This window comes from Homo sapiens, chromosome 1 (genome assembly GCF_000001405.40).
Source record: "Homo sapiens chromosome 1, GRCh38.p14 Primary Assembly".
NCBI classification, from domain to species: Eukaryota; Metazoa; Chordata; class Mammalia; order Primates; family Hominidae; genus Homo; species Homo sapiens.
The window spans coordinates 214584822-214729000 of NC_000001.11; the positions used below are offsets into that span (position 1 = coordinate 214584822).

The 144179-nt window shown below is 40.2% G+C and overlaps 1 protein-coding gene and 2 pseudogenes across 3 annotated transcripts, besides 4 other annotated features; 1 reads left to right on the forward strand and 2 right to left on the reverse strand.

The window, feature by feature from the left end:
* Positions 18268-18477: a silencer, noted in NCBI's record as "silent region_1815". NCBI's record gives its function as "represses an Ori minimal core promoter by ATAC-STARR-seq in GM12878 lymphoblastoid cells {active_cell/tissue: GM12878}" and the evidence as "EXISTENCE:reporter gene assay evidence [ECO:0000049][PMID:35858748]".
* CENPF (centromere protein F) lies at positions 18374-79750 on the forward strand. Of its 3 annotated transcripts, none has more exons than NM_016343.4 (20): positions 18374-18500; positions 28893-29095; positions 30011-30207; positions 33752-33873; positions 34308-34399; positions 35834-36125; positions 37258-37460; positions 44225-44350; positions 45713-45841; positions 47659-47781; positions 53045-53180; positions 55100-58503; positions 59736-62579; positions 63854-64006; positions 66889-67065; positions 68007-68168; positions 70420-70582; positions 72112-72588; positions 74029-74207; positions 78770-79750. In NM_016343.4, exons 2-20 carry the CDS (start codon positions 28934-28936, stop codon positions 78971-78973), a joined length of 9345 nt encoding a protein of 3114 aa, NP_057427.3. In that variant the 5' UTR covers positions 18374-18500; positions 28893-28933; the 3' UTR covers positions 78974-79750. The 3 variants fall into 3 exon arrangements, with proteins under 3 accessions (NP_057427.3, XP_011507384.1, XP_016855575.1); XM_017000086.3 differs by lacking the exon at positions 18374-18500 and adding an exon at positions 25199-28758; XM_011509082.4 differs by lacking the exon at positions 66889-67065.
* On the reverse strand, positions 20636-24382 carry ABHD17AP3 (ABHD17A pseudogene 3; annotated as a pseudogene).
* On the reverse strand, positions 27940-28592 carry UBE2V1P13 (UBE2V1 pseudogene 13; annotated as a pseudogene).
* Positions 29998-31197: an enhancer, noted in NCBI's record as "BRD4-independent group 4 enhancer chr1:214788162-214789361 (GRCh37/hg19 assembly coordinates)". NCBI's record gives its function as "activates an origin of replication core promoter dependent on BRD2, P300/CBP, MED14 and CDK7 cofactors, and independent of BRD4, by STARR-seq in HCT116 cells {active_cell/tissue: HCT116}" and the evidence as "EXISTENCE:reporter gene assay evidence [ECO:0000049][PMID:35650434]".
* Positions 98752-99413: an enhancer, noted in NCBI's record as "OCT4-NANOG hESC enhancer chr1:214856916-214857577 (GRCh37/hg19 assembly coordinates)". NCBI's record gives its function as "activates a minimal SCP1, AML or CMV promoter by ChIP-STARR-seq in naive H9 embryonic stem cells {active_cell/tissue: H9 hESC(naive)}" and the evidence as "EXISTENCE:reporter gene assay evidence [ECO:0000049][PMID:30033119]".
* Positions 142386-142922: an enhancer, noted in NCBI's record as "H3K27ac-H3K4me1 hESC enhancer chr1:214900550-214901086 (GRCh37/hg19 assembly coordinates)". NCBI's record gives its function as "activates a minimal SCP1, AML or CMV promoter by ChIP-STARR-seq in primed H9 embryonic stem cells {active_cell/tissue: H9 hESC(primed)}" and the evidence as "EXISTENCE:reporter gene assay evidence [ECO:0000049][PMID:30033119]".

Sequence of the window (144179 nt, forward strand, 5' to 3'; positions counted from 1 at the left end):
ATAACATACAAAATATGTGTTAATCAGCTGCCTATGTTATTGGTAAGGCTTCCAGTCCACAGTAGGCTATTAGTAGTTAAGTTTTTGGGGAGTCAAAAGTTTTGCACAGGATGGGTTTGGCACCCTTAACCACTCCCTCCCCCCACCACTGTGTTGTTCGAGCATTGACTGTATCTCAATCTTGCTGACTTCAGCTGTAAAATGAGGATCTAGACTAGTGGATGTTCAGTGTTCATTCTAGTTTCCCAAACTCATCTTTTATGTCTTTTTTGAATATCTGGAATTTCATATTGTGTGTTATTGTATGATTTTGTTAATATGAAAGATTATTTAAGCTGTAGGATTATGAGCCTTTTTTTCTTTCTTTTTTCTCACTTTAAACAACCAAATGTTATTCTAAAGAAAGTGTGAGCAAACACATTAGATACACTGAGGGAAAAGACAGAGGAAGACAGAAAATGCAGTGAGTCAGAGTGTGTGGGACAAAATAGGTTACTTTCAAAGACTTTTTTAGGTATAGAGAATCACCTAGTGGTAGGAATAGAAAAAGCTTTTTAAAAGTGTAAGGTCCTTTTTCTTGGGCTTCAGTTCATATCACTGAGTAGTAGTCATATGGTTTGTGATCAATTTCTTTAAAATGTACCAAGATGTTGAATATTTATCTATTTGTAATTGACTTTATTTAAATTATGGCAATATGTTGAATATGTAATGTTTTTTCCAAGCCTTTCTTCTCTAAAAGGACTCAGAATATCCTAATGTCAAGCTTTGAAAATTAATTATTGCTCCAAAGAATGTGTTAAATTCATTGTTTTATCATCAAAAGAAGTCTAGAAATGTGCAAAACCAGCATGAAAGCATGATCATTATCTACCAGAGCCCTCTCTTAAATTACCAGTGACAGGCAAATCCCATTATGATTATACTTTTAATTTCACAGGTAAGGTCACTGAGGTTCCATCTACATAATGTAAGTTTTTGCAATATTTGGAGGACCAAGATAGATTTTTCACTGGTCAAAAAGAATACATCAAGTGTATGGCACCTTCCATTTACTTTGGGTTCTTTCAGAAGCAGAGACTAAGATAGATTTGGTGGACATAGTTTATTTGGGTGATGATTCCAGGAAGCAAAATGGTAGAGGGGTGGGGTCAGGGAGAGTGAGACAGGGAAGAAGGAAAAGTATAAGGATGCAATGTCACCATTTGTAGCAGTAAGTACCTGGGGTTTGATTCTTTTGGATCTCTCGGAATTGCCCAAGTGAAAGATGGAACACTGGGGCATTTGTTCACTGGCTTCTGATCCCATTGGTTGAGAACTGCCCCTGGAAGCTGTAACTGTCTCCACATTTCCAGGCCATGGTTGTGTGCTGGCTGAGCAGGCTCCTTTATCTTCTGAGAAAGCTCTGGAGTAGAGACACACCAAGAAACTGGTGACTTGCACTTGAGCTGGAAAGAGTCTGTGCCCACAAAGAATTGCCTAGCACATCTGTGGCTGAAATCAGAAATGGGCCAAGTAGGTGACATGAAGGTAATTGTTAGTCCACCTCTTACCCTGTTCAGATCTATTTGTCCCTATATGGTGGCCATAATATCTAAAAAAGACTTTGTACAGAGAGTTAATGGAATGAGCTGTGGTCCCTGCTATTACAACTGGTCCCAAGCTCCAAATGACATTTGTCAGTTGTCTCATCCACCACCCACTCTCGATTTCCCTATCCTTGATCAGCATTATCTGATCTATTAATAATTTATTTGCCTGATGGGGGAATCCCAGAATTTCATCCCAGAGGGTCTGGCCTTGGGTCGCCTTTCCTTTGTTGGGCTGTGACGGCTGCATTTGCTTGCTCACTGTTTTCACTAGACATAAAAGCATATGGAGGTACCCCAGTGGATGCCCTGAGTTCCATATTCTTCCATGTCCCTTTATGTACCAGCAAGTCTAGTTTCTCATGATAATCAGGATTGACTAACCTTACCAGTATTACAACTCTTTTCTTTTCCTGCTGGTCTACCCACATAAGGAAAACAAAGAGACGAGTTACAGCATCAGGTTTTGTGGAACCCTTATGTGTCACTAGGAGTAGTGTTCCCCACTCCCCACTTTACCCAGTAAAGCCTAAGGTAGAAGGAAAGGGAAGAACATGTGGATTATTTGTAGTGATAGTGAGAAGAGCCAATTCTTTTTCCATTTCTTAGCTTCTAGACTTGTATATTTTAGCTATTGGGGACATAGCTTGATACACTAGTTCAATGCTGATAGTGCACTGTGAAGAATAGTTTTCCCATTCTATAGGATGAACTCCTGCTTTAGTGAAGCCACAAGTAAGCCATTCCAATATGGTATCTTATTACTATATTAGTTTCCTAGGGCTGCTATAACAGAGTATCAAAAACCTGGAGGCTTAGAATAACAGAATTTATTGTCTCACAGTTCTGGAGGCCAGAAGTCTGAGATGAAGGTATTGGGAGAATTGGTTCCTTCTGAGGGCTGGGAAGGGAATTCTGTCTCATGCCTCCTTCCTAGCTTCTGGCAGTTTGCCAACAATCATTGATGTCACTTGGTTTGCGACAGTGTAATGACAGTCTTTATGACAGTCTTTATACAGCGTTCTCCCTGTGTCTCTGTGTCCAAATGTCTTCTTTTTTATTTTTTAAAAAGATAGAATTTCACTCTGCCACCCAGGTTGAAATGCAGTGGCGCAATCATAGCTCACTGTAGCCGCGAACTCCTGGGCTCAAGTGATCCTCCCACATCAGCCTATCAAGTAGCTAGGACTACAGGCTCATTCCACCACACCCAGCTAATTTTTTAAAAATTTTTGTAGTGATGGGGTCTTGCTATGTTGCTCAGGCTGGTCTTGAACTCCTGGCCTCAAACAATCCTCCCACCTTGGTCTCCCAAAGTGCTGGGATTATGGGTGTAAGGCATAGTTCCCAGTCAAAATGTCCCCTTTTTATAATGACTTAGTCATATTGGATTAAGGTTCACCTTACTGATCTCATCTTAACAAATTACATCTGCAACTACCCTGTTTCCAATTAAGGTCACATTCTGAAGTACCTGGGGTTAGGATTTCAGAAGCTGAAGAATTCAGAATATGAATTTATTGGGGTCACAACTTAAGCCATATCAGTATCAGACCACTTACTTTCAAGAAATAGGTAGAAGATGGTAGAACCAGTGAATCTTATGATCATGTACATATTTCTCAGTCAAATGGGTCCCTTGGTCCAAGGCAATCTTATGCAGGATCCCACGGGTGTGAATCAGGTATTCTGTCAACATTCAGAGGGCAGTGCTGGCACAGCTACTGCAGAGAGAGTAGGTATCATTTCCTTCAAGGTGGACGGGATCCAATGCAATTTACTAGCCACCAAGGAGCTGGTTGTTTTTACTTAGGATTGTTCCATACTGAGAACCTAGTGTCAGTATGCTACTGACAGGGTGGTTATTTAGCAAAAATGGTGGCTAGACCAGTTTAGAGAGGATGAGAGGCAGTCCATGCTGTTCGACCCATCTATAGCCACTAGCCCCGATAGCATAGCTGCTCTGATGATGAGACCGTTGTGCAAACGCTTTGGTAATGAAGGACACTCACTGGACAATCCACCAGAAAAATTGTCCTGTCCACCTGGTTGTTTCCTGTCTTACCTATGGTGGATGCTCTCTAGTGGGTATTGACAAAAGATGCAAGACCCCCACAATCTTTTTCCGTTCCTAAAAGGTCTATCTACAATCCTCTTCTTTAAATCTCTATGTCTACAATAATTTAATGTTGTTCCTATCAGCCAAATTATTTGCCCAGCAATATATTCTAACCTTGGACCACCTTTTCCCCATATGAAGTAGATGATCTGCTGTTCTGCTCACAGCTCTGCCCTTTGAAGTCCCCTGTTGTGGTGTTGTAGGGAGCAGCCACCTATTTTCAAGACATACCAACATATGAAGCCAACCTATCTGTGAACCACAATCAGGTGTTTTTTGGGTGGGCTACTTTTGGGGAACTCACCACAAGGCCATAGATGGGTATTGAGAGAGAAAGCCTTTGTGAAACAGAGTAGGTGACTTATGGCTTGCTATTTATGTTAAGTTATTTATGCGTTTTCAACCTGCTTGGGCCTCATCCTAGGATGGTTTGCTGCCACATCCGCTAGAACCCATGACTTGGTAGATCTGGCAATATTCAGGTAGTGATGGACTGTTCTGGTTATACACCTGATGTTACAAGGTCAGGTGCTCAGTGTCTGCTGGCCCAGTAGCACAACAGGAGCTGCTTTTCAAATGATAAGTCATTCTCTAGTGGAGAAAACATGACCTTGTTCCAGAATACTAGGGAGCCTGTGCAATGAATCTCTCATTGAGACATGCCAGACGGTCGGCCTTAATTTGCCATGGGTATCTCTAGCATTGTAGATCTGCCAGATGATATGGCCAAGTGCTGGATGCTTGCTTCATTTTGCACTGTAGTTGCTTTCAGCTTTCTGCTGGGCCAATACGTGAGTTTTTCTTGTTATAGAAATCAAGCAAAACTCAAGTGTGTTAGCCATCTATCTCTTACCTAGAAACATAATAGTCTATTAGTCATAACCACAGATCCCTGGACTTTATTTCTATTCCAGCTGTGCTGTCCATTGCAGCAACTACTTTCACCTTGCCATTGACAAGGTTATTAAGCACTGGCCCTGGCCTAGGCCATTCTAGATTTCTATTCATGCCATTCTATAGCAGCATCTTCTACTGTCAACCCTGGCCTATAGAGGTCAGCCACCACTGGACAGCTTAAAGATGTTGGTGTCCCCCTTTCTAGACATTCTTTGTTGTCTTAGTGGAGGCAATATCCTTTGGTCCCTTCTAGAAATAATAATCTGGTGGTGATCTTAGGTAATAAATCCAGTCTAACTTTCCCACCTCATGAAGATTGCTTTTTTTTTTTTTTTGATGGAATTTTGCTCTTGTCGCACACGCTAGAGTGCAGTGGTGGGATTTTGGCTCATAGCAAACTCAGCCTCCCAGGTTCAAGCGATTCTTCTGCCTCAGCCTCCTAAGTAGCTGGGATTACAGGCATGTGCCATCATGCTTGGCTAATTTTGTATTTTTAGTAGAGATGGAGTTTCACCATGTTGGTCATGCTGGTCTCAAACTCCTGACCTCAGGTGATCTGCCTGCCTTGGCTTCCAAAAGTGCTGAGATTACAGGCATAAGCCACCATGCCCAGCCCCTAAAGACTGCTATTCCTACCCTTAGTACTGGTAACTATGGTTTTAGCATATCAACCCTACTTGCTAAAGGTCATCATCACGTTCAGACTTCAAGAAGCCATCCAGAATGGCACATTCAGAATTTAACATTCTTGCCAGAACGTTAAATCCCAAATCACGAGAGTGCTCCCATGTCAGTAAGCCCTAGCCTGTCCAACCTTATATTCTGTACTCCCTCTCCTCCCAGCCTCCTCAAGATCAACTTTCAAGCATGTCCTGATTCCTGCTTGTACTTATTACCCAGGTCCTGCAACTCTTTTGGTGAGGAAACCATTCCCTCCCAGAGTAGGAAGAGGTGTGGAGACAATTGGGGGAGGTGGAAGTGGGCGCAGGAGAGAAGTGACTAGGAAAGTGATCATGCAAGGATAAGCCTTAGGTGGACCCACTGACGTATTCTCACCTCAGATCTCACAATTCTACCCCATCCATATCAAGGCCCTAACATTAGCAAGGAAAACTCTGCCATGAGACCACCCAGAAGGCTGTTGAGTAATAAAGGCAAGAATTGACAGTAGTCAGGACAAGGTACTGGGCAGTGAGAATGGAGAACATGGGAGAGATGGGGAATATTTGTGTATTTGTGGGAGATATAATTGATAGGATATACGAAAGGAGTAGGGGGTTGATTCTAAAGTTTCAAACTTAGTTAGCTGTGTGAACGAGGATATCATTTACGGAGATGGGGAAGTAGTAAAAAGAGCAGGTGTGGAGGAATTCCTTTTTTTTGAAGACAGTCTTACTCTGTCGCCCAGGCTGGAGTGCAGTGGTGTGATCCCAGCTTACTGCAGCCTTGACCTCCTAGGCTCAAGTAATCCTCCCACCTGGTGGCTGTCCAGTGAATTTTTAATTCGGCCATTGTATGTTTTATCTTTAACAATTTTGCTTTTCTTTTATATTTTTCCACCTCTCTTCTCAAAATGCCACGTTTTCTGTTAAATTTTCAGCATGTTGAATAGTATTTATAAAAGCTGTTTTAAGATCTGTGTCTGCTAAATTTATCATTACTCTCATTTCACTGGACAGGATTAATAGCAGATTAGATATTACAGAAGAGAGAATCAGTAAACTTGAAGATGAAGCAATAGGTTCTATCCAAAATGAAATACAGACAGAAAAAAGGCTGGGAAAATGGCCTCTAAAACCACATTAAATCATCTTAAGGCCAGGCATGGTGGCTCATGCCTGTAATCTCAGCACTTTGGAAGGCCGAGGCTGGTGGATCACCTGAGGTCAGGAGTTCGAGACCAGCCTAGCCAACACGGTGAAGCCCCATCTCTACTAAAACCACAAAAATAGCTGGGTGTGGTGGTGCATGCCTGTAATCCCAGCTACTCGGGAGGCTGAGGCAGGAGAATCGCTTGAACCCTGGAGGCGAAGGTTGCAGTGAGTCAAGATTGTGCCATTGTACTCCAGCCTGGGTGACAGAGCAAGACTCTGTCTTAAAAAAAAAAATCTTGTAAAAAAACATGTAATTGAGTACCAGAAGCAGAAGAGAGTGTAGGAGACAACAAATACGTGAACAAATAATGTTAAAAATTTTTACAAATTTGACAAAAACTAAAAATGTATAGCTTCAAGGAGCTCAACTAACTTCAAGCAGAATAAATACAAATAAAATCATATCAAATCATAACACTAGAAAACCAAAAGGATAACGAGAAAATCTTATTGTAGCCAGAGTAAAAGGATATGTGGGGAAGAATAAAAATAAGGAAAATATGGACCTCTTATCAGGAACTACACAAACCAGAAGACAATGGATGACTCCTGGAAAGCACTTTAAGAAGAGAACAGGCTGGACACAGTGGCTCACATCTGTAATCCCAGCACTTTGGGAGACCGAGGTGGATGGATCACTTGAGGTCAGGAATTCAAGACCTGCCTGGCCATCATGGTGAAACCCTGTCTCTACTAAAACTACAAAAATTAGCTGGGCATAGTGGCGCATGCCTGTAATCCCAGCTACTCGAGGTGGAGGCAGGAGAATCACTTGAACCCGGGAGGCGGAGGTTGCATTGAGCCGAGATTGCATCACTGCACTTCATCCTTGGTGACAGAGCGAGAGTCAAAAAAAAAGAAAGAAAAAATCAGAACAAAACAAACCACCCAACAACACAGAATTCCCAGCAAAAATATCTTTCAAAAATAAGGATAAATCAAAAATGTTCAGACACGTAAAAGCTGAAGAAATTTACTGCCACAAAAAAAGAATTTCTTCAGGCAAAAGGAAAATGATAATAGATAGAAACTTGGAATGAAGTTCATCAGAAATTATAAATAGTTGGGTTATATAACAGTAATTTCCTGTAGTTTTAAAGGTTTCTTTATAACATAATTAATGGTTTAAATAAAAGATAATAATATGATAAGATTTACAATATATGAAGTAAAATGTATAACAACAATAGTATAAAAGCTGAGAAGGGGAAAATAAAACATATGGTAACATTATATATAAAGTGGTATAATGTTATTTGAAGGTAGACTCTGATAAGTTAAGGATATATACGATCAACCTCAGAGCTACCACTGCAAATAAAAACAAAACCAAAAAGCTATAGCTATAAGCCAATATTGTAGAGAAAAATAAATCATAAAAATTCTCATTACTGTATTCCATAAGAAACCTAGAAAAAAACCTTGAGACCAGCCTGGTCAAAAGGGTGAAACCCTGCCTCTACTAAAAATACAAAAATTAGCTGGGCATGGTGGCACATGCCTGTAATCCCAGCTACTTGGGAGAGGCAGGAGAATCGCTTGAATCTGGGAGGTGGAGGTTGCAGTGAGTCGAGATTGTGCCATTGCACTCCAGCCTGGGTGACAGAGCAAAACTCTATCTCAAAAAAAAAAAAAAAAAAAAGAAAGAAAAAGAAACCTAGAAAAAAACCCAAATAATAGGTAGGAAAACAAAAACAAATAGCAAGATTTAAAAGAACCATATCAAACATTGCTTTAAATATAAATATTCTAAACAGCTCAACTAATATAGCAGAGATCGCAAAACTAAATAAAAAAGAACTCAACTATGCTGCCTACAAAAACCATACTTCAAATATAGACACAAATGGGTGGCCTCTTCATCTTTGATAAAGCACTGACATCTCCATCCTAGTAAGCAGAACTTGAGTTCTAAAAACAAATAAATAAATAAGTATATAAATAAAAGTAAAGGGATGAAATAAGATATATAAACAATAAACAAAAGAAAGCTGGAGTAGCTATGTCAGTATTAGAGAAAGTAAATTTCACAACAAGGAATATATCTAGAGATCAAAAGGATATTGCATAATAATAAAAGTATAATTCAGTAAGAATAACAATTTGTGTACACTTCTAATAACAGCTCCAAGTTATATGAACCAAAATCTGAATTGGCAGGAATAAATAGATAAACTCACAATTATAGTTGGAAATTTCAATACTCCTCTTTCAGTAATTGATAGAGCAAGTAGATGCAAAATCTTAATGATAGAGAATACAAGATTGACATAATTGATATTTATAGAACACTTCATACACAAAATGTAAAATACACATTTTCCTAAGGGCATCGGGAATACCCAGTAAGCTTGACAACATACTGAGACTTGGTTAAGTCTCATTAAATTTAAAATGATTGGGACCATGCAGAGTATGTTCTCTAATCGCAACAGAATTAAATTAAGATTTACAATAGAAAAATATCTAGAAAATTTACAAATATTTGGTAATTAAGCATTATACTTTTAAATAATCCACAGGTCAAATAAGAAATCATAAGAGAAGTTAGAAAATATTTAAAAAGGAATACAAATGAAAATACGGGGGAGTTGTGGCTGATGCCTGTAATCCCAGCACTTTTGGGAGGTTGAGGCATGATGCTAGCTTGAGGCCTAGAGTTTGAGACCTGCCTGAGCAACACAGTGAGATCCCATCTCAACAAAAAGCAAAAAGCTTAGCTGAGCATGGTGGCATGTGCCTGTAGTCCTAGCTACTCAGGAGGCTGAGATGGAAGGATTGCTTGTGCCAGGAGTTTGAGGCTGTCATGAGCTATGATCACATCACTACACAGCGAGACCCTGTTTCTAAGGGGGGAAAAGGGGAAAAGACAACAAACAAATTTTGGGGGTCAGGTAAAGCTAAAATATTTATATTAAAAAAAAAGAAAGGTCTAAAATCAATTATTTAAGCTTCCAGTTTAAGTAGCTAGTAAAAAAAGAAAAACTTAAAGTATTAAGATGAGCACAGAAATCAATAAAATAGAAAATGGACAATCATATACATAAATCAATAAAATTAAAAGTTGGTTCTTTGAAAAGATCAATAAAGTTGGTAAAATTTTAGCTGAATGATGAGAGGGAAGTGGGTAGAGAGAACACAAATTACCAGCGTCAGGGATGAAAGAGAGAACATTACATATTACAAGTCCATTAAAAGGATGATAGAATAATCTGAAAAACAATGTACCAATAATTTTGACAACATAGATAAAATAGAAAAAATCTTTGAAGGACAGAACCTACTAAAACTGTGTAAAATAAAATAGAACATTCAAAAAACGCTTTTTCAATGACAAAATTTAATTTATCTCCCTTTCTTTTTGAGACAGGATCTTTCTCTTACCCCAGCTGGAGTGCTGTGGCATGACCACAGCTCACTGCAGCCTTCACCTCCTGGGCCCAAGTGATCATCCTGCCTCAGCCTCCTAAGTAGCTGCATTTGCCACCATGCCCATCTAAGTGTTATTGATTTTGTAGAGACAGGGTCTTCCTATGTTGCACAGGCTGGTCTTAAACTCCTGGTCCTAAGCTATCCTCATGCCTCGGCCTCCTAAAGTGTTGGCATTATAGGCATGAGCCTCTGCTCCTAGCAAAAAGTTTAATTTCCAATTAAGACCCCCCACAGAGAAAATTCTAGGCTCAAGCACTAAAGAATAAATGATACCAATTCTACACAAACTCTTTCAGAAAAGGCATGAGGAGGAAACACTTCTCAACTAATTTTATGAGGTCAGATTATACCCGAGGCTGGGTGTGGTGGCTCACGCCTATGATCCCAGTAATTTGGGAGGTCAAGGCGAGCGGATCATTTGAGGTCAGGAGTTCAAGGCCAGCCTGGCAACATGGTGAAACCCTGTCTCTACTAAAAATACAAAAATTAGCCAGGTGCACACCTGTAATCCTGGCTACTTGGGAGGCTGAGGCAGGAGAATTGCTTGATCCTGGGAGGCAGAGGTTGTAGTGAGCCAAGATGGTGCCACTGCACTCCAGCCTGGGTGACAGAGCTAGACTCTGTCTCAAAAAACAAACAAACAAACTATATACATATATATATATATATATATATACCTGATACTTAAACCAGAGCAGTTTGTAATCATGCTTAATGACATAATTAGAAGGAAAAATATGAACCAATATCTTACCTGTACATAGCTGCAAAAATCATCAGCAAATATTACCAAATCAAATCCATCAATATATAAGAAGGATAATATACTATGACCAAGTCAGACATATAACAGAAATACAAGGTTATTTTAACGTTTGAAAATCAAACAATGACATCTTCATATTAATCAAATAAAAAAGAACTACTCTATGATTATCTAAATAGATGCAGAAAAGTCATTTGATAAAATCCAACATCTAATCATGATAAGAATTCAACAAACTGGAATAGAAGGAAACTTCCTCAGTCTGATAAAGGGCATCTACAAAAACCTACAGCTATTAGTGCTGAAAGACCAAATGCTTTTCGTTAATATCAGGAGGACAAAAAAGATGGGGACTCTCATGACATTTATTCAACATTGTGCTTGAGGTCCTACCCTGTGAAAATAGGGAAGAAAAGGCTGGGTGCAGTGGCTCACGCCTGTAATCCCAGCACTTTGGGAGGCCAAGGCGGGCGGATCACGAGGTCAGGAGACAGAGACCATCCCGGCTAACACGGTGAAACCCTGTCTCTACTAAAAATTAAAAAAAAAAAAAAAAAAAAAGTAGCCAGGCACGGTGGTGGGCACCTGTAGTCCCAGCTACTCGGGAGGCTGAGGCAGGAGAATGGTGTGAACTCGGGAGGCGGAGCTTGCAGTGAGCCGAGATAGCGCCACTGCAGTCCAGCCTGGGCGAAAGAGCGAGACTTCGTCAAAAAAGAAAAAAAAAAAAAAGAAAATAGGGAAGAAAAATAAAGAGGAAACACACAGGTTGGAAAGAAAGAAGTAAAACTGTGTTGATTCACAGATAACACACGTAGAAAATACCAATCAATCTACAAAAGAGCTACTAGAACTATAAAGAGATGTTACAGGTTCAACTGTGCTCCCTCCATTCCCCCAATGTATATGTTGAACTCCTAGTCCCCAGTATTTCAGAATGTGACTTTATTTGGAGAGAGGGTCTTTACAGAGTCAAAATGAGGTCATTAGGTTGGGCCCTAATCCACTATTTCTGGAGTCCTTATAAAAAGGGGACATTATGAAATAGACATGCATACAGGGAGAATGCCATGTGAATGTGAGGATGGCCATCTGCAAGCTAGGGAGAGAGGCTTAGAGCAGATCTTTCCCTCATAGCCCTGACAGGGAACCAATCCTCCCAAAACCTAGATTTTTTTTTCCCCCCAGAGATGAAGTCTCACTCGGTTGGCCAGGCTGGAGTGCAGTGGCATGATCTCGGCTCACTGCAACCTCCGCCTCCTGGGTTCAAGTAATTCTCATGCCTCAGCCTCCTTAGTAGCTGGGATTACAGGTGCCTGCCACCACACCTGGATAATTTTTGTATTTTTAGTTCAGACGGGGTTTCACCATGTTGGCCAGGCTGGTCTCAAGCTCCTGATCTCAGGTGATCCGCCTGCCTCGGCCTCCCAAAGTGCTGGGATTACAGGAGTGAGCCACTGTGCCCAGCTTCAGAAACTAGATTCTGCACTTTTAGCCTCCAGAACTGTGAGAAAAGACATTTCTTTTGTTTATACAACAACCCTATCCATTAATACAAGAGAGTTTAGCAAGCTTAAAAGATACAAGGTCATTTTACAAAAATAAATTGATTTCTATTTACAAGCCACAAAATGATGAAAAGTGAAATTAAAAAACCCACTTACAATGGCAAGCAAATACATGAAATACTTAGGGATAAATATAACAAAATGTATATGTACATTGAAAATTACAAAACACTGCTAAGAGAGGTGTTATTCAGAAGACTTAAATAATGGAAGAGATGTATGCTGTCTGTGTCAGAAGGCACAATATTCTTAAGTTCTCCAAACTGATCCGTAGATTCAAAGTAATCCCTGTCAAAATCCCAGGAGGCTTTTGGGAAAATTAATATTCTCATTTTATTCTGAATTTTTATGAAAAGTAAGGGCTCTAGAATAGACAATACAATTTTGAAAAGGATCATCATTGGAAGACTTACATTACCCAATTTCTTGACTTATCATTAAGCTACAGTGATGAATACAGTGTGATACAGATGTAAAGATATGACATATAGATCAGTGGAACAGAATACAAAGGCAAAAGTAGATCTATATTTATATGGTCAATTAATTTTCAACAAAGACGCTAAGGTAATTCAGTGGGGAAAGGATAATTTTTGTAACAAATGGTGTCAGAACAACTAGATCTCTGTATGGGAAAATATATAAACTTTAACTTTTATGTCACACCATACAGAAAAATTTACCCAAATAGATTATAGAGTTAAATGTGAAAGTTCAAATTATAAAACATCCAGGAGATAATATGAGAGAAAGTCTTTCTAAACTAGGTAAAAGTGAAGATTTATTTCTTAGATAAGACACACAAAAAGCATGACACGAGAGAAAAGTGAATCATTAGAGTCCATCAAAGTTTAGTTTGCGTTTTATGAAAGACATCACTGAGAAATTGAAAAGACAAGCAATAGACTGCGAGAAAATTTTTGTAAAACATGTATGTGATATAGGCCTTGTATCCAGATATATGAGAAATCATAGAAGATAACAACTCAGTAAAAATATAGGAAAAGATTTTAAGACACTTTACAAAAGAAAATCTATAAACAGCCAATAAGCACATCAGAAGATGTTCAACATCATTGGTCATCAGAGAAATAAAACTAAGTTCACTGTGAGATAACAGTCACATCAATTAGATTGGCATAAATTGAAAAGACAGACACACCATGTGTTGGTGGGGATGTGGATCAGCTAGAACACTCATACATCATGGGAATGTAAGATATTGAAAAGGATTTTGGACATTTCTTAAAAAGTTAAATATCCACTTACTATTTGTTGTTTTGTTTTGTTTTGTTTTGTTTTTGAGATGGAGTTTCACTCTTTTTTGCACAGGCTGGGGTGCAGTGGCACAATCTTGGCTCACTGCAACCTCCGCCTACCAGGTTCAAGCGATTCTCCTGCCTCAGACTACGGAGTAGCTGGGATTACAGGTGCGCCCTACCACGCCAGGCTAATTTTTGTATTTTTAGTAGAGACGGGGTTTCACCATGTTGGCCAGGCTGGTCTTGAACTCCTGACCTCAAGTGATCTGCCCGCCTCGGCCTCCCAAAGTGTTGGGATTCCATGTGTGAGCCACCACACCCGGCCCCCACTTACTTATTTGACCCAGCAATTTCACTTTATGTGTTTCCCAGGATAAATGAAACCTATGTCAATGCAAAGACTTGTACATAAAAGTCCATAGAAGCTTTATTCATAAAAGCTTCAAGCTGGAAACAACATAAATACAAATCAACAGGTGAACGGATAAACCAATTGTATATCCATGCAAAGAAATACTACTAAGAAATTAAAAAAACACAGTCATGTGCAACAACAAGGATATGTCTCTAAAACATTATGCTGAGTAAAAGAAACAGACATAAGGCCGGGCACGGTGGCTCATGCCTGTAATCCCAGCACTTTGGGAGGCCGAGGCGGGCGGATCACGAGGTCAGGAGTTTGAGACCATCCTGGCTAACACGGTGAAACCCCGTCTCTACTAAAAATACAAAAAAAATTAGCCAGGCGTGGTGGTGGGTGCCTGTAGTCCCAGCTACTAGGGAGGTCGAGGCAGAAGAATGGCATGAACCTGGGAGGCGGAGCTTGCAAGGAGCCTAGATCGCGCCACTGCACTCCAGCCTGGGCGACAGAGTGAGACTCCGTCTCAAAAAAAAAAAAAAAAAAAAAGAAACAGACATAAAAGAGTACACACTGTAATTCCACTTCTACGAAACTCTAGGAAAATATGAATTTAATGTGTAAGTGACAGAAAACAGATCAATGGTTGCTTGTGTCTGGGAATTTTTGGGGTGCATAACTGGGAAGGGGTATAAAGATACTTGTAATATCAAGAAATGTTTATATTCTTACTTTGGTGGTATTAATAGAGGTGAATATATTTGTCAAAATGTATTGCACTGTACACTTAAAATGAGTGTATTTTATCTTATGTAACGTCTATCTTTTTAAAGTTTTTTTTTTTTTTTTTTTTTTTTTTTTGAGACCTAGTCTCACTCTGTCGCCCAAGCTGGAGTGCAGTGGTGCGATCTTGGTTCACTGCAACCTCCGCCTCCCAGGTTCAGGCGATTCTCCTATCTCGCCCTCCCGAGTAGCTGTGGGACTACAGGCGTGTGCCACCACACCAGGCTGATTTTTTTTTATTTTTAGTAGAGACGGGGTTTCACCATGTTAGCCAGGATGGTCTCGATATCCTGACCTCGTGATCTGCCCGCCTCGGCCTCCCAAAGTGCTGGGATTACAGGAGTGAGCCACTGCGCCCGGCCCTAAAGTTTTTTTTTTGTTTTGTTTTGTTTTAAAGATAACAGATTTTCAGCCAGGTGCGGTGGCTCACATCTGTAATCTCAGCACTTTGAGAGGCCGAGGCCGGCAGATCACGAAGTCAAGAGATCGAGACCATCCTGGCCAACATGGTGAAACCCTGTCTCTACTAAAAATACAAAAATTAGCTGGGCGTGGTGGCGTGCGCCTGACGTCGCAGCTACTCAGGAGGCTGAGGCAGGAGAATCACTTGAACCTGGGAGGCAGAGGTTGCAGTGAGCCGAGATTTGCCACTGCACTCCAGCCTGGCGACGCAGCAAAACTGTCTCAAAAAAAAAAGGATACAGATTTTCAGGCCGGGCACAGTGGCTCACACCTGTAATCCCAGCACTTTGGGGGCTGAGGCTGGTGGGTCACTTGAGGTGAGGAGTTCGAGACCAGCCTGGCCAACATGGTGAAACCTCGTTTCTACTAACAATACAAAAATTAGCTGGGCGTGGTGGTGCGTGCCTGTAATCTCATTTACTCGGGTGGCTGAGGCAGGAGAATCGCTTGAACCCGGGAGACAGAGGTTGCAGTGAGCCGAGATTGTGCTACTGCACTCCAGCCTGGGTGACGGAGCCAGACTCCATCTCAAGGAAAGAAAAGAAAATTTCAGAATAGATAAAAAAATAAAATCGTGTAATTATAAAATATTTACAGTTCTAATAAGATGAAAAATAATATGAAATGAAAAGTAAACTGCTGCTTAAAATAATAGATTATATTGTCTTCATGATGCAGCTATAGAGACGGCTCTCATTTATTGAAAGTACTCGTGGGGTTTTTTTGGAGAAAAATAATTGATGAAAAGTAGTATCGCAACTTATTTAATCAAATCTGAAAAGGAAATGGAATGTGAGGGGAGATATGATGATTCCTTCAGGGGATCATGAGATTGAGAAAATATTTCTCTTTAAAGGGAAATATTTGAGCAGTTTAAGTGCTACTAGGAAGACTTAGGAAGGTAGAAGCAGTTAAAGATTCTTGTTTACAAGTGCATAACTGGGAGAGTGAAGTTCCTGAGAAGCAAGTTGCCTCAAAACACAGTATGATTGTTCAGTTTTAGGAGTAGTCAGAAAGACATTTCCCATGGTTGTAACAGGAAGAAAGGAGGTAAGAATGGGTATAGATTTTCACACATTTGTAGATTTGGGTCTCAGAAAGTTGAAGGTGTTCCTGTCAGAAATCTTATGTTTTCTGTGAACTAGAAAATAAAGTCATCTTCTGAGAGTAAGAATGGAGATGGTTGTTGCAGCGGATTAGAGAAATCCTGAAACTGGGAGAAAGGGCTGTGGAGCAGCATTGAGGCCCAGCTAGACATCCTACATTTAAAGTATTTGCACAGTGCTGGGATTTTTTTCCAGCCCCATTCTGCAGCAATAGTGCACCAAGGGATGATATGGACATTTGCACACATACAAGTTTGGGAGATAGAACAAGAGGCAAGGGAGTTGAGGACACTGGCAAAAGAGTGATTTCAGTGATGAACCTGCAGTCTAATCTGTAGAAAAGATGGGAAGACTCAAAGACACTGGTCCACAAGCAGAATATCGAGGTAGTGGATGAACAATCCAGAGAGAGTAGACTGGCTAACTGAGGGAAAGGACTTAAAAAGAGAAGAGCAGAGAGCCAAAAATGGACCCTTAGAGAACATCTGTCTTTGGTTGGACGGGATCCTCCCCCTACAAAACAAACAAACCAACCGGGGGAAAAATAAAGGGAGGGGAAGGGAAGCATAAAATTAAAGTCAGAGAAATATCACAGGAGTTACTAGAATGGTATCCATCCTATTTCCCTTGTTCAAGAAATGAATGTATTTCTTTATTGTTCATTGTAGAAAAACGAAGCACAAGGCTTGACTATACAGTGGCCACTCAATAGATATCTGCTGAAGAACGAATGAATGAATAGTAAATGCAAATTTCTTATTCAAACCTTAAAAATATCCTCTATTATCTGTCTTTCTAGCTGTTTATTTTTCCTTAAACAGCCTATACATAGTTGAATAATTACTCTGGGAAGCAATGGAATTGTAATTTGTGTTGAAGCCAGACACAATTTGGTTCAAATTCTAAAACTACCAGACACTAGACTGATCATGGCAATGTCTGACAAAAGTTTTCCTCCCCTACCTGCTCTCTCCCCTCCCTTTGGGGATTCGAAGGTAGAAGATAGTAAGAACAAGGCCTTTCCCCAAATAGCAGTTTTATCTCCCAAGATGATCTGGATTTTAAATTACTATGTGCAAAGTTACTAGGGATGCAAAAATGAATTAAAACAGATTTTACTGTAAAGGAATTTTTGAGTCTGATGGGGGAGTCAGACGTAGACATAAATACAAGACAAGACACGGCGAAAATCCTAAACATGAAGTTTGCAAGTTCCAGGAAAGGTCTAGGAAATAATTATCTCTAAGGAGTGGGTGGGATTAGGGAGGTTTTATAAAAAAAGTGACACTTGAATTGGGTACTGCAGGAACAGTCTAATGAAAGGTAAAGTCAGGGGGCTGGAAAGTTTGGTACCTATTGAGGCAGACAACAGCATTAGAGATCTATTACTTTAACAATTAATTGTTTTGCTTCTGCCTTTAGAAGCTTATTTATAGTTTAATAGGGAAATAAAACGAGTATATAACATACATAGAAAACTAGTGGGCTTCACGAAAAGCATTACACCCCGTTTTGAGGATTCTTCTGAATTTTAAATTCTGATGCAGTGTCCTCCCCCCACGCCTTAATCCCGGAAAATAAGTGTTCAGAATCACGTCTTAGAAATATGAACCATAAAGGACAGCATTTAAGAGCGACATCCTGCATTGCGTAGATTCAATTTCAAATTACTGTACTTAGCTTCTATGAGCCTGTTAACTTTTTAATAAAATGAGGATAATACTTTCCTCAAAGAATTGTTAAGAACGACACCGGATAAAGAATGCATGACAAACACAGCACCTAGTATCTATGTCCTAAATTTACGTTTAATTAAGTAGATTGGTACGTGCAGTTTAAAAGAGGTTTCACCAGGCAGCACAGTTCCCCTGGCTGTAGGCGATAGACCACGCCTTCCTAATCAGCGGGCGCATTCCCTGACTTTTGCGGAAATAGCGGTCCAAAACCGCGTCTAGCATTAGCAAAAGCACGTGGTCTCCGTCTCCCCGCAACAACAAAAAAGAACAGTAAACTCCGGCGCAGGCACCTCCAGTAGAGGGCTTGTTTTTAAAATCCATCCGAAAGGGCCAATCAGACGCGGCAGTCTGAGTGCGCAGGCGCGGATTGGTCCGCAGCTACTTAGAGTGACCAATAGGCGTGGAGGTAAGTTTGGTTGAGACCAGAAGCGGGCGAATTGGGCACCGGTGGCGGCTGCGGGCAGTTTGAATTAGACTCTGGGCTCCAGCCCGCCGAAGCCGCGCCAGAACTGTACTCTCCGAGAGGTCGTTTTCCCGTCCCCGAGAGCAAGGTGAGCGTCCTGACTGGGTCCGGATCCTGGCCCTGGCGGCGGGCGGTAGGCGGCGGGCGGCGTGGGGGTGCCGCTGGCTTTTTGCCGGCGGGTACTGGGCGGGGAGGCCTCTGGGATCACTCTCCCGGCCCTGTAGGTGCCGGGGACCGCCCCCTCCCACCCGACCGAACTGGAGAATCCGCCCCGGGATGTGGTTCGTAGGGGTGTCTGCGCCCTTCTGCTCGGGTTCAAACTGGTCTCGGATTAGTGTCCCAGACCCTACTCGGTCACGGACTCACACTTTAGGGGATCATTTTCTTCCTCCGTAAAAGAATTGGAGATGACTAGGTATTTCCAAGCCGCCTTCCCAGTCCCGTAACCAACCTTATTGAAATTCAGGCCCTGGTCCTTTGTTTTATTGAGTAGATGTAAGCTTGAGTTTTGATCTGGTTGGCGACGTGGGGTGCCTATGGTTAGTTACGCGAGCATTTCTCTTTCCCCTCTCTTCTTCCTCCCGTCCACATTTTTTTTTTTCTTTTTTTAAATAGAGATAGGCCTCCCTATATTGCCTAGGCTGGTCTGGAACCCCTGGGCTCAAGGGATCCTCCCGCCTTGGCCTCTGTAAGTGCCAGGATTACAAGCATGAGCCACTACGCCCGGTCCTCCCTTCCACATTTATTTGAACGCGCCTGTGTGCCCGGCTCGGCTGTGTAATGAGGACCCAGAAATAAAAGGCATGGGTCGTGTCCTTGAGCCTGACCTAGAGGAGAAGGCAGGGTTATCATTCTCAGACCCAGCCTTGGTACAGTGCACGGGGACTCTGGCTTTTTGGAGGAGGTGGGGAATTCTGACAACGGGAAAGCAGTGGTGGAGGTGGGGCAGGAGGAGGTCACACAAGAGCTTCCTTGGGGACTAAGGGACTGGGTAGTTCGGGCATGAAGAGTGCCCTCCACGTATTTAAGAGATAAAGATACAGCATTTTCTGGAAAGGACAATAGTCCTGCAAGTCCTCCATGCAGGAACCTTCATCCAGGGCTTTTCTTCACTCCCCACCTCGATTCCCTGTTCCTCAAAAGTAAACTTCTGGGTTTATTTTTTTGTTCTTTTGCCCCAATGGCCCAATACAGGTGGCTGATAGCTGATCCCTTAATGGGCCAAAATCTGCTCTAATCACAGTTAGCTTGGTCTACATCTATATTGTTCTCTATCTTAGACTTTGGAATGGAAAAGCATTCAGCTTGCCAGTCTTCTTTATGTTTATTCCCCTCATTTTCTAATCATCTTTCTAAATTGCTCCTTTTTATATTCTGTTGGCTATAGCATCTTGATGTAATGATTTCAGTTGCTGGCTGAATTGTTTAGGGCAATTACAGTTGTGTGTCTCTGGGTACAGTTCTTTGACTCCTGACAAACTAGATTGGAATGGAGGATATTGAGACAGGGTCAGTTGTCCTTTGTTGGTTGAGAGGCATGTGACTCCTTTCAGTAGTTTTGGGATAAATGGGAGTGGAATACAAGATGCTGTGTTCCAAGAACTGAGAGCTAGAAAAAAAAACAAAACTGGTAGCAAAACACAGCTTTCCAGGGCTTTGATATCCAACTTATATGTTGTCTAAGACCTTTGCTTCTCCCTCTTAATTTTTTTTATTGTTCTTAGTACTTTCATGAACTGCTTATTGTTTTGATAAAAAGTTTCATTGATAAAATCGATTGAAAAAAACCATTAAAATGGCCGTTAACTTTATTTAGTAAAAAAACAAATTCTCAAACTCTTGCCTAAGTAACTGGAAAATGAATGATTTTTCTTTTTGTTTATGTTCTGAAGGCTAAAATAAAGGAAAGTTGCTATATTTTCTTCCAGCTGATTTCTATTTCCTAAGATGTGGCTGAGAAGGAGGTAGGCCACTTCACCCTTTGTACCATAGGCTGAAATATACAAGTGAAAAAGTGTTTTTAAAAAGTATGTAATAGCTAACATATATGGAAAGCTTACCAGGAAAGCTTACTGTTTCTAAGGCCTTAGGAAGTCACCATCATTATTATCCTCATTTTACAAACAAGGGAAACAAGGCATAGAGCAGCTAAATAACTTGCCCAAGGTCATACATCCGTAAGTGCCTGAGCTAGAAGAATCCGCTTTGTTTTTTTTTTTTTTTAAATTTTAAATCTTTAATTTCTGTTTTCACGTATTTTCTTCTTGCTTCCAAAAGGAAAGGAGTGCGTAGCTCTGTTGCCTGTACATCGTCCACAGCCCCTGGGTTGGAGCGGGGTCCCCTGGGCCGCCCGGGGGTCCACATGCAGCCCCTGGGGGGCCGGCGCGGGGTGAGGTCCGGGGGCTGCCTTATTGCTGAGGTCTGGCCGGTTGGTGCCGCCGCTAGGCGAGCTGGCTGGCAGCTCCTGGGAGATGAAGCGACGCAGGCCCTCCAGGTACTGGCTGTAGAGCTCGATGTCGTTGTGCCTGGTGCCCTCCACCCACAGCGGCTCCACCGCCTTGGGGCAGCGCTCGTAGAGCGCCAGCCCGTGCGAGAAGTCGATCACCTCGTCCTCCGTGCCGTGGATGATGAGCACGGGCGACGTGATCTTGGACACCTTCTCGATGTTAGGGAAGGCGTCGAAGCAGTAGGTCTTCTTGGTGTCGGGGAAGGCGACGCGCATGCCCGAGGTGAGCGGCGAATGCAGCACCACCGCGGCACACTCGTAGCGCGAGGCCAGGTCCACGGTGGGCACCGTGCCGATGCTCTGCCCGTACAGGATGATGCTGTCCGGGCTGATGCCGTACCTGGAGGCGCCGGAGCAGGGTCAGCCGCGGCCTCCGACGCGCGCGCACCCTTCCCGCCAGCGGGCGTCCCCGGGCCCAGCTCCGGATGCGACCCTCCAGTCTCCCCACTCAGCCAAGTCAGTGGGTCAGGCCCAGGCTCCACACCAGTCCCGAGGGCCACCCCCAGCCCTCAACACCGCGGCGGTGGGCGAAGCCAGCGGCCCCACCCCGTTCCCTGGCGCTGCCGTTCCCTGGCGTTTCCTAGCTAGGATCTGTAGGGATCCCGCCTACGGAGTGGCCCTGGGGCGGAGGTAGGGGAGGCCCTGGCGCCTCTCCTCCTGATCACCCCTAGGTGCACACTGGGAACTGTGTGCCCCCCACATCCTGAATGCTTCACGCCTTCCTGCCCGGGTTAGAAAGCCGTTCCTGGTGCACTGGCCAGGACAGCGGACACTCTTCCTCCCTGCAGCCCTTGCCCACCCCCTTGGCCATGAGGAATTCAGGCAGCTGTGTCCCCAAATGTCTCCACCCAATTTTGGACTCTCGGAGTCCCCACGCCCAATGAGATGCCAGTGCAACCCAGGTCAGCATCGAGGGTCGTGGCTGCGGAGGTGGCACCCCCTCCCACCAGCACCTTCCCTTGGGAGTGGACAAGTCCTCGGCCACCTCAGCATCACCAGCTCCCACCCAGGGCCACCCCCACCCCCAGGTCACTGGTGTGCAGCCCGTGACCCAGCTGATCCAGCACCAGTTACAAGGCCTCCTCGTGCCCAGTCCCAACCACGCGGGACCCACCTGCCACCCTGCCCATGCCGGGACCCCACAACTCTCCTCCCACACGCTCCAGGCTCTGATCCCAGGCAGATGCCCTCTTGCAAGGCAGGAGCATGGGCAGGTGTGCGTCCCCTCTGCCTGGCATTCGGACTCCACCAGCAGGGCTGTCCCCCTCCCTGGCCTGGAATCCCAGCCTCCTGGCAGCACTCCACAGCTCGCCACTCACCCATGCCCCAAAGGATGCTGCCTGGCTTGTGCCTGTGGCCCCAGCTCTGCCTTAGCCTCCCTGGCCTGCTCCCTGGCAGCCATGGTCAGTAGTGTGCTGAGCCAGCCCAGCCCTGTCACCTGCTACCAGGCAGGAGCCCCCAGCTGCCACCTGGATGTCACCACTCAAACGAACAGGACACATCCCCAGTGGAGGCCCTGGGCATGCTCTGGCCTCCCCCTCACAGCTCTGGGCCTAGGTTCCTGCAGGACAAAGTGGCAGCAGGACAGATGGCCGAGCAGACAGAGCTCAGAGCTGGCCATGGCGGGTGTGACTCTGCCAGTGGCCCAGGCAGTAGAGACAGGAGGGGCCGAGGAAGTCGCATGAAGTGGTTGGTGTCAGCGCCCCACACTGCTGGGAGGCCCCTGGAGCCAGGGTGGTGCCAGGGGACCAGCTCCCAGGCCCACAGCAGGGACTGCCTGCAATATCACCAAGGCAACGAGGACCCCACCTCCCCAGGGCCTCTGACTTCTCAGAGCTATGCCTGGTCCCTGCGGGAGCAGGTCAGACCAGTGGGCTGGGCAGGGCCAGGACGAGACAGCCCCAGTGGATGGCGAGCAGGAAAGGTCACCAGAGGCCCACCCGGGTCTCCTCATCCAAAGCAGCACTGGCCCGGGCGGTGCTCAAACACCAGTGAAGGCCCCAGGCAAGCGCAGGGCTGGGGACCTGGATGACTAGGAGGGCTGGATCTGGAATGGAGGCTGGCCCAGACCTTGGATGTGTGCTGGGGGTCTGCACCTGACCCTGCAGGCCCTGCCCCAGGATGGCCAAGCTCCGCAGCCACAGGGCCTCATGGGCCAGGCCTCGGGACCTGGATGCAGCAGCCTCGCCTCACTTGGCCCCAAGTGCTGCCTCGGCCGATGGGGCCCCAGCCACACGTGCACAGACCCCCAGACACCACCCACTCCCTCCCGCCGGGTGGCATCCACGCCCCTGTGACAAGCTCAGCCCCTTCCCGTCCTCAGGCCAGGGGTTCCCAGGGAGCCTGGCTCCACAGGCCAGGGTGTGGAAGGACCGCCTGGCCACACCTCAGCCATGTGGAGGCTGCACCTGCACACCCAAGCTCGCCTGTCCGGCTCTCTGGCCCTGTGCATCCACTGTGGCTCCCCTCCTGCAGAGCCGCCCACCTTCCTCCCAGGGAAGCCCGCCCCCCGGCCCCCGGCCTGGTCCCCTCTTGGGTGTGCCCAGGCTGAGCTGCCCCCAGGGTTGCCCTCACCTGGTGCGCAGGGCCTGCCAGGCGGCGTCGATGTCGGCATAGAGGTTCCTCTCGGAAGGCCTACCCGAGCTGGCACCGTAGCCGGAGTAGTCGTAGGAGAAGATGTTGCAATGGAGGCGGGAGCCCAGGCCAATGTAGAAGCTGCTCATCTGGCCCAGGTCCACGGCATTGCTGTGCGAGAAGAGGACCGTGTACCTGGCACCAGTCACGCAGCGAACATACATGCAGGAGACGCGGTTGCGGCGGGCGCTCTTGGTGGGGAAGACCTCAATGGTGTCCAGCTCGCGCTGGCTGTACTGGAAGTCGGCGCGCTCCGTCAGGTGCAGCTTCCAGCGCCCGGGTGCGCCCGAGGAGGCCCGCAGGGTCCCCAAGGGGGCGGCCCCGGCCCCACCAGGCCCCGGCTCGGGCTCAGTCACCAAGGAATAGGTGGCCTCCGGCGGCAGGAAGGCGAGCTTGGCAGCGATGCGGCCGGGGCAGGGCGGGCAGCAGAAGAGGCAGCAGAGCTCACTCAGCGACAGCCCGTTCATGGCGGGCGCCGCCCGGGCCAGGCCCCCACCGGGGCCCCAGCCAACAACGCCGCCCGGCCTGGCCCGGCAGGGGAGGGGTGGGGGTGCTCCGAGTCGCGGGCAGGGGGGAGGGCGCCCCCCCAGCTACGGCCCCAGACGGCAGCCCCGTTAGGAGGCCAGGGCCCAGCCCCATCGCGGTCCAAGCCGAGCCCCAGGGAGCCTCGCAACCACAGGTCTCCATGTCACGCCGTGGGAAGCCCACCCCGGCCCGCGCCCCTGGGCCCCAGGGCCGCACTCCATGGCGCCTGGCCGCCTGCCCGTGCGTCCGTCGGTCCCTCCGCGCCCCGGCCGGCCTCCTGCATCGCCACCGCCGCAGCTCCCCCCGAAGAATCCGCTTTGAATCTCTAAGGTTGTACTGTATATGTCTTTCCTGGTCAGTGTCTGTCTGGAGCATGACTTTACCACCTTTTGCAGTGATTCTAGTACTAATACGGCATTCACTCTTCATTCATGCATGCATTCATTATTAAAAAATGATAACTGCTTGGAAGGAGATGGGCTACCTGTGCTGTGAGTAACTATGATGGGAAACTATGGCCGGGTCAGGGATCTCAGAAAAGTTTCCCAGAGGAAGAGGGACAAAGTGTGAGTGGTAATTAACCATGTGAAGAGGGAAAGAGGAGCATATGCAGAATATCTTGTCATGCATTTTCTTTGTTTATAGGACCTATTTCACCTGAAAACCTTATGGCAAAATATTATTTTTTTCTTAGCTTTTATTTTTGGTTCAGGGGTACACATGCAGGTTTGTTTTACAGGTAGACTCATGTCATGGGGGATTGTTGTACAGATTATTTTGTTGCCCAGGTACTAAGCCTAATACTCAATAGTTATTTTTTCTTCTGCTCTTCCTCCTCCAACTCTCCACCCTCAAGGAGGCCTCAGTGTCTGTTGTTCCCTTCTTTGTGTTCATTTGGTTTTCTGTTCTTGCATTAGTTTGCTAAGGATAATGGCCTCTAATTCCATCCATGTTCCTGCAAAAAACCATGATCTCATTCTTTTTTATGGCTGCATAGTATTCCATGGTATATGTGTACTACATTTTGTTTATCCAATCTGTCACTGATGGGCATTTAGATTGATTGCATGTCTTTGCTATTGTGAACAGTGCTGCAATGAACATTTGTGTGTGCATGTGCCTTTTTTTTTTTTTTTTTTGGTAGATAAGGGATTTTGCCATGTTGCCCAGGCTGGTCTCGAACTCCTGAGCTCAAGTTATCCACCTGCCTTGGCCTCCCAAAGTGTTGGGATTACAGGCATGAGCCACTGTGCCTGGCCATGCATGTGTCTTTATGGCTGAATGATTTATATTCCTCTGGGTATATACCCAGGAATGAGATTGCTGGGTTGAATGGTAGTTCTGTTTTTAGCTCTTTGAGGAATTGCCATACTGCTTTCCACAATGGTTGAACTAATTTGCACTCCCACCAAAAGTGTATAAGTGTTCCCTTCTCAACTTGGCCAGCATCTGTTATTTTTTAACTTTTTAATCATAGCCATTCTGACTGGTGTGAGATGGTATTTCATTGTGGTTTTAATTTGCATTTCTCTAATGATAGTGATATTGAGCTTTTTTTCATATGCTTGTTAGCCACATGTATTTTTTTTTTTTTTTTAGAAAAGTGTTCATGTCCTTTGCCTACTTTTTAATGGGGTTGTTGTTTTTCTCTTGTAAATTTAAGTTCCTTATAGATGCTGGATATTAGACCTTTATCAGATGCATAGTTTGTAAATATTTTCTCCCATTCTTTAGGTTGTCTTTTTACTCTGTTGAGTTTCTTTTGCTGTGCAGAAGCTCTTCAGTTTAATTAGATCTCATTTGTCAATTTTTGCTTTTGTTGTGATTGCTCTTAGTGTCTTTGTCATGAAATATTTGCCCATTCCTGTGTCCGGGATGGTATTGCCTAGGTTGTCTTCTGTGGTTTTTATAGTTTGGGGTTTTACATTTAAGTCTTTAATCCATCTTGAATTAATTTTTGTATATGGTGTAAGGAGGGGGTCCAGTTTCATTCTTCTGCATATGGCTAGCCAGCTATCTCATCATTTATTGAATAGGGAATCCTTTCCCCATTGTTTGTTTTTGTCAGCTTTGTCAAAGATCAGATGGTTGTAGGTGTGCGGCTTATTTCTGGGCTCTCTATTATGTTCCATTGGTCTATGTGTCTGATTTTGTACTAGTACCATGCTGTTTTGGTTACTGTAGCCCTGTAGTATAGTTTGAAGTAGGGTAACATGTTGCTGTCAGCTTTGTTCTTTTTGCTTAGGCTTGTCTTGGCTATTTGGGCTTATTTTTGGTTCCATATCAATTTTAAAATAGTTTTTTCTAGTTCTGTGAACAATGTCTTTGGTAGTTTGATAGGAATAGCATTGAATATGCAAATTGCTTTGGGCAGTATGGCCATTTCAATGATACTGATTCTTCATATTCATGAGCATGGGATGTTTTTCCATTTGTGTCACTCTGATTTCTTTGAGCAGTGTTTTCTAATTCTTTTTTTTTTTGAGATGGAGTTTCGCTCTTTGTTGCCCAGGATGGAGTGCAGTGGTGCGATCTCAGCTCACTGCAACCTCTGCCTCCCAAGTTCAAGTGATTCTCCTGTCTCAGCCTCCTGAGTAGCTGGGATTACAGGCGTCTGCCACCACACCCAGCTAATCTTTGTATTTTTAGTAGAGATGGGGTTTCACCATGTTGGCCAGGCTGGTCTTGAACTCCTGACCTCAGGTGATCTGCCCGCCTCAGCCTCCCAAAGTGCTGGGATTACAGGCGTGAGCCACTGAGCCCAGCCTTCTAATTCTTATTGTACAGATCTTTCACCTCCCTGGTTAGCTGTATTTCTAGGTGATTTATTCATATTGTGGCAATCGTGAATGAGATTGCATTTTTGATTTGGATCTTGGCTTGGCTGTTGTCAGTGTATAGGAATGCTAGTGATTTTTGTATATTGATTTTCGTATCCTGAGAGTTGGCTGAAGTTGTTTATCAACTGAAGGAGCTTTTGGGCCAAGACTATGGGGTTTTCTAGATGTAGGATCATGTTGTCTGCAAACAGGGGTAGTTTGACTTCCTCTCTTCCTATTTGGATGCCTTTTATTTCTTCCTCTTGCCTGGTTGCTCTGGCCAGGACTTCCAATAGTATGTTGAATAGGAGTAGTGGAAGAGGGCCTCCTTGCCAGTTTTCAAGGGGGGAATGCTTTCAGCTTTTGCCCATTCAGTATGATGTTGGCTGTGGGTTTGTCATAGATGGCTCTTATTATTTTGAGGTATGTTCCTTCAATACCTAATTTATTGAGAGTTTTTAACGTGAAGGGATGTTGAATTTTTAATGAAAGCTTTTCTGCATGAGATAATCATGTCATTTTTGTCTTTAGTTATGCTTATGTGATGAATCATATTTATTGATTTGCGTATGTTGAACCAACCGTAAATCCTGGCGATGAAGCCTACTTGATTATGGTGGATTAGCTTTTTGATGTGTTGCTGGACTTGGTTTGCAAGTATATTTTTGAGGAATTTTGCATCGTTGATCAAGGATATTGGCTTGAAGTTTTCTTTTTTTGTTGGGTCTCTGCCAGGTTTTGGTATCAGGATGATGCTGGCCTCATAGAATGAGTTGAGGAGGCGTCCCTCCTCCTTAATTTTTTTGGAAACCAGGGGTACAGACAAAGTACCCTGTACACCCAACAGTAATCCCACAGGAGAAGGCAGAGGCCCCAGGCCATTTAATCAGCAGCAAGGTGATTATGTGATATGTCTTTTCACAGTTGAGTTAGATGTACTCCACCAGTTATGATGGGAATCAATTTAAATATACTTTCTTGATCCCAGAAATTCAAGTATGTGGACAGGATGTTACACATGGCAGGATGATTGTTACAGCGCAACTAACATATTTCAAATGGACAAAAAATTAGTATAATTTACAGTATCTTAAGATAAATTTCCTTTGAATGGGAGCTTCCTTTCTAGTCCTTTGAGGTCTACAAGGCATATCTAGAAAATTTACTACTGTGGAAGATGAAGACTGTTTAAATTGAATGGGGGGCAGGAAGGGGAAGGGCCTATGGTTTTTCTTTTTGATTAACTGCTGTAACCCTGTCCTTCAGGCAGCTGAAGGAGTGTCACATTTTCTTTAGACATCATTAGGCACCAAAGCTCTTGTAGGACAACTTTGATGCTACATGAATTCTGCCATTTTGCTAGCACTGATATGGCTTTTTGGTCCACCACTCCATTACAACTATTAACCCTATTTATATTAATTTTTGTTACAAATCTTACAAAGGCAGGGTGCTTCTGGGCATTTAGGATACATTCTATTTTAAGGCTGTATACTTGATTTTCGTAAATCATTCTTGGAGGCCCAATTATCATCCCTGTCCATCTTGTCCCAGGTCTTCATCATCTTCTAAACACCAGCTAACTATGCCACCTCCTACCTTTTTCTGGCCTTCTTCGAGTTCTTCCATCAGTTGGAAACTTCGAGAGACTTTTACTCCTGATCCTGTGGTGACTGCCATCTTGCATCACTGTTGCCCCATGTTTTGTATAATGAAAAAACTGAGCAATAGAAAGCAGGTAGTGATATAAGAAGTCAACACCGAGAAATAAGAAAAACAGAAAGCAAAGGGAAACTAAGCAGGACAGTATGTACTTCAGAATCAATTATTGGTTGCCACCTTTCAGAGGATGGAGAAGATAGGTATTATACTTTGTTATCTTTTGAAATGTGGTCTTGAAACTTGATTTTTAGGGGTGGTTAGATAGATTCATTAATTTCTGAGACTTTGTTTCCTTTTACTGTGGTAAGACCAACAGTCTGGTTATTCTTTTCAGTTTATTTACAAATGTTGGAGTAATAAAGAAGGCAGAACAAAATGAGCTGGGCTTTGGAAGAATGGAAAGAAGGGCTGCCTACAAGAGCTCTTCAGAAAATTCAAGAGCTTGAAGGACAGCTTGACAAACTGAAGAAGGAAAAGCAGCAAAGGCAGTTTCAGCTTGACAGTCTCGAGGCTGCGCTGCAGAAGCAAAAACAGAAGGTACCCCTGAAGCTCTGGTATTTGTAGCTGTTCACTCATTATTGACAGAGAAGTGCTGGTATTTAAAACTGTTCACTCATTTTTGGATTAATTATTTCATCTTCTTTACATTTAGAGAAAAATGATTTTGCTGTCTTCAGGTGGTAATTCCTCTCCCCTCCCCCACCCCCACCCCAGGCCCCAATCCCCTTCTTTTTTTTTTTTTGAGTCATTTTTATTTTAATTGCTTTTAATTTTCCCCATTTCTGTCCTCATTTCTGCTTACCTGCTAATATTTAGGGCTATTGAGTTCCATTTCAACTTCCATGTGGGACCATGAATTGGAGATTGCTTTTGCACTGCATAGCAACAAGGCAAAAGGTGTCTGCTCCTAATCTGGGGACAGTATTAGAGCATTTTGCAGTTAAATGGTTGTGGCTTTCTTAGACTGGGCTTTTTACCTTGGTATTCCTCAACCTTTTCAGGTCTAGAAAATGAAAACTAAACAGTACTTTTTAAAAATTACCTCTCTATTAGCCAACTAAATAGTGATACAGTCATTGCTTCTAAAAGGATTTTGCTTGTGGGAGAATTTTCTGGTTTCTAACAATAACTGGTTTTAGCAGCCAAACTTGAAAATGAATTGTTAAGGGAGATTTATAGGATTTATTTCCTATTTTTTAATTTTTGAAAGGATAGTAAAGACTCCCTTTCTAGGATGGGTGTGTCTGGCCAAAGATGATATACTACATGGCTTCAAAGAAGTTTCCTATCTATTGGCTTCAAAGTGTGATCATCTAAAATTTCTGTGTTCATATGGCTTATTGCAGCTGTATCTCAGGAATTTAGTAGTCAATGTTAGACTCAGGTTTACCAATAATACTTGGTAAATTCACAAAATAAGGGAGTTATTGTCTTCTGAACAATTCTCATTAGGTTGAAAATGAAAAAACCGAGGGTACAAACCTGAAAAGGGAGAATCAAAGATTGATGGAAATATGTGAAAGTCTGGAGAAAACTAAGCAGAAGATTTCTCATGAACTTCAAGTCAAGGAGTCACAAGTGAATTTCCAGGAAGGACAACTGAATTCAGGCAAAAAACAAATAGAAAAACTGGAACAGGAACTTAAAAGGTAATATTTTGGGATGGTATTTATAGGGATGATATTTGTATGTATTAATCAGATGCGTTTGTCTTTTCCTTTAACAATATAATTATTATACTTTGCAATTTTTTTTCCTGGTAGAATAAGTAATGATTCGGTCTCTGTACCGTAACTTGAAAGAGTGGAAGATTAAAAACAAACAAACAGTGATTTGGTTTTATCATTGCATAGCTCAGTACGATATAAATTTATCAAATGTTTGCTGCATTACTCATGTATTCATTCAGTATATGTTTATTAAGCTGTACCATGATTCAGACACTATTGGTCACTGAGTAATACAATAATAAATAGTACTATCATACTATCAAATTGATAGTATGATAATACTAGTTACATAGCATTATTTGATAGTATGATAGTACTTGTTAAAATAAAACTATCGACAGCTGTTACCGAAAAGATGGAAATTAGTTGAAGCATACTGATGGCTCGTGTTTTCTCTGGGTGGAAAAGCTGCTGTAGAGAATGAGAGGGAGAACTAGGGAATTATAAAAGGACGGAATAGCATGGAGGGCCCAGTTGAGATTGGAGACAGAATATAAGCAGGCCCAATCTGCAAGGTTGTGTGATAATTTAAAAAATGTTTCCTTTTGGCTGGGCTAGGTGGCTCATGCCTGTAATCCCAGCACTTTAGGAGGCCGAGGCAAGTGGATTACCTGAGGTCAGGAGTTTGAGACCAGCATGGCCAACATGGTGAAACCCCCTCTCTACTAAAAATACAAAAATTAGCGAGGTGTAGTGGCGGGCACCTCTAATCTCAGCTACTCAGGAGGCTGAGGCAGGAGAATCGCTTGAACCTGGGAGGTGGAAGTTGCAGTGAGCCGAGTTCGTGCCATATCCTTATAGCACATTTGGTTTTAAAATATTCTTCTTATCTAGTAGACTACAAAAACTACTGAATATGGTTTTAAAATTTACACTGCTAACTTCCAAATGCATTGCAGAAACTTATTTTTTCCATCAGTTGTCACTGATTAGGTTTCTGGAAGGTCTCCAACAAGTGAGGTTGAACCGTTTGGAATGTTTGTTAAAACTGTGGAGATTGGCAATCTCATATAGTTCAACCTAGTAGAAGATGCTTTTAGCTTTGTAGTGCTTTTTTGATGATGGTGTTTGTGTTTTTCTTCTTAGGGGGAAGAAGAAAAAATGGTTTATGAAAATAATAGCAGGGTATACTTTTGTTTAAGTAATAAATAACTTTGTTTAAAATGAAAGGATAGGGAAAAGAGAATAAGATACGAATTTAAAGTGGAAAAGAAACACTGGTTTTGCAAGATTCTTCAAAATTCACCTCGAATCAGCAGATTTGTGACATCTTTGCTAATCTGTAGACCTGCAACGTCCAATATGGTAGTCACTGGCTACAAGTGGCAATTATGATGTACTTCAAATGTGGCTGGTGCAAATTGAGATGAGCTGTAGTGTATGATGGATGCCAAATTCTGAAAATTTAGTATGAAAAAATGTAAAATATTTTATTAGTAACTTTCCTATTAATTACAAGTTGAAATGAGAGTATCTTGAAAATAGCAAGTTAAATTAAATATTAATTTTACTTATTTCTCGGTGCTTTTTAAATACTAGTGGAACATTTCCATTGGACCTTGCTGTTTCCTACTGTAAGCTCAGATGTGGTGGTTTGATTTGCTGAGAAGTCATTTTTAGCTCATACATTGCCTCTTCTCAGATTAAATTTGGAGCTAAATGGAGCTAAGGGCTTTCTTTCTTTCTTTGTTTCTTTCTTTCCTTCCTTCCTTCTTTCCTTCCTTCCTCTTTCTTTCTTTCTTTCTTTCTTTCTTTCTTTCTTTCTTTCTTTCTTTCTTTCTTTCTTTCTTTCTTTCTTTCTTTCTTTCTTTCTTCTTTCTTTCCACCCTCCCTCCCTCCCTTCCTTCCTTCCCTCCTTCCCTCCCTCCCTCCCTCCCTCTCTCTCTTTCTCTCTTTCTTTCTTTCTTTCTCTTTCTCTTTCTTTCTTTCTTCTTTTTCTTTTTCTTTTTTTCTTTTTGACAAAGTCTTGCTCTGTTGCCCAGGCTGGAGTGCAGTGCTGTGGCACAGTTTCAGCTCACTGCAACCTCCGCCTCCTGGGTTCAAGTGATTCTCCTGCCTTAGCCTCCCAGCTGGGGCTACAGGTGCACACCACCATGCCTGGCTAATTTTTGTATTTTTAGTAGAGAGAGGTTTTCGCCAAGTTGGCCAGGCTGATCTCGAACTCCTGACCTCAGGTTATCTGCCCGCCTTGGTCTCCCAAAGTGCTGGGATTACAGGCATGAGCCACTGGGCCCGGCATTACTTTCTTTACTTCCTGTTTTAAGTAATATGTCACGGCAAAGAGACTGGTGCACACCATTAGCCATTCTAAAAGAGCTTTCATTTTATTTTTTATGTTAAACTGAAGTCAGAGACATAAGAGAGTTGGAAGAATTGAGCCCTCTTTTAATGTGGGTTTTTTGGTTTTGAAAGGTGTTCAGAGCTTACTTGCATGATAGTTCTGAATACCTTTATACAGGGTGTACATATATACAATATGTAACTTATGTTTCCCATTTCTTGTAACTATTTCCAGCCATATCTTTTCTAGATGCATTATATTGATTTAATTTTTATATCTGTGTTTTAAAAATGTCATATAATATATGATCTGTATATCAAGTCTATGTTTTTGAAATAACTGACTAACCTAAGTAATGTCATCTATTCTCACGATTTGAGCCCATGCTTCAATGACACCACTTTCTTCCCATGTTTCTGAAGTTCTAGGTTCTTTTATGTCTCTGTCTTTGGCTTAGAATATGAAATTTGCTTGGAATATATTCCAATCCTCCAACTCTTCTTTGCTGTCTGTATTAGTCTGTTCTCAAACTGCTATAAAGAACTGCCTGAGCCTGGGTAAATTACAAAGGAAAGAGGTTTAATTGACTCACAGTTCCACAGGGCTTTTCTTTTCCGCTGGGAAACTTACAATCATAGCGGAAGGGGAAGCAAACACACCCTTCTTCGCATGGTGGCAGGAAGGAGAAGAATGAGAACCAAGCATAGGAGGAAGCCCCTTATAAAACCATCAGATCTTGTGAGAACGCACTATCACGAGAATAGCATGGGAAAACTGCCCCCATGATTCAATCACCTCTCACCGGGTCCCCACCACCCCACCACACATGGGGATTATGGGAACTACAATTCAAGATGAGATTTGGGTGGGAACACAGCCAAACCATATCACTGTCATAGTGGTTATTATAGATCTTCCTTATAGCCTTTATAACATTGTACTTACTGGTTTATGTTTCTGTTTCTTTTACTAGACTGAGTTCCTTTGAAGACACAGGACTGGGTTTATGTCTGGCACATAAGTTAGACCTTATGAAATGCCTGTTGGATAAATGAAATGGTTAAGAATTCTTAGTGGATGGGTTTCTTTGTAAGTTTATTACTCTCTGGGAATGTAAGGCATTGATATTCTGTAGCCTTTGCTCTAACTGATTTGTCTGCCTCTTGGGTCCTTTTCTAACAGGTGTAAATCTGAGCTTGAAAGAAGCCAACAAGCTGCGCAGTCTGCAGATGTCTCTCTGAATCCATGCAATACACCACAAAAAATTTTTACAACTCCACTAACACCAAGTCAATATTATAGTGGTAATGCATTTTCTTCCTTGGTATAGACAGCTTTTTGTTTAGCTTGAGATTTTAATTCTGCAAAATAAATGAATTAATTCAACTTTGAATTAAACTTTTAATGTATATGTTTAAAAACTGCAGCCACTTGTTACATATCCATTTGCATATCTGTTGAATTATGTTGAGCTACTGGATTGAGCTTTTAAGCTTTTTACTTTATCCTTCTGTGGCATATTTTCAAAGAAATTCAATTTCAGAATATTTAAAACACTTATGTTTTTATGTGTTTTGATATTTGAGTAATTTGATCAATAGTTTGATCTATTTCCCTAACCAAAATGTTGTTTCTACTAAGATACTCATTTCTAGACTATCAAAATCGTTGTTGATCTGTGAATTCCTTCATGGAATCAATGACTGAAAGAAAACTGTATTTGATTGTCTGTTTCTAGGTTCCAAGTATGAAGATCTAAAAGAAAAATATAATAAAGAGGTTGAAGAACGAAAAAGATTAGAGGCAGAGGTTAAAGCCTTGCAGGCTAAAGTAAGTTAATTATGGGCCCTATAATAGAGTATGCAGTTATAGAATACTTTGATATAGAATAGAACAAGGTTAGAGAAAAATCTGTTTTACATAGAGCTGGCCTTTTTGTGTGTGTGTGTGCTGAGAAAAGGTTTTGGGCTCAGTGGAGGTGATTATTTTTTAGTTTTAAAAATAGGGTGGAATGAATAAAATAGAGTGGGGAGGTTAGTTTATCCCTAAATATTAAATGTTCATATAATGTACACTTAATTATTTCCCTATTAAGACCTAGCGATCAGGGCTATTCTTGGAGACAGTGGGGCCAGAGAATTAGTCGTGATGCTCCCTGCCTGGCTTTATCACCTGGAGGCAGTTGCTTCCTATATAGTCCTTTTGATCTATTGAATTTTACCTCTACCATTTTTGTTCACGTGTTATTTGCTGAAAACAGTTTCCAGTTTGGCACTTACTGGTGGCTTTCCACTAAACATAAGGACTTGATGAGATGGCACAATTCAGCAAGCCATTTAAGGCTGAATTTATAAGTAGGTACCTTAAATGCTGAGAATGCAGAAGTACCTCTGGCTTAGAGCTTTAACAATTTTTATTCTTTTCATGACTTTAACCCTCATTTTGATGTCATTAGGATTCTGATATGTAGCAAAGGCATTGCTTATCAAGATGAATAAAAATTAAGTACTCATTCTCTAGTTTGTCCTAGAAATATCATGTGCTTTGTCATCCAGTTCAGTCATTTGTATCAATTCTTCTCTTGACATTGATTCCTAGAGATGTTTTATGGAAAATTTGAGTCTCTAGTAAACATTAACCCTCTTCCTATGGCAAAAAAAAGTGCTTGCTGTAAAAATCTAATGCTGCATTCACCTCCATGTCTTGATATTTGTCAGAATGGAGGCAGAGAGAAGCATAGAAAGAACAATGCAAAGCGGTAGATCATCCACAAATGTATATTATATACTATTAAACACTCGATGTGACTTTTTTTGGGATAGTGATATGGTGGAATGTGAGATTTTTGAAAGAGTTCTTTAGTGTGATGTTTAACTTTGATTCTCTTGGGCAAAGCTATAGGGGGAGGTAACCAAGGACAGGCAAAGAAAAGCCAGTTTTGGAATTCAGAATGAAAGTGAATACTCACATATGTTTAATGGGTTCTAAGAAGGATGCAGAATAAATACTAAGACTTAGCCTATTTTGAATAGATTGGGCATGAGATGGTAGTAGCTTATTCCTTCAATGCTAAGAAGTCGAGCATTAGAACATTCCATCACTGGGTATTAGACTTATGGTTTACTTGACTTGATGAATGTTCTTTGTTGGTATGCAGTGCAACTGTTAACTTCTTGGGATTATGGCTTTATATTCTATCTGAAAATAAATAGCCTTGAGTATATAAGATCTTTAAAGGCCTCTAAAGAGATTCTGTTTCTACAGAAAGCAAGCCAGACTCTTCCACAAGCCACCATGAATCACCGCGACATTGCCCGGCATCAGGCTTCATCATCTGTGTTCTCATGGCAGCAAGAGAAGACCCCAAGTCATCTTTCATCTAATTCTCAAAGAACTCCAATTAGGAGAGATTTCTCTGCATCTTACTTTTCTGGGGAACAAGAGGTGACTCCAAGTCGATCAACTTTGCAAATAGGGAAAAGAGATGCTAATAGCAGTTTCTTTGACAATTCTAGCAGTCCTCATCTTTTGGATCAATTAAAAGCGCAGAATCAAGGTAACATTGAGCTAAGTTAAGTTTAAATTCACTTTGCTTGAGGTAATTTCACAGGTGATTTCAGATATTTTTAATCCCATAAAGTGCTTATGTGTTTTGTTAGGCACATCGGTGTTCAACATCCTAGACTGGTTATGTGAAATATACTGTCTTTTCAATAATGATAAAAGGCATCATAGTGTTGGAATGTAGTTTTATTTGTATTGAAAAGCTGGTGCCTGGAAGCCTCTAAAGTACGTTGAGAGGCTTTGATTTATCTTTCCAGATGCAGGGCGAGTGGGTTGGTTACAGTTTACACTCCCCATGCTTCTCATCTGGCTCCTTTTGTGACCCACAGAACCAGGCTGTGGTCTGACCAGCTTTGGCCAGAGGTTGTGTGTGTGTCTGCAGAACAGCTTTGCTGTGCCCTGCCAGGTTGTCCATATGGGAGCAAACCTGTAACCTTGGCTGCTGTGCCACGCTGCAGCTGACAGCCAAGGGTACCAGGTGGTGTTTTGGAATCTACTCTGTAGAAGATGATAATTTCCAGTGCTGTGATATATTGAAAATCACTGTCAGTGTTCACTGGTGAGAGCTGTCACCTAGCCAATGCCATTGGAACCAATGTTGTGCGTATGTGGGAAAAAAGTGGAAAAAAAATCATTGTTAATTTTGGCAGTATGGGAGGTTCACACTGTCTTGATGTTTACTGGAGGTAAAACTACCAGAGAATATAGGAGGGTGAACTTTTCACTGCTTAGCACTGATTTGCATTGATATGGGCAAAAAACAAATATAGTTTGCTGTTGTGTAAAACTAAATGGTAATTTTAACAAAGGGTGTCATATGTGATGTACTTTTCACAGTCTCAATAAGAAGATAGCGTTCCTGATTTTAGAAAAGCATTCCCCCCACCAAGTTTCTTTGTTAAAATGTAAGAAAATCTGTTTCTCCTGCTTTCTATAGAGTATTTGAATGCAAATGACAATAGAAACTAACTATTGAAATTAAATCCAATTAAAGTAGCTTCTGTATTTAGTGTAAATATTTGTTTCGTCAAAGATTTCAGAAAAGAATAAAACAAATGATAAGTTATGAACATTTTGGGAAAGATATATATGAATTGGAGTGTGATTTTTGTTTGTGGTTCAAGAGCTAAGAAACAAGATTAATGAGTTGGAACTACGCCTGCAAGGACATGAAAAAGAAATGAAAGGCCAAGTGAATAAGTTTCAAGAACTCCAACTCCAACTGGAGAAAGCAAAAGTGGAATTAATTGAAAAAGAGAAAGTTTTGAACAAATGTAGGGATGAACTAGTGAGAACAACAGCACAATACGACCAGGCGTCAACCAAGGTACTTGACTTTTCGTGAATTACTGGAGAAATCTTCATCTTTTCATACAATTATTTAGAAAGAGTATTTTATACATAAGTTTATGAAATGTCAGTAATGTTCTTTGTTAATATATATTAGGTACTCTTGATGCAACTGAACTAGAAAGCTGTTTTAAGTTGGGCAGATCCGGGATCAAGCCTGGTGCCGTACTTTCCCAGCTGAGTGACGTTGGGCAAGTCACTGATCTCTTTTATGTTGCAGGGGGTAATAGAGAATAAAGAAAATGTATATATAGCATCTAGCATGATGTGTGCCACATTAAAATAGGCACTTAATGGCACTTTAAAGGAGTTTTAGGACATTTGATAGGATTTAATTAATCTGCTCTTGGGATCGTATATATAGTTGGTCCATTGTACCCATGAGTTCTGCATTCATGGATTCAACCAACTATGGATCGTAAGTATTTAGGGGGAAAAAAGATCGTATATATAGTTGGTCCATTGTACCCATGAGTTCTGCATTCATGGATTCAACCAACTATGGATCGTAAGTATTTAGGGGGAAAAAAGATCGTATATATAGTTGGTCCATTGTACCCATGAGTTCTGCATTCATGGATTCAACCAACTATGGATCGTAAGTATTTAGGGGGAAAAAGAAAAAGGCCGGGCACCTGTGGTTTACACCCGAATCCCCACACTTTGGGAGGTTGAGACACGCGGATCACTTGAGGCTAGGAGATCAAGACCAGCTAGCCCACATGACAAAACCTTGTCTCTACTACAGGTACAAAAATTAGCCAGGTGTGGTGGTGCACACCTGTAATCCCAGCTACTCGGGAGTCTGAGGCACAAGAATTGTTTAAACCTGGAAGGCAAAGGTTGCAGTGAGCAGAGATTGTGCCACTGCACTCCAGCTTGGGTGACAGGGTGAGATTCTGTCTCAAAGAATGGCTTTGTCTGTACTGATCATATACAGACCTTTTTTTCCTTGTCATTATTTCCTAAACAAATACATTATTACAAATATTTTACATAGCATATACATAGTATTAGGTATTATAAGTAATCTAGAGATGATTTAAAGTGTGTGGGAGGATGTGCATAGGTTATGTGCAAACACTATACCATTTTATATCAGGGACTTGATCATCCTCAGATTTTGGTATCTGCAAGGAGTCCTGGAACCAGTCCTTCATGGATACTGAGGGATGACTGTACACCCACCACTGAATCTTCTTAAGACTCCAACGGAGGCCAAGCTTCTTAGCCTGTTATTTTGTTGTTGTTGTTGTTGTTCTTGTTGTTGCTTTGGTCCCAGCCTACCTCTCTAGCCAGGCTTTTCTTCTCTTTTTTCTATTACTCATTCATTTACTGACTCATTTCACAAGCATGTATTGATATTTGTGCCTGCTATATATTAGGCACTGTTCCAGACCTGGGGCTGGAACAGTGATAAATAGACAAAAATCTCCAGACCTGGGGCTGGAACAGTGATAAACCAACAAAAATCATTGCTTTGTGGAGCTTCATCTTAATAGAGGGAGGCAGAAAATAACAAAAATAAAGTAACATAGATAGTATGGTATATGGTAATAAGTATTGTAGAGAAAAATGAATTATTTGACTTTTAATAAACTCTTTAGATATTTCTGAGGCTTTAGGTAAAAACCATTGTAGTAGACATACTTCTATTATTTGCTTTCTTGGGGCAGGTTCTTTCATTTGTTTACTTAAAACTTTTATTTTAAGATAATCGTAGATTCATATGCAGTTGTACAAAATAATAGCTTGTTAATGTGGTGGGTTGCACTGATTGATTTTCACACATTTGAATGAGCCTTGCATATTTGGAATAAACCCTAATTTCTTACAGTGTATAATTTAAAAAATATATTTCTGAATTTTTTTTTGCTAATGACTTATTAAGGATTTTTTGTGTCTGTATTCATAAAGGATATTGGTTGGCTTTCTTTTTTTCCCCTGCCATCTTTGTTTGATATTTGTATCAGGGTATCCTAGTTTCACAAATTAGAGAGTATTCCTTCCTCTTCAGTTGTCTGAAAGAGACTGTGTAGAATTTTTTTTTCTTTCTTTATATATTAAGTAGAATTCTCTAGTGAAATCATTTGAATCTGGAGATTTCTTTTCTGGGAGTTTTAAAATTACAAATTCAATTTTTAAAATAGTTATAGAACTATTAAAATTATCCATTTCATATTGGGGGAATTAGGATAGTTTGTATTTTCATCTAAGTTGTCAACTTTATGTATATAGAGTTATTCACTGCATTCTCTTATTCTTTTGATATTTGTAGTGATATTCCTTGTTCATTTCTGATGTTGGTAATTTGTGTCTTCTCTCTATCTCTGTGTCAGTCTTGCTAGAGATTTGTCAGTTTTGTTGATCTTTACTAATCTTTCTAAATAATCAGCCCATTGGTTCATTGATTTTTTTTTTTCTCTGTTTTCAATTTCATTGATTGCTGCTTGCTTTAGGTTTATATTGCTCAAAAAAATGTCATTAGGACCTGTTGGTTGATGATGTTGTTGAGTTTGTTAATATACTTGCTGATTTTCTGTTTAGTTGTTCAATTCATTGTTGAGAGAGAATGTTGGAGTCCCCACCTATAACTGTGATTTGTCTGTTTCTCCTTTGATTTCTTCCAGTTTTTGCTTCACATATTTTGCAGCTCTGTTGGTGAAGGCATATACATTTGGGATTGCTGTGTCTTGGTGGATTGACCCTTTTATCACTATTTAGTGTCCATGGTAATTTTCTTTATTCTGAAGTCTACTTTGTCTGTTATTAATATAGCCACTCCAGCTTTCCTTTGATTGTTAGCATGATGTATTTCTTCCTCTTTACTTTCAACCTATTTTGTTATATTGAGGCGACTTTCGTGTAGACAACATATAATTGGGCCATGTTTTTCAATATACTCTTTCACTATCTGTCTTTTTTTTTGAGACGGAGTCTGGCTCTGTCACCCAGGCTGGAGTGCAGAGGCGTGATCTCAGCTCACTGCAATCTCTGCCTCCCAGGTTCAAGTGATTCTCCTGCCTCATCCTCCTGAATAGGAGTAGCTGGGACTACAGGCACCCACGACCATGCCCGGCTAATTTTTGTATTTTTAGTAGAGACGGGGTTTCACCATGTTGGCCAGGCTGGTCTTGAACTCCTGACCTCAGGTAATCCACCCGCCTCAGCCTTCCAAAGTGTTGGGATTACAGACGTGAGCCACTGCACCTGTCCTCCACTGTCTATCTTTTAATGGGTATATTTAGGCTATTTATACTTAATGTGATTATTGATATATTGTGACCTAAGTCTGCCATTTTATTTTTTGTTTTCCATTTCTTTCTGCTTTTTCATTTGTTTTCTTTTTTTTTCCTGCCTTTGCGGGTTGTTTGAACATTTTTTAAAAATCCATTTTGATTTGTCTATATATTTTTCAGTGAATCTCTTTGTAGAGCTTCTAGTGATTGTTCTAGATATTACATTATTTATACACATTTTATCACAGTCTGTTGGTGTCTTCATTTCACTAGTTCTAGTGAATTTTACAGACTGTTTTCTCCCTTTTCGTCTTTTTACCCTCCCTCATTTATAATAGAATTGTCTTAAATGTTTTCTGTACATACATTTAGAACTACATTTTGCTTCAACTCTTAAACATATTTTAAAAAGCTGAGGAAGAGAAGGAAAGCCTATTATATTTGTGTGTGTATGTTTATATATACGTGTGTGTGTATATATATATAAAATCATTGCTAAGCCTGTTCTTCCTTCCCTCCTAGATTTCCTTCCAGTTTCCTTTATTTCCTTTCTGTTTAGAGAACTTCCTTTAGCCCTTCTTTTAGGGTAAGTCTGTTGGCCACAGATCCTTAGTTTTCCTTTATTTGAGAATGTCTTGATTTTCTTTTCATTCCTGAAGGATATTCTGTTGGGTATAGGATTCTGTGTTGACAGTCCTTTTTTCCCAGTGCCATAGTGTTTTTCTTCAGGTCCTCAGCTCCTTAGTCAGTCTGCCTTCTTCTCTCCACCTTTCAAACTTGTTTGTTTTACTATAATGTCCAGGGTTTTTATTTGTTCTAGTTAGGAGGAATAGGGAAAAGTGTGATTATTCCATCTTCCTGGAAGTAAAAATCAGGTTCATTTTTATATATTCTCCTAGTGCAGTGCCTTATACAGAGAAATTCTGGAAAAAGATTGATTAGATATATAAAGGAACAATGGTGCTTCAGTGGAACTATGACCTCCTTTGATCCATGCATTTAATATCCTCATGCAGTCTCACTACGTAATAGTAATTTGGTCTTTTAAGTTAGAAGGACTTGGATTTGAACCTGGCTCTGCCACATCTCAGTTTTATTGCTTTTTGAGTTATTTAATGAACTTCTGAGCCCCAGTTGTCTAATCAGTAAAATTGTGTTAATAATGCCTGTGTCATAGGGTTGTTGTAAAGATTGAGATAATTTTTGTAAAGGCTTTAGCATAGTTCCTGGCACATGGTGAACTTATAATAATATTAGCTGTTATTATCATGGCTTATTTTCAAGTTCCTAGTTAATTAAGCTAATTTTCAGTTGCATTTCTGCCAAGCTAGGCCTTCCTGTATGTAAGAATTACATTTCTCCTTTTACACTTTACTTATTTGGTTTTGGAGTGACAAGTTCACCAAATCCTTGTTCTGTCTGACACATATAATGAAGTTTCTTCACATAAAATCGTGAATTAATATTTTTGACTAGGATACTGCTGAGAATACAGCTCTGGTTTTCTATTAGAGTCTTCCCTCCAGGTTCTTGTTTTTGTTTTGAGACAGGGTCTCACTCTGTCATCCAGGCTGGAGTGCAGTGAAGTGATCCTGGCTCACTGCAACCTCCACTTCTGGGCTCCTTCCACCTCAGCCTCCCTAGTAGCTGAGGCTATAGGCGCCCACCACCACACCTGGCTAATTTTTGTATTTTTAGCAGAGACGAGGTTCACCATGTTGCCCAAGTTGGTATTGAACTCCTAGGCTCGAGCAGTTTGCCCCCCTCAGTCTCCCAAAGTGCTGGGATTACAGGTGTGAGACATCGCACCCAACCCCCTCAGGCTCTTTTTTTTTTTTTTTTTTTTTGAGATGGAGTTTCACTCTTGCTGCCCAGGCTTGAGTGCAATGGTGCAATCTTGGCTCACTGCAACCTCCGCCTCCTGGGTTCAAGTGATTCTCCTGTCTCAGCCTCCTGGGTAGCTGGGATTACAGGCGCATGCCACCATGCCCAGCTAATTTTTTTGTATTTTTAGTAGAGACAGGGTTTCACCATGTTGGCCAGGCTGGTCTCAAACTCCTGACCTCAGGTGATCCGCCCAACTTGGCCTCCCAAAGTGCTGGGATTACAGGCGTGAGCCACTGCACCCGGCCCCTCCAGGTTCTTAATACTTGTTTGTTCTGTGCTTTTTGGGTTCTTTTTTTCCTTTGAGCTAGAAATCCATTTAACTGAAAATTCAGTCTACTCTTTTCTGTCTTGTCCCTAAGGATAGTATGTCCTTGTCAAATGTGTAACTGAAATAAAATTATGCTATGTTTATGCTGGTTCCAGATCTAACATTAGACTTATCTATTAAATGAAATGGAATTACTGTAACAAAAATCAATACCGTGTTCTTAAGTGAACATATGCTGTTTGTAGAGTGTCTTTTCCAAGTATTTACAAGTTGTGAGATACAAGGCTTGAATTCATGGAGAAACAGAGTGTTGAGCTGGCAGCAGACCTGGAGTTCAGCACCCACAGTTCACAGATAAAAAGGTCCGGAGTGAGTGCCCAGGGTCATGTTGTGCTACATATTTTCAAGGACTTGAGCTCTGGGCACTGTTTTAGAGTATTATGGAGCATTCATGACACCTAGTGGTCATATACTCTTATATGAATTAGGTATCACTGATAATAGAATGTTGTTTAAAATTTTTTAAATAAAATGTAAGTACCTTCTAAAGACTCTTGTAACCTTCTGTGTTTAGTAGAAAAGGATTCTTGATTCCAGGACCCTTTTAGTGGACTGTATTGCAGTTTGAAGGAGTGCCAGTAGAGGGCGCCACGGGTTCATTTCATTTACTCTGTGGTGCAAGGTTTTTTTTTTTTCCTGAGATTTGTTAAACTTTGAACCATCATTTGAGCAGTGACTTTTTGTTTTGTTTTGTTTTGTTTTGAGACAGAATCTCGCTCTAATTGCCCAGGCTGGAGTGCAGTGGCACGATCTTGGCTCACTGCAACCCCTGCCTCCTGGATTTAAGCAATTCTCCTGCCTCAGTCTCCCCAGTAACTGGGATTTACAGGCAAGCGCCACCACACCCGGCTAATTTTTGTATTTTAGTAGAGACGGCGTTTCACCATGTTGCCTCAGCATTTGGAACATTGTGGAAAGAAGCATTTTAATATTTAAAATTTCCCACAAAATCCATTATGCTTGAAACAGACTATCATATGAGGGTAATGGGCACCCTCTGATGATTTTACAGCTTTTAAATTACATAGGCTAACACCATTGCATTTTAACCTCTCATTTCCATGCAACAAAATGTTAGATGAATCGTTAGACATGCCGATCTTTTTTTTCATGGCACAAATTAGGAAGTATTTATTTAAGTGGGCTAATGCTTTACATCCTTGCTAATAGTTCCTAAACATAAATTGTGTGCTAAAACAATTATAGCAGTTTTTCTAAAACACAAAATATTTGTTCATTTATGTGAGTAATATTTATTTTGTCTTGAACATTTTTATTCATTATTAGTATACTGCATTGGAACAAAAACTGAAAAAATTGACGGAAGATTTGAGTTGTCAGCGACAAAATGCAGAAAGTGCCAGATGTTCTCTGGAACAGAAAATTAAGGAAAAAGAAAAGGAGTTTCAAGAGGTAAGGTAAATGGATTCATGAGGTGTTTGTCTGAAAGGCTTTTTATGGGCTTTTCATAGTTTGATCACTTGGAAAGGGGAGTTGTTATCACAATTTGGGAAATTCTCTTAGAGGAGAAATGCTTTGTGAGCTAAAGGTCATCTTATTTTCTTTCACATCTTCACTTTTGCGCTTTTTTTAAATCTTTCAGTTTTTGATTAGAGAAGGGAATTAGTATTCAGAATTCATCCATGTTTTCTGATTTGTTTGAGATTTGATATTCAGTAGGAAAGGATCACTTTTCTTCTTTTGGACATTTTCTCTGCTGTGGAGGAAATTGTATTACATTTTCCAGTAGGCTTTTAAAATTTTTTTTTCTTTCACTCTATTTCCTTTATAACTCCAGTATTTTTTTTTTTGAGACAGAGTCTCGCAGTGTTACCCAGGCTGGAGTGCAATGGCACAATCTTGGCTCCCTGCAACCTCCACCTCCCAGGTTCCAGCAATTCTCCTGCCTCAGCCTCCCGAGGAGCTGGGATTACAGGCATGCACCACCACACCTGGCTAATTTTTGTATTTTTAGTAGAGATGGGGTTTTGCCATGTTGGCTAGGCTGGTCTCGAACTCCTGACCTCAGGTGATTCACCCACCTTGGCCTCCCAAAGTGCTGGGATTACAGGCATGAGCCACCATGCCTGGCCAACTCCAGTTGTTTTTAAACCTGTGGGTTGGTAAATAAATTAGGAGGGTAGTTGATGTGGTGGGGAAAGTGGTTGGCAGAAGAGTGAGGGTGGAAGGTGCCCTTCCATAAGTATCTGCCAATTTGGTTCTTTCAGGTGATTTAGCCTGAAAAAGTACCATACGGATTAAGAGTCTATAGATTTTAAATAAGAATGCCTGGAAATGTTAGCTGATATCTTTCTGTGGTTATTAAAGTTAATGGGTAGCATATATTTCCTGTCCTTCTACATTTAAGCCCATTTAAAGTGGTATACAGTTTTTTGTGTTTTAAACACCGTTTTTGAGTATGTTTGGTTTCTTAGTTGAGCTTTGACTGTTGTAGCTCAGTTCTTCTCTCTTGCCCCTGATCCTTCAAAGTAGAGGTAATTAATTTAAGACTGAAGATGAGGTGGAAACAGGCTACTTTCCATGTGGTCAACTGATAAGAGTCCTTCCCCTTTCCCTCAGAGACCTGGATTTGATGCCTGAGGGCAGCATGGAGCACCAAGGCTGACTATGTTCATCGTTAAGTGGACAGTTGGCTCAGCTCCCTGCTGTCTCCTGTGCTCTCTGTGCAGTCGCCTGTTAGGATGCTCATGCCTCACCCTGGAGTCTCCCTAGCGAACCATCATCAGGCTGATGCACCTGCCCTTTGTTTTTCAGGAGCTCTCCCGTCAACAGCGTTCTTTCCAAACACTGGACCAGGAGTGCATCCAGATGAAGGCCAGACTCACCCAGGAGTTACAGCAAGCCAAGAATATGCACAACGTCCTGCAGGCTGAACTGGATAAAGTAGGGGCCGTGTCTCTCTCTCTCTCCTTAATCATCCCCTCTTGTTCCTTGTACTTGTTACTTCTCTACCATAACTGACATATGATACTTTCAAAGAAAAAGCGCTCCACCTTCACTTTCCCTATCAAAGTGGAGAATGTACAGAACCATTCTGGCTCTAGGTTTCCTCATCTAGAGAAACAGTGGGGGTGAGTTAGGATTTCAGATCCGAAAGTCTGTGGAGCTCTCTCATAATCTGTTGGTTCTTGGTTCCATGACCAGGTGGGAGCTGTCCCAAGTAATTTATGCCCCCAAGTAGTTAAAGCACTGAAAATTATAATCACTTTACTTATTTAAGACTCACTCCCAAAGTGGTCTCATCCAGTTTTGTGGCTTTACATATCATCTATGTGATGATGACTCTACCCAGCCTGGATGTCTATTCTAGACTTCAGGTGTGTGGATGTGTGCTTGACAGTCCACTCACATGTCTAAAGGCACTTCATAGTAACATGCTAAGAATTGAACTCTAGGTATTTTTCTTTTTCAAAACTGTTCCTCCCTTAGTCTTCCTTACCCTGCTAACTTGCACTTCCATTCCCCGCATTGCTGGGACCAAAACCTCCATGTCACTTCTATTCTTCTTTTTCTCTTACACTTGAATCTGCTGCCTCTACTGATGGATACTTAGGTTATCAACATTTTCTTGTTCCCTGTGGCACTGTTTGTAATATCACGGGGCAGGTATCTTTGTGTATGTGTGCTGATGTTTCTATAGGTCAGATTTCTGCATGTGAAATTTATAGCCTAAAGAACATATGCATCCCAATATTTGTGTGTTTTGTTTGTTTGTTTGTTTGTTTTGTTTTGTTTTTTGAGACGGAGTCTCCCTCTGTCACCCAGGCTGGAGTGCAGTGGCACGATCTCGGCTCACTGCAACCTCATCCTCCCGGGTTTGAGTGATTCTCCTGCCTCAGCCTCCCGAGTGGCTGGGATTACAGGCGCCTGCCACCACGCCTGGCTGATTTTTGTATTTTTAGTAGAGACGAGGTTTCACCAGGTTGGCCAGGCTGGCCTCAAACTCCTAACCTCAGGTGATCTGCCCACCTTGACCTCCCAAAGTGCTGGGATTACAGGCATGAGCCGCCCTGCCTGGGCAGCATCCTAACATTTGACAGTTACTGCCAAATTGCCCTCCATAAAAGCTGTAGCAGTTACTCTCCTACCAGGTACAAGAGAGGGCCTGTTTCCTCTCATCCTTGCTAATTGGAGGTAGTCTCGGTTTTTAAAATTGTTGCTAATCAAGGAGTGAAAAATACTGTCATATCATTGTTTTAATTCACACTTCCTTGATTACCATTGAAGCTATCTCTTTCAATAGCCATTTGTATTTTTTGTATAAAGTTTTCTGTTTCTAGCCATTGCCCTTTTGTTCAATCATAGAGCGCTGTATATGTTGTATTACAGATATACTGTCTTTTATTCTGTTATATATATTGAAAATGTGTTCTCTTAGCCTGTTTCTTATCTCAACTTATTTTCCTTTTGGTTATTTATTAATACCTAGCTGTTTTATTTTTTGTGGTTAAATCTTTTTCCTGTGTGGTCTCCTTGCCACACCCAGCCTCTTTCATCTCCTATATGCAGCCGCTGAGTGACGTCGCAAGGTCACATTATGGTATTTTAAGACATATTTAGCTGTGACGTATACTGTATCTCAGCCAAAATAGATGGCATCCATTTTGATATTCCATGACCATTTTATTGTTTAAGAATACATGATTAATGAAAAAGTAAAGAACATGAAAATGAAACTTGGTCTCTTTTTCTTTTTGTAGCTCACATCAGTAAAGCAACAGCTAGAAAACAATTTGGAAGAGTTTAAGCAAAAGTTGTGCAGAGCTGAACAGGCGTTCCAGGCGAGTCAGATCAAGGAGAATGAGCTGAGGAGAAGCATGGAGGTAAGGGAGGAGGATGCCGAATTTTCTCCACTTATGTAAGAACCAAGTGCAAGGGGAAAAGAATATTCCTATTCCATTTGTCAGTTGCTTGTCATGACTGTGTGCCTTTTTCTTTTCTATTCACCAGAAGTAAGTATTACAGAATTTTCTGTATATAACCCATGACAGAATATGATTGCTTATTTTTCTACTCTCTATTCTGTATATAATTACTAATATGCATCTAGCAATTATAGCATATCTAGCAATATGTGTCTACAACATGACTTGTATTAAGAATATGTAGTCCTTCCTTAAAGATTGTTTTAGACCCCCAGGGAGGTGGAAAGATGGGAAAGGAAGGAAGGGATTTTTTAAATGGAAAGAAACAAAATTGGAAGTATCATCTAAATCCCTTTTCTAACTGTTGGCATTTGTGTCTTTCAATATTAAAAACACGTGGAAAGTCATAGATTTAAATAAACAAAAGTAGTGACAGATAAAGAGTTTCTAGATTAAAAATTCTTATAAAAACATCAAGCAATTGTCAATTATATGACTCTGGCTTCAAAAGTGGACACTGACCTTAATGTTCAGCCTGTGCATGCCCTGGTTGACGGTGTCTTTGGAGACTTTGTTTTGTCCACAAAGTGGTGGATGAGGGTTCCTGAATGGCATGGATGCCCTGATGGGATTTTATGCATACATACTTCAATTTGGCTTCTCTCTGAATTTATTTAGTGGCCTGGATTTTATTTTAAAGGGCTTAATTAAGAACCATTCAGTGACAGTTAATAGACTGAAACAATTTGAAGAGAGCCATAAATCAACATTGTAATTTTAAGAAGAGGAACAACACAAGAATGGTAGAAATTTCTTCTCCATCAAACCCCACAGGAAAGAATGTTTTTCTGTTTATTCTTTAAATGTTCTATGATCACTTTTTAGGCTGTAAAGATTAAGAAAACTTTGTCCATAAAGAACAGTTATTTGTTCAGGTGAGGAAAGTCTAAATGTATTTATCCCCACCGCTTTGCAGAGTGTATCATGATGGTAAAATCAGAACATCTGTCAGTAGCAGACAGGTGATTGTTAAATCAGCTAACCCCAAAGGGGCAATACTGCTGGAGATAGGGGGCTGCAGCTCCAGCCACAAAGTGGAAGAAAACTTCAAATCAGATGATAGTTTCATCAGCAAACGTTTTCAAATGGAAGTGTTTGTTTCAGCAAAACAAATGTTTGCCTTTTGGCCAGTGGGGACCAACCAACAGATGCTTCTGCTAACATTTCCACAGGCAGACTGGCATCGAACTCTTCCCTCTGTGAGCTTCCCTTTCAGCCAGGAACTCTCCCGCGACTCCACTGGCTGCCTGGTGGAAACATTTTGTAAAAGCAATCATCTGGTTAAGAGAGTCCAAACACTTTAAAAACTGCTTGCTTGGCCAAGTCGCAGTAGTGGGCTGGACATTGTCTTGCAGGTGTTTCTGAAGACTTGTTCATCCCCACGAGGTCTGGTCCGTGAGCTGTAGCGCTGTCCTCAGTTAATCCCAGCCTGTACTGAGGTGCATGCATCACATTTCACTGGTATATCATTGATGTCTGTGTCAAATGAGGGCATCTGTGTGAAAGTGTCTAGCACCGGGCCTGGGGATGAAGTTAATATTTGTCTTAATTTATGGTTATGTTTATGTATGTGTCATCTTTTGAGGGTGATAGCAAGATTTCAAAGAGTTTGGCTGGCTCTTGTGTTTTGCATTGGGATTGGGACCAGATAACTGATGAACCCAGTTAGAGTGGTGGTGTAACTTAGTGGGAAAATGGTAGTGGCTTTAGAGTGAGTGAGATCTGAGATTGTGTTGCTTTTCTGCCACCTACCACAATGTGACCTTTAGACAGTGGCTTACCCTTTCTCAGTCTGACTTTCCTCATCTGCATATAGGGACAAATCATTCTCCTGCCTTTTCAAGGCTGTATTCTTGGTTAAGTTAAATATTGTATGTAAAGTGCTTAGCCCAGTGCCCAGCACATAAGTGCTCAGTCAGTTATTGCAGTCCAACACCTGCCCATTGCCTTGGTCTTCATCACTGCCATGACCTTTTGATGTTAGCATTGTTTGCTGTCACCTACAGGCACAGAAAGTGTGATCAGGGGACAGTGCACTTGAGATTTCTCATATTTATAATTTTGCCTGTTCTATTACTGTGTCACTCTGGGTATCTTTCTGTGTCTAATTATATGTAAGCACTAACAAATTTAGGACGCTTATAGGTTTTGGATGCCGAAATAATGTGACAGTTGTACTGAAATTTTCCTTGTCTGTGTTTAGTAAACATGCTGCTCACAATGAGAAATTATCAGTACTGGAAATGTGATTTAATGGCCCAATCAAGGGTAAAGTTAACATTTAGTATCAAAGTGAATGGAGGGTTTAGATAAGCTGCTCGTCCACTATCCAGTGCCAGCCCCATAGCATTGGGGTTAGGCAATAAAATACCATCGTTTGACAGTCAAGATGAGGGAACACTTGCCTGGGGACCTTTCCAAGCATAGGGATCTGTATTACACTAGGTCCTCTAAGGAGCTGGCTCTGGCAAGCAAGAGAGATGAGGAGGAAAGGGAAAAACACATTCTTTGCATCCATCCCTTATCCAAGTATATAGGCTTCGCCCAGCAGGGGACGTATTAAGCTATATTCATGGATGGGATCATGAAATGCCACACAGTAGCTGAAATTTGTTTTGTCTGGCCCTAGGAAATGATGCCTCCCTTGCTGCTCCTAAAGCGAAGTTGATCTGGGTGGAATTGCTTGCTAAGCTCTAATGCTGGCTTGTGGTTATAGGGATTTTTGTTGTGCTTTTCCAGCATAGTACCCAATTTTGCAAATCATGTGAGGATGCAGGAGATGCCTAGGAAAATGTATCTTTGTATGCTTAACTCATTGTTGATAATGAGATACCCAATCAAGTCTTAAGTGGCTGTAGCCTCGTGGAAAACTAATTGCTGATGGATGGCAGCTTGCACATCCATTTTCAGATGTTCATTTTCTAAATTCTGGCCTTTTAAAATTCTTGGGTTGGTCATAGCCATAGCATTATAAGCCTGCTGGGTCCCAGGATTGGCTGAACATTTCTTCGTTAGACACAAATATTTACGGAGCTAATGCCAGAATAGAGAAAGTCATGTTAATCTTTCCATTGAGCTTACTATTCATTTAAATGTCTCCAGTTATGGACAGACATGGATCGAGACCAACAAACACATAAACATAAAATTCCCCATCTTTCCCTGGTGCCCTCTCTCTCTTCTTTTTTCCTTCCTTCCTATTGGGACGCACCTAGTTTTGCACAGTGTCTTTCCAGCTTTCTTGTCAAGCCTCCAGATGCAGGTGTCATTTGATTTGATTAAAAAATTTTTTTTTTAGAGTAAGAAAATATTTTTTCATTTGCAAAATAAAAATGCTAAGTCGACCCAGGTAATTACATTCTAGTTCCTCTTCTATGTTGACCTCATTCAGCTGATCTTAGCATTGATTACAGAGATCTGGCTACTGTTAAATTTTGGGAGGAAATACTACTAATAATGCTACATTGCCCCTGTCAAAGTGCTTTAAGATGTTTGTCCTTTCACATCTGTGATCTCATTTGAGGGGTGATTATTCTGAGTCTGAAGAACAAACCAGTCATTATACGTTCCATAATTTAATGATGCTAATTTAAATCAATAACATTGTTGCACCTTAATGATCGTGCTTTGCAAAGTTTAACACTGACTAGTGTGAATGTTAGCCTATCAATCTTGAGATCGGTTGGAGCTGCCCTTTAGTTCTGATTGATATCTTAATTCGATAGAGTGTCAGTTTAGCAGCAGGGAAGCAGGATCAGGACACGGTAGATGGGAGTATAATAACTACAACAGGTTCTGTCTTATTTTAATGATGAAATGAACGCATATACATGAACGGAGCAGCTGCCAGCAAGTTTTCAAGTACTTTCTACTAGCCAGATTCTCCCTCTTCTTGAATTTGGCTTTGCTACATCGGTACCCATCTGCTGGTAGTAACCAGACTGATAATTGAAGGCAGCCTTCCAACACAGTATTGCCACGGCCATCTGTTTTCTAACAGTGCAGTAGGGTTTTGGAGGATGGGTCTTAATTGTTTCTTTAAGATTCAGAATTTTTCCTCTACTTCACAAAGGGGTAATTTTGGTAGGTTTGAAATGCAGTTTAGAAAAAAGTTAGCTTTATATGATTTTTCCCCGCTTGAGGATGTGAGGTGCTTGGTTCTCTTAGCTTGTAATGATTTATGCCAATTCCCTGTGGTCCAAAGGGTGGCATACAGTATAGGTTGAGATACTTGTTTGTTATGTGAGTCTTATGTGGTTAATAAGCAAAAAAGTTTTTCTTTGGCATGTAAATATTGCTTGCTTTTAAGATTCAGAACATATAGGCCTCCCTAGTAGTAGAATGGAACTACACATGTACCTGTGTTACTTTATTGCATGCTGTTGCGTGGATGTCTCTTCAATCAGATGCCCAAAGAACCTGTTTTCACTGTGAAAGCTCAGAAGCTAGAATTAATTCTTCCTCTGTGTTCCAGCCCTCTGATTTCCCATAGCACACTCAATGTCTCTTTAGTATTTAGCATATCCTATTGTGTATTAAATGATTAGTATCACATCTTCCCCCACTGGAGGATGTCTGCCCCAAGGGCAGAGACTCTGTCTTATTTATATTTGCATTTTTTGTAATGCACATTCCAGCATCTTGAATATTGTTGGTTTTCTTGATAAGCATTTATTGAAGGTAATTTTTCCCACAGAATCATTCCTGTAACAGCAAACCTTAAGATGGTTTTGCAATGAAAAGTAAACATATGTGCTGAGATTTTTTTTTTTTTTTGGTTTATTAACAAATCAAATGTTTGCAAAGGTATATTTGGCCATTCAGGTGTGATAGGAACTTGGAGGTTTTGTCTTGAGGATCTTGTAGATAGGATTTTCCTTTTGAGCTTACTCTTTAATAGGCGTATGAACAATGAGAAAGTTCAATGAAACTTCTTGAAAGAAAAAATTATCTTCAGATTTGGGTTTGATGCTGTTGTCTTCTGTTCATAACATTATTTAAGTAAGAATGTCTGACTTCATTAGGTACTCAAACGGGGAAATTGTGATTCTTTCCCTAGTGAGATACACAAACAGTTCTGCTAGGGACCTTTATTAAGGCAGAAGTCATAACTTACTTGAGCATTCGTTTTGGCTATAACCAATTAAAATGTGTGTTTTAGGAAATGAAGAAGGAAAACAACCTCCTTAAGAGTCACTCTGAGCAAAAGGCCAGAGAAGTCTGCCACCTGGAGGCAGAACTCAAGAACATCAAACAGTGTTTAAATCAGAGCCAGAATTTTGCAGAAGAAATGAAAGGTAAGTAAACTTAGTATTTTAGAGTTACCTTTCTAAGCTGCTATTCCCGTGAGAGGGGATGGATGGCATTAACATATTAGAGAAACTCTTTGGATTTTTTTTCATATATTCCCTCAAAAAGATGTGCGCAGTTGATGTGGAAGAGTTTTCCCTCTTCTAGTTTTTAGTTTCCAGAGTGAGAGTGGGACTTTTTTTAATTGGAACATATTGAGTCCCAAACGCCTGATGCTCAGCACTTTGAAATCAGAAGGGTAAATATTTTCCACACAAAGCTAAATTGTCAGTGCTGTCTCTCACCCCCGAGTGCTATTCTCTGTGTCTCTAGTGTGCTTGTTAGTTACATCCAGACAGCTCATCTCCTGACTCATTACCATTTCCCTTATAATGGAAAAACCCTATATTAAATGCATGTTTTCCAAGCTCCTAATGACCATTGTTTTTTGATGACTTACTTGACTGAATGATTTTATTTTCTTATTTTAAAGCCAAAGAATTCTGCTCTACACATCAAATGAATCCACTCTTGGTTTCATATTTGTATGTTTGTGCCGGATGTCTTCTACATACCCTTTATTTTCTCACCTGGGGTGTTTGCATATCTAGAATTTCTTTGAACTCTGTCCTGTGGAATGTGTGTCACACTTCTCTGTGACTATTTTTTTAAAACCCCAATCTTGGTGTGGTGGCGGGTGCCTGTAGTCCCAGCTACTCTGGAGGCTGAGGCAGGAGAATGGCATGAACCCAGGAGGCGGAGATTGCGCCACTGCACTCCAGCCAGGGCGACAGAGCGAGACTCCATCTCAAAAAAATAAAACAAAACAAAAACCCAATCTTCCCAAGACAGCTTTTAGTTTTTCCACAGCAGCAGATAGAAATGTCAGTTTTCAGCTTTCTTGAAGGGAAACTGTAAGAAAAGGAACAGTTGGGGCATTTTTCAGTGTTGATCACCCAGGTGATTGTTTGAGTTGCTCACAGCAAAGTGGGATGAAGCCCTTGTGGTGCTGTCTACATAAGCCCTTAACTATAAGTAGGTAGATTGAGATTGACAGCTTAGAAGTTCGTACTGCTTTCCACTTGATATGATGTCTGAGATTGTAATACATGTTACCTTTATCATCTACTGTGGAGGTTCTCAACTTTCAATCTCCCCCAACATACTTGAGCAACATGAAGCCTTCTTATCACTGTTTAATGAAAACATCGTGGTTATTCCCAACCAGGAGGGGCCAGTATGTATAGATGAGTCATTAGGCAGAAGACAGGGGGTAACGGAGTTTGAAGAAGCTTCCAAATGACTGTGACATTCATAGACACTGCCACCCTTACTATGAGGGGCTGGGATGGGGGTGATAATGTTCCTCAGGAATATTCACATATAGGCCTTGAGAATTACTGATATATGGCATCATTTACTCTTTTCTACTTAAGTCTAATCCTGTGGATGTTTTAGCTAAAATGGTGGAGTACTTATTTACTTTTCTGAGACATCAGAATTACTCTACAATAAAGTGGGATGTTCCCATTTCAGTGCTGTTCTTGTCCCAGTTTTCTCTCTTGGAATAAATATTTGAAAAGATGGTAAAAATATACACATATGTAAACACATACAAAGAAAAGAAACAGTGCTTAGGAAAATCATCCCTTGGTATTTTATTCAATAACATGTTCTTAAGCTGCTAGAAAGAAGATGAACAAATGTGTTACTCTCCTTAAGATAACCATTTTTCTCATTTTTATATAAGATAATTACCAAGTGATCCACTTTCTAGGAGGTACCCAGGCAATAATGCCAGTTTTTCCAGGGCTTGAGTAGTTGTTAGTTTGTTTGGATTTTGCCAGGGGGCGGGGGGAGGGGTTAGCGTTTCTGTAGAATAAACATTTATTACAAACATTGACGACTTTTATTTATTTTTAAATAGCGAAGAATACCTCTCAGGAAACCATGTTAAGAGATCTTCAAGAAAAAATAAATCAGCAAGAAAACTCCTTGACTTTAGAAAAACTGAAGCTTGCTGTGGCTGATCTGGAAAAGCAGCGAGATTGTTCTCAAGACCTTTTGAAGAAAAGAGAACATCACATTGAACAACTTAATGATAAGTTAAGCAAGACAGAGAAAGAGTCCAAAGCCTTGCTGAGTGCTTTAGAGTTAAAAAAGAAAGAATATGAAGAATTGAAAGAAGAGAAAACTCTGTTTTCTTGTTGGAAAAGTGAAAACGAAAAACTTTTAACTCAGATGGAATCAGAAAAGGAAAACTTGCAGAGTAAAATTAATCACTTGGAAACTTGTCTGAAGACACAGCAAATAAAAAGTCATGAATACAACGAGAGAGTAAGAACGCTGGAGATGGACAGAGAAAACCTAAGTGTCGAGATCAGAAACCTTCACAACGTGTTAGACAGTAAGTCAGTGGAGGTAGAGACCCAGAAACTAGCTTATATGGAGCTACAGCAGAAAGCTGAGTTCTCAGATCAGAAACATCAGAAGGAAATAGAAAATATGTGTTTGAAGACTTCTCAGCTTACTGGGCAAGTTGAAGATCTAGAACACAAGCTTCAGTTACTGTCAAATGAAATAATGGACAAAGACCGGTGTTACCAAGACTTGCATGCCGAATATGAGAGCCTCAGGGATCTGCTAAAATCCAAAGATGCTTCTCTGGTGACAAATGAAGATCATCAGAGAAGTCTTTTGGCTTTTGATCAGCAGCCTGCCATGCATCATTCCTTTGCAAATATAATTGGAGAACAAGGAAGCATGCCTTCAGAGAGGAGTGAATGTCGTTTAGAAGCAGACCAAAGTCCGAAAAATTCTGCCATCCTACAAAATAGAGTTGATTCACTTGAATTTTCATTAGAGTCTCAAAAACAGATGAACTCAGACCTGCAAAAGCAGTGTGAAGAGTTGGTGCAAATCAAAGGAGAAATAGAAGAAAATCTCATGAAAGCAGAACAGATGCATCAAAGTTTTGTGGCTGAAACAAGTCAGCGCATTAGTAAGTTACAGGAAGACACTTCTGCTCACCAGAATGTTGTTGCTGAAACCTTAAGTGCCCTTGAGAACAAGGAAAAAGAGCTGCAACTTTTAAATGATAAGGTAGAAACTGAGCAGGCAGAGATTCAAGAATTAAAAAAGAGCAACCATCTACTTGAAGACTCTCTAAAGGAGCTACAACTTTTATCCGAAACCCTAAGCTTGGAGAAGAAAGAAATGAGTTCCATCATTTCTCTAAATAAAAGGGAAATTGAAGAGCTGACCCAAGAGAATGGGACTCTTAAGGAAATTAATGCATCCTTAAATCAAGAGAAGATGAACTTAATCCAGAAAAGTGAGAGTTTTGCAAACTATATAGATGAAAGGGAGAAAAGCATTTCAGAGTTATCTGATCAGTACAAGCAAGAAAAACTTATTTTACTACAAAGATGTGAAGAAACCGGAAATGCATATGAGGATCTTAGTCAAAAATACAAAGCAGCACAGGAAAAGAATTCTAAATTAGAATGCTTGCTAAATGAATGCACTAGTCTTTGTGAAAATAGGAAAAATGAGTTGGAACAGCTAAAGGAAGCATTTGCAAAGGAACACCAAGAATTCTTAACAAAATTAGCATTTGCTGAAGAAAGAAATCAGAATCTGATGCTAGAGTTGGAGACAGTGCAGCAAGCTCTGAGATCTGAGATGACAGATAACCAAAACAATTCTAAGAGCGAGGCTGGTGGTTTAAAGCAAGAAATCATGACTTTAAAGGAAGAACAAAACAAAATGCAAAAGGAAGTTAATGACTTATTACAAGAGAATGAACAGCTGATGAAGGTAATGAAGACTAAACATGAATGTCAAAATCTAGAATCAGAACCAATTAGGAACTCTGTGAAAGAAAGAGAGAGTGAGAGAAATCAATGTAATTTTAAACCTCAGATGGATCTTGAAGTTAAAGAAATTTCTCTAGATAGTTATAATGCGCAGTTGGTGCAATTAGAAGCTATGCTAAGAAATAAGGAATTAAAACTTCAGGAAAGTGAGAAGGAGAAGGAGTGCCTGCAGCATGAATTACAGACAATTAGAGGAGATCTTGAAACCAGCAATTTGCAAGACATGCAGTCACAAGAAATTAGTGGCCTTAAAGACTGTGAAATAGATGCGGAAGAAAAGTATATTTCAGGGCCTCATGAGTTGTCAACAAGTCAAAACGACAATGCACACCTTCAGTGCTCTCTGCAAACAACAATGAACAAGCTGAATGAGCTAGAGAAAATATGTGAAATACTGCAGGCTGAAAAGTATGAACTCGTAACTGAGCTGAATGATTCAAGGTCAGAATGTATCACAGCAACTAGGAAAATGGCAGAAGAGGTAGGGAAACTACTAAATGAAGTTAAAATATTAAATGATGACAGTGGTCTTCTCCATGGTGAGTTAGTGGAAGACATACCAGGAGGTGAATTTGGTGAACAACCAAATGAACAGCACCCTGTGTCTTTGGCTCCATTGGACGAGAGTAATTCCTACGAGCACTTGACATTGTCAGACAAAGAAGTTCAAATGCACTTTGCCGAATTGCAAGAGAAATTCTTATCTTTACAAAGTGAACACAAAATTTTACATGATCAGCACTGTCAGATGAGCTCTAAAATGTCAGAGCTGCAGACCTATGTTGACTCATTAAAGGCCGAAAATTTGGTCTTGTCAACGAATCTGAGAAACTTTCAAGGTGACTTGGTGAAGGAGATGCAGCTGGGCTTGGAGGAGGGGCTCGTTCCATCCCTGTCATCCTCTTGTGTGCCTGACAGCTCTAGTCTTAGCAGTTTGGGAGACTCCTCCTTTTACAGAGCTCTTTTAGAACAGACAGGAGATATGTCTCTTTTGAGTAATTTAGAAGGGGCTGTTTCAGCAAACCAGTGCAGTGTAGATGAAGTATTTTGCAGCAGTCTGCAGGAGGAGAATCTGACCAGGAAAGAAACCCCTTCGGCCCCAGCGAAGGGTGTTGAAGAGCTTGAGTCCCTCTGTGAGGTGTACCGGCAGTCCCTCGAGAAGCTAGAAGAGAAAATGGAAAGTCAAGGGATTATGAAAAATAAGGAAATTCAAGAGCTCGAGCAGTTATTAAGTTCTGAAAGGCAAGAGCTTGACTGCCTTAGGAAGCAGTATTTGTCAGAAAATGAACAGTGGCAACAGAAGCTGACAAGCGTGACTCTGGAGATGGAGTCCAAGTTGGCGGCAGAAAAGAAACAGACGGAACAACTGTCACTTGAGCTGGAAGTAGCACGACTCCAGCTACAAGGTCTGGACTTAAGTTCTCGGTCTTTGCTTGGCATCGACACAGAAGATGTAAGTACCTGGGATTTAAATGCCATTTCTCGGTTTACATGACTAGTGGACACTCAGTAAATGTTTGTCTAATTGAAATGTACATTAAACCTAAGTTAAAATATTTTTAGGGTTCAAGGAAATAAAATACACCAAAATATTTTCAAAACAAACCAGAACTTGAGGAAAATGAGTAAACGTTATTTGAGGAATAAATTTCTATAGGGATTAGATTTACATAGCATTATATAGAATATTACTAAAGATGTTTTTAAAGTCTGGAGAAAATTATATTATGGAGTCAGAAAGTCTTTAGAATGTGTGTTTCCACCCTTTGTGCATTAATAAAGTATACTGAAATAATTAAGAACTTACAAATGGTAATATGTAAATTTTTAATCTCTCCCACTTTTCAGACTATTTTTGATGTTATGGCATTATCGTCATGAAACTAAATACAGCAGATTCTTTATGTATTACTAAACAGTTTTCTCTCTAACAATTTACTGTGGTACAAAAATATGATTTGGTATAAGTCATTTAAAAGGGCTTTTAAAAAATTGAATACATATTTGTTTAATTGCTTGTAACTTTGTCCTTTCTAGCCTGCTAGCTTAATTAATAATGCTATATAGTGTATGCATGTCACTTGATTTCCTCTGTCTATCTCTGTGAGGTAGAGAAGGCAGGTCATGGTGAGGTGATGGCAGGTGTAGGTGCAACAGCAGATCCCCAGTTTACAGATGAGAGGAAAGTGAGGCTCAAATATGTAATTTATCCAATAATGTACAGTAAGTGCTGGATTGGGGATTAAGTCCTTGGACTGGGAATCTGGTTATGAAACTTTACTGCCTTATTAAAGAGTATCATAAATGCTGAAGGTGGAAGCTGAGCATTTTGTTAGCCTCTTATTTAATAATTACAAAGAGATTTCATATTTAGGCTACCTGAATATTCTTAGCAAGGGAAAAATATGAAATTTAAATACATTACAAATTGTAATTGAGCCGAAGGGTTTGTCTTCAAGATAAATGCCTAACCCCAGTGTCTTGCCCATAGGGGCCACTTACTGAACGTATAAGTATGTTGAACATTTGAATGAAGAGAGAAAGATGTAGTGGGAAATTCACCACTTTAAGAGATGTGTTTAGCAGAGGCCACGCATCAGTTTCTAAAAAGTAATAACTAAATCTATTCTATTTTGATTCTTTTTGAAAAATAAAATGCATGCTTGTTATGTATTATAATTACAGGCTATTCAAGGCCGAAATGAGAGCTGTGACATATCAAAAGAACATACTTCAGAAACTACAGAAAGAACACCAAAGCATGATGTTCATCAGATTTGTGATAAAGATGCTCAGCAGGACCTCAATCTAGACATTGAGAAAATAACTGAGACTGGTGCAGTGAAACCCACAGGAGAGTGCTCTGGGGAACAGTCCCCAGATACCAATTATGAGCCTCCAGGGGAAGATAAAACCCAGGGCTCTTCAGAATGCATTTCTGAATTGTCATTTTCTGGTCCTAATGCTTTGGTACCTATGGATTTCCTGGGGAATCAGGAAGATATCCATAATCTTCAACTGCGGGTAAAAGAGACATCAAATGAGAATTTGAGATTACTTCATGTGATAGAGGACCGTGACAGAAAAGTTGAAAGTTTGCTAAATGAAATGAAAGAATTAGACTCAAAACTCCATTTACAGGAGGTACAACTAATGACCAAAATTGAAGCATGCATAGAATTGGAAAAAATAGTTGGGGAACTTAAGAAAGAAAACTCAGATTTAAGTGAAAAATTGGAATATTTTTCTTGTGATCACCAGGAGTTACTCCAGAGAGTAGAAACTTCTGAAGGCCTCAATTCTGATTTAGAAATGCATGCAGATAAATCATCACGTGAAGATATTGGAGATAATGTGGCCAAGGTGAATGACAGCTGGAAGGAGAGATTTCTTGATGTGGAAAATGAGCTGAGTAGGATCAGATCGGAGAAAGCTAGCATTGAGCATGAAGCCCTCTACCTGGAGGCTGACTTAGAGGTAGTTCAAACAGAGAAGCTATGTTTAGAAAAAGACAATGAAAATAAGCAGAAGGTTATTGTCTGCCTTGAAGAAGAACTCTCAGTGGTCACAAGTGAGAGAAACCAGCTTCGTGGAGAATTAGATACTATGTCAAAAAAAACCACGGCACTGGATCAGTTGTCTGAAAAAATGAAGGAGAAAACACAAGAGCTTGAGTCTCATCAAAGTGAGTGTCTCCATTGCATTCAGGTGGCAGAGGCAGAGGTGAAGGAAAAGACGGAACTCCTTCAGACTTTGTCCTCTGATGTGAGTGAGCTGTTAAAAGACAAAACTCATCTCCAGGAAAAGCTGCAGAGTTTGGAAAAGGACTCACAGGCACTGTCTTTGACAAAATGTGAGCTGGAAAACCAAATTGCACAACTGAATAAAGAGAAAGAATTGCTTGTCAAGGAATCTGAAAGCCTGCAGGCCAGACTGAGTGAATCAGATTATGAAAAGCTGAATGTCTCCAAGGCCTTGGAGGCCGCACTGGTGGAGAAAGGTGAGTTCGCATTGAGGCTGAGCTCAACACAGGAGGAAGTGCATCAGCTGAGAAGAGGCATCGAGAAACTGAGAGTTCGCATTGAGGCCGATGAAAAGAAGCAGCTGCACATCGCAGAGAAACTGAAAGAACGCGAGCGGGAGAATGATTCACTTAAGGATAAAGTTGAGAACCTTGAAAGGGAATTGCAGATGTCAGAAGAAAACCAGGAGCTAGTGATTCTTGATGCCGAGAATTCCAAAGCAGAAGTAGAGACTCTAAAAACACAAATAGAAGAGATGGCCAGAAGCCTGAAAGTTTTTGAATTAGACCTTGTCACGTTAAGGTCTGAAAAAGAAAATCTGACAAAACAAATACAAGAAAAACAAGGTCAGTTGTCAGAACTAGACAAGTTACTCTCTTCATTTAAAAGTCTGTTAGAAGAAAAGGAGCAAGCAGAGATACAGATCAAAGAAGAATCTAAAACTGCAGTGGAGATGCTTCAGAATCAGTTAAAGGAGCTAAATGAGGCAGTAGCAGCCTTGTGTGGTGACCAAGAAATTATGAAGGCCACAGAACAGAGTCTAGACCCACCAATAGAGGAAGAGCATCAGCTGAGAAATAGCATTGAAAAGCTGAGAGCCCGCCTAGAAGCTGATGAAAAGAAGCAGCTCTGTGTCTTACAACAACTGAAGGAAAGTGAGCATCATGCAGATTTACTTAAGGGTAGAGTGGAGAACCTTGAAAGAGAGCTAGAGATAGCCAGGACAAACCAAGAGCATGCAGCTCTTGAGGCAGAGAATTCCAAAGGAGAGGTAGAGACCCTAAAAGCAAAAATAGAAGGGATGACCCAAAGTCTGAGAGGTCTGGAATTAGATGTTGTTACTATAAGGTCAGAAAAAGAAAATCTGACAAATGAATTACAAAAAGAGCAAGAGCGAATATCTGAATTAGAAATAATAAATTCATCATTTGAAAATATTTTGCAAGAAAAAGAGCAAGAGAAAGTACAGATGAAAGAAAAATCAAGCACTGCCATGGAGATGCTTCAAACACAATTAAAAGAGCTCAATGAGAGAGTGGCAGCCCTGCATAATGACCAAGAAGCCTGTAAGGCCAAAGAGCAGAATCTTAGTAGTCAAGTAGAGTGTCTTGAACTTGAGAAGGCTCAGTTGCTACAAGGCCTTGATGAGGCCAAAAATAATTATATTGTTTTGCAATCTTCAGTGAATGGCCTCATTCAAGAAGTAGAAGATGGCAAGCAGAAACTGGAGAAGAAGGATGAAGAAATCAGTAGACTGAAAAATCAAATTCAAGACCAAGAGCAGCTTGTCTCTAAACTGTCCCAGGTGGAAGGAGAGCACCAACTTTGGAAGGAGCAAAACTTAGAACTGAGAAATCTGACAGTGGAATTGGAGCAGAAGATCCAAGTGCTACAATCCAAAAATGCCTCTTTGCAGGACACATTAGAAGTGCTGCAGAGTTCTTACAAGAATCTAGAGAATGAGCTTGAATTGACAAAAATGGACAAAATGTCCTTTGTTGAAAAAGTAAGTGGCTATATCTGTTTATGTTTAAATATGTAGTCATGAGGCAGGAAACCATATTTTCTTCTAGACACTGTGAATTGTATTTACTTCTAGACCGTGTCTGCTATATTGGACCAAACTTTGTAAAGGCTTTATGTTTACTGGGTCTTGAATTGCAGAAACACTGAGTTGGCTCTGGCAGTAGTCACTATTCTGGCTGATTCTTTGGGACATGTTCATGGATTGGACCAGGTTTTTAATGTGGCACCTACATAAGGGCAAAGCTTTGGTTTATGCACAGTTCCTTGTTCTAGTTATATTTCCTTTTCTTAGAGTACATCAGAATAGTGGCCTCCCCATATCCAGTTGAGACTCACTGCTATAGAGAGTATAACAGACATTATCTAGGATCGGAAAGGATCTGCCTGCCTTACTGTGTCTTTTTTGCCTTCAGGACAAAGCACTTTTAAAGATACTGATAGATTTGTAACCAACAGAGCACTCATGGCTTCTAGGGTGTGTTTTGGGGATTTCGTGCTTTCAGTCCCTCTTATACCTTCTCTTTGTGCAGTCTTCTATTGTATTAGTTGATGATTAAAGGGAAGATCTGCCATCAAGAGGCTCAATTATTAAAGAAAAATTAAGTTTTGGCCCAGTGAGCTTACTTAGTGATCTAGGAAAGTGATTTTGTCACACTTAATTCTTGCTGAACAAATATTAAAGAATAAAAGGACTATCCACAAAATTCATCTCCACCCTGTATTTTCTAAGAATTTTGGGGTTTTGGATACCTTGCAAGAGATGGCAGTCAGTATAGAGATGATGAGACAAACCATAGCAAGCTGTTTCACTTCAAGGGACAAATGCAAACAATAGCTTTTTAACTGTTTTTCAGTAATCATAAGCATGTTTATTGCAGATTAGTATGGCACTGGGGGATTAGTAGAGATCCAAGAAGTGATAAGATACTGCCTGATAATGATAATCTTTGATGTTTAAGTTTAATTCAAATTAATACCTTTGTGAAAGATTTTAAGACTTAGGGATATTATCTTTCCTTGTCATTCCTTCCCTTATTACTATTCTTCTATTAAATCTTTTCTGGGAAGAAAAGGTAAGCTTACTAGTAGGTTTTGAGAATGTTGAGTTGAGTGGATTAGTAAAGGCGGGATTAGCCAGCTTCCATTTTATGATTGAAGGCTAAAATAAATGGCATGAATATGTTGTATCAGAGTGGTCGATCTGATCAAAACAGACCACCAAAAAGCAGATTCTAATGAAAGATGAAATTTCAGGTAAACAAAATGACTGCAAAGGAAACTGAGCTGCAGAGGGAAATGCATGAGATGGCACAGAAAACAGCAGAGCTGCAAGAAGAACTCAGTGGAGAGAAAAATAGGCTAGCTGGAGAGTTGCAGTTACTGTTGGAAGAAATAAAGAGCAGCAAAGTAAGTTTCTTTGTGACAAGTGTTATTATGATCTGTTAATTCATTGTGCACACTCTCCTTATTGGTTCCTGTAAGACCTTCTGTTGTTTACCTAACTTATTTTTAGCTCTTGAAAAAAATAACCCTGTGCTTATGTCATAATCTGATTTATAGTAATCTCTACCATCCAGCACTATCAGGAGCCCACAAGGAGTCGTGAGAAGCCTCTGAACACATGAAAGTATCTGTCTCAGAGCCCAAATACATTTTCATGGAAGAGGACCCTTGGACCACATTAACGCACAACAGAAGTAGATCTCATGCCGCTTTCAACAAGTTTATCTGCCTCCCTAGCTTGCCACAGATTACAGGGTGGAATGTTGCTAGAAACACATTCATTGATCTGCTAAGAACTAACAAAGTAACAGAACTAAAGTCATAGTTTTAGGCAGGGTTAATGTGGCACACCTATAGCACTTGGGCTGCCACTGCCCACTGCCATTTCCATAGTAGATATTACTAATTCATACCCTCCCTTTTTCCTGAGTCTCCTAACACTGTGTACTGGGTAGCTGCTACCATGCAGAGAGAGCTGGCAGATGAAATGAAACCTGTTTGTCATACCTGATTAAATTATAAACATCCCTATAGCTGTTTAGTCCTCATGCAACTTCATCCCTGAGTAGTATTTAAAGAACAGCAAAATAAGATAGTCATGATTGCGACCCTGAATAATCACAGAAATTTGAAATGATACATGTAATATTCTGTATAAAGAGTTGGAGAGATTTGTTCTTTTCTTTAAATATAGTATTTAATCTATGAAAATGGAAAGGTTTTGGCATCAAATCTCAGGAATGGACTTAGACCATATTCTGGCCATACTGCATGGAAGGAGTTCCTCTGAATGATATTTGTGTATTGCGTCTGCTGAAATCTCTTTTGGTGTTGAGTAGCTTGGGAGTGTCCCAAGTGCGTCATTATTGTATTTTATGTATGGGCACTACTGAGAGGAGTAGTTTGGCCTCAGCCCCATACATATGAGTGTGTTAGTTTGCATTGGCTTTATTCATTCATTTATTCATTCTCTAAATAATAAGTGCTAGTAAGGTCAGGGGATAGACTATTGAACCATACCTATCCTGTGTTTCCTGCACTCATGCAGCTTACAGTCTAGACACATAATAAATCATGAAATAGGCAACATGTAACAAATAAGCGGATAAATACTATAAAGGAAACAAATAAGATTCTTTGCTGTGGAATAATTGGGATGTGGGGATATCAGGGTAGGAAACAACCTAATTTAGATAGGGTGGTCAGCAGATTTAGATAGGGTGGTCAGCAGATGTCACTTGCAAGATGACGAGTCAGCTATGCAACGACCAGGCAGTGGTGGGGAGCCTTCTAGGTCTAGAGAGCAGTGTGGTCAAAGCTCTGGGACTAGAAAGATCTTTGTATTTTTTTTAGAAATTGAAAGGAAGCCATTGTGGCTGGAGCCAGATGGAAAATGACATGCACAAAGATTGGAGGGGTAGGAAGGGTATGGAGGGGGTGGGAAAGGTTTGGGGTGGGAATATTCACTTGGCTAGTTCAACATATAGGGAGTATTTAGAAATTATGGGAATGGTAGAAAATGATGGAGAAGAGAAGGCGGCTCAGGGCCTAGCCTGGAGGAACTCTAGCACACAAGGTGAGATGGAGGAAGAAGAGCCAGCAAAGAAGACAGAGAGAAGGCTTGATAAGGCAAACACCCAGGGGGGTCTCATGTTCTGGAAATCAAGAGGAAGGAATGTCTCAAGAAGGAGGGAGTGGCTGGATATAGTGGCTCATGCCTGTAATCCCAGCATTTTGGGAGGCCGAGGTGAGCTGATAACTTGAGTCCAGAAGTTCAAGACCAGCCTGGGCAACATGGCAAAACTCTGTTTCTACAAAAAAACAGTAAAATTAGCCAGACGTGGTGGCACATACTTGGGAGGCTGAGGTGGGGGATCACCTGAGCCCTGGAGATTGAGGCTGCAGTGAGCCATGATTGTGCCACCGCACTCCAGCCTGGGCAACATAGTGAGACCCTGTCTCAAGAAAACTAAGCCAAACCAACCAACCAACCAAACAACAACAGCAACAACAATAATAACAAAAAACAAAAGAAGGAAGGAGTGGTCAGCAGCCCCAGATACTACTTAGATGTCGATTGAGATGAGCTTAGAAGAATGTGCCTTTAGTTTGCAGCATGGAGGTTGCTGATGCCATGAAAAGCTTTTTTAGGAAGAGCTGGGACGAATTGATTGGAGCAGGTTAAAGAATTGGAGATGAGGAAGTAGACACCACACATACAGAAACACATACAGAGACAGCTACTCAGGGTCAGGCACGGAGAAGACAAATGCTTCCAGGGTTGGAGTTTGGCCAGTTCTTCACAGTGAAGGGATGGGGCAAAAGATTGGAGGGCATTTGGAAGGAAATTCTTATAGTGACAGAACTGGAGTCTAAGCTGGTCAAGGAAGAAAATGCAAGTCCGGAGGGGATTTGGTGTGAAGATGGTAGTGGTTCTGTTGATGAGGTCAGGAATTATTGCAATGGAAGTACTTTAATAAACAAGGTTGGAAGCATAGGAAGGTGTGGTCCCAGAGTGGTTTAATTGAATTCAAGGTTTCAGAGTTTCTGTGGTCTCTGGATATGACCTTGCGAGGTGGTTGGGCTGGAGCAGAGGAAAGTGTTATTGGAGGTGAAGTCACAATTAAAAGTGAATACATTGCTAAGGATTATAGCACTATTCTGTACAGATTTTATCTTGCCCATAAATATTTTTTTTCTACACAGTACACATTATTTCCTAAAAATATTTCCAGGTTCTTAATTATGAGGAGGTGCTATTATGATTTTATTATTTTTCTGTTTAGGATCAATTGAAGGAGCTCACACTAGAAAATAGTGAATTGAAGAAGAGCCTAGATTGCATGCACAAAGACCAGGTGGAAAAGGAAGGGAAAGTGAGAGAGGAAATAGCTGAATATCAGCTACGGCTTCATGAAGCTGAAAAGAAACACCAGGCTTTGCTTTTGGACACAAACAAACAGGTGAAATGTGGGGTTTGGTTACTGGGGGAGCTGGAGAGTGTATTTTGATCATGGTAAGGCTTTTTTTTTTTTCCAAAAAAAATCAATATTCTGGGTTATTACTATGCTATATAATCTTTTAAAAGGTCTCACATTAACTTCACGATCTTTTCCCCAGGTCCCTCTCTTATTTTATCAGTTGATTTTTTTTTTTTTTTTTTGAGATGGGGTCTCTCTCTGTCGCACTGCAAGCTCCGTCTCCCAGGTTTGCACCATTCTCCTACCTCAGCCTCCCGAGTAGCTGGGACTACAGGTGCCCGCCACCACGCCCGGCTAATTTTTTGTATTTTTAGTAGTGATGGGGTTTCACTGTGTTAGCCAGGATGGTCTCGATCTCCTGATCTTGTGATCTGCCCACCTTGGCCTCCCAAAGTGCTGGGATTACAGGCGTGAGCCACTGCGCCTGGCCCGGTTGATTTTTTAAAAAGGTATATTTCCATTTTGGAGTAGAATAATAGGAGAGCTGCAAAGTCGAAATAGTCCTTGGAAAGGCAGGGTTTTGTTTTTGTTTTTCTTTTCTTTTTTTTTTTTTTTTTGAGACTGAGCCTCACTCTGTCACCCAGGCTAGAGTGCAGTGGCACAATCTTGGCTCACTGCAGCCTCTGCCTCCTGGGTTCAAGCAATTCTCCTGTCTCAGCCTCCCGAGTAGCTGGGATTATAGGCGCCTGCCACCACGCCCAGCTAATTTTTGTATTTTTAGTAGAGACAGGGGTTTCACCATGTTGGCCAGGATGGCCTTGAACTCCTGACCTCGTGATCTGCCCACCTTGGCCTCCCAAAGTGCTGGGATTACAGGTGTGAAACACTGCGCCCAGCTGTTTTTTGTTTTTCTGACTATTTTTTTTTAGCTGTGCCTCCTGGCTAAAGTAACATTTTGGTTTTTTTTGTTTGTTTTGCTCTAGTATGAAGTAGAAATCCAGACATACCGAGAGAAATTGACTTCTAAAGAAGAATGTCTCAGTTCACAGAAGCTGGAGATAGACCTTTTAAAGTCTAGTAAAGAAGAGCTCAATAATTCATTGAAAGCTACTACTCAGATTTTGGAAGAATTGAAGAAAACCAAGGTATGTTCACTTTAATTTGCTTCATGATTTCGAATGGTTTATACAGGTGGTAGTGATTTTAATGGTATAGCATTAAACGTTTTCATTTTCATTTTATGAAAATTTTTGGTAGTCAAAAATGATGTCATTCATCAGTTCTCTGCTGAGTTATCTTTAAAAAAAATCAGTGGGTCATCTACAGTCTCATAGCTTGAATAAGCTATCCATTGCCTCATGCATCCTCTCAAACTAGAGGATGTTAAAGACTTCTTGAGATAGATTTGAAGATCCAGCCACACAGCAGATGAGGGCAGGCCTCTTAAGCTATAGAAAACAGTCTGACGGGCAATTCCAAAATCTTGAATGAGCTGTCTCCAACTTCACTGTCACCATACTCACTTTTCTGTGGCTTACGGGGAGATCAAAGTGTGGCAGAGCACCTTGGTCAGGCAGACGTGTGGATATTCTCCTCTTCCTCTTCACGCAAGGATCATAGAACTTTTTTTTTTTTTTTAGGAACAATGAAGGTGAACCCTAGTCTCAGGATTGCTAGTCTCAAGATGGTACCACTGTAATTCTACCTGGAAAAGGAGGTGTTTTCATTCCTACAGATATTTTTCATAAGATAAATACCCACAGTGTATAGTAATGAACCTGGATAATAAATATCTTCCAGAAAATATTTTACTTAGAAGACGATTATATTTTTTAAATTTTGAGATTAATTGAATATATACAAACAGAAAATTAGGTACAAATTTATTATGTTTATGGCTCTTATACAACTATCAAGGTAAAGGAAATTTACCAATTAAATACAAAGTAGTAAAATTCAAAATCACAATAATTAATAATGTTCTGCTGCTACAAAATGAGATGTTGGGTTTAATAATAGAAGGAAGTAGCACTGTTGAAATAGAATTAAATGGGTCTTGAATTCATTTGTGATTGGAATCAGAAGTCGCAAGTTCTGAAAGGGTAAGGTTTACTGCAACATTGCTAATAAATAATTTCAAGATGAAATATACAAAGATGAGATCCAAGCTCTAACATTTACTTGCAACATGAATATGGTACTGTGTTCTTCTCCGTCCCCCATCCTCATTCCCCCTCCTCCTCCTGCTGCTGTTTGGTCTTCCTTTGGAAATTCATGATGCCATATCAGATGGTTTTAGAATTCTGCACTTTAATAATGTAATGCATATGCCATATATAATATCCCAGAGGGATCTGCTATAATATTGCATAATCGAATTCATATTTCTGCAGCAAAATGTGTGGATACTCTCACAAGGCAGGATAAATAGAGACTATATATACTGGGCCAGGTGTGGTGACTCATGCCTAGAATCCCAGCACTTTGGGAGGCCAGGGCAGGAGGATCACTTGAGGCCAGGAATTTGAGACCAGCCTGGGCAACATAGTGAGACCTCATCTCTTAAAAAAAAAAAAAATAGTTGGTTGTGATGGCACGTACCTATAGTCCCAGCTATGCAGGAGGCTGAAGTGGGAGGATTGCTTGAGCCCAGGAGGTCACACAGTGAGCCATGATGGTGCCACTGCATTCCAGCCTGGGTGACAGAGGGAGATCCTGTCTTAAAAATAAGTAAATTAATTAATTAATAAAGACATGAACACCTTTATATCTCTTCAGGTTGGGTTTTGCCTCTAAATCATTTTCATAGCTCTTTTTTTTTGATTTGGGAATTGTGAATAAGAATGTGAACTTGTACCACTGAGAAGCGTATGAGGACACAATTCTCCCATCATTCTGTTGTCTTTCTACTCGAGCCACAATGAAATTTAAATTTGTATAGTGAGCTAGAATATCATTTGGCCTTCACTTGGTATGGCTAAAACAAATACCAAGGCAGGTATTGAAACTGTAACAGTGTGATTACAAATGGGAACACAATTCTGTCATTGAGAATTTTGGACTCACCAAGAATATGTTCGTTGTCTCCCTGTCCAGTAATCCAATGCGATTCCCATTGGATAAATACAGACATAGTGGGCACTTAATAGACATCTCAGGAACTGTAGTTTATACTTGTGATACTAAGAAAGAGAATGACAAAACCACATTGTCAGTTGGGGGGACTTAGGAAACTGAGTAGAGAACGTGAATGGTTTTGTGCATCTTTAGATGTTTTGTATTGAATCTAATAATTCTTAAATTTACAATATATGAATCTTATATCTTATAATTATTTTTCCATATGCTTATAAAAAGAAATTCAAGGTTTTAAATGGAATTACTTTTATTTTGTAGATGGACAATCTAAAATATGTAAATCAGTTGAAGAAGGAAAATGAACGTGCCCAGGGGAAAATGAAGTTGTTGATCAAATCCTGTAAACAGCTGGAAGAGGAAAAGGAGATACTGCAGAAAGAACTCTCTCAACTTCAAGCTGCACAGGAGAAGCAGAAAACAGGTGGGTGTTAACTGGGGCACATCAACTAGCCAGAACTCTTTTCCAGTAGTGAAATAACATATGGTATGCGTGCATAGGAACTATTTTTAGTGCTGTGTTCTATTACTGAGTGCTGATTTTTTACCATTAATCCATTTTCCAATTTCTGAATTTTGTGCTTATCTTGGGATCATTATAGGACTCAGAATGAAGCCTTTTTTTGTTTCGTTTTTGAGACAGGATCTTGCTGTGTCACCCAGGTGGGAGTGCAGTGGTGCCATTATGGCTCATTGCAGCCTCGACCTCAAAGCGATCCTCCCACCTCAGCCTCCCGAGTAGCTGGAACAATAGACAGGTGCCACCACACCCGACTAATTTTTGTATTTTTTGTAGAGACAAGGTTTTGCCATGTTGCCCAGGCTGGTCTTGAATTTGTGGGCTCAAGCAATCTGCCCACCTTGGCCTCCCAAAGTGCTGGGATTATAGGCAGGAGCCACCATGCCTGGCCTGAATGAAGCCATTTTGAAATAGAATTATCGCATCTTCCATTCTATAAAACATGGAAAAAACTGGTGGAACTTTTTGCTAATGAGCCATTCTAAGAAGAGTTTTTTATGTCGATGTCCAGTTACGTGGTTTCTTTGTCAATAGATTGGCATCAGAATTGGCTTTGGTAATTTATAAATAGCTGATTCTGGTTATCCTCAGTCCATTCGTATGGGTCAACTAAAGGGAACGGGTGAGGGTGGGAGGCATATTTTTAGTTGTGCAGGCAAAATAGAAAAGGAAAGAAATGATAACTCTCCTTGTCACTTTTATCCACTTATACCCCTGGAGTGGCATGTGCTTACCGTGTGGATAGATGATGACAAGCATAATCTGACTGGCTTCTCTGGTCTGTAGTGTAGCAGGATGTGGGTCAACAGTCTTCCCTGTTGGAAACAGTGCTCAGGGTAGATTGGGGCTTCAGGGGATTTTTCTAATGGATTTAATACACCCATGGCAGCTACAAGTTGACCAAGATTCCCACCTTTATAGTGTTCCCCCAAACCCTTTTTCATCAGATCCTCCATTGCCTTCAGATGCTTTCAGAGTGTTTTTTTGGATTTGCCTGGTCATCTGTTAGAATCTTGTCTCCCAAAGCCATACAACAGAAGCTTCATAATCTTTGCTGACTTCTGTTCATCCACTTATGGTAGACAGAATGGACTGGGGAAAATAAGGATGTAAAAAAATGAATTTATTTGATTGGATATAACTGACGCTGCAAGAACGTTTAATGAGTTGGCTGAAATATGAGTTTGAGACTTTGGTGGATTTTATTTAAGCTGTCCCAATGAGTGTCACAGGACTAGAATATCTGCCTTGATATGATATACCTCCCGAACAAGAGTTGTTTGAACTATAAGAACATATACAGATATATCTCCCCAACCTCTTAAAAAAAAAAATCAAAGAAAGAACACGTCTAAGATTATCTGCTTCACGATGCCCATTGTTAACTAGAGAAGCATCAAGTTGCACATGATGTGTTGCTTTACTTTGGACAGGTACTGTTATGGATACCAAGGTCGATGAATTAACAACTGAGATCAAAGAACTGAAAGAAACTCTTGAAGAAAAAACCAAGGAGGCAGATGAATACTTGGATAAGTACTGTTCCTTGCTTATAAGCCATGAAAAGTTAGAGAAAGCTAAAGAGATGTTAGAGACACAAGTGGCCCATCTGTGTTCACAGCAATCTAAACAAGATTCCCGAGGGTCTCCTTTGCTAGGTCCAGTTGTTCCAGGACCATCTCCAATCCCTTCTGTTACTGAAAAGAGGTTATCATCTGGCCAAAATAAAGCTTCAGGCAAGAGGCAAAGATCCAGTGGAATATGGGAGAATGGTAGAGGACCAACACCTGCTACCCCAGAGAGCTTTTCTAAAAAAAGCAAGAAAGCAGTCATGAGTGGTATTCACCCTGCAGAAGACACGGAAGGTACTGAGTTTGAGCCAGAGGGACTTCCAGAAGTTGTAAAGAAAGGTATGCCTAATTTAAAGACAAAATTATTTGTGTTCTTTTGAAATTCCATATAATGGTTCACATATAAAAAGACAAAAGTATTTGCTTTTTTACATTATTGTGCAATAATCTCATTGACGTTCATAAGCAATAGTCTGCTTTTAAATGGATGAGGCATATGTTTTCCTCTAGGATCTAATTACTTGTGTCACATTAACAAAAGAGCTGGTAGATTGGAAAAATGGCTGTCTAAAATCTGTTTGGAATTTGTTATTTGAATGCTGAAAAAAATTATTAAATTAAGGACTCCCGTCAGCGTTTCCTACCCGTTGGTCATGTCTGACCTAGCTAGCAGGTGAGCTGGAGGGTGCACCCTGTGATGCTGGCCCCCTGACTGGAGCCACTGACTACACTTTGTTTTGTTTTTGTTTTGTTGTTTTAATCTTGGTTTTCCCCCAAGTCTGGCCCAAGGACTGGTGCCATTCTAGGAACTGTTTGTTATTGGTTCCCAACTGAAACAATGTATTGTAATTAAGTAGGAATTTAGAAATTTTCATAGCAACTTGATATTTTTGTAACATCCAAGCACATATCATGTTTTCTATTGATTTGTTCTCATTATATTATACAAAAATATTATTCCACAGCACATTGGAAATTCTTCGAACCCCCTCTGCCCCCAAATATCAAAACTGATGCTTTGCCATTGATGGTTTGAAAAGCATTGTTCTGAGTAACTCTAGCCCAAAAATAGTTATCTATCTCTCACTGGTAATTTTTATATGTAGTTAAAGTGTGAAAAAAACAAAAACAAATGCTGCTTTAGTTAGCCCTGAATGCAGTTCTGGAGTGTGTGTTGATACACTAACTCTTAGTATCCCTGGGATTGACTTTCTTTCCTGGGTCATCCAAAGTCATGTCACTTCCTTCTGTGGAAAGAGACAACGTGAGTGAGTGTGAAATCACCTTTAGAAAGGTCAGTTTCTCTCCTCCCACCTACATGAGAGTGCTGGCCTGAAGTAGCTGTTACCATTTTACATTTCCCCCCTTTCCCTTTCTTTTTTTTTTTATCTTTTATTTTTCCATTATACCCTCCTTTTTTCCCCAACCCAATTTTACAATAAGGCCTGCTGGCATTCTTTAGATCTTAGAAAAATGCAAAATAAAACATCTACATAGAAGATAGAAGCAGAAAAAATTTTTTCTGTGTAGTGTTATTTTCCCCTTCTTCTCCCATTGTTGTTTTCTATGTTTCTAATAAGAGAAAAACCTGTTAAGTTATTTGATTCAATTTGGTGACTCCCAGGGCAACTGTGAAGTGTAATCCATTGACCACAGTGGCTAGGACAAAGTATTTTTTGGAGTTTGCATTATCCTTGTTAAAACCACCTAATGAATATCTTTTCCACTGTAGATAGAATTGGACCTAGCAGTGCTGACAGTTATTTTTTTTGCCCTTAGGGTTTGCTGACATCCCGACAGGAAAGACTAGCCCATATATCCTGCGAAGAACAACCATGGCAACTCGGACCAGCCCCCGCCTGGCTGCACAGAAGTTAGCGCTATCCCCACTGAGTCTCGGCAAAGAAAATCTTGCAGAGTCCTCCAAACCAACAGCTGGTGGCAGCAGATCACAAAAGGTAAACTACTGTCAACATCCGTCTACTGTTTGAGATCCAGAAAATTGCAGTAGTACCTGGGTGAGGATTGGACACTGCACCCCCGATTCAGGAGCGCTTTCAAAAAGTCTGACCTTCTTGGTGTGGTGTAAGTCAGTCAGTAGTGAGCAAGTGACCGGGTGAGCATTACAGTATCAGGGTACATGATCTCATCCTTCAGTCAACAGGCCGCTTATATGTAGTTTGATGGAAAATGGCATTGTTACATCAAAACTCAGTGGATTTCTAAGAAAGTTTCAGGCGTTACTGATGAAGGATTTGAAGAGGTAATTTTCCCTTTCGCCACTGGTATTAGTCATTGTTTGTTTCAAACTTTACTCTCACTTATCTGCCCCCAGCTGCTAATTCTTTATTGTTTTTATTAATCCTTTACTTTCTTAAAAAAAAAAAAAGCACATATTTCAATAGATATCTAAGGAAAGGAACTCTGTTTATAGATCTCTCTATTTTGATTGTTGAGGATACAACAGGATCTTAGTGACTTCTGTGTACCCTACAACATCCCAGAAAATGTTATGTAGAGCATAGAGAATATTTGCTTAACAGATCTTTATTCCTGTTACTATGATCCATACCAGCAGCTGCCATTTAAGTATGCAAAGTATATGCATTTTATTTATCTTTCTCATTTTATTGAACTCTCACAGTAAGTGGTATTATAAAAGAGTGAAGAACGTGAGACTCATAAAGATGTAACCTCCCAGTGTGAACCCCTACTTCCTCTCAACTCCACAGTCTTGATCTTTCTACGATACCAGTGTTTCTCAGACTGGGGACTAGGGGGATATTTTTGGAAGTTGCTGGAATAGCTTCAAAGAGTTTGAACAGTCTGTGATTTTACCTTGATTGCTCACTTGTCAGAGTTTGATCAAGTATGCGAGCTGATAACCTTGAACCAGAAAACAAAGCTTTGAAAGTGTAATAACCCCTATTTGTGTAATGTGATAATTCATAAGTGAGCAAGCACGTTCTTAGGATTTGGGATACCAAATATGAACACATTGGTGGTTACACGTGGGCGATCTAAAGAGTACAATATATTTAGATTTCTTGATCTAAACATCACAACAACAGATTTGCAAATTTCTTTTTGTTGATGTATAAGAGCTATAAGCATTAAGGAATTATACTTAGTAATAAATTTGTTCATCATATACATTATATTAAAATTTTTCTTCAAGTATGAAGAAGAATGCTCTGAGATTTTCTTTCACTAAAGTGGACCCATTTGTTACTCTTATTAGAAATAGTCTACCATTTTGTGCAAATTTTTCTCCCCTCCCCTACCAAATTCTCTCTGTTACTCACATTCGGATTTAACTTTGGCATGCTGCCAACAACAAAATACTGAAGTATATACTGGAGAATATATATTTAATATACTGAATATACTGACTTTCCAATGAACATGAGAACAGCTTCTCTTTTAAGCAACTAGTGCCCCTAAACCGTGGAGCTACCAAGCTTGTCCAAAGCTGTCAACTACAAGATATCCACTGGATACTGAATACAGGAGAAGTCAGGTTTAGGGTCCCGATATGGGCCATACCATTTTCTCAGAAGGGTGACTGGGAGCCACCCTTTCCCAAACCTCAGTAAAAAGTAACATCCATTCCTGTTTGTCTCACACTTCTGGAGATCAAACGAAGTATTTGACTCTCTTAGAAAACCATGACATATAGCTGGTACTCTATGCCTCCACTGTCTTTAGGCAGCTCACTTTATTGTAATCTCTTGTTTAAATATCTGTCTTCTGATTTGCAATCTGAGTTCTGTGAGGTTACTGATTACATCTATAGTTTATGTCTATGCAGTGTCTGACATTCAACAAATATTCACTGAATGAATGGAACTGTGAATGTCCTGAAGTGATTGCATTAATAGATGTTTATAAAGGCATGCTAGGAAATGGTCTTATGAAATCATCACAAGTCATTTTTTTTCTGTTGCGAAGAACTGATGGTAAAAGCAGTTTGCATGCGGCGTTCAGACTTACTATCTAGGAAAAAGAGCTTTGCACGCTAGGGGGCCTGCTCTCCTCACTGCTGTTGAATCTGCTGAGTAGGGAGTAGTAACCATGGTTTCTGCAGATTTTGTTCAGTGCATTAGCTACATGCTGTTCAGTAGGCACCAGCAGTTATGAATTGCTAAGCAATTTTGTGCACTTGCAAATGAGGAGAGGGACCTTTTGAGAGCAGTTATAGGAGAATTCATGATTAGATTCAAACTCTTCAAAACCTAGCCCAGTAATTTTTAATTTAATTCAGCATTTTCTGAGTTGCCCTGTAAAATGCTTGCTGCCTCATCTGTTAAGCGTATTACATCACTTAGTTTTAAAAATCTAGAATGAGGTATTATTTCCCAAAGCAGTTGCTTAGAAACTCAGGGTTGTGAGTTCTCCTTTGAGGTGACTGGCTGGGTTATGAGAGACAGTTTCCTAGGTCATTTAGCAAGACCTTTAGTAACATCTGACAAGTTCAAAGGGGAAAAAACTGGCAAAATGCACATTAGGTAAGGATCATTCTCTATTATGTCACTGGGATGGATTAGCTCAGGAACCCCTCGTTTGTTGGGAACAAGGGAGACAGCGCTTGTAGACCTGATCTCCTGAACCTGGGCTTTGTGATCAGTTCCAGAGGACTGGCCAGTAAGCTGTAGAGCCCATCGTGGATGGTGGTGTTAGTTTTGTGGGGATCTTGCATTTTTTCCTACTTGTGAGGGTCATTTTCACTGAACTACATGCATATTTGCCCTCTCTCTGTTGCTACTGCAGAATCATTTATGAGACAATTAGGGTATGCTTGCACTTTTTTTTTTTCCCTCCCCTGTGTTATTCTAGGAGGATGTACTATCTTAATAGATTAAATACTTGGTGAATTTGACTTTGTCTGGTTATAGACCATTCTGAAGCTAACTAACCAACAGGAGGGTCAAATCCACAGTTTAAATTCTGATCACAACTAAAGTGTCCTCAATTCAGTATCAGAAATTGAGTCTAGAGGGGAGAAGCCAGAAAGAGTGGACGTTAGCCATTTGATTGGGATAAAGAGGCTTATAGGCTCAAACTTTCTGTTTCCTATGGGCTATCTGTCTCTCTCTTTTTAAATGGCAAACCTAAAGATTTGTTTCTTGTACATCTGGTGGGTTCCAGGGAAACCTTGTCTTTGGAATCACTATTTCTCTTTAAAAAAAAAAAAAAGTACCAGCAAAACTTTGTTTTATTTTTTTCCTTCAACTTTCCATGGATGGTAATTTTCCATTAAGTCCTGACCTTCCAAGGCTGCGTCTTTTCAGTGTCCTGGACACACTCTGAGGGAGAAGTGAGCTTTCCTGGGATTTGATCTGTTGGCCAGATTTACTATGTTTCATGTAATGAAAAGTATTTAACTGCCTTTTTCAAATCACATGCTTCCTATGGAAAGAATATAAATGGGAAAATAATTTCCATTCCCTTTTCTTCTTGCATCAGAAGGAGATCCCTGGAAGTCAGTTGCTCAGGGAGTGTCTGTCACGTAGTTACTTCCCAGCAACTGTGCTGGACACAGATCCTTGTGTCCATTATGCAAGAGGCCCTTCTCCTTTCTCTTTGAAAGATCTTCCTACTTGAATCTTCCACTCTTGCCTTTAACTTTGCTTAGGTGAAGCTTTCCTATACTTCATTTTTCTTGCACTTTTTTCTCTTTTTTGACCGTGTATCTTTTTTCACTACTATATAAATTTCAATTTTTTTTTTTTTAAATCTTGCTCTGTCCCCCAGGCTGGAGTGCAGTGGCACTATCACGGCTCACTGCAGCTTCAAACTCCTGGGCTCAAGCGATCCTCTTGCCTCAGCCTCCTGAGTAGCTGGAACTATAGATGTGAGCCACTAAGCCTGACCCAATTTCAAAAAATCTTCACTCACCAGTTACCTTACTCTCTCATCTACTTAAAGTCTCAAATTTTCTGAGATATCTCTTTCCTTTAAAAGGCAGGATGTTTGAGAGGGGATTTATTCTTTCCGGACTTTATTGTTAGATAGCTGCCCTTCTGCTCTAGTCCAAATTCAATATGGAAACAGTCAGCCATAAAGGGAGAATGATTAAAATACCCTGAACTGGTCCTTGGTCATTTTAAAATTTTCCACCCTGTGGAGGTAGTATTACTCATTTGGGTTACACTTGTTTTAAACAACAGGAATGGCTAGTTAGGACAACAGAGGCAGGTTTTTCACTTAGGAATTCACTGGATGTGTACCATGTGGTCAAGCATGTTGTGGGCTCTAGGGATACATAGGTAAATAGGGCATAGTCTTTGCCATCAGAGGTGCCAAGGGACGTCTGATGACTGGTTAGAGGTTGTACCTGGTATCCTCCTAAGTTCTCTGTTAGATGGGGCCTGTTCTCAAGGAAGAGGAAATACTTCAATTATATATAACTCCTAGAGAAGAAGAACTTAATTTAAAACTTAGTGACATAGTGCTTTATTTTTCATGTTGTGGAAATGTGAATGTGATTGAACCTCTAACAGAGATGTTTGTGTTGCAGGTCAAAGTTGCTCAGCGGAGCCCAGTAGATTCAGGCACCATCCTCCGAGAACCCACCACGAAATCCGTCCCAGTCAATAATCTTCCTGAGAGAAGTCCGACTGACAGCCCCAGAGAGGGCCTGAGGGTCAAGCGAGGCCGACTTGTCCCCAGCCCCAAAGCTGGACTGGAGTCCAACGGCAGTGAGAACTGTAAGGTCCAGTGAAGGCACTTTGTGTGTCAGTACCCCTGGGAGGTGCCAGTCATTGAATAGATAAGGCTGTGCCTACAGGACTTCTCTTTAGTCAGGGCATGCTTTATTAGTGAGGAGAAAACAATTCCTTAGAAGTCTTAAATATATTGTACTCTTTAGATCTCCCATGTGTAGGTATTGAAAAAGTTTGGAAGCACTGATCACCTGTTAGCATTGCCATTCCTCTACTGCAATGTAAATAGTATAAAGCTATGTATATAAAGCTTTTTGGTAATATGTTACAATTAAAATGACAAGCACTATATCACAATCTCTGTTTGTATGTGGGTTTTACACTAAAAAAATGCAAAACACATTTTATTCTTCTAATTAACAGCTCCTAGGAAAATGTAGACTTTTGCTTTATGATATTCTATCTGTAGTATGAGGCATGGAATAGTTTTGTATCGGGAATTTCTCAGAGCTGAGTAAAATGAAGGAAAAGCATGTTATGTGTTTTTAAGGAAAATGTGCACACATATACATGTAGGAGTGTTTATCTTTCTCTTACAATCTGTTTTAGACATCTTTGCTTATGAAACCTGTACATATGTGTGTGTGGGTATGTGTTTATTTCCAGTGAGGGCTGCAGGCTTCCTAGAGGTGTGCTATACCATGCGTCTGTCGTTGTGCTTTTTTCTGTTTTTAGACCAATTTTTTACAGTTCTTTGGTAAGCATTGTCGTATCTGGTGATGGATTAACATATAGCCTTTGTTTTCTAATAAAATAGTCGCCTTCGTTTTCTGTAAGAATGATTCCTAAGTGTAAAGGCATTCGAATATTGGTACTATTTCTTGCTAATTACAACAGCCTCTTATACACGTGAAAATGTTTGAACAAATGATACAGATCTTTAAACAAATGATCTTAGCATCTTTAGTTGTATTAAAAGACACAATTTGGAATACGGGTCATAAGGAGTATATGGGAATATAAGACGTCCAGCCCAGTGCCTCCTACATTCTGTGTCCCCATTAAACCACATCATCAAGGATACAAGTATGTGGTATTTCCCAGCTCACTTGATGATGATATAGTTTTGAAAGCATGCAGGCATTATAAGCCATGTCAGATCCAAAAACATTTGAACAAGTTCTTACATCCTTGAATCAGGGTAAAAAAGTTTCCCAGGGCATGCGCTAGTAAAAGATCATTTGTTCTTGGCTTTCAGTCCAAATTGATGCACAAATTCCGATAAGCACCATCATTTATATTTAAAAGTTGTCCTTCGCAAGGTGGCCTCTGTTGTTGGATAATGCTTCAATAATATTAAGCTACTTAATATTCATCAGCTGAAAGTGATATCCTGACTTTCCTCTTGTTTCTTCAGTTGCTTGGGGTTGAGGTCTGGTGCAATATCCTTACCGTAAATCATCCCAGGGCCCCCATGTGCTCAAGGGCATGACCCCGAGCAGACATTGTTGGGATCAGGCCATCAGCTTTATTGGCTGTCTCCAGTGATTGGAAGATTCCACTCTGTAGGCTTTGCTGGGTAGCATCGTGGGTCCTTGAAAGCATCTCTTTGTATTTTCCTAGGTATGCCATAGCTGCTGCTCTTATTACTTGGATACTTGTTTTTTTGTTCTTTGTTTTTTTTTATTTGAGAGGGAGTCTTGCTCTGTCGTCCAGGCTGGAGTGAAGTGGCATGATCTCGGCTCGCTGCAACCTCTGCTTCCTAGCTTCAAGCCATTCTCCTGCCTCAGCCTCCCAGGTGGCTGGGACTACAGGCATGTGCCACCATGCCTGGCAGTTTTTTTTGTATTTTTAGTAGAGATGGGGTTTCACCATGCTGGCCAGGCTGGTCTCGATCATCTTTATAATTGTAGAGAGTTGTTCAAAATCTTGTAAGTGGACAGCCAGGACATTATTCTTTTCCTCAAGCTGACAGTACTTGTTCTGCTATGAGCTGAGCTGCATACGGGATGAAAGTAAACATGCTACCATTCCAACTTTCAAGTACCTTATAAGCCAGTTGAGTCATGAGTAAGATCCCCCGCTGACAAATCATATGGGAAAATGAATCAAGTTCAGAGATCTGGGAATCAGATTCTCATCTGTACAATGAGGAGCTTGGTTGAGATGATTCTTTTACCGTAAATATTGGATAAGAGCTGAAATGGACCTTTGTGTTATTGGGAGTTGCTGGCAGTCTAAGGGGACTGCATCTTCAGTAAGAAAGAAATAAGAACCAAAATTTAAATGTAGCCTGATTTCTATTTCTTGAGACACTCCTCCCCTCACCCTCTCACTTGCCTTCTTTGAGATTTATTTGTGATTTTTCTCATTTGATTCCAGTTTATTTATTTTGTTGGAACTACTAAATTTTCACAGATTTGTTTGCACCTGGGAAGAAGTCAGGGCACTTCTTCCTGGGGGCCCGTAACTCAAGGAGGGGAGACCTCTTCCACTTTCCAACTGGTTTGAGTCTGCAGAAGTTTCTAACTTCTCTTAGCATGGCTCAACACCAATTGTTATTTTAGAATTTCCAAGTTCTTCCAAAATCCTTCAGGCTATGGGCAGTATGTCGTGAAAGAAATTTAAATAGTAAATAAACTGATGAGTTCTTGTAAGCCATAGGTTTATTGCACCACAGTCGGAAGTTGCACTGATCATTAGCATGTTTTTCATATTTCTCTTCTGTAGTTAAGGAGGGGGATACAATTATTTTTGAAGAGAACAGTAAGTACCTAAAATTAACTACCACTTGGTAGTTGAGAGTTATGTGCTCTCCCGCTTCGGTTCATGTGAGCTGACTTCTCTTTGAAGGGAAAGGGGTTGTATGCTAACTCACTGACCGAGGAGAGAATAGAGCCTTGAGTGCTTCAGAAGAGCCTGGCTATTCTCATTTGAAAAGTCTGAGGACCTGAAGCTGCCATCCTACCTGCAAGCCCAGCTATGTATCTAATGCTACTACTCACTTTAGCTTTGGCTCAACTACTTAAAATACTGGATGGAAAGTCTTACATTTTACAAGGTATTTTCATGTGTGCTGAAACTTCCACCTTTGTGAGGTAAGAGACAGAGGTCAAACTTCTCACTCATAGGCCTGGGGAGATCTTGCTTAATGATAATTGTGTGTCTCCCCACAACCTTGCAAAATGAAGATTATCCTTATCAAACAGAAGATAAAATAGGCTCAGCGTATTTGGCCCAGGAAGTAGCAGAGTTGAGTTTCGACCTCAGCTTTGCAAATACAAAACCCATTCTCTTGTTTGTCCTGTAGCTTCTCTGGAAGCAGTCTTTTCCAGAATAATTCTGATAGTATAGATTTTCAGATGATATTAAGTAGCTTTTCCACTTTCTATGTGCAATGGCAATGAAGATATCTAGGCTGTCTGCATCTGATTTGGGTTACCTTATATTTAATTTCAAAAATGTAAAATGGGACTAGCTATACATTTTAACTCCTAAAAGTTGTCTACCAACTAAAAGTTGTCTACTAACTGAATGCATACGCATTATTTATGTAGAGGTAAATCCTTTCAAAGAGTCTTTTTTGCAATTCAACAAAGAAACCTTATTAAAAAGTGGGCATGAACAGACACTTCTCAAAAGAAGACATACAAGTGACCAACAAACATGAAAAATTGCTCGACATCACTAATCATCAGAGAAATACAAATCAAAACCACAATAAGACACCATCTCACACCAGTCAGAATGGGTATTATGAAAACATCAGAAATTAACATGCTGGCAAGGTTGTGGTGAAAAGGGAATGCCTATACAGTGATGGTGGGAATACAAATTAATTCAGCCACTCAGGAAAGCAATTTGGAGATTTCTCAAAGAACTTATACAATAGAACTACCATTCTACCCAGCAATCCCATTACTGGGTATATACCCAAAGGCAAATAAATCATTCTGCCAAAAAGACACATGCACTCCTATGTTCATCACAGCACTATTCACAATAGGAAAGATACGGAATCAACCTAGGTGCCCATCAATAGTGGACTGGATAAAGAAAATGTGCTACATATACGCCATGGAACACTATGATGCCATAAATAAAAATTCAATCATGTACTTTGCAGCAACATGGATACAACTGGAGGCCATTATCCTAAGCAAATTAACTCAGGAAACCAAATACCACAGGTTCTCACTTATAAGTTGGAGCTAAATATTGGGTACATGTGGACATAAAGATGGGAACAATAGACACTGAGGACTACTAGATGGGGGAAGGAGGAAGGGGGGACCAAGAGTTGAAAAACTATTGGGTACTATGCTCACTACTTTGATGATGGGATAGATCATATCCCAAACCTCAGCATTATGAGATATACCCATGTAACAAACCTGCACATGTACTGCCTGTATCTAAAAAGTGGAAGTTATGTATTAAAAAAAGTTTGGTTTGGAAAACCAAATACAAAATATTTCAAATACAAATGTTTAGTATAATGTGGATATTAAAAGTGAAAGGTGTCAGAATGCCTTGGGGTCCCATTTGACCTTGGACAAATTACTTAATTCTCTGTGCCTCAGTTTCTTTTCTTTTCTTTTTTTTTTTTTGAGACAGAGTCTTGCTCTGTCGCCCAGGCTGGAGTGCAGTAGTGTAATCTTGGCTCACTGCAACCTCCACCTCCTGTGTTCAAGCGATTCTCCTGCCTCAGCCTCCGGAGTAACTGGGATTTACAGGCACCTGCCACCACGCCAGGCTAATTTTTGTATTTTTAGAAGAGACGGGTTTCACCATGTTGGCCAGGCTGGTCTTGAACTGCTGGCCTCTGCTAATCCCCCTGCCTTGGCCTACCAAACTGCTGGGATTACAGGCATGAGCCACCATGCCCGGCCTCAGTTTCTTTATTGTTAAAATTGGATATAAATAATAATACCTCTTGAAGTTGTCATGATGATTAGTTAATTTGTTAATACTTTACACTTATGATTTTACACTCAATAGAATGTTGGTTATTCTGTATAATTACACATAATTTCTTTCAGGTCAAGTTCTGATCTGAAATCTTCACTAATGTCAATACCATAATGCTTATCTTGCAAATGAGTTTAATCACTACAGATTTGCACATATCATTCGATTATTGATCTTGCAAATGAATCATTTACAGGTTTTTAGTTTTTGTTTGCTTGGGTCATTAAAAATATCTAAAGAAAACAATCACTACAATTTTATTTACGAATGGGTTGTGCTCCTGAAGTACAAATATAAATTAGTTGTTTGGAACTCAGAATACATTTCCTTGTAGAAACAACATTGTAAGTTGTGCATAAGTGTAAGCCCAGGAAGCCAAGTTAGCTCTTACTATGTTAAAATGACAATTAAGTTTATTTCAACCATATGGAACCTACATTGATAATATTGTTTCTTTGGAAAAGTGTATTTTAAGGATGAAGTTGCCATAAACTCAATTTTTTACTCCTCAACTGTCTTCCCAGTGTATCCCACTCTTCCCTTTCCATTTTGTGATATTGGACAGCAATGATTTAGCAGTCTCAGGATGGAGAAATCGAGATGTAGAGTCCTGTCCACCACATTTCTAGAACAGCAGCTGCTCCCAGGCTGAAAGGGAAAGTGATAGTTTTTATGCTGCAGGCAATGCCAGTTTTATGTAATGTTGGTGTATTTGTGTGTGTAAATTTAAGTGGTTTGTTAAACTACTTAACATTTTTGATGTTTTAGAAAATTACAAGGAAATACATATCCCCAAGCTTCGTACACTTTTGTTGACTTGCAAGTCGACTTCCAGCCCCCAAAATTTCCACCAGCCTCCATCCCCTCAATTCAAAGATGGTGGCAGATGAATAAGATTACTATACTTTGTTATTCCTCCCTTTCTAGGATGCCTTGAGGATGACCTGAGAATAATGTATAAAAATACCCCATTTGCCAAACCAAATGCTTAAAGTTTCAAATGCTTTATCTCATTTGATATTTAATAATGCTGTCAAGTGGGTCCTGATTTAAGAAGGGAACCAATGGAGTTGTTAAGTTTGTGTCAAAACAAAACTGAGGGTTCTAGTCTTGGACCGCAGCACAAAGTTCTTCATATATGACCGTACAACTTCCCAGTAGAGAGTAAGGGGATTTGGTCTAGGAAGAAAACTACCAGCCTGGTAGGTTCTTTTCAGAACCCAATTCTGAGCTCAATAGGGGAAGTTTCCTTCTATTAGGGCTTAGGTCAACTCCATGCCAAAGGAAAATTTGCTTCATTTAACCTTTTGATTTGGCATCCCGGTTCCTAGCAAAAATTACACTGTTGTAATAATAAGAAATTTCACTTCTCCTACTTTTGTTTTCTCCAACACTGCTTTTGCAAGAGTGTGGAAAAATGAGCAGCTTTCTATAGTTACAGACTTTCTAGAGAAACATTGGGATATTTCTGAGTTTTAAATGTGAACAGATCCTCTTGGTGTTGAAATCACAGCTGTGTTATCTAACAGAGCATTTGCTGGCCGGGTGCCCACTCCCTCCTGCTAGACCCTGACTCCTTGGGCAGTTCACATGAGGGTGTTATTTGTCCTGGATACCAGCTGTTTGTTGTTTTAACGGTCATCTTCTTGGATTTAGACCAGCAGAGGGTCATGAGGGTGCCCTGTGTTCACCCACAATGCTTTGTTCCCTTTGTGCTATTTATGCACAGCCTACATTGTATGCCTACACAGAGGCATGGTCACTTTCCTTGGAAGCATAAACAGGTGGGGAAGGAAAGAAGTGCCAATGCTCTGGTTTGTAAACAGGTGTACTGAGTGTGGAGATGATTTTCCTTCCAAAAAAGCCAAGACTTGACCATATCCATGAGCTACATCTTGGCTCTGCCCAGCTAGCTTTTTCAGAGGTTGGACATTCAACCTATGAGACCATCAGAGACTCGATCCATGTAGAAACAGCAGATGTTCATGGACTTGCATATAGCCTATTTAAATGGCAGGACAAATAAATGGAGGATACCCATCATTCCTAGAATTTAAAACAAGTTCTTATTGAACAAGTTCTTATTGAAATTTACTGCAAATTCTGCCTACCAATCTGTTCATATGAAAACCAGAAGCCCAAGTTACATCCTAAATCTTGTTCCAACATGTGTAGCAAAATTAAATTATTTCCCCCTTGAGATTGTCATAAACTCGTTTAAGAAAAGAATATGTTGGTTAGGAAGCATCTCATACTGATTTCCCAAATCTGGTGTAGATTGCAGTCAATGAAGAGATGTTTTTTAAACCAAGTTCAACTATTTTTTAATTGTCCCCAGACAGAAATTTTTTTGTTGCTGTGGCAGAGATGGTGATTGCCTATCCAACGGTCACTTCTGCCTTCTTTCTTGTCAATAGAACCCCACTATTGGGTTGGGCAGCAGTTTGCTCAGAGAATATGGACCCATTCCCAGTAAAGGATAATTAGCACAAGCCAATTATGGTGATCCCATTGTCTTTTGCCAGTGATTGGTTATGATAACCACCCTACAATGACTAATTTTGAGACTAGAAATGAGGCATTTCCAAGACACTGAGGATGCTAGGTCAGAAAGATCGGAAGAGACTGGGTCCTCGATTACTTTGCTAAGCTTCTGAACCAACCTTGGACTTGTCATGTCAGAAAATGAAAAATTATTTTCTAAAGCAACTTCCAGTAGAAAATCCTGTTACATCACCCACGAACTTCCTGATCGAATTGCAAATCCTGTTTTCAGATTTTTTGTTAGTCAACATCTACTCTCTTTACCTTTGCTTTGGGTTTGGCCTGCTACTGAACAAGAGAGCACTTGAAAACCCAGTTGCTTAATGATCTTAATTTCTCCAAGTCTGTCCTGAAAAGCAATTCTACTTAGATTGGTACAAGACACCTGTCTGAAACCTAATTTTACCCTCTGAAATGGACTGAGTTACACAGGGCAATAGATGAAGGAAGTATACAACTTTCCAATGCCTCTTGATTCAAACTTGATTCAAACTAGGCGATTCATTATTCTGCCTATTGTGATTTTACTAAACATCACATAATTTAAATTATAATCACTAAAAATCCAAAATCAAATGACTTTGGAGAGTTCATACTTCTATTATAACAATATGGTTTAATTATCTAGGTTTTTCTTATCACTTTGAAGATGAAGAAATTGAGATCCTAAGTGGGAAATAGTTTTTTTCTACACCCCATACCACGTCCTAAAACCTATATGCCAGCTGCCCAGAATGGTGCTTTTTAAGAAATAGAACATATGGCCAGTCAATGTGAATACTTATTTGCACATTTTCTTTTCTAGAAATGATCATTTGTGGCAATGGAAGGAGTAATAAGTTTTGATGACATTAAGAAAATTGGATCTTGAGTTCCCTGCAGGTGGAATAGCTCTCTACTCTGCCCTGCCTTTAAGACCAGGGGATATATTAGTCCCTACTAGCAGGGAAACCACTATCAGATTGCCAGCTTGGAGAGATATATGTGTGCACATATTAATGGGATAGTCATGAAGACTGACACATAAAGTATTGTGTCCGGAATTGGTGGGTTCTTGGTTTCACTGACTTCAAGAATGAAGCCGCGGACCCTGGCGGTGAGTGTTACAGTTCTTAAAGGCGGCGTGTCCGGAGTTTGTTCCTTCTGATGTTCAGATGTGTTCGGAGTTTCTTCCTTCTGGTGGGTTCGTGGTCTCGCTGGCTCAGGAGTGAAGCTGCAGACCTTCGCGGTGAGTGTTACAGTTCTTAAGGCTGCGCGTCTGGAGTTGATGGTTCCTCCTGGTGGGCTCCTGGTCTCGCTGGCTCAGGAGTGAAGCTGCAGATCTTCACGGTGAGTGTTACAGCTCATAAAGGCCGTGTGGACCTAAAGAGTGAGCGGTAGCAAGATTTATTGCAAAGAGGGAAGGAACAAACCTTCCACAGTGTGGAAGGGGACCTGATCGGGTTGCCACTGCTGGCTTGGGCAGCCTGCTTTTATTCTCTTATCTGGCCCCACCCACATCCTGCTGATTGGTAGAGCTGAGTGGTCTGTTTTGACAGGGCGCTGATTGGTGCGTTTACAATCCCTGAGCTAGACACAAAGATTCTCCACTTCCCCACCAGATTAGCTAGATACAGAGTGTGGACACAAAGGTTCTCCAAGCCCCCACCAGAGTAGCTAGATACAGAGTGTCGATTGGTGCATTCACAAACCCTCAGCTAGACACAGGGTGCTGATTGGTGTGTTTACAAACCTTGAGCTAGATACAGAGTGTCGATTGGTGTATTTACAATCCCTGAGCTAGACATAAAGGTTCTCCACGTCCCCACCAGACTCAGGAGCCCAGCTGGCTTCACCCAGTGGATCCCGCACCCGGGCTGCAGGTGGAGCTGCCTGCCAGTCCCGCGCTGTGCGCCGGCACTCCTCAGCCCTTGGGTGGTCGATGGGACTGGGCGCCGTGGAGCAGGGGGTGGCGCTGGTCGGGGAGGCTCGGCCGCACAGGAGCCCATGGAGGGGGTGGGAAGCTCAGGCATGGCGGGCTGCAGGTCCCGAGCCCTGCCCCGCGGGAAGGCAGCTAAGGCCCGGCGAGAAATCGAGCGCAGCGCGGGTGGGCTGGCACTGCTGGGGGACCCAGTACACCCTCCGCAGCCGCTGGCCTGGGTGCTAAGCCCCTCATTGCCCGGGGCCGGCAGGGCCGGCCGGCTGCTCCGAGTGCGGGGCCCGCCAAGCCCACGCCCACCCGGAACTCCAGCTGGCCCGCAAGCGCAGCGCGCAGCCCCGGTTCCCGCTCGCCCCTCTCCCTCCACACCTCCCTGCAAGCTGAGGGAGCCGGCTCTGGCCTTGGCCAGCTCAGAAAGGGGCTCCCACAGTGCAGCGGTGGGCTGAAGGGCTCCTCAAGTGCCGCCAAAGTGGGAGTCCAGGCAGAGGAGGCGCCGAGAGCGAGCGAGGGCTGTGGGGACTGCCAGCAGTCTGTCACCTCTCAGTATGAATGCCCAGTGTTTATAGTGGCAGCATCACAGAACCTTTCTTTCCCTCGCCAGGCTTTTCCCCAAGCCAAAGCCCATGCTAAAAGCCAGCCTGTTTATGCATCCCAGGGCTTCTTTTTAGTAGTTTTCAAACACGGCAGTGTGTGCCTTTTACACAATTTGGGCTTTACATTTTTAAAAAATATCTTTGGATAAAGCCTGTCAGAATTTTAAGATCTCCTCTTTTCTTTCTTTCTTTCTTTTTTTTTTTTTTAACTTTTGTTTTAGTTCAAGGGTTTGTGTGCGGGTTTGTTATGCAGGTACATTGCATGGTGCGGGGATGGGATTTGGCGTACAGATTATTTTGTCACCCAGGTAATAAGCATAGTGCCTAATAGGCAGTTTTGCGATCCTCATCCACTTCCCACCCTCCATCCTCAAGTAAGCCCTGATGTCTGTTGTTCTCTTCTTTGTGTCCATGTGTACTCAATGTTTAGCTCCCACTTATAAGTCAGAACATGTGCTATTTGGTTTTCTGTTTCTGTATTAGTTGGCTTAAAAGAATGGCTTCCAGCTCTATCCATGTTGCTGCAAAGAACATGATTTAGTTTGTTTTTATGACTGTGTAGTATTCCATGGTGTATATGTACCACGTTTTCTTTATCCAGTCCACCATTCATGGGCATGTAAGTTGACTCCATAAGACCTTCTCTTTTCTTCTCCCAGACTCCTTCCCTTTATGCATAGAACTTACTTGAATTAGATTAAATTTATGAAAACCAGAGGAAAATCAGAGGATGAATATTGACCTTTCCATTTGATTGCTTAGTATGGCATTTAAATAACAGTGGATGGGCCCTACCATATTATTTTTGAAATAGCTAACCACTTGACAGAAAGATTGGGCTTTGGAGAGAAATTTAACAGTAAGGTATTAAAGGGTTGTACCCCACTGAAGATCAAGTTGAAATACAAATGAAGAGTCTCTGCAGTGTTCATTGGAAAAGCAAAGTATCTTTTTGGTCAATATTATAGCAACAGAAAACTCAGAAAATAGAAAAAAATATTGTTTATCAACCCACTCCAACTCAAAAAATTATGATTTTTATCTGTAATATCAATAGTGAGAACAGGGTCTTCTCGTGTAACTGTTCATGACACATCCATAGAGAAAGGTCTTTATCGTATGTTTTTTTTTCTTTCTTTTTTTTTTTCTGACCAAATTGGATTTATCCCAGAAATGCAAGCTTGGCTTATCACAAACAAAACAAAAAACCTACTGAGACAATTCACCTAATAAATTATGAAAGAAACCCCATATGATCGTCTTAGCAGGTACCAAAAAAGCATTTGATAAGTGTCAATGCTTACTTGTGGTAAAAGCTTCTAGCAAACTAGAAATAGAAAGGAAATTTATTTACCTCATAAAGCAATCAAAACTCTATAATAATGACAAAAATACATCAAAAGCATTTTTTTAAAAAAATCAGATATAGGGGTTAAAAAAAAACCTTTCCATCAAAAAGTGGGCAAAGGATATGAACAGACATTTCTCAAAAGAAGACATTTATGCAGCCAACAGACATATGAAAAAATGCTCATCATCACTGGCTATCAGAGAAAAGCAAATCAAAACAACAATGAGATACCATCTTAACACCAGTTAGAATGGCGATCATTAAAAGGTCAGGAAAAAACAGGTGCTGGAGAGGATGTGGAGAAATAGGAACACTTTTACATTGTTGGTGGGACTGTAAACTAGTTCAACCATTGTAGAAGACAGTGTGGCAATTCCTCAAGGATCTAGTACTAGAAATACCATTTGACCCAGCCATCCCATTACTGGGCATATACCCAAAGGATTATAAATCATGCTGCTATAAAGACACATGGACACATATGTTTATAGCGGCACTATTCACAATAGCAAAGACTTGGAACCAATCCAAATGTCCATCAATGATAGACTGGATTAAGAAAATGTGGCACATATACACCATGGAATACTATGCAGCCATAAAAAAGGATGAGTTCATGTCCTTTGTAGGGACATGGATGAAGCTAGAAACCATCATTCTGAGCAAACTATTGCAAGGACAGAAAACCAAACACTGCATGTTCTCACTCATAGGTGGGAATTGAACAATGAGAACACTTGGACACAGGGTGGGAAACATCACCCACCAGGGCCTTTCCTGGGGTGGGTGGAGGAGGGATAGCATTAGGAGATATACCTAATGTAAATGACGAGTTAATGGGTGCAGCACACCAACATGGCACATGTATACATATGTAACAAACCTGCACGTTGTGCACATGTACCCTAGAACTTATAACAATAACTTAGAAGTATAACAATAATAATTAAAAAAAGAAAAAAAAGCCTTTATAAATCACAGTTGATACAATTCTTTACATAGAAAATCCAAAAGAATTTACATTCAAATTACTAGAACAAGTAAGGGCTTGGCAATGTTGGTGGATATAAGATCAATATATAAAAACTAACTTCAAGGCTGGGTGTGGTGGCTCACGCCTGTAATAATCCCAGCACTTTGGGGAGCCGAGGCGGGCAGATCACTTGAGGTCAGGCGTTCAAGACCAGCCTGACCAACATGATGAAACCCCATCTATACTAAAAATACAAAAATTAGCTGGGCATGGTGGTGCGTACCTGTAATCCCAGCTACTTGGGAGGCTGAGGCAGGAGAATCTCTTGAACCCGGGAGGCGGAGGTTGCAGTGAGCTGAGATCGCGCCACTGCACTCCAGCCTGGGAGACAGAGTGAGACTCCATCTCAAAACAAAAACAAAAACAAAAAAACCACTACAAGATCTTTACCACATGGTCTATTGAGATAGCTGTTTACCAGGGTTTCCTCTGACCTTTGTTTATTGTTACTTTTTTAATGTCTGAAAAAGATGAACATTTTAAAGAAGTCTTTGCTTTCTGGTTTTCTGCATTAAATTCCCACTTTAACTGGTTTCTCGTGTCCAAAATAAAATAAAACTGATTAAGGTAAATAAGCCAGGGATTTTTTTTTTTTTAAAGATTGGTCTGCTTTGATACCATATCCATTTCACAAGTAATTGATAATCAATGAATGGTGGTCATAATCTTCGAATGGTGGTAATCTATGAATGATGATCTATGAATGGTGATGGGTCAGGAAGAGCTGAGAGATGATCAGTGAGGAAAGAAACAAAACAAAAAACAAGGCGGGAAAGAGGAGCACTGAGCAGATGGGAAGAGGAGACACGATGTGGGTAAGAAAGGAATGCAAGGTTGGGGTGAGATATGCCTATCCCAAATAAAGGAGCATTTGCTCTGTTCCAGTTTCAGCTCAAGAACTGGAAGTTTGATTGTCTTGTGGAGAACTGCTAATTGCAGACTGGGAAGGGAAGACGTTGGACCTCAATCTAATAGCTATTTCCTGTTAAGGCCCTTATTTTACCACTACAGACACATGGAGGCCACTACATCACTCTCCTTGGATTTCTTTCTACTCTCATCTATTTTCCGGGCACAGAAAAAAAACCCTCAGCTTATTTAAAGAGGTTAGCTTTGAACTGAAAATCAGATTAATTCAACCCAAACTCTAACCTAATAGTTTTAGCTTCTGCCACCACATTTTTGACCAGTGATGTTTTCCAGTATTGACTTGGACTAGTTTAGATTCTTCCACCCTAGTACTACTTAATTTTCTAAAAGAAGTTTCTCTATTACCCTCTTCATTCAGTCTTTATTCTATTCAATTTTCCATAGTCTAGGAAACAACTAGGAGGAAAGTCAGAAGATGCAGATAATCCCTAAAGGACTGAGTAAAATGACCTGTAATCACCTTAAAATAGAATGTATTATTTCTGTCTTTAACCTTCAAAGGCTTCCTCATCTAATTTTCCTATTTCCATATCCCTTCTCTGCTACTTTTCTGGGCAGAATTCTTCTGAATTACCTTTGATTTCTCTCTTCTATCTCCACAACCTGCTTTACAATTACATTATTCCTTATTTAAATGTTGAGAGATATATTTTGTATCAAAGCTTATGTAAGTGACTGCTAGTTGTTCCCAATAGTTACTCTTCCTCCTCCTCCCTTCTCCTCCCCCTTCTCCCTCCTCCCTCCTCCCTCCTTCCTCCTCCTCCTCCTTCTTCTTCTTCTTCCCCCTTCATCAGCAGAACTCCACTTTCTGTCTGAGCATATTACTGCCTTTATTAAAAATTTTTATCGGCCTCATTTGCCGATACGTAGGCTCACGTGATTAAGTTCTGACCAATAATATATAAGCAAAATTGTCTTTTGAGACTCCTGGGAAATCTTAAAGAGAGGGGACATGGCTTTCTTCTGTTTGTCATCCTTTGTGCTTCTAATATATGGATATGGTGACTAGAACTCCGACTTAGGCCAGGAGAAAGAGAGCTACACTCTATATGTGGGAGAGCAGAGAAATAGGAGGGTGGATCCCAGGTGGCTTTGTGGAGCCCTGGACCTTCTAACTGTGGACTAAATTGCTTTCTTGTTTGAAGACTATTTTGTTTTCTTTTCAGAAGCCAAAACTAATCCTCACTAATACAAAGATTCATAATTCCTTAAGTGATGCTGAAAACTAACATCTTCATGTGATTGCAGCAGTTACCTATGAGATCCATTCCATGGAAATTGAACATTCATTAGAAAATAAAGCTAGAGGCAGGGAAGGCAAATTTCATATAAAAGTTGGACTCTAGACTTGATAACTTTCTGTGTACCCACTTTTCCCTTCTCTGAGAAACTCCTCTCAGTTTATTCTCTGCAGCCTGGAGGGCTACAGTCATTCAGGAACCGGCTCTTGTGTCAACAGGGTGGTGGCTCAGCTATGAAGGCCATCTGAATGTAACATTTGGACCCTGGTTCTCTGCTGCTGTCTGTTCTGCTCCCTTTTATCTTTCCCTTGGCCTGGACCCTGTGACTCATCTGTTCCTGACCAGGCTGACTTATTTGTTGTTGAACCCAAGTATGGCTTTGACTTTCTACCAAAGAAAGCAGACTAACTAAAAACAAAACTTCTCTGCGTACATATTCATTGTAGGCAAATTAAAATTTTTTTTAAAATGTGGGAATAAAAGAATTCACATATTATTCCAACATTTAGTCATGACTCAAACACCTGTTTAATCTCTTTATTCTATATATTGATATTTTAAATATGAATTCTCCTTTTAATTTTTATTGTGCAAGTAATGAGTGTTCAACAGGGAAAATTTGGGAAATATAGAAAAATAAACACAAAAAGTGGTCTCATCATTTATCATTAAGAGATGGCCTCATTTTCCCTCCACTCTTCACCCCCCTCCTCCAATTGACTAAATGGCCATTCTGTCCACTCTGTGTCTTAAGCTAGGAATCTAGAAGACATCATTGGTTGCTTTTCTGCCTTATATCCCATATACAAGCAATCACTAAAGATTGTTGATTCTATTCTCTAAAAATCTCTTTATTCCATTTTCATGACCATTGACACCACCCTAGTACAAGCCACCTGAATTGCTCACCACATCAGCTTTTTAACGGGTCTGCCTGTATCCCTTGGCTTGCTGTCGTCTTGCATGCCCTCTCTCCCCCATCTAACCAGCTCCATCCATTCTTTTTTTTTTTTTTTTTTTGAGACATAGTCTCGCTTTGTAACCCAGTCTGGAGTGATGTGACACAATCTCAGCTCCTTGCAATCTCTGCCTCCTGAGTTCAAGCAATTCTCCTGCCTCAGCCTTCCGAGTAGCTGGGATTACAGGCATGTACCACCACACCCGGCTAATTTTTGTATTTTTAGTAGAGACTGGGTTTCACTATGTTGCCCAGGCTTGTCTCAAACTCCCGATCTCAGGTGATCCGCCTGTCTTGGCCTCCCAAAGTGCTGAGATTACAGGCACGAACCACCATGCCCAGCCTCCATTCTTCTTCTTCTTCTCCTTCTCCTTCTCCTTCTCCTTCTCCTTCTCCTTCTCCTTCTCCTTCTCCTTCTTCTTCTTCTTCTTCTTCTTCTTCTTCTTCTTCTTCTTCTTCTTCTTCCTCTTCTTCTTCTTCTTCCTCTTCTTCTTCTTCTTCCTCCTCTTCCTCTTCCTCTTCCTCTTCTTCTTCTTCTTCTTCTTCTTCCTCCTCCTCCTCCACCTCCTCCACCTCCTCCTCCTCCTCCCCCCTTCTCCTCCTCCTCCTCCTCTCCTCCTTCTCCTTCTCCTTCTTCTTCTTCTTTTTCTCTTCGTCCTCCTCTCTGGCACAATACTGGCTTATACTTAGTCCAAGACCAATGTACACCTGGTGGCAGTTACTTAAGTTTCAGACATGCTATAAAACACAGCAAGCATCACTACTTGCATTATTCATTCTCTATTTACCATGCATTGGCTTAAATTTGTATTGCTTATCCTGTCACATCCATTGTCGCTAAATAGAACATACCCTAAAATTTTTTGTAGATTTGGTCATCCCTAGCACACTACCCTGCATGGAGAAAGCTTTAATAAATAGTTATTGATCACTCTATAGCTGAACAATTAATTTTGAAGAACTGAACCATAATTGCTCAAAGTCTAGATATAGATTTTTTTTTCCAATTGGAAAATCAAGAATGTAATTGTGGTCTTAGATTTTTATAAAAAGAAGAAAACTCCAGAGTTACGTGAGTTTTATTTTTAAAGCAGCAGTAAACATGATCACCTCTCAAAACACTATATTTTACTTAAACCTTAGAACAAACACTTACTGTAACCTAATTAGATGGTTTATGCTTCCCTAATCTACTCATTTCTATTCCTGCATTTAAACTATTTCTAACATTCCTTGGACTCTTCCTGATTCCAAGTCCTACCTAATCCCGTAACACCCAATGTAAGTCTTGCTTTTTTGGTATAGCCTTCTGCAACCACCTCCTTGGTTATCACTTCCTCCTGGGATGATACAGTGGCCTCCCATTTGGTTTTCAGTTTAAGCACAACAGTGTAACAGATGCTGTATTTCTCTGTATATTTCTACCTCCTCATCATTTCTTTGGGGAGAGTGTCCTACATGTTTTTATACTCCCAGTTCAAGTGTGGGGACCAGTCTATAAATATTTACTGATGATTATTACCTGGATGACAGTTGCTTCTCTCTTTTACCTGGACACAAGAAGCATGAGAAATTGACAAAGATGTACTGACTTCCCAGTCTTAGCCCTGGCTGGTAGCAAGAGCTACCTTACAGGATTTGTTTTTGTTAAAGCCAGACTAAATACATCTTAAACAACCACGTCTTTTTCCATAGCTGCCTCAATTGATGGATTGGGCGAACATCTCACAGAAAATTCTCATGTGATTAATCTTGTCCCAGAATCCACAGAGTTATTCTCATTATCTCTTGGATAGAGAGAAAGGTACACAGACAAGCACTTTCCTTCCACTTGTTAGCCATTGTTTACTTGCCATTTACTTATTTGCAAATAAGTAAACCACTTGTTTACTTGCCATTCAAAACAACTAATTCTCACCTTTTCTTTCAGATAAGTTCAAACAGTATATAGTTCAAGGATCGAATCACAGAAAGGTCAATAAATTGATGCCCGGGGAGTTGCATGTATTTCATCTTTTCTCTTTTAATAAGACTACCTTATATGACTTTGCAAGTACAATAGGACCTAATGTATCCATTCCTTATAAATATTGGATTTGTGAAAATGTGTGATACACTGTAGACAGATTACCATCTGTCTTTGCATTATCTGGGAAGAACATGTTTTCCAAATGAATTAAAAATGATAAATAAGATCAAGAGGAATTCTTATCACATTAACTTTTAAAGTTTATTTTTATTTTTTAAGATTCCATCTTTGCTTTAAATTTTTTTCCTAAGCTAGGCATGGTGGCTCGTGCCTGTAATCCAGGACTCTGGGAGGCCAAGATGGGAGAATTGCTTGAGGCCAGAACCTCGAGACCATCCTGGGAACATAGTGAGACCCCTACCTCTAAAAAAAATTTAACTGGGCCTGGTGGTACACACCTGTAGTCTCAGCTACTCAGAAGGCTGAGGTGGGAGGGTTGCTTGAGCCCAGGAGTTCGAGGCTGCACTGAGCTCTGAGAATGTGCCATTTGCACTCCAGTTAGGAGACAGAATGAGACCCTGTCTAAAAGAAAAAAAAAAAGGTTTCCTCTTTCATCTATAGTAGTTTATAAAACCTATTTTCTCTGCTTCAGACCTCCCCTTCTATCCTTGTTTTGTGAAAGAAATCATGTTTCTGTTTTGTGATTTGGCTCTTGGCTTTCTCAGTAATAAGCACTTGAGGGATACTGGAAAGTTAGAAGAAGGAACTAGCTCCTTCTTGTTTGCTGCTGGTCAGCATCACCCTCAGCCTCTCTTTTTCACTCTGGCAGTGGCAGTCTATTTCAGTAGCAGCATCTCGATTTAGTTTACAATTTTCCCAACAATCACCAGCCTCATTGTACTCCCTTACAGAACCAGCAACAGTGAGGTCCTTCTTCCAAGTTTTTGCTTTTTTAATTTTTTTACCCTGAGATGGAGTCTAGCTTTGTCACCCAGGCTGTAATGCAGTGGCATGATCTCAGCTCACTGCAACCTCTGCCTCCCGGGTTCAAGCAATTCTCCCGCCTCAGCCTCCTAGGTAGCTGGGATTACAGGCATGTGCCATTATGCCCAGCTAATTTTTGTATTTTTAGTAGAGATGGGGTTTCACCATGTTGGCCAGGCTGGTCTCGAGCTCCTGACCTCAAGTAATCCGCCCACCTCTGCCTCCCAAAGTGTTGGGATTACAGGTGCGAGGCACAGCACCCGGCCTAGTTTTTGCTTTTTAATAATTTTTACACCTTCCATTTGTTCCTTTGGACTTAAGAGTGTAGTAGTTGCTTACTGTGGTTGCAAGTTTGGGAATCCTCTGTGGGTTTTTTTTTTTTGCATTTTCCATTCTTCAATATTCAGTTAACAATTCTTTATATTAAATTCACCTTGTTTAAATAACTAGTAGCATTTCTGTCTCTTGACTGGACTGTGACTGATACAGATCATATAGGTTGTCTTATGTATTTGAAGGTTTATATATATATTAATATATATTTTTCTGTCTCTCATATATATGAGTATGTGAGACAGACTCCTATTCTGTCACTCAGGCTGGAGTGCAGTGGTATAATCACAGCTCACTGCAGCCTCAACCTCCCAGGCTCAAGTGATCCTCCCACCTCAGCTTCCCAAGTAGCTAGGACTATAGGCACGTACCACTGTGCCCAACTATTTTTATTTTATTTTATTTTTTGTAGAGACAGAGTCTCTACAAAATGTTGCTCAGGCTGGCCTTGAACCCCTGGGCTCAAGGGATCCTCCTGCCTTGGCCTCCCAAAGTGCTGAGATTACAGGTGTTAGCCATTGTGCCTGGCTTAAAATTATTTTAAATAAATCCTTTAATCCATATATTTCACCTTTCCAAATTTCCACTAAATATATCTGAATTAGTGCCATATTGTAGAAGTCATTATTTCCCTCTCTATAATCACCTATATTTCACCTTTCCAAATTTCCACTAAATATATCTGAATTAGTGCCATATTGTAGAAGTCATTATTTCCCTCTCTATAATCACCTATATTTCACCTTTCCAAATTTCCACTAAATATATCTGAATTAGTGCCATATTGTAGAAGTCATTATTTCCCTCTCTATAATCACCTATATTTCACCTTTCCAAATTTCCACTAAATATATCTGAATTAGTGCCATATTGTAGAAGTCATTATTTCCCTCTCTATAATCACCTATATTTCACCTTTCCAAATTTCCACTAAATATATCTGAATTAGTGCCATATTGTAGAAGTCATTATTTCCCTCTCTATAATCACCCACTTACCAGCTTGATGCTAATACTGTACCTCAAGACTTAAAAATAATCCAAAAATTACCATTTCCAGCAAGTAAAAATTGCTATTGTTCTGTGTTGCCCTGTCCCGACACCCTAGAGAGAGAGGATGACTTGGAACAGTAATATCCAAGTCAGCCCCACTCTTGTGACATTTCCAAATCACAGGAGGGAGCAGCACAGGCCACTGAAATTCATCACCCCCAGGAAGCGGATGACCCTGGGCCTTTCTTAGCCCTGCCAGGGGGAGGAGTAGCCCCAGGGAGAGCCATAGAATTGACTTAAATATTCCTTTCAATGTGGCTCAGCATGAACGTGAATGGATTTCAAGGATAGAAACTTTGGCTTGAACTTGGCTATTCTGAGGTCAGAAGAAAATTTCTCCCTTGAGAAATCTGTGCTCTGTGCTCAGAGGTGGTATTTGTGGCTCTTAAACATTTGATAGCTACTTTTGCTCCTCCATCAGATTCCCCCCCCCATTGTGGGCTGGTAAGCATGAATTCATTCACAGTAAGTTTAATAGAATTTACTAAGTGAAGGCACAGCTGAGTTACAGAAAGGAGAAAATGCAACGTTTATTAAGTGTCTTCTATGTGATACAAGAGCTGGGGGCTTTCTTGACAGTAATTCTGTGAAGTAATGGTTTGATCTCTATTTTGCAGATGATGGAACTGAAGCTCTTTGAGTTAATTAACTGAAAGCCATCCCTCTAGTCAAGGACAGACATGTTCCTTAATTCGGGCCTGTGCTTCTTTAAATCCCGCATTCTGCCCACTATATCATACTTGTGCATGTTGACAGGGAAAATAATTGGCTTTAACAATTTTTGAACGTTCTTCGAGTCAGAAAATTATTTGGAATACTGAAGAAAAGAAAAAACATGGGCATTGTGTTAGAGATCCACAATCTAATGGCCCACCCATTTTTCTAAATAAATTTCACTTTTTTGGAACAGTTTTAGACTTACAGAAAAATTGAGAAACTGGAACAAAGAATTCCCACATACCCTACGGCACAGCCAGTTTCGCCTATTGTTAACATCTTATATTAGCATGACACATTTGTTAAAGTTAATGAGCTACTCTTGATACATTTTTATTAACTAAAATCCATAGTTTTCCCAGATTTCCTTGGATTTTTACCTAACATCCCTTTTCTGCTCCGGCATCCCATCCAGGACACCATGTTACATTTAGTCATGATCGCTTCTTAGGCTCCTCTTGGCAGTGACAGTTTCTCAGACTTTCCTTGTTTTTGATGACTTTGACAGTTTGACAGTTTTGAGGATTGTTGGTCAGGCATTTTGTAGGACATCTCTTTACTGAAATTTACCTGATTTTTTTTTTCATGATTTGAATGGGTTAATAGATTTCTGGGAAGAAGATCACAGAGGTAAAGTGACATTTTCATCCCATGATACCAAGGGCACATACTATCAACATGACTCATGACTGTTGATATTGACATTGATCACCTGGCTAAGGTAGTGCTTGTTAGGTTTCTCCATTGTAAAGCTGCTTCCCCGGCCCCTTTCCGTAGCTTGCTCTTTGGAAGGAAGTCAGTATGTGCAGCCCACACTTAAGGAGTGGAGAATTTTGTTCTTGCTCCTCCAGGGTGAGGTATCTAAATAAATTATTTGGAATTCTTCCGCATGGGAGACTTTTCTCTCTCATTTATTAATGCGTTCAATTATTTATTTATATTATTGTGGAACGATGGGTATTTCTTTCATCCTTTAGATTTTAATCCAGTACCATTTTATTTTTTGCTTACATGATTCCAGCTTTGGACACTGGGAGCTCTTTCAGTTGGTCCCCGTGTCTCTTTAACAAACCCTTTATCCATGCCTTTTTTTTTCTTTGAGCACTTCCTTATTTTCTGGAACTTGTTTCTTGTTCCAGGCTCATCTTGTATATTTTCTGTACCTCTTATTGTAATTCTATAGTTTCATATATATATATATATACACACATACATATATATATACACATACACACACATATATATAAATAACAACAGAAAAAAAGAATTTGTGCTTTAGGAAAAGCATCATGATGTGGAATCTCCTCACCCGCTAGTTCTACTTTTAGAAACAGTTTAGTAAGTCAACTGCTCTTTAGGAGTTTCAGAGATGGAAAGAGTGACAGACTTTTAACTGTGCAGTGTCTGACTGACAACACTGAGTTTTTTCTTTGCCTATGGACATATTTTTTAATACTCATAAGAAGAAAAAAACATCGGCTTGCAGCTCTTTTGATTTCCTCTGAGGGTTCCCCCTCTCTTCCTCCTTCATTGGCTGAAGAAGCACAGATGAATGTGAATGCTTATTAAATAATCACTTGTTACAAATAGCTGATTAGGATTTGGGCTATGTCAACAATTGTTGCTTGCCAGGCTTTTGGCAGAGTTCTGATCACGTTAGGTTTTAGATAATCAATTTATTCTAATACAAACCATATTGGACGGTGGAGCTTTTATGCCTTTTTATTTCCTTTAAACAGCCTTCGGAAGCAAATGCTTATTATTTTGAAATGCAGCCAAATTCTGGTCACCACAGGAGTCCACTGTTAAGATGAAGCTCCTAACACATTAGATATTTTCTTGGCTTAGGCAGAAACACTTAAAACATTGGACAGAAAACTGATGTTTTTGATTTCCCTTCCTATCTTCAGATTATTGGAGTTTCATTAGAAAACTGATAGTAACCTTTTATTTGATGAAACTCTGTCTATAATTAAACCTTCCTCTTCCTGCTTTATTTTGCCTACAGTTTAGGTAAATAAAAGATGCCCAAGAATTCAGTATTCAAGTACAGTAAAAAGTAGCAACCATGGGGTAGGGACAAGTCCAGAAAAAGGGAGGAGGTGGGGGGGTTTTCTGGGAAGATGTCAAATAAAAATTGACAACCAGAATGCAGTGAATTAGAAGGGTGATTGTGCTGAGACGCTGAGCACTGAGCGTAGAAGTTGTTTAGGGCCCTCCATGGGACGGAGGTCTATAACAAAACCATGTTCTAAAGGTCACTTAAGGATAATGTCAACAAGACAAATATTTTGAGATTTATGGGGTAGTAGAAGAACGACAGGACTTCAGATAAGCACCTGTGGATAAGGGTCAGAGGCATCTAAAGTTTAAGCAAAGATGACAAACTGAAATACCTGCAAGGAGTAGAGGTGACTTACATGCAGAGATACTATTGATAACATCTAACAGCTGATGAGGCACCAACACTTCCCAATCAGAAACCGGGCCAATGGGTTCCCTGTGCCACTAGAATTTCTTCTTTATCTGCTGAATGTTAGGAGAGTCTGGAGGGTGCTCAGAGGTTGGGTCTGGAACAGTTGGCAAAGCAGAGGTACATTTGGAGAGATACATTTAGGTAAACAAAAGATACCCAAGAATTCAGTATTCAAATACAGTAAAAAGTGGCAATCATGGGGTAGGGAAAAGTCCAGAGAAAGGGAGGAGGCGGTGTTTCATTGTAGTACAATGCTGAATTACTGTATTAGTAGGGTTCTCTAGAGGGACAGAACTAATAGGATAGATGTATAATATATATGAAGCGGAATTTATTAAGGAATATTGACTCATACGATCACAAGGAGAAGTCCCACAATAGGCCATCTGCAAGATGAGGAGCAAGAAAGCCAGTCTGAGTCCCAAAACCTCAAAAGTAAGGAGGCTGACAATGCACCCTTCAGTCTGTGGCCGAACACCGGAGAGTCCCTTGCAAACCACTGGTGTAAGCCCAAGAGTCCAAAAGTTAAAGAACTTGGAGCCTGATGTTCGAGGGCAGAAAGCATTCAGCACGGGAGAAAGATGAAGACTGGAAGACTCAGCAAGTGGGCTTCTCTCACCTTCTGTCTGCTTTATTTTAGCAGTGCTGGAATTGATTAGGTGAGTCTGCCTCTTCCAGTCCACTGACTCAAATGTTAATCTCCTTTGGCAACACCCTCACAGACATATCCAGGAACAATACTTCGCATCCTTCGATCCAATCAAGTTGACACTTAATATGAACCGTCACATTTACCAACCATCTAAATTATTTCAATGTTTTAACAGCCTGTTTGGCTAAATAGATGTGTGCTAGAGAGCTATCACTTTCCACGTGGGTAAAGTGGGCTCTATGAGGAGACTATAGAGTGTGGTGCGGACTGTAGTAAGCTTGAGCAGCCTGCGCAGCCTGCACCCCTGAGTGCATTGGAACGGAGTCCAGTGGATTTGTATGTGCATTGGAAATATCCTTTTTTAAAATGACTCTTTTACCCTGTGCAGATGAAACAAAACACATATGCAGGATGGTCATGGGCATTTATCGTTACATGAGACTTCATACCCAGATTTCTATCTTAATAGCTAATGAATTTTAACACCAATGCTTCAAGTAAGAAACCTCAGGGTTTATTTTAACCTTTTCATTCATTTCTCTATTTCTTCATTTATTTATCCAACACTACTGAAGACTACTTCTTTTTCCTTACATTTCACATCATTTATTTTCTAATACCTTTATTGTTAGGCTATGCATCTCCATCTCCCAATTAACTCTCAGAACAGTACCTAGCCTTACTTTCCTGCACTTTGACATCATACAGTGATGCTTATTATTTTGCTTATTATTCTCAAAATTCATTTTTTTGTATTTCCATTTAATAATTATTGGACAACTTCCATGCACAAGGCACCATGCTAGGTGCTGGTATAAAAAAAATTATAAGACAGCTTCTTATAGCCATCGAGGAGCTTGCTGTCTAACTTGACTCAACTATCCATCGACAAAGTCTTATTGAGGTTCTGGCTGCCATCGTCTTATTTAATCCTTAGAGATGCTGATTGAATGGTCTTCTCTCTCTCTCTCTGTTTACCCTCTTTCCTCATGCTACCATAGTGATTTCCTCAGCATCTCATATCAGGGGTGTATTAATCAGGGTTCTCCAGAGAAACAGAACCAATAGGATACAGAGAAATAGATACATAGGTAGATATATATATATAAATATATGAGAAGATTTATTATGAGAATTGGCTTGCAGGATTGTGGAGCTCAGGAAGTCCCACAATATGCCATCTGTGGGCTGGAGACCCAGGAGAGATGGTGACATAATTGAGTCTGAATCTGAGGCCTGAGAACCAGGAGAGTTGATGGTAGAATTCTCAGTCTGAGGCTGAAGGTTTGAGAGTCAGGAGCTGTGATGTTTGAAGGCAGGAGCAGATGCATGTCCCAGCTCAAGTAGAGAGAGAGTGGGAATTCATCCTTCCTTTGCCCTTTTGTTCTATTCTATTCTAGGCCCTCAATGTACTGGATGTTGCCCAGCAAAGATCTTCTTTTACTCAGTTTACTGATTCAAATGATGATCTCCTCTGGAAACTTTCTCACAGACACACCCAGAAATAATGTTTTAACAGCAGTACAAAAAATTAACCATCCCAACGGCCTCATTCTTGTTCTGTGTCTCATAGTCCTTATGAAGTCCCTGGACCATGTCATCTCCCAGTCCCTCCACACCCTCCCCCTTTCCCTTTGTGGCGTTCAGACTTGCTTGGTCAATCCAAATTCCCTTTCCCTTGCTGAGCCCTCCTGCACCCTCAGATCTCCCACTTCACCAGGAAAATGTTTATCAACCCAGTGCACTAAGGCCTATGGCTTTCTCTGAGTCTTTATAGCTGAGATCACACCTCATCTGGGGAGATCCGTGCCCTCTGCCCTTGGCTGGGACATACTGTTAACACGTTTCCTAAAGGATTAGGTGCAATGTGAAATGCCACATCCAATAAGGGAAGGACGCTGCTTGACAAAAAGGAGCACCAGACTGACTTAGCAAAAGGAACTGGGGAAAAAGACAAAAGAGAGAAGGGTAAATGTACTTTTAATTATAATTTTTAAAAGGAAAGGCTTCCCTCTTCTAAACTTCTAAGAGGCTGTGAACAGTGGTGAGTCCTGAAGCAGCTCTGTGCAGGCCACACCATAGAGATTGGTCCGTTTCACAGGTGGAAGAGAACGATGCCTTGGATTCCATTCAAGTTGCTTTTTCCCCAGTTTACTGCCAAACCTGCGCTAAGTCAAGCAGAGAAGACATGCGGTAAGGTTAGATGAGTGAATGCCGTTCTTCAATGTGTCTCTTTCCCAGATTTCTGTGGTCAAGGCTATTTACATGGAAATGAGGGTGTGCCAGGACCTCTGATCTGGTCCTGTTGCCTTTAAGGGATTAGAGTGAGAAAGTGGCCATGTCAATTTTCAGAGATTCACTTACTGCTATATAAAGAAATTACTGCCATACCAAATATTATGTATTGAATTTTGCCCCCCATCCCCCAAAGATATGTTGAAGTCCTAACCCTGGTACCTTAGAATGTGACCTTACTTAGAAGTAGGGTCTTTACAGGAGCAACTAAGTTGAAATGAGGTCATTAGGATGGGCCTTAATCTAATAAAATGCTGTCCTTAGAGAAAGTTGGGACAGATACAGACACGCAGAGAGGGAAGATAATGTGAAGATACACAGGCAGATGATGGTTAGATGGCAGATGACTTTGCTAAGGCAGTCATAGAAAACTAATACTCCTCCTTTACTTTGTCAACAGTCCCACAGCAGGTCGGCCTACAGCCTACCACAGGCCAACTAATACAAAGTAAGCTGCTTCTGCTTAGAGAGTATATTGCCGACACATTTGGACACAAAATCAGTATTCAGCTATAGGCTGATAACACCTTCCATGTTACAATACAGGTTCTAGATACAGTATAATGCCCTCTCTGCTATTCTAGAGCTGCACTGTCCAAAACACCATTAGCCACATGTGAGTGTCTAAAATGAAATTTCAGTTCAAATGATTAAATTAAAAATTCTTAGCCACATTAGCCCGATATCAAGTGCTCAATAGTCATGATGACTTGTCACCGTATTGGACACCACAGATGTAGAACATGTTCATCATTGCAGAAAGTTCTGTTGGACAGTGCTGTTCTAGAGAATGAAATATTCTTTTCAGTTGGTTGTACTGGTTAACTGAGAAATACCACATATCCTTTGAAAAAAGAAAGGAAAGAAAACAAAAAAGAAGCTGATACAGTTACCTCTAAAATAGTGCTTTCATAAATCTGAAGGCATGTTATAGTTTTGAAATATTTTAGGGGTAGGAGTATGACTTTCAATACTCACTGTACTGACAGAGGGCCAGAATGTTGGCAAATGGAAAGCTGGGTTGATTGAATGCTAAATAAATCAGCATTTTCTGTCTCAACTATGGCCCAAATACAAAATCTAACCACTCTGGGGAATAATTTAGGAACATTTAAAGTCATTAGGATCATTAGATCTGACTCAAGTGATGCAAAATAAACAACCCTCCCAGCCCGATTTGGAATCAGTTCTACTGCCTTCAAAGTTGAGGCTAAGTCCTCTGAGCTTGAATATATGACAAATGTTTTTCTTTGTTTGGCTATGTTTATTCTCACATCTATTTTTTTTTTCAGTGTTTGTTTCACTGAAAATGATCTATAACAATCTATAACCCTAATTACTTATTGTCTCAGAGCCATAGGACTGTTAAGGACTGGGTAGTATAATTTGTCTCTTTGCCTCCAGTCTGGAATTCAACTGAGCAGGCTGTCTATATATTGCTGTGTACTGATCCCCATCCTTCATGAAAACATAATCAGCTCCAGAGGATACCTAGTATGATATTACTAGCACCATTTTTCTTGCTACCTCATTTTTCGTAATGGAATTTTTACATTTTTTCCAGATCTTTGGGTCAGAGTGACATTTAGTTTGCCCCTCTGACTTCTAGCTGCAATTTTCTTTGTCTGAACTACACAGAGGGAGACAAAATATCCCTTTTTATTGTGGTTAGAGGTCTCACCAAGGAACAGTGGCAGGAATGTAGCTCTAAATTCTTAAATAACTAAGTGATACTTTATAGACAGAGGAGACTTCAAAAATATTCTTCACTGACTTGGCTTGAAGAAATTAACACACTCTTCTATTAAAAAAATTCTGTCTGTACTTAAGAGAAATGTGGTGTTCTAAGTTTTAAATAAATTGCTGGAGAAGGACCTCACCCCAACTTCTAAGCAAGGACAGTCATCCTACTCAGTTTTATTGAGAACAGTGATTTGGATGTTTATTTCTTTTGTTCTACCAAAAAATGTTGTGTCAGTTGTGTTGCAAGAGATACAGAGCTGGCTGGGCTCTGATAAAGCTTATTACGATGGCATGATGAAGAGGAGGATATTCTCCTGGAAAAGCAGGCTGGGACTCTGTGAAGGCCTTGTTAATTCCCTAGAAAAGCAGGCCACTGGGACGCAGTGGGATTCTCACCTTTCCAAGACCAGCAAGCCACTGATATGATTGGCAGATTATTATGTCAATTAAGATTAAAGAGGAATAGATGAAACAGGAGAGAGAAATTGAATAAGAGAACATTTTCTATGTAGAGGGTAGAGATGTTTTATTACATTTTCTAGCTGCTTCTCATCCTAGCCAGTCTGTCCTTCCCTTCAGTATGGAAGATACATGGCATTTCCCATTTTAAGAAATCAAAAAACAAAAATCTAAGCCAAAAGACCCTGAGCATTTAAGAAGAATAGCTAGTATGAAAAAACTTTCTAAATTACCAAAGTATAAACATACAAGATTTCTTTGAGTAGTGAGATTTGGCCGAAATCTTTGTTCAGATTTTATGCAAATCAATTTTGTTTCTTTTCTATCTAGGTTCTGGATATCTCACTATTCACTGAAGCTGGTTTACCATGGGCTGCTCTTTCTGTTATTATGGGGTTTTTATTGCAATTTATAGATAATTCTTAATCTCTACTTCCAAATTTGTAACTGCAGCCCAGATCTCTTTCTTGGACTTTAGATCCATGTATTCGATCCTACTCCACTTGGTGTCCCAATGGACAAGATTCCAGTTGCTTCCAGCATTCCAGTTGCTTAGCCCCAAAACCTGGGAGTCAACCTTGACTCTTGTTTTTCACATCACACATCTACCCAGTCAGGAAATTCTCTTTCAAAATATCTCCAGTCTGTCCACTTCTTAACTCTCCTACAGTTACCATTTGCCACCACCATCTCTCACTTTGATTAGTATTACGCTAGCCACTCAGCAGTTCTCTGCTTCCATCTTTACTCTTTATAGTTTCTTGACCTAGCAGTCAGAGTTTTGGAGCCATTGCAGAGTTTTTAGCAGAGGAGTGACGTGATCAGACTTACTTTTTTTTTTTGAGATGGAGTCTAGCTCTTGTTGCCCAGGCTGGAGTGCAATGGCACAATCTCGGCTCACTGCAACCTCTGCTGCTCAGGTTCAAGTGATTCTCCTGCCTCAGCCTCCCAAGTAGCTGGGATTACAGGTGCCCACCACCACGCCTGGCTAATTTTTTGTATTTTTTAATAGAGACAGGGTTTCACCATGTTGGTCAGGCTGGTCTTGAACTCCTGACCTCAGGTGATCCATTCGCCTTGGCCTCCCAAAGTGCTAGGATTACAGGCATGAGCCACCACACCCGGCCCAGACTTACGTTTTAAAACAACCTCCTTTTTCAAATATCACTGCTATGGTTCAGAGATGGTGTGTTTGGTCCCACCTAGTCTCATGTTAAACTTTGATCCCCGGTGTTGGAGGTGGGGTCTGGTGGAAGATGTTTGGATTGTGGGGATGGATCGCTCATGAATGGCTTGGTGCCATTCTCATGGGAGTGAATTGTCACTCTAGGTTCCCACAAGAATTGCTTGTTGAAAAGAGCCTGGTACCTCCTCTTCTCTCTCTGGGTTTCTTTCTCATCATGTGATAACTGCCCCCTTTTGCCTTCCACCTTGAATGGAAGATTCCTGAGGCCCTCACCAGATGCAGATGCTAGTGTCATGCTTCTTGTACAGCCTGCTGTGAGCCAAATAAACTGTGAGCCAAATGAACACTTTTTCTTTATAAATTACCCAGCCTCAGGTTTTCCCTTATAGCAATACAAGTGGACTAAGGCAATCACCCACTCGGTAAAGCCCACTATAAACACCTGATTTAAATGACAGGCTATCTTTCCTTAGCATTCTCAATGACATTAGCCTGATCAATTTTTCACAGTACTAATTGCTTTTTCTCACAATATGTAATTCACCCATTTATCATGTTTATTGACTGTCTCTCATCCCCCACTCCTGCAGAATGTAAGCTATATGAAGGCAGACATTTTGTCTATTCACTGATATATTCCAAGTATTGGAATTATACGTGGCACACTGTAGGCAGTACATGAATATTTGTTGAATGATTTTAAAATATTTTCTTTGTAACCCATCCAAGAGTCTTCAAACATGTACAGTGAAGGTGACATTCTCCCCCTGCTCCTTAGAAATATTGACCAGGTGCTCTAGCTTTTCCATTTAGAGTTAGATAATAAAAATCCTTGAGACAGTTTTTGCTACAGGGACAGAATTATTTCAGGGCTTTAAATGGCCCACTTCCATGTAATAACAGTCAAATTGAAAGTATTTCCCCCGTCCTAGCTTTTGAGTCCGTAATGAGGAGGAAGCACAAATGGCTCTGGCTCCACATCCCCTGCAACCTAGTTCTACTCCTCCAACCCAGCTCACTAGCCCAGGCTTCTGACTCCTTCAGAATTGGGAAGAAGGAATTAAGGAAATGCACAGTATTCAGAGATTGGTATTTTCATGATATGTTCTTAGTGTTCATGAGGCTTGGCAAATATAAATCCAGATCTTCCCCTTAGGATCCATTTTGCGGGTTTCTAAAAAACTCCTCATTGGGAACCTCCAATGACTAGTCCTGTGATGTGGGATGCGATTGGCCACTCAACACAAACTCTCAGTCTGTGGGCATCTGGCCTCCCGCCCCGCAAGATTCTCTCTGGTAAACCTCTTGAGCAAGGTCTCTTTGAACACGGCTCCAGCCTGGCTCCCACAAGACCCACAAAAGCCGTGGTTAGTGGGAACCTCTCCTCCATCCTCGCCTGTGTGAAAATGCAACTCTCTCTCAGGGGTGTCCACTTTCCCTGAACGCTGCCCCTTAGCCTGGCTGAGCCATGGCATCTCGCCTTTAGACTTTTCAGCTCAATCAGAGACCAGCCCATTAATTAGACCCTTAAGCCTCTCACTAGATCTCAAGGTGCGGGGGGAAAACACCCCTCTTCTTCCCCTTGTGGGAGAAACAGGGCCAGAGAGGGGATGCAGAACATAATTACAGCTTCTCCAGAGAAATTCCTGCTCTTAAGTTTTTCAACTCCAACCCTGTTGGACTCCTGAGATAGGTGATGGACTAGGGATTGACAAATGGGTTGCTGAGTACCCTGTTTGCAAGTCTTGTGGAAGTGCCTGGGGCCTATTATTTTGTTGTCAGCCAATGGGAAGATCAAACAGAGATAGAATGAGTCATATTTCAGCACCCAGCTTATAAGTTTAAGATGTAAAGGTATGAGTTGAGGTTGTCAGGATATCCTCTAATTCTCCCTGTTCCCACACGCTGCCCCATTCCGGGCTCAGAGACTTCGTGTGGCTGGCTCCTCCTTCGTTTCAGGTCTCAGCTTAGGTGTAGCTGTCCTCAGAGGCCTGCTTTGCCCATCCAGCCTAAAGCAGGTCCCTGTTGTACTCTCTCAGCTCCCTCTTCTTTTCCTTCACATATTTATTACAGTTTGGAATCATATATATATATTTAGGTGATTAATTTCTGTCTCCTACACCAGACTATTAGCTATATCTGCTTGGTTCATAGTGGCTTCCCTGGAGCCCAGCACAGAGTTTATTATGGGGCTCATGCTCAGAAATGTTAGGGTATACTCCAATATAGTTTAGAGCTCTTGTCTTGGAGCTCCACTGCCTGGGTGTGGACATCCGTTGCTTACTAACCATGTGCTCTCAGGAAAACCATTTACTTTTTTGTGCCTCAATTTCCTCAGTTGTAAAACTGGGACAATAATAGTACCAAATATTAAGTGTTATATAAATTAATATAAAGTACTTAAAAGGAGTTCATGGCACATAGTAAGTGCTTTAAAAGTGTGTGCTATTATTATTAACTGCATGGGTGAAGCATTGTCTTCTATGTAGTAGAGAAAGTGTTTTTAGGGAATATTCAGTTAACAAAGAACTATCTTTTCACAACAAGCTGAAGAAAACTCGCTGGTGTAGTGCGTTTCAGGAAATAGGAAGTCATCCCCAATACCCTAGAACTGAGAGCTGCCCCTTGTATCACATCACACAGATCTGGGGAGAGAACATTCAGAATAGCAATCTAGTTCAATGGCTCAAGCACAGGCTTTGGAGGTAGACAGATCACGATCAAATCTTGCCTCTTTCACTTAGAAACTGTAATTTTGGAGAGGTACTCAATTTATCTCTGAGGCTCAGTTTATTTACACAGGCATACCTCATTTTATTGTGCTTTGCTTTAGTATGCTTTGCAGACACTACGTTTTTGTCTTTGTTTTTATAAATTGAAGGTTTTGTGTCAACCTTGCATCAAGCAAGTCTATTGGTACAATTTTTCCAACAGCATGTGTTCACTTCATGTTCCTGCGCCACATTTTGGTAATTTTTGCAATACTTCAAACTTCTTCATTACTACTATATCTGTCATGGTGACTTGTAATCAGTTATCTTTAATATTACTGTTGTCATTTTTGGGGGTGTCATAAACTATGCCTACATAAGTTGGCAAACTTAAATGATGAATGCTGTGTTTGTTCCGACTGCTCCACCAACTGGCTATTTCCCTGTCTCTCTCTCTCTCCTGGGGCCTCTCTATTCCCTGACATCCAACAATATTGAAATTGGGCCAGTTGGTAACCCTACAATGGATTCTAAGTGTTCAAGGGAAAGGAAGAGTCTTACATCTTTCACTTTAAATCAAAAGCTAGAAATGATTAAGCTTAGTGAGAAAGGCATAATCAAAGCTGAGACAGGCCAAAAGCTAAGCCTCTTGCACCAGTTAGCCAAATTGTGAATGCAAAGGAAAGGTTTTGGAAGGAAATTAAAAGTGCTACTTCAGGGAATCCACAAAAGATAAGTGAAATAGCCTTATTGCTGATAGAGGAAAAATTCGAGTGGTCTGGATGAAAGATCAAGCCAGCCACATTTCCTTAAACCAAGCCTAATCCAGAGCAGAGTCCTAACTCTCTTCAATTCTATGAAAGCTGAGAGAGGTGAGGAAACTGTGTAAGAAAAATTAGAAGCAAGCAAGGTTGGGTTCATGAAGTTTAAAGAAAGAAACCATCTCCATTGTCGTAAAAGTGCAAGATGAAGCGGCAGGTGCTGATGTAGAAGCTGCAGCAAGTTATCCAGAAGATCTAGCTAAGAACATTGATGAAGTTAGTTAAACTAAACAACAGATTTTCAGTGGAGAAGAAACAGCTTTCTATTGGGAGAAGATATTATTTTAGGAATTTCATAGCTAGAGAGAAGTTAATGCCTCAATTCAAATCTTCAAAGAAGGTGCTGACTCTCTTGTTAGAGGCCAGTGAGCTGATGACTTCAAGTTGAAGCCCATGCTTGTTGGCCATTGTGAAAATCCTAGGACCCTTAAGAATTACGCAAATCTATACTGCTTGTGCTCTAGAAATGGAAAAAAGCCTAGATGACTGCATATCTGTTCACAGCATGGTTTACTGAATATTTTAAGCTCACTGTTAAGACCTACTGCTCAGCAAATTGATACTTTTCTTTTGTCTTTTTAAAAATTTTTTTCTGAGACAGTGTCTTGCTCTGTTGCCCAGCTGGAGTGCAGTGGCATGATCTTGGCTCACTGCAACCTCTGACTTTGACACTCAAGTGATCCTCTGGCTTAGCCTCCTGAGTAGCTGAGACCACACGCATGCACCACCATGCCTGGCTAATTTTTGTATTTTATGTAGGACAGGGTTTCGTCATGTTGTCCAGGCTGGACTTGAACTTCTGAGCTTAAGTGATCTGCCTGCCTTGGCCTCCCAAAGTGCTGGAATTGCAGGTGTGAGCCACTGCACCCAACCGAAATGATTATTTTCAAAATGTTATTGTTCATTAACAATGCACCTGGTCACTCAAGAGCTCTGATGGAGATGTACAAGAAGATGAATGTTGTTTTCATTCCTGCGAACACAATTCATTCTATAGCCCATGGATCAAGGAGTAATTTCAACTTTCAAGTCTTGCTATTTAAGAAAAACTTTTCATGAGGCTACAGCTGTCATAAATAGTGTCACCTCTGATGGATCTGGGCAAAGTAGATTGAAAACATACTGAAAAGGATTCATCATTCGAAATGCAATTAAGAATATTTGTGATTCATGGGTGGAGGTCAAAATATCAACATTAACAGGAGTTTGGAGGCAATTGCTTCCAACTCTGCTGGTTGATTTTGAGGGGTTCAAGACTTCGGTGGAGGAAGGAATTGAAGGTGGTAGAAATAACAAGAGAATTAGAAGTATAGCCTGAAGAAGTGATTGAATTGCTGTAATCTTATGATAAAACTTGAATGGATGAGGAGTTGTTTTTTATGGCTGAGCAAAGACAGTGTTTATTGAGACATAATCTACTCTGAAGTGAAGATACTGTGAACATTGCTGAAAAGACAAAGAATTCACAACATTACACACACTTAGTTGATACAGGAGTGGCAGGTGTGAGAGGACTGACTCTAGTTTTGATAGAAGTTCTACTGTGGGTAAAATGCTAACAAAGAGTATCACATGCTACAGATAAATCTTTCACAAAAGAAAGAGTTAAGTGGCCAGGAACGGTGGCTCATGACTGTAATCCCAGCACTTTGGGAGGCCGAGGTGGGCAGATCACCTGAGGTTAGAAGTTCGAGACCAGTCTGGCCAACATGGCGAAACCCTGTCTCTACTAAAAACACAAAAATTAACCAGGCATAGTGGGTGCCTGTAGTCCCAGCTACTCGGAGGCTGAGGCAGGAAGATCGCTTGAACCCAGGAGGTGGAAGTTGCAGTGAGCTGAGATCGCGCCACTGCACTCCAGCCTGGGCGACAGATTGAGACTCCATCCCAGAAAAAAAAAAAAAAAAAAAAAAAAGAGTCAAGTGATGTGGCAAACTTCATTGTTGTCTTTTATTTGAGAAATTGCCACAGACACCCCAACCTTCAGCAAATACCACCCGGAGCAGTCAGCAGCCATCAGCATTCAGGCAAAACCCCCCACCAGCAAAAAGATTATGACTCACTGGAGGTTGAGGTTATTGTTAGCATTTTTAAGTAGTAAAATATTTTTAAATTATTTACATTTTTTGGACATAATCCTATGGCACATGTAAGAGATGACAGTATAGAGTAAACATAACTTTATATGCCCAGGGATAGCAAAATATTCTGTGACTTGCTTTATTGTGATATTCTCTTTATTGTAATGATCTGAAACTGAACCTAAAATATCTTCAAGGCATGCTTGTATTTAAAATGGGAACAATAGTAGTACCTATCTTACAGAGTTTTGTAAGGATTATATGATTTTGGATACATAGTAGTATTTCACACATCTTAAATTGTTGGAAACAGCTATCATTAATATTTTACTACTAACACTAGTTAAAGCCATACACAAATAGTGGATAAGGACTCTGTACTTTAGAGGTAAATTTTTAGAAATTCCATATAGAGTGTGTTTTTGTTTTTTGCAAGAAGTATAACCTCATTATAAGGAAAACCAAGAAAAAAAGGAATCTCAGTTTCAATCCCTGCTTATTTCGAGTAATATTTACTATGATTAGTTTCTAGTATGTAACATAAATCGGATTGCATATGTGAAGAATGATTAGAATCCCAATCATCCCTGAATTTACAGGCACATGAAGCACCTCCTCATGAAGGCACATAGAACTCTTAGCACTGAAGGTGCCATGTAAGTCAGAGGTACTGGTGGTATCTCAATGAAACCGACTGGAATAGCCTTCTCCGCACACAAATAAATTTCTTAGTTTTTAATCTGGAAAACTTTAATACGAAATCCTCAGTATCTGATTTACTGGGAAACATAAGTTTGAATTACTTTAGAGATGCAGATTTCTAGTTAGTTCTATGATAATTCGGATGACAAAGCTAGATTTCCATTTAGAAATAATTTAATTTACATTTACTTCTTTGAATAACTTGTGTTATTCAACAAATACCCAGTGTATTTTAAGTGGCAGTCGGGGGAAAATACAGTTTACAAAGACATTCTACCTATAAGATTACATCTCTGTTCAGAATAGGCTCAGAGCACGTGGCCTAGGTGCGGCCATTAACAACTTCTTCTTATAATCAATCTCGATGATTAAATATTTTGAGAACATTTGCTTGGTCCATTTCTTGGGCAATTCTTTTTGATTATTGATACAGCTTGGATATTTATCCCTGCTCAAATCTCATGTTGAATTGTAATTCCCAATGCTGGATGTGTGGCCTGGTGGGAGGTGTTTGGATCATGGGGGCGGATCCCTGATGGCTTGCTGCTATCTTCATGATAGTGAGTTCTGTGAGATCTGATAATTTAAAAGTGTGTGGCACCTCCCTCCCGCCCACCCATTTTCTCTCTCTTTCTCTCTCCTGCTCTGGCCATGTGATATGCCTGCTTCCCCTTCCACCATGATTGGAAGCTGGCTGAGGGCTCCCCGGAAGCAGATGCTGCCATGCTTCCTGTACAGCCTGCAGAACTGTGAGCCAATTAAATCTCTTTTCTTATGAATTATCCAGTCTCAGACTTTTTTTTTAATAGCAATGCAAGAATGGCCTAACATAATTATGTATACTTGATGTGATAGCATTTTTTTTGTTTTGTTTTCTCAAGGAAGCTAAATAATTAAGATAGATTTTAAACTTTTTTTTTGGGTCAGTGTTTATGGATGTTCAAGTAACGCATTCAGCAGGATTCCAAATCTGTGGTTACTAGTTTGCTCATGACAATCACATGTTTCTGTTGCTGACCAGAAACCCAGGGTTATTATACTTTCTTTCATCTCCCCAGGCTGCACTTCTAAATTGTCAGCTGTAGAATGTCAGAGAAACTGTTCCAAATGTCAGGGAGCCCCGTGGCCTCAGGCAGGTCAAGCCCCTGGGTTGCGTCTCCACCCTGCGACTGTTTCCTCTGTGACTTTCTTTCTGCATGTTTTCACTGAGAGTTCAGGCTATTGTTTGCTCGTCTCCTCACTCCTATTCTAGATTCAGAGAGCCAAAGCTTGGGAGATGGGGAATGTGGTAGAGAAAAGAGGCTTTTCTTTGCATTTCTCAGTACACTGAGATGCCTGGTTAGGGTGTTTGGGAGGAGACTTAGCACTCAGTCATCCTCCCGACAAGCCTTTCTTATCAACTTTCCTTATAATTAACCTTCCTCCTTTCATCCAAAAGCTTTTCTTCTTCTGTTACAGAGTCATGGTCTGATGCAGCTGGACATTATAGACAAGCAGAGAGGGAATGGATCCGAGGGTGACCTGGCTGAATTAAAAGTGCTGCATCTAAGTGTGTGCAGGTTGCAGTCCACAGTAATGGTGCCATTCGGAGCTGTGTGTACCTGCACTACTGCATCAGGTGACCTTATCCAGCATAACGGTACAACAGAAATTTAACTTGAAACAGGTTTATTGACTTGCTTTTAGTGTTGGCAACTAATGTTCTAATTAAGCCTCTAGGTTTTGCTTATGGAACACTTCCATTACATCAGAAATATAAAGTATTTTATTAGCAATTTCCTTTGAGAATGTATACCATCCATCAAAGTTGTCAAAAGCACAGTTTGTGGATTTAAGAGAGAATATAGAATATCAACATCACTCCTCGTCTCTTAGAGAATGCAGATAAGGTGCTTACTTGAATTAAAAACATTCAAATGAAGAAAAAAGTTCCATATGTTAGAAATAAAACTGGAAAATAATTATATATAGAAAAGTATTTTTGTAATCTTGAAGAGGGGAGAAGCGTTCCTAAGCAGATACAACACCAGAAATCACAAAGGAAAAACTTGCAGAATTGACTTTATAAAATTAATTTCTCATTTTTTTGCTTTTAATTGACCTTTTTATTTTTAGATAATTGTAGATTCACTTACAGTTGTAACAAACAATACAGATATCCGGTTTCCGCCAATGATAACATCTTGCAAAACTATAGTACAATATCACAATGGAAATATTAACATCGATCCAGTCAAGACACAGAACATTTCTATCACCAAAAGGAATCTTCAGTTAACTTTTTTATAATCATATCCACTTTCCTTCTGTCCGCTCTCCCTCCTTAAACCCTTGCAACTGGGCCGGGTGCGGTGGCTCACACCTGTGATCCCACCACTTTGGGAGGCTGAGACGGGTGGATCACGAGGTCAGGAGATAGAGACCATCCTGGCTAACACGGTGAAACCTCATCTCTACTAAAAAAATACAAAAAAATTAGCCAAGTGTGGTGGTGGGCGCCTGTAGTCCCAGCTACTTGGGAGGCTGAGGCAGGAGGATGGTGTGAACCCAGGAGGTGGAGCTTGCAGTGAGCTGAGATCAAGCCACTACACTCCAGCCTGGGCAACAGAGCGAGACCCCATCTCAAAACGAACAAACAAACAAACAAACAAACACCCCTTGCAACTATAAATCTCTTCTCCATTTGTATAATTTTGTAATTTCAGTGATATAGAAATGGAATAATACAGTATGTAACCTTTCAGGATTTTTTTTTTTTTTTAAAGCAGAGTATTGCTAGATTGCCCAGGCTGGACTTGAACTCCTAGGCTCAAGTGATCTTCCCGCCTCAGCCTACCTAGTAAGTGGGATTTTTTTTTTTTTAACTGAGCATAATTATCTGGACATTCATCTAGGATGTTGTGCCTATTGATAGTTTGTTCCTTTGGGTTCTGAGTAGTATTCCATGGTATAGATGTACCACAATTTGTTTAAGCATTCACTCCTTGAAGGACATCTGGGCTGTTTCCGGTTTTTGACTATTATAAATAAGGCTGTTGTAAGGATTCTTTTACAGGATTTTTGGACATAAGTTTTCATTTCTATAGGATAAATGCCCAGGAGTGCAATTTCTGAGCCATACAGTAGTTCATATTTCAGTTTTTTTTTAAATAAAGAAACTGCCAGACAATTTTCCAGAGAGGCTGTAATATTTTATATTCCCACCGGCAATGTATGAGTGATCCAGTTTCTCTGCATTCTTGCCAACATTTGGTGTTGCCACTGTATTTTTACTTCAGCCATTCTGATAGATGTGTAGTGATGTCTCACTGTGGTTTTAATTTGCATTTCTCTAGTGGCTAATGATGTTGTACATCTTTTCATGTACAGTCATGCATCACTTAACCAAGGGGATACATTCTGAGAAATGTGGCACTAGGTGATTTTTTTTTCTTCTTAGTTTTTGTGAATACATAGTAGGTATATACATTTATGGGATACATGAGATGTTTTGATACAGGAGTGTGATGTGAAATAATCACATCCTGGAGATGGGATATCCATCCATCCATCCCCATAAATATAAAACATTTATTCTTTCAGTTGCAAACAATGCAATTATAGTCTTTAAATTATTTTAAAATGTAGAGTTATTATTGACTATAATCACCGTGTTTGTACTATCAAATAGTAGTCTTGTTCATTCTTTCTATTTTTTTGTACCCATTAACCATCCTCACCTCTCCTCCACACCCCCACTACTCTTCTTAGCCTCTGGTAACCATTATTCTACTTTCTATGTCCATGAGTTCAATTGTTTTGATTTTTAGATCCCACAAATAAGTGAGAACATACAATATTTGTCCTTCTGTCCCTGGCTTATTTCTCTTAACATAATGAACTCCAGTTCCATCCACGTTGATGTGGTTTGGTCCCCATCCAAATCTCATCTTGAATTGTAGTTCCATAATCTCCATGTGTTGTGGGAGGGATCAGGTGGTGGTTTCCCCCATCCTTGTGAGAGTTAGATCTCACGAGATCTGATGGTTTTATAAGGGGCTTCCCCGACCTCTTCACTCTGCACTTCTCCTTGGTGCTGCCATGTGACGAAGGATGTGTTTGCTTCTCCTTCCGCCATGATTGTAAGTTTCCTGAGGCTTTCCCAGCCCTGCAGAACTGTGAGCCAATTAAACTTCTTTCCTTTATAAATTACCCAGTCTTGGAAATGTCTTTATTAGCAGCATGAGAATGGACTAATACACACGTTATTGCAAATGACTGGATTCCATTCTTTTTTATGGCAGCATAGTGCTCCATCTTGTGTACGTACATTTTCTTTATCCATTCATCTGCTGATGGACATTTAAGTTGGTTCCAAATCTCAGCTATTGTAAATAGTGCTGCAACAAACAGGAGTGCAGATATCTCTCCGATATACTGATTTCCTCTTTTTTGAATATATACCCAGCAGTGGGATTACTGGATAATATGGTAATTCAATTTTTAGTTTTTTGAGGAACCTCCAACAATTAGTGGTTGTACTAATTTGCATTCCCATCAACAAGGTATAAGTGTTCCCTTTTCTCCACATCCTTGCCACCATTTATTATTGCCTGACTTTTGGATATAAAACATTTTAACTGGGGTGAGATGGTATCTCATTGTAGTTTGATTTGCATTTCTATGATGATCAATGATGTTGAGCACCTTTTCATATTCTTGTTTGCCATTTGTATGTCTTCTTTTCATAAATGTCTATTCAAATCTTTTCCCCATTTTTTGATTGGGAAAAAGATTATTTTCTTATAGAGTTGTTTGAGTTCCTTATGTATTCTGGTTATTAATCCCTTGTCAGAAGAATAGTTTGCAAATATTCCCTCCCATTCTGTGGGTTGTATCTTCACTGTGTTGATCATATCCTTTGCTGTGCAGAAGCTTTGTAACTTGATGTGATCCCATTTTACCATTTTTGCTTTGGTTGCCTGTGCTTGTGGGTTATTGCTCAAGAAATTTTAGCCCATATTAATGTCCTGGAGATTTTTCCCAATGTTTTCTTGTAGTAGTTTCATAGCTTGAGGTCTTAGATTTAAGTCTTTAATCCATTTTGGTTTGATTTTTGCATATGTGAGAGCTAGGGGTCTATCTTCATTTTTCTGCATATATATATCCAGTTTTCCCAGCATTGTTTATTGAAGATACTGTCTTTCCCCAGTGCATGTTCTTGGCACCTTCATTGAAAATAAGTTCCCTGTAGGTGTGTGGATTTGTTTCTGGGTCCTCTAATTCTGTTCCATTGGTTTATGTGTCTGTTTTTATGCCCATACCGTGCTGTTTTGGTTACTATAGCTCAGTAGTATAATTTGAAGTCAGGTAATGTGATTCCTCCAGTTTTCTTCTTTTTGCTTAGAAAAGCTTTGGCCATCTGGGTCTTCTGTGGTTCTGTATAAATTTTAGGATTGTTTTTTCTATGAAGAATGTCATTGGTATTTTGATAGGGATTGCACTGAATCTGTACATTGCTTTGGGTTGTACAGACATTTTAACAATATTGATTCTTCCAAACCATGAACATGAAATATTTTTTAACTTTTTAATGTTCTCTTCAGTTTCTTTCATTGGTGTTTTATAGTTTTCATTATAGAGATCTTTCACTTCTTTGTCATGTTCTAGATCTTAGAGGAAAGGCTTTCAGTTTCTCCTTACTCAATATATACTTGCTCTGGGTATGTCTTTTATGGCTTTTATTATGTTGAGATATGTTTCTTCTATACCCAGTTTTTTGAGGGGTTTTTTATCATGAAGGGATGTTGAATGTTATCAAATTCTTTTTCAGCATCAGTCGAAATGATCATATGGTTTTTATCATTCATTATTTTGATATGATGTATCACATTGATTGATTTGCATATGTTGAACCATCCTTGCATCCCAGGGATAAATCACACTTGGTCATAATGTATTGCTGAATTCAGTTTGCTAGTATTTTGTTGAGGATTTTGGCATCAGTATTCATCAGAGATATTGGCCTGTAGTTTTTTTTTAGTTTTCTTTCTTTCTTTCTTTCTTTCTTTCTTTCTTTCTTTCTTTCTTTCTTTCTTTCTTTCTTTCTTTCTTTTTCTTTCTTTCTTTCTTTCTTTCTTTCTTTTTCTTTCTTTCTTTCTCTTTCTTTCTTTCTCTTTCTCTTTCTTTCCTTGTTTCTTTCTTTCTTTCTCTCTTTCTTTCTTTATTTCTTCTTTTTTTTGATGTATCTTTTTCTGGTTTTGGTATCAGGGCAATACTGGTCTTGTGGAATGAGTTTGGAAGTATTCCCTTCACCTCTGTTTTTCAGAATAGTTTGAGTAGGACTTGTATTAGTTCTTTAAATTTTTGGTAAAATTCAGCAGTGAAGCCATCAGGTCCTGGGCTTTTCTTTACCGGGAGACTTTTTATTATGACTTAAACCTTGCTACTTGCTATTGGTCTGTTCAGTTTTGAATTTCTTCCTGGTTCAATTGTAATAGGTTGTATGTGTCCAGGAATTTGTCCATTTTGTCTACATTTTCCATACTCAGTACTAATGATCCTTTGAATTTCTGCAGTACCAGTTGTAATTTCTCCCGTTTCATTTCTGATTTTATTTGTTGGCATCTTCTCTCTTTTTTTCTTAGTCTGGCTAAAGGTTTGTCAATTTTGTTAATTTTCAAAAAAGTAACTTTTTGTTTCTTTGATCTTTTCTGTTTTTTATTTCAATTTCATTTATTTCTGCTCTGATCTTTATTATTTCTTTTCTTCTACTAATTTTGGGTTTGGTTTGCTCCTGCTTTTCTAGTTCTTTAAGATTCATTGTTAGATTGTTTATACAAAGTTTTCCCTCATTTTGATATAGGCACTTGTAGCTATAAAATTCCCTCTTACTAATACTTTTGCTGTATTCCATAGGTTTTGGGATGTTGTATTTTCATTATCATTTGCTTCAAGAAATTTTTCAATTTGGTTTTTAATTTATTCACTGACCCACTCATCATTCAGGAGCATATTGTTTAATTTCTTTGTATTTGTGTAGCTTCTAAAATTCCTCCCATTTTTAATTTCTGGTTTAATTCTACTGTGGTCAGAGAAGATTCTTGGTATTATTTCAGTTTTCTTGAGTGTTTTGAGACTTGTTTTGTGACCTAACATGTGGTCTATCCTTGAGAATGATCCACGTGCTGAAGAAAAGAATGTACATTTTGCAGCTCTTGGATGAAATATTCTGCAAATATCTATTAAATCCATTTCTTTTATAGTGCAGATTAAGTCTGATGTTTCTTTGCTGCTTTTCTGTCTGGCAGATCTGAAAGCAGGGTGTTGAAGTCTCCATCTATGATTGTATTGAGGCCTATCTCTCTCTTTAGCTCTAATGATATCTCCTTTATATATCTAGGTTCTCCAGTGTTGGGTGCACATATATTTAAAATTGTTATATCCTTTTGCTGAATTGACTCCTTTATCATTATATTGTGACCTTCTTGGTCTCATCTTACAGTTTTTGTCTTGAAATCTATTTTGTATGATATAATATAGTGACTCCTGCTCTTTTTTTGGTTTCCATTGGCACAAAATATCTTTTTGCACCCCTTTGTTTTCAGTCTATATGTGTCTTTATAGATGAAGTGGATTTTTGGTAGGCAACAGATTATGAGGTCTTTTAAAAAAATCCATTTAGCCACTCTATGTCTTTTGATTAGAGAGTTTAGTCCATCATATGGTTTGGCTGTGTCCCCACCCAAATCTCATATTGAATTGTAGTTTCCATAATCCCCACATATCATGGGAGGGACCCAGTGGAAGGTAATTGAATAATGGGGGTGGTTACCACCATGCTGCTGTTCTCGTTATAGTAAGTGAGTTCTCACGAGATCTGATGATGAGGATCTTTTCCCTCTTCACTCAGTACTTCTCCGTCCTGCTGCCATGTGAAGAAGGATGTATTTGCTTTTGATTCCCCTTCCTCCATGTGGAACCGTGAGTCAATTAAACCTCTTTCCTTTATAAATTACGCAGTCTTGGGTATTTCTTCATCACAGGTTCCCAGGCCAATGGAGCTATGTTCCCAGGGGAATTATGGCTACCTCTGCCGAGTCATATAGGTCACCAGGGAAGTGGGGTAAAGCTGGCAGTCACAGGCCTCACCCCACTCCCACACAGCCTGTAGTCCTAAAGGCTGGTCTCACTCCCACTGTGGCCCCACAATAGTACCAAGTCTATTTTCAAGCAGCTGGTGACCAGGGCTGAACACTTGCCTTAGACCACCAGCATACCCACTGAGAAAGCAAGCCAACTCAGTTTTTTGGCATCTGAGGGAGTTTGCAACAGCGATCCAGTTCCTTCAACGGGTTTGTGGATTGTCTCAGTTTTCTGGTATGTTCCTGCCAGCAGTTCTTGGAGCAAAAGTTCACGATGTGAGCCTCCACACGTTGCTCTGTTTGTCTGAGCACGAGCTACAAGCTAGTCCTGCCTCCTATCCACCATCTTAATCCTGTGTCTAGACTGCCTTTCAAGTTTACTTAGAGACACAGAGCTCTTTGACCCTGGGTGGCAACGTTTGCAGACACTCAACTTCAGACTGCTGGGATCTGCCATTCTCCTCTGGCTAGGGCTGGTTTAAATGCTCCCTCTGTGTGTGGCTTTAATTGAGTTTTGTCCGGGTTTTCTTCCTGCTCTAACCAGACAGCACTGAGTTCAATGCCTCACAATCACTGTGTTCTCCCTCCCTCAGCACACAGAGTTGCTGCCACCAGGGGTGGGAATGGGGTGGCATCCATGATTCAGGACTGTTTTTTCTATCCTTTCATTGCCTTTTTCAGTGCTATGAAGTTAAAACCAGGTACAATGAGTGCTTACTTGATTTTTGGTTCTTATGAGGGTGTTTTTTTTTCTGTGTAGATAGTTGTTAACTTGATGTCCTTGCAGGGGGTCTGAGGGTGGGGGGCAATCAATGGATCCTTCTATTCTGCCATCTTTCTCTGCCTCTTGCTTCCCATTGGGTGATTGTGTCGTTGTGTGAACACCACAGAGTGTACTTAAACAAATCTAGATGCTATAGCCTACTCTACCCCTAGGCTATGTGGCATAGCCTACTGCTTCTATACTACAAACCTGTACAGCATATTACTGCACTGAATATAGTAGGTAGCTATAATACTTGGTGTTTGTATATCTAAACATATTGAAATATAAACATGATACAATAAAATATAGTATAAAAGATAAAAAATGTTAGATCTATATGGGGCACTTACCATGAATACAGCTTGCAGGACTGGAAGTTGCTCTGGGTGAGTCAGTGAGTGAGTGGTGAGTGAATGTGGAGGCCTAGGACATTACTACACACTACTGTGGACTTTGTAAACACTGTACATTTAGACTACTAAATTTATAAAAAGTCTTTCTTCAATAATAAATTAACCATAGCTTGCTGTAGGTTTTTACTTCATAAAGTTTTAATTTTTTAAACTTTTTGACTCTTTTGTAATAATACTTAGCTTAAAACACAAACATATCATACAGCTGTGCAAAAATATTTTTCTTTATGTCTTTATTCTATGAGCTTTTTTCTATGTAATTTTTTTTAAATCTTTTGCTTTTTAAGAATTTTTTTTTGTTGAAAACTAAGACAGAAGGACAGACATCAGCCTAGGCCTACACAGGATCAGAATCTTCCATGTCACTGTCTTCCACCTTCACATTTTCCCACTGGAAGGTCTTCAGGGGCAGCAACACACATGGAGTTGTCCTCTCCTGTGGTAACAATGCCTTCTTCTAGAATACCTCCCAAAGGACTTGCCTGAGGCTATTTTACATTAACTTTTTGTTTTGTAAGTAGGAAGAGTACACTCCAAAATAAAAATAAAAGGTATAGTAAATACATAAACCAGTAACACAGTCATCCGTTATCATGATCAAGTTTACATACTATAAAAATTGCATGTGCTATACTTTTATACAACTGGCAGGACAGCAGGTTTGTTTACACCAGCATCACCACAAACATGTGAGTAATGCATTGCAGTATGAAGCTGTGATGGCTACGACTTACTAGGCCATAGGAATTTTTCAACTCCACTATAATCTTTTGAGACCGTGGTCATATATGCAGTCTGTCGTTGACTGAAACATTGTTATATGGTGCATAACTGTGCTTATTTGCCATCTGTATAGCTTTTTTGGTGAAATGTCACTTCACGTCTTTTGCTCATATTCTAATTGTATTGTTTGCTTTTTTTTAACTGATGAGTTTTGAGAGTTATATACATATTTTTTACATAGAAGTTATTTGTTGGATATGTGATTTGCAAATGTTTTCTCTCACTTTGCAGCTTGTCTTTTTTTATTTTTATTTTTATTTTTAAAGAGGTGGGATCTCTTTTTGTTGCCCAGGCTGGAATGCAGTGGTGTGATCCTTCCATCTTAGCCTCCAAAGTAGCTGGGACTGTGGGCACATGCCACTGCACCAAGTTAATTTTTAATTTTTTTTTGCAGAGACAGGGTTTCACTTTGTTGCCCAGGCTGGTCTTGAACTCCTGGTTTCAAGCCAACCCCAGCCTCCCATAGTGTTAGGATTACAGGTGTGCGCCACTGCACCTGGCCAGTTCGCTTGTCTTTTCATGCTTTTAACAAAAACTTTTGTAGAGGAAACATTTTTAGTGTTGATGAAATCCAATGATCAATTTTTAAATTTAATAGATTAAGCTTTTTGGGTCAGGTTTAAGAACTCTTTGGTTAGCTCTAGATTCTGAAGCTTTTTGTCCCATGATTTTTTTCTTAAAAGTTTACAGTTTTACCTTCCGCATATAAGTCTGTTACAACAATTTTGAGTAACTTTTTGTATAAGGTGTGAGACTTAGTTTGAGGTTGTTTTTTCTTTATGGTGTGTGTATGAACGTTCAATTACTCCAGCACCATTTGTTGAAATGGCACTTTCCTTCATTAAATTGATATTGCACATTTGTCAAAAATCAGTTGGACATATTTGTATAGGTCTATTTTGGGGTTCTTTATTATGTTCCATTAATCTATGTGTCTATCCCTCCACCAATACCACCACACAGTTTTGACAACTTTTATAAGTGTTGAAATCATCATGCAGACTGATTCCTCCTATTTTATCAATTCTTTACAAAATTGTTTTAGCTATTCTACTTCCTTTTTCTTTCCATCTAAATTTTAGAATAGTATCTTTTATGTCTACAAAAATCTTGCTGGAATTTTGGTGGGAATTGCTTTAAGCCAGTATATCAGTTGGGGTCTTTACTATGTTGGATCATCTAGTCTGTGAATATAGTATATCTTCTATTCATTTGTTTAGATATTCTTTGATTTTACTCATCAGCATTTTATAGTTTTCAGCATACATGTCCTGTACCTGTTTTGTTAGATTTACAGCTATATAGTTATTTTTGTCTTTAGGTTACTCTAAATGTTATTGCTTTCTAATGTTATTGTGCCTGGACTCTTTGCTAGTACATAGAAGTGATAATTTCTTATTTTTCTGCTTTCTTCAGATTTATTTTGATCTTCTTAGAGTTTCTAAGTTGTTGAAGTGAGGGCTTGGATGATTTTTTAATTTTTTATTATGTATTTTATTTTTTATTATACTTTAAGTTCTGGGATACATGTGCAGGACGTGCAGGTTTGTTACATAGGTATACACGAGCCATGGTGGTTTGCTGCACCCATCAACCTGTTATCTACATTATGTATTTCTCCTAATGCTATCCCTCCCCTAGCCCCCCACCCCCCGACAGGACCTGGTGTATGATGTTCCCCTCCCTGTGTCCATGTGTTCTCATTGTTCAACTCCCACTTATGAGTGAGAACATGCGGTGTTTGGTTTTTTGTTCCTGTGTTAGTTTGCTGAGAAGGATGGTTTCCAGCTTCATCCATGTCCCTGCAAAGGACATGAACTCATGCTTTGATGTCCTATGGCTGCATAGTATTCCATGGTGTATGTGTGCCACATTTTCTTTATCCAGTCTATCACTGATGGGCATTTGGGTTGGTTCCAAGTCTTTGCTATTGTGAACAGGGCTTGGATGATTGATTTGAGACTTTTCTTCTTTTCTAATATATGCATTTAGTGCTATAAATTTCTCTCTAAGCACTGCTTTAGCTGAGATGGACATATATATATATATATATATATAGAGAGAGAGAGAGAGAGAGAGAGGGAGAGGGAGAGGGAGAGAGAGAGAGAGAGAGAGAGAGAGAGAGAGAGAGAGAGAGAGACAGGGTCTCATTCTATCACCCAGGTTGGAGTGCAGTGGTGTGCTATCTTGGCTTACTACAACCTCCACTTCTCAGGCTCAAGTGATCCTCCCATCTCAGCCTCCTGATTAGCTGGGACCACAGGCACAAGCCACCGTGCCTAGGAAATTTTTTGTATTTTTGGTAGAGACAGGATTTCTCCATGTTACTGGCTAGTCTTGAATTCCTGGGCTCAAGTGATCCACCCACTCTGGCCTCCCAAAGTGCTGGGATTACAGATGTGAGCCACCGTGCCCAGCGATATATTGTGTTTTAATTCAGTTCAATGTACTTTTAAATTTCCCTTATGATTTCTTTTTTGACCCATGTATTATTTAGTATGTTTAGTTTCAAGATGTCTGGAGATTTTTCTGTTCCTTTTCTGTCATTGATTTCTAGTTTGATTACATTGTGTTCAAAGAACACACTTGGTATGATTTCAATTCTTTTAAAATTGCTAAGGTTTGTTTTATGGCTTACTATATGGTCTATCTTGGTATATGTTTCACGAGAACTTGAAAAATATTCTGTTGTTGGGTATAGCGTTCTAAAAATGTCATTAGACGCTGTTGGTTGATGGTGTTGTTGAGTTTTATATTCTGTCTGATTTTCTGTCTATTTAATTTATCAACCATTGAGAGAACATGGAGGTTTCCAACTATAATTATTCCATAAGTATTTGCTTCACATAATTTACTGTTTTGCTTTTTTTTGGTGGGTACACATTTAGAATCGCTGTCTTTTAATTGGTATATTTAGAGCATTTGCATTTAGTATAATTATTGATGTTTTAGGGTTTAAGTCTGTCACTTTTACTTTTTGTCTTTGTTTATTCTCTACATTTTCCATTTAGTTTTTTTTCCTACCTTCCTGTGATTTACTTGAACATTTCCTAGAATTTTAGAACTCCATTTTGATTTATTTATAATTTTTTTGAGTGTATCTCTTTGTATGTTAGTGATTGCTCTAGGTATTACATTATATATAACCTTGACTGGTGTCTCAGTTGATTGCTGTCATTTTACCAGTTTGAGTAAAATATAGAGAACTTACCTTTATTTATATCTTCTTGTCTTCCTCATTTATAGTATAACTGTCTTAAATATTTCCTCTTTATACTTGTATATGTAGAACCATATCAGACAGTTTAATTTTTGCTTCAGTCACTAACCATAATTTAGAAACCTGTAGGGGAGAAGGAAAGCCTACTGTAAGTGCCTATATTTTTGCTTACTGTGCTCTTTCTTTCTGATGTTCCAAAGTTCCTTTTTAAATGATTCCCTTTCGTTTACAGGACTATCATTAGTCATTCTCTTTTTTCTTTTTTTTTTTTTTTTTGAGATGAAGTCTTGCTGTGTTGCCCAAGCTGGAGTGCAATGGCGTGATCTTGGCTCACTGCAGCCTCCACCTTCCAGATTCAAGCAATTCTCCTGTTTCAGCCTCCTGTGTAACTGGGATTACAGGCGTGCACTACCACACCTGGCTAATTTTTGTATTTTTAGTAGGGAAGGGGTTTCACCACGTTGACCATGCTGGTCTCAAACTACTGACCTCACGTGGTCCACCCTCCTTAGCCTCCCAAAGTGCTGGGATTACAGGCGTGAGCCACTGCGCCCAACCTCATTAGCCAATCTTTTAAGGTAGGTCTGCTGGTGACAAATTCTTTTAGTTTCTCTTTATCTGAGAATATCTTGCTTTCCCCTTTATCATTTATTTGTTTATCTTTATATTTTAGAGACCGAGTCTTGCTCTGTTGCCCAGGCTGGAGTGCAGTGGTTTGATGACAGCTCCCTGCAGCCTCAAACTCCTGGGCTCAAGTGATCCCTCTGCCTTGGCCTCCTGGGTAGCTACCATGTCTGGCTGATTTTTTTTTTTTAATTTTTAGTAGACACAGGGTCTCACTGTGTTGCCCAGGCTGGCCTCAAACTCCTAAACTCAAGTGATGCTCCCCTTACCTTGGCCTCCCAAAGTGTTGAGATTACAGGTGTGAGCCACCATGCCCAGCCTCCACTTTCTTTTTTTAAATTATTATTATTATTTTTTTGAGACAGAGTCTTGCTCTGTCACCTAGGCTAGAGTTCTGTGGCACAATCTCAGCTGATTGCACCCTTTGCCTCCCAGGTTCACACAGTTCTCTGGCCTCAGCTTCCCAAGTAGTTGGGATTACAGGCACGTGCCATCACACTTGGATAATTTTTGTGGTTTCAGTTGAGATGAGATTTCACCATGTTGGCCAGGCTGGTCTTGAATTCCTGACCTCAAGTGATCCACCTGCCTCAGCCTCCCAAAGTGCTGGGTTTACAGGCGTGAGATACTACATCTAGCCCATTTTATTTCTGAAGGATATTTTCACTGGATATTTCTGAAGGATACAGGATTCTGGGTTGAAAGTGCTTGTCTTTCAGTACCTGAAAATATTGTGTCACTTCCTTCTTGCTTTTATGGTTTCTGACGAGAAGTCTGCTCTCATTCTAATTATTTTTCTCCTATAAGTAAGGTGCTGTTTTCTCTGGCTGCTTTAAAGATCTCTTCTTTCTCAGAATTTTAATTATGATGCATTTTGGTGTGAATTTCTTTGAGTTTATCTTGTTTGGGATTTGCTCACATTCTTAATTCTGTAGGTTTATGTCTTCTGCCAAATTTGAAAAGTTTTCAATCATTATTTCTTCAAGAACTTTCAGCCTCAATGTCTTTCTCCCCTCCTTCCAGGACTACAATGACATGAACATAAGATCTTTTATTACAGTCTCACAGGTCCCTGAAACACTGTACACTTTTTCAGTCTATTTTTTTTCTTTGTTGCTCAGATTGGGTGATTTTGATTGTTCTATCTTCCAATTCACTGAGTCTTTCCTCTCTTCCATTCTGCTGTTCATTCCCCCTACTGAGCTATTTATTTTTGTTATTGTATTTTTTAGTTCTAAAATTTACACCTGATTCTTCTTTATGTCTTCTTCATATTCCTCTACTGAGGCTTTCTACTGTTTCATTTGTTTTGAGCATTTTCATAATTGTTTATTGCAGCATCTTTATCATGGCTGCTTTAAGGTCTTTGTCAGATATTTTAAACATCTCTAACATCTTAGTGTTGATTTGTGTTGACTGTCTTCTCATTCAGTTTGAGATATTCCCTATTTATGGTATGATGAATGATTTTCATTCCCACTTTTGTATTGTGTTACGAGACTATAGATCTTATTTAAATTTGAACTGGCTTTTTCTGACAGTGCTGTGGCAAGGAAATGGAGAGATCTGCCTTGTTACTGCCAAGCAGAGATACAAATCCAGGTTCCCCTTGGCCTCCATGGACATGTGAAGGAGGTTCCTCCTTTTTACTGCTGGGCAATGGGGAAAGTTCCTGTTCCCCACGTGTCTCCACTGTCACCATTGTGGAGTGGTCTTACTACTGCTGGGTGATAGTGAAAATTGAGTTTCCACTAGGCCACCTCTGATGCCATCCCAATGGGGCAGTGTTTGGGTTCCTGGCTACAGCTTTGCAAAAATGGAAATGTGGGCTCTTTACTTCTCTTTGCTGGCATGAGTAGGGGTGGGTGAGAGGCAGTGTTTTTTGTGGTGTTTGGTGGTGTAGAATGGTTATTGTCTAAGATTTTTCTGTTTTGCTAGGCTGCCCCTCTCATGGTCTTTTGTCTAGAGACAGTGACTTTTGTTGGGGTTTATTTTGTCTGTGCCTATTGGCATTTCTCGGTTGTCAGCTTCTTCAGCTTGAAGTCTGGGCTAAATGAGGCAGAAAGAAGATCCAGGGAACTCGCCACTGTGTTGTACCTCACGTTCCCGGGTCTCCAGCCAGTCTGCTTTGTTCTCTCCATCTTTCAGGTTTCTTATGTTTGTTTTATGTGTAATGTCCAGGGCTTTTAGTTGTTTCTGGTGAGACGAATAGGGTAAAGTACATTTATTCTATCTTTCCAGATGTGGAAGTATTTCTATCATTGGTTTTTAGGAATTCTTCTAATATGTTGGTATTAATACTTTTCCTGTTACGTATGTTGAAAATATTTTCTCCCAATTACTACTTGTCTTTTAATTTTCTTTGGAAGTCTTTTATCATGTAGGAATTATTAAGAAGACAAAAATTATTAAAACTGGGGAAAGGAAAGATAGATGATTAAAATAGAAGGAAATATGACTGGCTAAAAATCAGTATACAATATCTGATATTAATTAATTCAGTTTGAAGCAAAATAATGAAATTATAGAAGTGCTACAAATTTTAAGATTCAAAATGTAAAGATTTGATGACAATATTTAGTTAAATATCAGTCAATCCAAGGTTTCTTGTATCTATAAGGCACTTTGAAAGGTATACACAATTTTGGAAAACTTTTCATTTTACTGTGATATCTCTAGTTGTACAAAAAGGAAAATATAAACCAAGTGAAGATGAACAATTGATAAGAAATATCATGAAAATGCTAGAAATTATTTTAAAGCCAGAGATGTAGAGTATCTGGTTTACTTTAGTTTTTGCTATTCTTGTGTAATCTACAAAAGAGCTATGAAATTAAAGCACTGGAAGTACATAGATAATAATTCTTTTCAAAGGTGTAGAATTCCTGGTAATCTAGGTAAGATAAATACTCTGTGAGAATTAAATGATTTTTTAAGTTTACAACGGAAACATAATTTACTAAATGCATCTAATTACTAGGCCCCACATAAAGAAAAAAATATTTCATAAATATGAGTTTCCTTTTAGAGTGATGTCTTACTTTCCTGTTTCCCAAGTTGCCTTCTACCTTTTACATGCTTTTTGTATGTAGTATTAATTTTGTGATACAATGCTCTTGAGAATTCACAGCTTATCTAGTTTCCCCAGAAAAGTGTTTTAGAGGATTCCATTGTTTGGTTTTGTGTTATTGGCTCCACATAATCACATAATGCTGTATTCGACTGGATGAAAATTACTTTGGAAGTTCTGGGAGATTTTATGGATGATAACATAGGTGTCTATTTTCCTATTATATCTGCAATTGGCATTCAATTTTCTACAAGGAAAGAGAACATAGACATTTGCTTAATCTTGAAACCTCATTTCAATCTTATTCTTAATAAAAAGTCACCAGAACTGTAAACCATCAGGAAAATCAGTTTGATTTACACTTGCCTCTACCTGCTTATTTTCTGAGACAGTTGTTAATGCAATATGAAAGATGTGTAGGGAGAATAACAAAGAGAAACCGATGAGTGAATTAGCCACAGTTGGCTGAAAAATTTTCTTCCCAAATTATAGAATCTGAAATTCTATTTAAATGTCTTCATGACATGATGTACGTATTTAATACAAAAATGTGATTGATTATTGCATTGTGAAAAAAGTGGCAGTATGCAATACTTAACAGCCTGAAAATCAACATTTATTGGACTAGCAGTATATTTTACTCTACTGGAAAGCAGTATTTGAACAGAGCTTTTAGGTTGGAATCATATGGAATTGCCATTTTTGGAGGTCAAATATGGACAACTTCATATGGATTGATCTATACAAATTCCTTAAACAGTCCCCACATAATGGGCAAGATATTTTTAAATAGCAAACTCATAGACAGCTTTCATTGCAGTGGGTGAGTAGAAAAGAGGTTGGGAAGAGAAAGTATAGCATGTTAGACCACATGGGACTGGAAATAAGAAAGTCACTTGTTTTGTACAGTGGGTGGGAGAACAGGTTAATTATCAAATCTTCACTCCACCCGCAACTTCATGAGCACTTGTGTGCACAGATGGACTCACAGGTGGATTGAAGCGTGAAAGTCTGAATCAGTCCAGAGTAATAGGAACCAGCCACTCCCAGCATGACAGGGAGCTGCAGCTAGTGTTGCACCATGAAAAGACACAGTAAGCTCCGTAAACTCTGTGCAAACCAAACAGGACTAATGTGAGCTATGTAAATCATGGCTGATGGTGCTTCTCAAATCTAAACTTAGCGTAACTGCGGTCAGAAAGACAGATGCTTCTCTACAGCGAACATAAAATGCAGGCTGGCTTGGTGCTAAAACAGCATGATCTGCAGAAAAAACAATTACGGATGTATACAGATCTATATTAAAAGGAACAATGCCTTAGATCTATTGCTATCCTGGTGTGGGATCCCTAATATTTATTTGGTGCTTTGCAGAATAATTCTAGGAAAGCTCTGATGTTTTTTTCTTACAGACAGATTTCTGTGCTTACCTATTGTATCACTTGAGAACTAGTTTGAATTTATGAACTAACATACTTCAGTGAGGAACAAAGCCAAAGTTCTCTACCTGAAATGTAGCTGGCTTTCTAGAACTAGTTGTTTTAGTCGTTGGCACAAGTAGCCAATGTAAGTTTTAAAAAATCATACAACCTTCAGAATCTAAATTTCTGAGAGTTGTTTTTGGCCAAATGTGATATCTGTGGTATATTAAGAAGAAGTACATCACAGATGCCATTTTGCTCTTGAGTGTGGAGCACTGACTGTGCACAACAGGGAGATAAAAGAAAAAGTAGCTCAAAAGGCAGTCATCATTTCCTTTGCTATGTGCAGTTACTGTCTCTGTGTTTGTTCACTCTAGTCGAAGAGGCGAAATGTAAAAGATACAAAGCTGCAGAGAGTTTTCGAATTATTCTCAAGGGGCTTTCCTTGTTCACTAGGAAAAATACATGGAAGGCAACTACTGCACCTAGTAAATAAAATAAAAATTTAACTTACATTGATAAAGCCCAAGGAAATACATCACAATGTCCTGTGGAAAAGGGTTGATTGAGTTTATGCCTTTGGCTGACTCTGAGTCTTAAGAGAACACCCACATAGCAATAACTAGTTGAAAATCAACCCAATATGGGTATACTCATGTGGAAGAGAAGCTATTCAAGAGGAGAACAATTCAGAAGAAAGTCTGGGAGGAAAGAAAGCTTAGATCCTTATAGGCACACATTTCTTCCTACAAGGTTCCTTTTTGTCAAAAAGATTAACTGATTTTAAAAGACTTCAGTTTATTTTTCCTTAAGAATAAAAATAAAATAAATGGAATCTTTTAAATTTATTTGCTGTGCACTGTCAGTCAAATTAAAATTTTAGCAACCCTGAAAACATCAATTCTATACAAATGGAGACTTCATGAAGAATCTAAGATTCTTTTTGCACTTAGTATACTTTTGATGTGTAGTTTATGACTCACTTTTTATACATTGTGCACATTTCACTCCCACATATCTATCATGTAAAAAAACAATGTAAAACCAAACATCAGGTTGCTGACATCCTGATGTCAGCATCTGTGTGTAAGAAGATAATGCCAGAAAAAAGTTCTGGCAAAACTTCAAAAAAGTAGAGTCAACTTGATTCTTCCACAATTTGAATCACTTTAAAACTGTGTAAGTTCATTTCAGAGACATCCTCTGCTTCTGATTTAGTTACCAGAAATTAGTTAAACTCATATCACATGAATATTATTAGAACTATTATTAGAAAAATTTGAGGAAGCTATCACTACTAAGATTCAGGTATATTATTATAATTATTTTAAATGAAATCAAATTGGTTGCAAACATACTTCCTTCAGGGCAGATATCTGGTTTTATTTCGTAGTGTTCTTATCCATACGGTCAAAATAACTGCAAATAATAATCATCCTACTGAATGTATTTTACTAATCATTCTTCTCCCTAGGCAATGCAAACTAGTGAAATAAAGCCAACTTCTTCCACATGGCCTAACACTGGCAGATAGCCCTACTGGCCAGATAGCAGATATGCAGATTGCATTACCTATGCCTGTTGAGTGAACGAAGTGGTTGTTTGCAATTTCATTGTAGCATATTAATCAAATAGTGGGATTCCGGCCTCTCATTTAATATTTTTCTATGTATGATATTCATTTTCAAATATCTAAGATAGGGCTGATGAAAGATTATAGACAATAATATTTCAAAACTTTTTTGCTTTTTTTTTTTGAGATGGAGTCTCGCTCTGTTGCACAGGCTGGAGCGCAGTGGCACTATCTCCGCTCACTCCAACCTCCAATTCCTCGGCTCAAGTGATTCTCCTGCCTCAGCCTCCTGAGTAGCTGGGATTACAGGCGCCCACAACCCATGCCTGGCTAATTTTTGTATTTTTAGTAGAGATGGGGTTTTCACCATGTTGGCCAAGCTGGTCTCGAACTCCTGACCTCGGATGATCCACCCACCTTGGCCTCTCAAAGTGCTGGGATTACAGGCTTGAGCCACAGTGCCCAGCCCTTGCTTTTTAAATATTTCAAACTTATATCTGTCATGTTGCTCTTGACAAATAACCTTGGCCTCAATTTTATTGACAAGATTGAGCTCTCTATGTTTCCAACTTATCTCTGTCATGTTGCTCTTGACAAATAACCTTGGCTTCAATTTTATTGACAAGATTGAGCTCTCTATGTTTCCAACTTATCTCTGTCATGTTGCTCTTGACAAATAACCTTGGCTTCAATTTTATTGACAAGATTGAGCTCTCTATCACATGTATGTCTTAATTTTCCTCCTCGCCACCTCCAAAATGCCTATGGACCTGTGTTCCATCTTTTCTAGGTAAAAACTGTCGCTTGTCTTTGCTGAGTCTAAAGCTGATATCTGAGCTGGTAGTTCTGTTTTCCCTGTCCTCTTACTTGATCACACTTTATGTGTAACCCCCAGACTCTTTCACATCTTCAGTTTTGCCTCCTCCACTTGCCCTGCTTCCTCCGCCTCTAAACATAGCGATTTTCTGCTACAACATACTTTCCCTGGATCCTGTCACCATCTCAAGTTCTAAACATCTAGACTTGATAGCTAGACTGCCTGGTTTCAATTTTAGTTCTGCCTCTTATTAGCTGTGTGATGTGAAAGAGCTCCCTCAGCTATAAAATGGGCATAAACATAACTGTGGTGTGTTATTAGAAACAGTTCTAGGGGCAGGTGAGAGAGGAAGCCCTGATTTGTGAGTATGCCAATTTCCATTGTGAAAATACTCCCACACTGGCTGACTTCATGCTACTAATATGACTTCACTGATCTCTGAGTTGGGATGAGATGCCCACGTTTAGCTCTGTAGAGCAAATGCCAGATGGCTCAAGCACACCACTGAGTCCCCCTAGGGTTATTGTGATGATTAAGATGAAATAAGCAAAGCTCTGAGAACAGGACCTATTGCATGTAAGCATTCAGTAAGTGCTAGCTACTATTTCCTTATAGGGAGACTTAAAAAAATCCTTCCCATTTCATTTACTTCTTAAACCTTTGGGAGCACTGTGGGGATAAAGCATGAACTTTATAGTTAAATAAACCTGATTTGAATTCTTACTTCTTCCCTCTGTGTTTCTGACAGTTTTTTAAAAAAATATCTAAGACAGAAACAATAATGTCTACTCTTATGTTTAAGGTTGGGAAATTAACTTAGATGGCATATGTAAAGTGCTCAGAACATAGAAAATGTTCATTAAGTGTGCATTTGCTTAATTTTCACACTCTACTAAAATTGTCTTTAATAATCAAAACAATGCAAAACAAAAATGTATGAATCCAATGGTGATTTCTCAGTCCTTCATCTCCTTGGCCCTTTTGCATTATTTCATGTATTTTATTACTCTCGATCTGAACTTCCATAATACTGAATCCTTTTAAGTTTTCTACCGCTTTGCTTTTATTGTCTCCTTCACTGATTTCTCTTCCTCTTTCTGCCCTCTGAAGGCAGATATTCTCTAGAGGTCTCTTTTCTTTGTTTCTTCATCAATCTTTTTCACTGCTCCTGCTCTGGTGTTTGCCTCTAAGCCACACTTGGTCTCTAATGTTGACCTTCCTTTTGGATTCCATCACACATTTTTAGAGAACAGTCAAATTCAGCAGGGTTTCGCCAGAGATAATCCCTTCACTTTGGGAATATCACTTTCCAAGATCCAACAATCCTCATGACCATTTTCAGTGACTTTTTTTCATAACACACTTTTATTTCCCATCATAATTTATTTTCACCTCCAAATACACACCTGTCACTCTCTTTAGAAGACTTTTTTTTTTTATTATTATACTTTAAGTTCTGGGGTACATATGCAGGACATGCAAGCTTGTTACATAGGTATACATGTGCCATGGTGGTTTGCTGCACTGATCAACCCGTCATCTACATTAGGTATTTCTCCTAGTGCTATCCCTCCCCAAGCCCCCCACCTCCCAACAAGCCCCAGTGTGCGATGTTCCCCTCCCTGTGTCCATGTGTTCTCATTGTTCAACTCCCACTTAAAAGTGAGAACATGCGATGTTTGATTTTCTGTTCTTGTGTTAGTTTGCTGAGAATGATGGTTTCCAGCATCATCCATGTCCCTGCAAAGGACATGAACTCATCCTTTTTTATGGCTGCATAGTATTCCATGGTGTATATGTGCCACATTTTCTTTATCCAGTCTATCATTGATGGGCATCTGGGCTGGTTCCAAGTCTTTGCTATTGTGAGCAGTGCTGCAATAAACATACATGTGCATGTGTTTTTATAGTACAATGATTTATAACCCTTTGGATATATACCCAGTAATGGGATTGCTGGGTCAAATGGTATTTCTAGTTCTAGATCCTTGAGGAATTGCCATACTGTCTTCCATAATGGTTGAACTAATTTACACTCCCACCAACAGCATAAAAGTGTTCCCATTTTTCCACATCCTCTCCAGCATCTGTTGTTTCCTGACTTTTTAATGATGCCATTCTAACTGGTGTGAGATGGTATCTCATTGTGGTTTTGATTTGCATTTCTCTAATGACCAGTGATGATGAGCTTTTTTCATATGTTTGTTGGCTGCATAAATGTCATCTTTTGAGAAGTGTCTGTTCATATCCTTTGCCCACTTTTTGATGGGGTTGTTTTTTTTTCTTGTAAATTCGTTTAAGTTCTTTGTAGATTTTGGATATTAGCCCTTTTTCAGATGGTTAGATTGCAAAAATTTTCTCCCATTCTGTAGGTTGCCTTTTCACTCTGCTGATAGTTTCCTTTGCTGTGCAGAAGCTCTTTAGTTTAATTAGATCCCATTCATCTATTTTGGCTTTTGTTGCCATTTCTTTTTGTGTTTTAGTCATGAAGTCCTTGCCCATGCCTATGTCCTGAATGGTATTCCTTAGGTTTTCTTCTAGGGTTTTTATGGTTTTAGGTCTTACGTTTAAGTCTTTAATTCATCTTGAGTTAATTTTTGTATAAGGTGTAAGAAAGGGATCCAGTTGTAGCTTTCTACATATGGCTAGCCAGTTTTCCCAACACCATTTATAAAATAGGGAATCCTTTCCCCCTTGCTTGTTTTTGTCAGGTTTGTAGAGATCAGATGGTTGTAGATGTGTGGCATTACTTCTGAGGCCTCTGTTCTGTTCCACTGGTCTGTGTATCTGTTTTGGTACCAGTACCATGCTGTTTTTGTTACTGTAGCCTTGTAGTATAGTTTAAAGTCAGGTAGCGTGATGCCTCCAGCTTTGTTCTTTTTGCTTAGGATTGTCTTGGCTATTCGGGCTCTTTTTTTGGTTCTATATAAAATTTAAAGTAGTTTTTTCCAATTCTGTGAAGAAAGTCAATGGTAGCTTGATGGGGATGGCATTGAATCTATAAATTACTTTGGGCAGTATGGCCATTTTGACAATATTGATTCTTCCTGTCCATGAGCATGGAATGTTTTTCCATTTGTTAGTGTCCTTTCTTATTTCCTTGAGCAGTGGTTTGTAGTTCTCCTTGAAGAGGTCCTTCACATCCCTTGTAAGTTGTATTCCTAGGTATTTTATTCTCTTTGTAGCAATTGTGAATGGGAGTTCACTCATGATTTGGCTCTGTGTTTGTCTGTTATTGATGTATAGGAATGCTTGTGATTTTTGGACGTTGATTTTGTATCCCAAGACTTTGCTGAAGTTGCTTATCAGCTTAAGGAGATTTCGGGCTGAGACGATGTGCTTTTCTAAATATACAATCATGTCACCTGCAAACAGAGGCAATTTGACTTCCTCTTTTCCTAATTGAGTACCCTTTATTTCTTTCTCTTGTCTGATTGCCCTGGCCAGAACTTCCAATACCATGTTGAATAGGAGTGATGAGAGAGGGCATCCTTGTCTTGTGCCCATTTTCAAAGGGAATGCTTTCAGTTTTTGCCCGTTCAGTGTAATACTGGCTGTTGGTTTGCCGTAAATAGATTTTATTATTTTGAGATACGTTCCATCAATGCCTAGTTTATTGGGAGTTTTTAGCATGAAGGGCTGTTGAATTTTGTCGAAGGCCTTTTCTGTATCTATTGAGATAATCATGTGGTTTTTTTCATTGTTTCTGTTTATGTGATGGATTATGTTTATTGATTTGTGCATGTTGAACCAGCCTTGCATCCCAGGGATGAAGCCGACTTGATCATGGTGGATAAGCTTTTTGATGGGCTGCTGGATTCGGTTTGCCAATATTTTATAGAGGATTTTTGCTTCGATGTTCATCAGGGATATTGGCCTGAATTTTTCTTTTTTTTGTTGTGTCTCTGCCAGGTTTTGGTATCAGGACAATGCTGGCCTCATAAAATGAGTTAGGCAGGATTCCCTCTTTTTCTGTTGTTTGGAATAGTTTCAGAAGGAATAGTAACAACTCCTCTTTGTACCTCTGGTAGAATTCAGCTGTGAATTTGTCTGGTCCTGAACTTTTTTTGGTTGGTAGGCTATTAATTGCTGCCTCAATTTCAGAACTTGTTATTGTTCTATTCAGGGATTCTACTTCTTCCTGGTTTAGTCTTGGGAGAGTGTATGCATCCAGGAATTTATCCATTTTGTCTAGATTTTCTAGTTTATTTGCATAGAGATATTTATAGTATGCTCTGATGATAGTTTGTATTGCTGTGGGATTGGTGGTGATATCCCCTTTATCATTTTTTACTGTGTCTATTTGATTCTTCTCTCTTTTCTTATTTATTAGTCTGGCTAGTGGTCTATTTTGTTGATCTTTTCGAAAAACCAGCTCCTGGATTCACTGATTTTTTGAAGGGTTTTTTGTGTGTCTATCTCCTTCAGTTATGCTCTGATCTTAGTTATTTCTTGCCTTCTGCTAGCTTTTGAATTTGTTTGCTCTTGGTTCTCTAGTTCTTTTAATTGTGATGTTAGGGTGTCAATTTTAGATCTTTCCTGCTTTCTCTTGTGGGTTATAAATTTCCTTCTACACACTGCTTTAAATATGTCCCAGAAATTCTGGTACATTGTGTCTTTTTCTCATCGGGTTCAAAGAACATCTTTATTTCTGCCTTCATTTCATTATTTACCCAGTAGTCATTCAGAGCAGGTTGTTCAGTTTCCATGTAGTTGTGTGGTTTTGAGTGGGTTTTTTAATCCTGTGTTCTAATTTGATTACACTGTGGTCTGAGAGACAGTTTGTTTTGATTTCTGTTCTTTTACATTTGCTGAGGAGTGTTTTACTTCCAATTATGTGGTCAATTTTAGAATAAGTGTGATGTGGTGCTGAGAAGAATGTATATTCTGTTGATTTGGGGTGGAGGGTTCTGTAGATGTCTATTAGGTTCGCTTGGTCCAGAGCTGAGTTGAAGTCCTGGATATCCTTGTTAATTTTCTCTCGCGTTGATTTGCCTAATATTGACAGTGGGGTGTTAAAGTCTCCCACTATTTTTTTGTGGGAGTCTAAATCTCTTTGTAGGTCTCTAAGAACTTGCTTTATGATTCTGGGTGCTCCTGTATTGGGTGCGTATATATTTAGGATAGTTAGCTTTTCTCGTTGAATTGATCCCTTTACCATTATGTAATGGCCTTCTTTGTCTCTTTTGATCTTTGTTGGTTTAAAGTCTGTTTTATCAGAGACTAGGATTGCAACCCCTGCTTTTTTTTGCTTTCTATTTGCTTGGTAGATCTTCCTCCATCCCTTTATTTTGAGCCTATGTGTGTCTTTGCACGTGAGATGGGTCTCCTGAATACAGCACACCGATGGGTCTTAACTCTATGCAATTTGTCAGTCTGTGTCTTTTAATTGGGGCATTTAGCCCATCTGCATTTAAGGTTAATATTGTTATGTGTGAATTTGATCCTGCCATTATGATGCTAGTTGGTTATTTTGTCAGTTAGTTGATGCAGTTTCTTCATAGCATCAATGGTCTTTACAATTTGGTATGCTTTTGCAGTGACTGGTACCAGTTGTTCCTTTCCATGTTTAGTGCTTCCTTCAGGAGCTCTTGTAGGGCAGGCCTGGTGATGACAAAATCTCTCATCATTTGCTTGTCTGTAAAGGATTTTATTTCTCCTTCACTTATGAAACTTAGTTTGGCTGGATATTAAATTCTGAGTTGAAAATTCTTTTCTTTAAGAATGTTGAATATTGGCCCCCACTCTCTTCTGGCTTGTAGGTTTTCTGCCACGACATCTGCTGTTAGTCTGATGGGCTTCTCTCTGTGGGTAACCTGACCTTTCTCTCTAGCTGCCCTTAACATTTTTTCCTTCATTTCAATTTTGATGAATCTGACAATTATCTGTCTTGGAGTTGCTCTTTTCATGGAGTAATTTTGTGGTGTTCTCTGTATTTCCTGAATTTGAATGTTGGCCAGTCTTGCTAGGTTGGGGAAGTTCTCCTGGATAATATCCTGCAGAGTGTTTTCCAACTTGGTTCCATTCTCCCTGTCATTTTCAGTACACCAAACAAATGTAGATTTGGTCTTTTCACATAGTCCCATACTTCTTGGAGGCTTTGTTCATTTCTTTTCACTCTTTTTTCTCTAATCTTGTTTTCTCACTTTATTTCATTGAATTGATCTTCAATGTCTGATATCCTTTATTCCGCTTGATCGATTTGGCTATTGATACTTGTGTATGCTTCACGAAGTTCTCATGCTGTGTTTTTCAGCTCCATCAGGTCACTTATGTTCTTCTCTAAACTGGTTATTCTAGTCAGCAAGTCATCCAACCTTTTTTCAAGGTTCTTAGCTTCCTTGCATTGGGTTAGAACATGCTCCTTTAGCTCTGAGGAGTTTGTTATTACCTACCTTTTGAAGCCTACTTCTGTCAATTTGTCAAACTCATTCTCTGTCCAGTTTTGTTCCCTTGTTGGTGAGGAGTTGTGATCCTTTGGAGGAGAAGAGGTGTTCTGGTTTTTGGAATTTTCAGACTTTTTGTGCTGGTTTCTCCCCATCTTCATGGATTTATCTACTTTTGGTCTTTGAAGTTGGTGACCTTTGGATGGGGTCTCTGAGTGAATGTCCTTTTTGTTGATATTGATACTATTCTTTTCTGTTTGTTAGTTTTCCTTCTCACAGTCAGGCCCCTCTGCTGCAGGTCTGCTGGGGTTTGCTGGAGGTCCGCTCCAGACCCTGTTTGCCTGGGTATCACTGGCAGAAGATGCAGACCAGCAAAGATTGCTGCCTGTTCCTTCTTCTGGAAGCTTCATCCCAGAGGGGCACCCACCAGATGCCAGCCAGAGCTTTCCTATATGAGGTGTCTGTTGGCTCCTACTGGGAAGTGTCTCCTAGTCAGGATACATGGGGGTCAGGGACCCACTTAAGGAGGCAGTCTGTCCCTTATCAGAGCTCGAACGCTGTGCTGGTAGATCTGCTGCTCTCTGTTTAAGTCTTCTGAAGCTGTGTCCACAATCACCCCTTCCCCCAGGTGTTCTGTCCCAGGGAGGTGGGGCTTTTATCTATAATTCCCTGACTGGGGCTGCTGCCTTTTTTTCAGAGATGCCCTGTCTAGAGAGGAGGCAGTCTGGCCGCAGGGTTTTGCTGAGCTGGGGTGGGCTCCACCTAGTTTGAACTTCCCTGTGGCTTTGTTTACACTGTGAGGGTGAAACGCCTACTCACGCCTCAGCAATGGTGTATGCCCCTCCCCCACCAAGCTCAAGCATCCCAGGTCGAGCTCAGACTGCTGTGCTGGCCGCGAGACTTTCAAGTCAGTGGATCTGAGCTTGCTGGGCTCCGTGGGGGTGGGACCCACCAAGCTAGACCACTTGGCTCCCTGGCTTCAGCCCCCCTTCCAGGGGAGTGAATGGTTCTGTCTCTCTGGCGTTCCAGTCACCACTGGGGTATGAAAGAAAGCTCCTGCGCCTAGCTCAGTGTCTGCCCAAATGGCTGCCCGGTTTTGTGCTGGAAACCCAGGGCCCTGGTGGCGTGCGCACTGGAAGGAATCTCCTGGTCTGTGGGTTGCAAAAACTGTAGGAAAAGTGCAGTATCTTGCCCAGAGTGCACGGTACAGTCCCTAATGGCTTCCCTTGGCTGGGAGATGGAGTTCCCCGACCCCTTGCACTTCCCAGGTGAGGCAATGCCCCACCCTGCTTTGGCTCGCCCTCCTTGGGCTGCACCCACTGTCCAACCAGTCCCAATGAGATGAACTGGGTACCTACCTCAGTTGGAAATGCAGAAATCACTCACCTTCTGAGTTGATCTCTCTGGGAGCTGCAGACCGGAGCTGTTCCTATTCGGCCATCTTGCCAGCAACCTAGATGGCCTTTTATGATCAGTGATCCCTCTATCTAAAATAGCTCCTATAACCCACATGACTATTAACCCCTACTTCTGCTTTTTCTTTCTTCACTGAGTTACACTCGACATTATAATGGATGCGTACTTGCTTACTTGTTTATTGTTTGTCATTGACACTAGAAGGTAAACTTAATGAGGGCAAGGGTTTCGTCTTTTGCAGCCTGGGAGCACCAGTGCCTAGAATAGTGTTGGGCAAATAGGAGGTATGCAATAAATGCACTAACAAAAATTGGCTTTTGAATATCGTTCTTTTTTTCTCAACCCCAAGCTCAGAGTTAACCCTACCCAAATCATGATATAACATTGTGATTAGTTAACAAAAAGCCTCCTTTTTATTACTTTAAAAAAATCTTACTCCATATCCATACTCGTTTCCTCTTACTCCTCTTTTCTCTCAAGGCATCTATGCTAATGATTCTGAAATTTCTCTTTGGTTATATATTTCTTTGGATATAAATTTAAAACACTAAAAATAGTGTTTTAAATTTCTGTGTTATAGTGCTCCAGATCCCATCCTGCTTCTTGTGTTCTTTCAGCGTTGTTTTTAAGAGAACTCTGTTAACTACAGGGTGGTATTATTACATATTTTTTAAACCTTTCCACTTCTTCATTGATGGACATCTAGGCTGACCTCAACTCTGTTGCCAAAACTAATATTGGAATGAATAACCATAATACATGCTCCCTTATATATCCATATGAAAGTGTTCTGGGATATATACTCAAGAGGAGGATTGCTAGATTATAGACTATAGGCATAATTAATTTCTTCAAAGACTACCTGATTGTTTTCAAGAATAACCATACCAATTTGTACTTCCATCAGCACTGCATGAGAATCCAATTTTCATA

What these genes read in the sequence shown, in the direction of transcription:
- CENPF (NM_016343.4), top strand. Translation starts at nt 28,934, where the DNA reads ATGAGCTGGGCTTTGGAAGAATGGAAAGAAGGGCTGCCTACAAGAGCT. An exon ending in CTGGAACAGGAACTTAAAAG is followed by an intron (nt 30,208 to 33,751) that starts GTAATATTTTGG and finishes CTTTTCTAACAG; the next exon opens with GTGTAAATCTGAGCTTGAAA. An exon ending in ATTAAAAGCGCAGAATCAAG is followed by an intron (nt 36,126 to 37,257) that starts GTAACATTGAGC and finishes TTGTGGTTCAAG; the next exon opens with AGCTAAGAAACAAGATTAAT.